The 101,422-nt window shown below is 36.1% G+C and overlaps 16 protein-coding genes and 2 pseudogenes across 19 annotated transcripts; 7 read left to right on the forward strand and 11 right to left on the reverse strand.

Moving 5' to 3' along the window:
• Nucleotides 1–5,525: 5,525 nt before the first annotated feature.
• LOC116146399 (transcription termination factor MTEF18, mitochondrial-like) lies at nucleotides 5,526–9,205 on the reverse strand. 2 transcript variants are annotated; one of them, XM_031431803.1, is made up of 2 exons: nucleotides 6,724–9,205; nucleotides 5,526–6,254 (listed from the first exon to the last, which is right to left on the reverse strand). In XM_031431803.1, exon 1 carries the CDS (start codon nucleotides 9,203–9,205, stop codon nucleotides 7,544–7,546), a length of 1,662 nt encoding a protein of 553 aa, XP_031287663.1. In that variant the 3' UTR covers nucleotides 5,526–6,254; nucleotides 6,724–7,543. The 2 variants fall into 2 exon arrangements, with proteins under 2 accessions (XP_031287663.1, XP_031287662.1); XM_031431802.1 differs by having other exon boundaries at nucleotides 6,682–9,205.
• LOC116146423 (probable chaperone protein ClpB 1) lies at nucleotides 5,815–6,168 on the reverse strand. The gene has a single exon (XM_031431820.1). It carries the CDS (start codon nucleotides 6,166–6,168, stop codon nucleotides 5,815–5,817), a length of 354 nt encoding a protein of 117 aa, XP_031287680.1.
• Nucleotides 9,206–13,445: 4,240 nt separating the features above from the next.
• On the forward strand, nucleotides 13,446–18,952 carry LOC116146424 (poly(rC)-binding protein 4-like). Its single transcript, XM_031431821.1, has 10 exons — nucleotides 13,446–13,502; nucleotides 13,596–13,955; nucleotides 14,144–14,245; nucleotides 14,444–14,665; nucleotides 14,834–14,892; nucleotides 15,000–15,091; nucleotides 15,211–15,323; nucleotides 15,440–15,502; nucleotides 18,559–18,635; nucleotides 18,723–18,952. The coding sequence occupies exons 1-10, from the start codon at nucleotides 13,446–13,448 to the stop codon at nucleotides 18,733–18,735; spliced, it is 1,158 nt and encodes a 385-aa protein (XP_031287681.1). The 3' UTR covers nucleotides 18,736–18,952.
• A 35-nt stretch (nucleotides 18,953–18,987) lies between these two features.
• LOC116146507 (putative uncharacterized protein DDB_G0270496) lies at nucleotides 18,988–22,815 on the reverse strand. Of its 2 annotated transcripts, none has more exons than XM_031431924.1 (14): nucleotides 22,696–22,815; nucleotides 22,040–22,137; nucleotides 21,753–21,931; nucleotides 21,543–21,615; nucleotides 21,350–21,424; nucleotides 21,143–21,253; nucleotides 20,939–20,981; nucleotides 20,570–20,666; nucleotides 20,112–20,214; nucleotides 19,935–20,030; nucleotides 19,792–19,821; nucleotides 19,539–19,638; nucleotides 19,341–19,425; nucleotides 18,988–19,248 (listed from the first exon to the last, which is right to left on the reverse strand). In XM_031431924.1, the coding sequence occupies exons 2-14, from the start codon at nucleotides 22,127–22,129 to the stop codon at nucleotides 19,125–19,127; spliced, it is 1,206 nt and encodes a 401-aa protein (XP_031287784.1). In that variant the 5' UTR covers nucleotides 22,130–22,137; nucleotides 22,696–22,815; the 3' UTR covers nucleotides 18,988–19,124. The 2 variants fall into 2 exon arrangements, with proteins under 2 accessions (XP_031287784.1, XP_031287783.1); XM_031431923.1 differs by having other exon boundaries at nucleotides 22,028–22,137.
• A 6,210-nt stretch (nucleotides 22,816–29,025) lies between these two features.
• LOC116146403 (homeobox-leucine zipper protein HAT3) lies at nucleotides 29,026–31,836 on the forward strand. Its single transcript, XM_031431806.1, has 4 exons — nucleotides 29,026–29,466; nucleotides 29,843–30,147; nucleotides 30,239–30,318; nucleotides 30,645–31,836. Exons 1-4 carry the CDS (start codon nucleotides 29,310–29,312, stop codon nucleotides 30,982–30,984), a joined length of 882 nt encoding a protein of 293 aa, XP_031287666.1. The 5' UTR covers nucleotides 29,026–29,309; the 3' UTR covers nucleotides 30,985–31,836.
• A 441-nt stretch (nucleotides 31,837–32,277) lies between these two features.
• LOC116146402 lies at nucleotides 32,278–34,803 on the forward strand. 2 transcript variants are annotated; one of them, XM_031431805.1, is made up of 2 exons: nucleotides 32,278–33,637; nucleotides 33,800–34,803. In XM_031431805.1, the coding sequence occupies exons 1-2, from the start codon at nucleotides 32,425–32,427 to the stop codon at nucleotides 34,570–34,572; spliced, it is 1,986 nt and encodes a 661-aa protein (XP_031287665.1). In that variant the 5' UTR covers nucleotides 32,278–32,424; the 3' UTR covers nucleotides 34,573–34,803. The 2 variants fall into 2 exon arrangements, with proteins under 2 accessions (XP_031287665.1, XP_031287664.1); XM_031431804.1 differs by having other exon boundaries at nucleotides 32,279–34,803.
• Nucleotides 34,804–35,690: 887 nt separating this feature from the next.
• LOC116146425 (putative dual specificity protein phosphatase DSP8) lies at nucleotides 35,691–39,146 on the forward strand. Its single transcript, XM_031431822.1, has 6 exons — nucleotides 35,691–36,145; nucleotides 36,706–36,828; nucleotides 37,179–37,272; nucleotides 37,921–38,003; nucleotides 38,089–38,178; nucleotides 38,775–39,146. The coding sequence occupies exons 1-6, from the start codon at nucleotides 35,966–35,968 to the stop codon at nucleotides 39,144–39,146; spliced, it is 942 nt and encodes a 313-aa protein (XP_031287682.1). The 5' UTR covers nucleotides 35,691–35,965.
• A 952-nt stretch (nucleotides 39,147–40,098) lies between these two features.
• Nucleotides 40,099–41,517, forward strand: LOC116146426 (putative dual specificity protein phosphatase DSP8; the record flags this gene model as incomplete). The annotated part of the gene is made up of 3 exons (XM_031431823.1): nucleotides 40,099–40,221; nucleotides 40,307–40,396; nucleotides 40,993–41,517. Coding segments are annotated over 3 exons (585 nt in total), but the record flags the coding sequence as incomplete, so codon positions are not given.
• Nucleotides 41,518–41,886: 369 nt separating this feature from the next.
• LOC116146453 (peptidyl-prolyl cis-trans isomerase FKBP20-2, chloroplastic) lies at nucleotides 41,887–44,372 on the forward strand. The gene is made up of 7 exons (XM_031431844.1): nucleotides 41,887–41,996; nucleotides 42,240–42,336; nucleotides 42,421–42,635; nucleotides 42,848–42,957; nucleotides 43,730–43,838; nucleotides 43,948–44,024; nucleotides 44,103–44,372. Exons 1-7 carry the CDS (start codon nucleotides 41,945–41,947, stop codon nucleotides 44,220–44,222), a joined length of 780 nt encoding a protein of 259 aa, XP_031287704.1. The 5' UTR covers nucleotides 41,887–41,944; the 3' UTR covers nucleotides 44,223–44,372.
• Nucleotides 44,373–44,568: 196 nt separating this feature from the next.
• On the reverse strand, nucleotides 44,569–48,119 carry LOC116146452 (cationic amino acid transporter 9, chloroplastic). Its single transcript, XM_031431843.1, has 8 exons — nucleotides 47,824–48,119; nucleotides 47,085–47,497; nucleotides 46,684–46,860; nucleotides 46,313–46,537; nucleotides 46,058–46,234; nucleotides 45,538–45,774; nucleotides 45,033–45,122; nucleotides 44,569–44,920 (listed from the first exon to the last, which is right to left on the reverse strand). Exons 1-8 carry the CDS (start codon nucleotides 48,077–48,079, stop codon nucleotides 44,780–44,782), a joined length of 1,716 nt encoding a protein of 571 aa, XP_031287703.1. The 5' UTR covers nucleotides 48,080–48,119; the 3' UTR covers nucleotides 44,569–44,779.
• Nucleotides 48,120–49,340: 1,221 nt separating this feature from the next.
• Nucleotides 49,341–60,517, forward strand: LOC116146427 (protein ARABIDILLO 1). The gene is made up of 25 exons (XM_031431824.1): nucleotides 49,341–51,350; nucleotides 51,683–51,841; nucleotides 51,932–52,012; nucleotides 52,138–52,269; nucleotides 52,447–52,574; nucleotides 52,899–52,986; nucleotides 53,440–53,534; nucleotides 53,850–53,913; nucleotides 54,087–54,262; nucleotides 54,377–54,598; nucleotides 55,007–55,091; nucleotides 55,228–55,406; nucleotides 55,606–55,684; nucleotides 55,880–56,026; nucleotides 56,405–56,563; nucleotides 56,654–56,734; nucleotides 56,860–56,991; nucleotides 57,169–57,296; nucleotides 57,621–57,708; nucleotides 58,165–58,259; nucleotides 58,575–58,638; nucleotides 58,812–58,987; nucleotides 59,102–59,323; nucleotides 59,732–59,816; nucleotides 59,953–60,517. Exons 1-25 carry the CDS (start codon nucleotides 50,001–50,003, stop codon nucleotides 60,133–60,135), a joined length of 4,398 nt encoding a protein of 1,465 aa, XP_031287684.1. The 5' UTR covers nucleotides 49,341–50,000; the 3' UTR covers nucleotides 60,136–60,517.
• A 2,325-nt stretch (nucleotides 60,518–62,842) lies between these two features.
• LOC116146471 (palmitoyl-protein thioesterase 1) lies at nucleotides 62,843–68,389 on the reverse strand. The gene is made up of 12 exons (XM_031431882.1): nucleotides 68,084–68,389; nucleotides 66,963–67,047; nucleotides 66,538–66,589; nucleotides 66,419–66,439; nucleotides 66,279–66,332; nucleotides 65,696–65,746; nucleotides 64,945–65,007; nucleotides 64,801–64,866; nucleotides 64,495–64,533; nucleotides 63,655–63,777; nucleotides 63,470–63,562; nucleotides 62,843–63,303 (listed from the first exon to the last, which is right to left on the reverse strand). The coding sequence occupies exons 1-12, from the start codon at nucleotides 68,172–68,174 to the stop codon at nucleotides 63,031–63,033; spliced, it is 1,011 nt and encodes a 336-aa protein (XP_031287742.1). The 5' UTR covers nucleotides 68,175–68,389; the 3' UTR covers nucleotides 62,843–63,030.
• Nucleotides 68,390–68,911: 522 nt separating this feature from the next.
• On the reverse strand, nucleotides 68,912–71,157 carry LOC116146492 (pentatricopeptide repeat-containing protein At2g44880-like). Its single transcript, XM_031431908.1, has one exon. The coding sequence runs from the start codon at nucleotides 71,032–71,034 to the stop codon at nucleotides 69,205–69,207; it is 1,830 nt and encodes a 609-aa protein (XP_031287768.1). The 5' UTR covers nucleotides 71,035–71,157; the 3' UTR covers nucleotides 68,912–69,204.
• A 1,006-nt stretch (nucleotides 71,158–72,163) lies between these two features.
• Nucleotides 72,164–73,861, reverse strand: LOC116146406 (ATPase 7, plasma membrane-type). The gene is made up of 6 exons (XM_031431810.1): nucleotides 73,785–73,861; nucleotides 73,517–73,677; nucleotides 73,170–73,382; nucleotides 72,895–73,077; nucleotides 72,560–72,741; nucleotides 72,164–72,294 (listed from the first exon to the last, which is right to left on the reverse strand). Exons 1-6 carry the CDS (start codon nucleotides 73,813–73,815, stop codon nucleotides 72,198–72,200), a joined length of 867 nt encoding a protein of 288 aa, XP_031287670.1. The 5' UTR covers nucleotides 73,816–73,861; the 3' UTR covers nucleotides 72,164–72,197.
• Nucleotides 73,862–74,017: 156 nt separating this feature from the next.
• LOC116146503 (pentatricopeptide repeat-containing protein At2g44880-like) lies at nucleotides 74,018–75,757 on the reverse strand. Its single transcript, XM_031431918.1, has one exon. It carries the CDS (start codon nucleotides 75,677–75,679, stop codon nucleotides 74,018–74,020), a length of 1,662 nt encoding a protein of 553 aa, XP_031287778.1. The 5' UTR covers nucleotides 75,680–75,757.
• Nucleotides 75,758–77,832: 2,075 nt separating this feature from the next.
• Nucleotides 77,833–89,080, reverse strand: LOC116146428 (palmitoyl-protein thioesterase 1-like). Its single transcript, XM_031431825.1, is given in 15 exon segments — nucleotides 77,833–77,929; nucleotides 78,195–78,355; nucleotides 78,449–78,541; nucleotides 78,631–78,753; nucleotides 79,747–79,818; nucleotides 79,888–79,922; nucleotides 79,925–79,949; nucleotides 80,616–80,635; nucleotides 80,638–80,665; nucleotides 81,298–81,338; nucleotides 81,432–81,475; nucleotides 81,834–81,865; nucleotides 81,867–81,922; nucleotides 82,927–82,975; nucleotides 88,934–89,080. Coding segments are annotated over 15 exon segments (1,023 nt in total).
• Nucleotides 89,081–89,127: 47 nt separating this feature from the next.
• LOC116146429 lies at nucleotides 89,128–90,345 on the reverse strand (annotated as a pseudogene).
• A 2,371-nt stretch (nucleotides 90,346–92,716) lies between these two features.
• LOC116146451 lies at nucleotides 92,717–97,974 on the reverse strand (annotated as a pseudogene).
• Between the last annotated feature and the right edge of the window lie 3,448 nt (nucleotides 97,975–101,422).

Here is a 101,422-nt window from a genome sequence, read left to right on the forward strand (position 1 = left end):
ATCACTTAACAGACTGATCTTAACGATTTATGAAAGTATCTTTTTAAACTTTTTGGATGGAAAATGGACTTAGGCTTTCTCTTTATTTTTTAAAATCTTTTTATTATATTTATGAGTAAATGGTTTTTCTATCCAAATTTTCAAAATACAATTTTATTACCTAAATTATATTTTGTTAGTAATTTTTATTAAATATAGTGTATATTAACGAAAATACATGTCCTGTAGTGACTCTTATTTTTAATTTATATAATTTAACCTAAGGTATGTTTCTCTCAGGAAAAAAAAAAAAAAAAAGTCTCATTACGCCACCTACATTACCTAGGTCGCAGCCTGCTTACGTTTGACTAGTCTAGATTGCAGCCTATGCTCGTTTCGCCTAACCGGCTGTCTGCGATCTCACCGCAACAAGCCATCTCCACCTTTACAGCCGTATCCACCCCTCTCTACATCCTCCATAACCACCCCTCAAACTCATTTCTATGATTCTATCACAACCACAATCAAACCCACTCCCACTCAATCAAACCCGTTCCACCTCCCACTTTCACCACTAGATTCGGGATTGGTTTGGTTTCTCCACAGAAGCCAACAAAATTATCATCTCCCCATTATTCTATACAACTTCATCCTCATCCCTAACTCCACATCATCATAATAGAATAACAATAGGAAATAAATACAAACTAAATCCTAAAATGAGTAATGTCTATCGATTATTAAATGGAAGTGTAAATGATTTGGGTAATATAAAAAGGGATAGAATAGAGGGGTTCAGAGGAGAGAACGATGTTGATTTGTGTTTGTGGCGGTGATTTTTGTTGATTTTGGATCGTAGTAGTGGTGTGAAGCGTGTGCCTGACAATGAGAAGTGAATGGGTGAGGTGTCAAGTGACAGTGGCAAAGTGAGTGAACGGGAGAAAATGGGGTGGGTTTTCCTTATTTTTTTAGGTTGTTTGTAAGTTAAAATACTACATTTACAATTCAATTCCCAACTTTCTCTTAAATTCTAACATAATAGCAAAGTTGACACTATCACTCAACTCTCACCACACCAAGCTTAAAATGACTTTGAACTATCGTTCTTCGAAGGAACAATCATTCTTTATAAGATATGGTCAATCTTCATAAACGATCATTCCTTGATGATCATACCTTCACAAAGCATAAAGAACGACCGTTCCATAAGGAAGAATGATTAGTCATACCTTCACAAATCACAAGGAACAACCGTTCCATAAGGAATGAATGGTCGTTCCTATTGTAGGAACGACCCATTCCTCAATAGAATGACCGTTTATAGATTTAGTCAAAATCATTTTGTGCATTGGGTGTGATGCAACTGATGTGATAATTCCAACTTAGTTGCCATGTCAGGTTGTAAAGATGTTGTAAGAATAGTTGTGGGCGTAGTATTACTCTATAGTTCAACCCTAAACCTAATTTTGATTTTGATGCACAATACTAATTGACATCTTGACCTACATAAAGGACTTTCCATTTGCCCTCCTACACAATGAATTACTAATAATCTACTGGGGATATAATTTTTTATTTTGAAAGTTTTGGTGAGAAAGTTCATTAGCTTATTTTGGTGAAAAAATTTGTTTACTCTATATTATTATCTTTGTATTATGGTTTTCATTATTTATCGATATATAAAGGGTGGTGAAAAAATAGGGTAGAACCGAAACCAACAAAATTCGAGGTTTCGGTTCACAAAACGAAACTGGTATGTGCTATTCCGTTCCACCACTGTAGAAACTGAAATCAAACCTAGAACCGAATCAGAACCAAACCTAGGTAAATCAGGACTGAACTGTAATTTTTTAAACTTCTAGGGTGTATGTTATTTTTGGGATGCATTTTTCATTTTTGTGAATAATAGGGGGTAATAATTTCTCAGATATGCACTAGCCTGGTTTCGTTTGTATTTTTCATTTAAGAAAAACTTTGGATAAGGTTCTGTTCTCCCCTGAAAATGAGCCACTACAACTTGTATGGTAATTCTCCATCAGTTTGGCTGTAGAAAATTATGGGATTGTTGATAGGGTCTAATTAGAGAAGTACCTAACAATCAAGACACACGTAATTAGAACAGGAAACCAAAAGGCAAAAGGAAAAAAAAAAAAAATTGCATTTCTTCATGAAGCGCCAATCTATTTGGCTTTTTTTTCTTTTCTTTTCTCCATAAAAAGAATTCATCGTAAACAAATAGAATCAAATACCAGTATAAAATGCGGTAATTAGAAGTTGCTCAATACATACAATGGACGCTCATCAAATTGCGATATGACTTTTAAGCCGCTTTGGAAGCTATATTAAGGCGATGCGAACAACATAGTCTGCAGCTTCAATATCATCTTAGTGGTTTAAAACAATCTGCGAAAAATGGGTATGCTATTGTCGCATGTCAGATACCAATTTACAGAACTTTCCAAGAAAATTGAAAAATATTTCTGGATGATAAGTAAAATCTCCAGGAAACTGTAGAGTAACTCAGTCATATTTACTGTACTTCATCATGAAAAAAAGCCTTCTAGCAATTATTACTAGTTCTTTTGCACAAGAAGACTCCACCACAGTTTTGGACAGCTGGGTGAATTCCATAATGCGAGTTATGAAACTCTTTTCACTAGTAGCAACCTGCTCGCATGGAGTAATTTATGGTAGACAAACCTTATCTGTAAGCCACATGTGGAATCTGTACCTGGCTTAATCCTACTCAAGTCAAAACACAAAATGTTGGAACATATCAGTAATCCAAAGAAGCACCATGTCCTGGCACAGGAAGTTCACCTCTGCTCTCATAGTTTCTGGACTCTGGTTCATAACCTTTGGGTCAATCTTATCATCCTACAGACCTTCGAGAATTCAATCCCACAATGGAGAAGGCAATCAAATCGCTCTTGCAACCCACTGGGCCATGCAAGTGAGCTAATGTCTTCATAGTGAAAGCATTTTCTCCATAACCAATTCCATGCAAGAATGTTAACTTCTTCATTGTATGAAGACGAAGTTTTGAAGATTGGATCCTCTCCAAGCCATCCCTAAATTCTTGATCGAATCTTCGTAGAGTTGCTTAAGGCATAATTCCCTAACAGTTGATGATTTCCATTCCTGATCTTGTCAATGAACCAATCTTGAAGATTTGCCGCCCTCATCACATGAGCAAATTAGCCAATTTATTTCTTCCCAATATATATGGGTACTTTTCAGATATAGATTTCGTTTCCTTGGCACTCAATCCAAAAGTCTGAATAATCCCTCCACAGAAATCACCTTCTGTCTCCAATCAAAACTCAGGATCTCTGGGCACTTAGAAGCAACAAAGCTACATCCACGTTCCTTACCCCAAATCTACAAAGAACTCCACCTTTGAGACCAAGACCTCTTCGAATAACAACAAATATTCTTTATTCTCACCCACCATTCACCTAACGTCCCCTTCTCACACCCAATCATAAAACAAGCGAATCTTCCTACAATTTCGTACCAAGAATCCACATATCCCTCTGCGCAGCTCACTAAATCAAACCACAAAAACCCTTTTCAAACATCAACAATTCATCATCCTCAACCAACACACATGAGGAAAAGCGAAACACACACCAATCACAGAACATTACTGAACCCATAATCATTTTTAAACCCACAAAGCCTAGACGTTATTCTTCGTAACCTTACTAAAAATTAAAACTTCTCTTTATACAACCTTCCCAACATATTCCAAGGAAACCCAAAACCCGAAAGTGCACAACAGCACTGATACACTCCCATCCTCCGAAAAGAAAAACTTATTAGCAGGCAAAATTTACTTACTTCCACTGTAATGTATCCCAATACTTTCAAAGAAAAACTCAAATTCGTTAATAGGTGTACCTGAGGAATCTAACGATGGACTTAGAAAATTAAGAGTTTTATAAGGAACGCCGACATTTGAAATGAATTGAATAGATTGTATAAAGAATTTCGCTAATGTGATCTGCGTAAGCGAAAGGTATGGACTTTGTGTGTGGAGATGTCGGTAACTGCTTGTTGCGCTTCTTCGATGGCTCGTTGCTTGTACTTAAATGGGATTCTTGGAAGCTTTGGCAGTGAACTCAAATGGCGGGAAAAGATTGTGTACACAGATTTAGAGATGGGCATTGTTGTAAGGAGTTTAGGGTTTCGGCTTTCTTAGATTTGGGGCTTTTACACGGAGGTTAACAACCGTTTCAGACAAAACTTCTTCTTTCTTTTTTTATTTCAGAAATAAGCAATTATCAATAAGGGCATATAAGTAAAATTCCAACCGTAATTCAAGAGTTAGAACTTTGAAGTGTAAAATTATGACTCTTGGTGAGACATTTACATGTCGGGCATTTAAATTAATAAAATTATATTTTAAATCTTTTTATATTATATTTATTATTTTGTATTATGATATTTCATTATTTTTGGTTTTATAATAGATGAGTGCGTCGTAGTTAGGTGTGCTACCGAGTAGTGGCTGGCTCAAGCTCGTCGTGAGACAAGTGGGAGCTCGAGCTCGACTCGGATCAATTCGTCAAGTTCCGAGTCTTGTTTGCAGCTTTTCCCAACAAAACAATGCACAGCTTCTTATTCTTCTTCTTTCATTTGCCCAAAACTACCTCTTCTATCAACGTATTACCCCAATTTACACCTTCTTCTTCCACAACTCTTTTCATTCTCTTCTCTCTTCAAACCCAGCTTCAACTCTCTTGCATTTGCAGGCCAAAACTTCGTTTCTTAATAATGAGAAAAACAAGTACACTGAGATTGGTGGAGTGCTCCATGTCGCTGCAGTTACTGCCTTGTTTACTTCTTGAGCTTCTCTCTCCCACGGGTTCGTTTCACTTTTTTGTTTCAGTTTTGAAGCGTAATTTATTGAATATCTATTTTATCGGATATGGTATGTTTCGCAAATGGTTGCTACAATTGTTTGTTAAAAAGAGGAAAAAAAATTGTTTTGATGTGTATTTATTTATTTGACATAACCGAATTATTATATTATATGTTTGAAAATATATAAAAGCTCGAATTTAAAGGAATATCGTGGAAACCAATTAAAAAATGACTAATGATTGTAAATGTGTCTCGCAGGTTTTACTAATTTTAATTACTATAAGATTAATCAATCGCTTCTCATATATAATAGAAGAAACAGGTGAAATATATAACAAGTGATTGCATCAATTCATTCATCTCAGATAAATTGCAAAACACAACATTAAATCGTACAAGGTTCTGTATAGATGTTCTAAAAATCAATATATCCTTCAAATACAAATCACACAGACTAAATTTCAACAATTTAATAAGAAAACAGCAAAGTTAACGAGGAAAATATTCCATATAGTGTTTTAGACATCTAGACCTGCCTTGACACAAAAACATTTTATTTTAGGCAGTAGCTGAAAAACATGTGATATTGTTCAAAGAGTCCAAAGAAGCTTTTCTATAAATCAAAATATTTAATATATTTTTTTTCATAATAAATATTAATCATATATTGTTACTATGTTGCCAGTAGATCAAAATCCATTTTGACGTAATCCTCCTCCTTAAACGCTCCACTTATATCTTTTCCGCCAATGAGTCTTCCACCAGCCTCTAATTGCCCTCTCAATGGCCTTGCTCCATAGGCAGAATCATTCCCCTGTCTCACCAATTCTTCCGTGATTTTTTTCTGTCACTTCAAGATTTATTTTTATTGCTTTTGCCCTTTGATAAACTCCATTCAGCATTATCTCAACAATTGGTTTTAGCTGACAGCAAGTCAATTTCATAAAAACAATCAGTTCATCAAATCTATTCAAGAACTAAGGCTTGAAATTCTTTTTCAACTTTCATCTTCACTTCATCATACCCCAAATGGCTTTTCTTAGCAATTTTATCAGAATCAACATTTGAAGTCATTATTATGAAAGTTCTGTTGAAGTTCACAGTCTTCCCTTTGCTATCCGTTAAACGACCAGCGTCCAAAACCTGAAGCATAATATTCAACACATCAAAATGAGCCTTCTCCGCCTCATCAAAGAGAACCACACTGTGAGGTTGCTTCCGTACAGCTTCAGTCAGTTGACCACCGTCTCCACAGCCATAGTAACCCGTTGGCGACCCAAGAAACTTTGAAACAGTATGTTTCTCCATATATTTACTCATGTCTATACTGATTAGGGATTTTTCTGACCCAAAATATTCAGCTGCTAAAGCATGCACAAGCTAAGTTTTTCCCACGCCAGTAGAACCTGCAAATAGAAAGTTTGTGTATTATGTACAAAAAAGACAAGAAAAGCCATATAGCCGCAAACTAAACTAGAAGCAATTTAAAACTAGTGTTGAAGTCAGAATATTATCCCATTTGAACTGGTCATGGTGTGATAGAATTGCAGTCATCACAGAACACTTTTTTTAAAGAAAAGTCATATAGCCATAAACTAAACTAGAAGCAATTCACAGACTTGTTAAAAGTTATCAAAATCCCATCAAACTCTTCTCTCAGAGGCATTTCATCAAACATATAACAGGTTCTCTGCAAACTTCCAAAAATTAACGCAACTCATATCACCCAGCTTCCAATTTCTAAATACGCAGCAAAGTCAACATAAACCCACGATGAGAGGAAAACAAAGAAATTTGTAATCAACTTAAACAAGTTTAAAGAATGAGACTCACGGCAAGAGACAACTTTGGGTGTCAAGAAGCAGGAAAATGAACCTTGTGGCAGCAGGAAAGTGAAGAAGGGAAGACGATGGTGGACAGTAGTAGCTGAAGCTGATCGCTGGTCGGTAGTAACTGAATGAAGGCTGGATGAAGGTTAGACAATGGTGGTCTCAGATCTTGCGCTGTGCTTTTGCGGAGGTGAATAGCTGAATGTCTCTGTTTTTGGCCGAATGAATGACTTGATCAGACTTTAGGGCAAATATTAATACAGCTCGATCTCACGGGCTCTCCTGCTCGAATGACGAAACGAGTTCTTCGAACAGCTCGCGAACAGTTCGAATCGAGCCCGAAAAGCTCGATAGTTTTCACGAGCTTGAAGTTGAGCTCGAACTCGTGAACTACTCGTTCCCTGACGAGTCGAGTCCGAGCTCATCACGAGTCGAATCCGAGTAGCTCACAAGCTACTCGGTTCGACTGCACCCCTAGACTCATAGCCTGTAATTGGGTTTTATAATTAAACATTTCATAAAAATTAAAATTGAAAGGTCAATAAAGTAATTTCATGAGTTGTTATAGCCTTAGAATATTCCGGTTGCCAGAAAATGGATACCGGGATATGCACCAGCACTCTAGCAGTAGTTCATTACAAGAAAAAAATGGATGCTCATCAAATTGCGCTATGACTTATAAGCCAGCACTGGAAAACATATCAAGGCCAAGCGATCTACGTAGTCTCCAGCTTCAATATCATCTTAGTGGTTTAAAACAACGATCTGCGAAAAATGGGTAATGCTACTGTCAGATACCAATTTGCAGAACTGTAGAGTAACTCAGTCACATTTACTGTCATCATTGACGAAAATGCTTTCTACTTCTAGCATTTATCACTGGGTCTTTTGCACAAGAAAGACTCCAACCACTGTTTTGGAGCAGCTGGGTGAATTCCATGAATGCGAGTCATGAAACTCTTTTCAGTAGTAGAAAGGATGGTCGCAATGGAGTAATTTTTGGTACACAAACCTTTCTCTGTAAGCCACATGTGGAATCTGTACCTGGGCTTAATCCTGTACTCTAAGTCAAAACACAAGTATCTTGGGTACCTATCAAGGTAATCCAAAGAAGCACCCATGTCCTGGCAGAGGAAGTTCACCTTCTGCTCCATAGATTCTGGACTCATGCTCATAAACTTTGGATCCAATCTTATCATCCTACAGATCTTCGAGAATTCGATTCCACAATGGAGAAAGCAATCAAATCGCTCTTGCAACTCACTACTGGTGCCATGCAAGGTAGCTAATACCTTCATAGTCAAAGCATTTTCTCCATAACCGATTCCATGCAAGAATGTTAACTTCTTCATTGTGTGAAAACAATATTTTGAAGATCGGATCCTCTCCAAGAAATCCCTAAATTCTTGATTGAAATCTTCGTCAGGATTGCTTAAGGCATAATTCCCTAACAGTTGATGATTTCCATTCCTGATCTTGTCAAAGAACCAATTTTGCAGATTTGCTGCCTTCATCACATGAGGCAAATTAGCCATTTTATTTCTTCCCAATATATACGGGTACTTTTCAGATATAGATTTCGTTTCCTTGGCACTCAATCCAAAATGTCTGAATAATCCCTCCACAGAAATCACTCGTGTCTCCAAATCAAAACTCAGGATCTCTGGGCACTTAAGAAGCAACAAAGCTACATCCACGTTCCTAACTCCAAATCTACAAAAGAACTCCACCTTTTGAGCCAAAACCTCTTCTGAATAATCAACAAATATTCTTTTATTCTCACCCACCAATTCACCTAACGTCCCCTTCTCACAACCCAAATCATTAAACAAGCGAATCTTCCTACAAATTTCGTACCAAAAATCCACATATCCCTCTACGCAGCTCACTAAATCAAAATCCACAAAAACCCTTTTCAAATCATCAAACAATTCATCATCCTCAACCAACAACACATGAGGAAAAACCAAACACACACCAATCACAGTATCGTTACTGAACCCATAATCATTTTTAAACCCACAAAGCTTTGACGTTATTTCTTCGCAACTCTTACTAAAAATCAAAACTTCTTCTTTATACAACCTCCCCAACATATTCCAAGGAAACCCAAAATCCGAAAGCGCACAAGCAGCATTCAATACATTCTCATCCTCGAAAAAGAAAAACTTATTAGCAGGCAAAATTTCACTTACTTCACTGTAATGTATCCCAATACTTTCAAAGAAAAACTCAAATTCGTTAATAGGGTGGTACCTGAGGAATCTAACGATGGAATTAGAGAAATTAGAAGGTTTATAAGGAATGCCGAGATTTTTAATGAGATTGAATAGACTGTATAAAGAATTTCGGCTAATATTATCTGCGTAAGTGAAAGGTATGGACTTTGTGAAGTGGAGATAGTCGGTAACCGCTTGTTGGGCTTCTTTGATGGCTCGTTGTTTGTATTTAAATTGGATTCTTGGAAGCTTTGGTTGTGAACTCAAATGGCGGGAAAAGATTGTGTATACAGGTTTAGAGATGCCCATCGATGTAACGAGGTTTACGGTTTTGGCTTTCATTAGATTTTTGGGCTTTTCACACGGAGGGTGTTTCAGACAAGAGCCGTTTCTTTTTCAATTTTCGGAAATAAACAATTATCAATAAGTGCATATAAATATAATTATCAACCGGTAATTCAAGAGTTAAGGGCTTCGTTTGGTTGCATTTTGGGAATATTACGTTTAGTATTCTCAAAAAAGTTAAACAGTAATACCTAAAAACTCACAATATTTTTTAATTTTTTTTAAATCCTCATAAATTTGTTAATTTAATTAAATACCCCTAAATATTTTTTTAAAAATTATAAAAAAACCCCAACAATCCACATTTACCTGATTCCGATCATCACTACCGATAAATGGCCAGAATCTGGTAAGATGGCGCACTACCGGCTGAATCTGACCGGTAGTGCATCGATCTAGCCTTTTTCGACCAGATCCACAGTGGATCTGGCCGAAAAAGGCCAGATCTAAGGCCAAAGATCTAGTCGTTGACAACTAGATCTTTGGCCGTAACCAGTCGGTAACGACGGCCAACAAACGATCGTCGTTGACCATCAACGACGACCGTTTGTTGGTCGTCATTGAATAGCAAATACGGCCAGATCTGACCGTCAATGGCCAGATCTAGCCGTAGATCTAGCCTTTGCCGGTGGATCTGGACAGAAAAGGCCATATCGGTGTACGACCGGCAAGATCCAGCCAGTCATGCGCCGATACGGCGACCCCGGCCACCCTCCGGCGGTGGTGGCCAACTGTCCGTATTTGAGGGTGGGTTGGGGGTGTTTTTGTTAACTTTTAATGTTTTATTATAAGGGGTATTTTGTAAAAAAAATATAGAGGGTATTTTATTAATTTATAAATCCTACATCGTAATACCCGCCCAATTCAACTTTTTTCAAAAAAGATTTCCTAAAAACACAAAATTGTGAACCAAACGGAGCCAAAGGTAAAATTATAGTCCTGGTGAGACATTTACATTGTCATGCTATTTAAATTAAATTAAAATTTTATTTTCGACAGATGACAATTTCCCACCCAATGTTTGACCCAAGTCATTTTTTCAAATTTTTATAATTTTTTTCAGTTTAGGTAAAGATTTGAATTTAGATTCAAATAGTAAAGGGTATTTTTATTATTTCATTAAATAGACCATGTCAATTACATATTTTACTAACTAAAAAGTATCTTTTTGAAATTTTTTGGGTAGGAAAACTGACTTAGGCCAAACCTTGGGTAGGAAATAATCGTTTTCTTTATTTTTTAAAATCTTTTTATATTTTATTCATGAGTAAACGATTTGTTCACCCAAAATTTCAAAATATAACTTTACTATCTAACAGTGCTTTTTACTAGTAATTTTTGTTAAACATCATGTATATTTATTGTAAAGATAAAAAGACCTTTATGGTGGTGACTCTTGTTTTTTATTATATATAAGTTTAACCTACAGTATGTTTCTCTCGAAAAAAGAAAAGAAAAAAAAAGACAATTGTTTAAAAAAAGGAAAAGTCTCATCGCCGCAGTTGAACGCCACCTGCATTGCATCGCAGCCTACTTTTGTTTGACTAGTCCATATCGCAGCCTATGCCGGCGGCGTTTCGCCTAACCGGCTGTCTGCGATCTAGCACCACAACAAACCATCTCCACCTTTACAACCATATCCACCTCTCTCTCCATCCTTTATAACCACCCCTCAAACTCCATTTATGTCACAACCACAATCAAAACTCACTCCCACCTCAATCAAACCCTTTCCTACCTCCCACTTTCACCACTCAAGTTCAGGATTGGTTTGGTTTCTCCACTAGAAGCCAACAAAATTATCATCTCCGCAATTATTCTATACAACTTCATCCTCTATCCCTAACTCCACAATCATCTTAATAGAAGTAACAATAGGAAATAAATACAAGAATATGCTACGGACACCGACGCTTTGCACCAAATTTTTACATCGAACGATGTGTCAGTTGAATCAGAGGAGCCACGTATCACGTTAACAAATATTTCACGAATGAACAGTCATCCATCAAATATAGATGGCCATCCATTATTATTGGACGATCGTTCGATGCGAAAATAACAATCGACTCTAATATGGACGGGAGTCCATTTATTATAGATGGTCATCAACTAAAATGGATGTCCGTTCATAGTTTAAACTAAAAAAAATTGGCCTAAATTGTTTATGGACGCCGTCCATCTTATAAGAATGGTCATCGCCCTCATAAGATAGAATATTAACAATTTTAAATTTATTTAATGCTCAAATAATCAGAGAAATAAATAATATACCAGTATGATTGCGAATCCTATTAATTAGATATCACTATTCATTGAAACGGTAATAAAGTTTGACACTAACCAACAAACATTAATTGCAAATTAAGTTAGTATTGAATAAGAGCAGGCACAAATAGGACTGGAGCTTAATGTTGTGGTAATAGTGTAATATAAAAATAGAAATTGCATTGAATTGGGCAAGTGGACAAATAAAAATTGAATATTGAATTGAGCAAGAAGACAAATAAAAATAAAGCAGCCAATGTATATGGACGAGCATCTATAAAAGATAGACGGACATCCATTATTTTGTTTTTAAAATTTTTTGGATAGACGTTCATCTTATATGAACTCTCATCCATAATAAATGGACACCCATTCATATAATATGGACGGACGTCCATAATTGTTAGATGACTATTTATTCACGGAAGACTCCAACGTGATCGCGTTTGACTGGAGGTCATGTCCTTCAGTATAAAAATTCGATGTCTATAGCATTATTCTAAATACAAACATAAATTTGTAAATCATAGGTAATGTCTTTCGATTATGAAATTGAAGTTTTGAGAAATGATTTGGGGGTAATATAGAAAGAGGATAGAATAAAGGGGTTAAGAGGAGGAAACAATGTTGATTTGTATTGGTGTGGCAGTGATTTGTGTTGATTTCGGATTGTAGCAGTGGTGTGAAGGGTGTGGCCTAATAGTGAGAAGTGAAGTGGGTGAGGTGTGGAGTGACAGTGGCAAACTAGGTTAGGGGGTGGAGTGACGGTGGCAAAGTGGATGAGATGGGGGTGGGTTTTCTTCATTATTTTTTTAGGTTTGTTATAAGTTAGAAAATACTACATTTACAACCCAATCTCTCAACTTTCTCTTACAATTTTAATATGACAACAAAGTTTGCGCTATCACGTCAGCTCCCACCACACCTAAAACACTAAAAGGACTTTGAACTAACGTTCCTTCATAAGGTATGGTCATACCTTCATAAGGAATGACTATTCCTTGGAATGACCATACCTTCACAAATCACAAGGAACAACCGTTCCGTAGGGAAGGAATGGTCATTCCTTGAGAGAGGAACAACCATTCCTTCCGTGAGGAACGACCATTCCTTCAATAAGGAATGGTTGTTCCCTATGAAGAAACGACTATTTCATAGGTCTAGTCAAAATCATTTTATGCCTTTGGTGTGGTGCAGCTGATATGATAGTATCAATTCAGTTGCTATGTCGGGGTTGTAAGAAATGTTTATGAGAATGGGTTGTGGGCGTAATAGTATTCTACAAGTTATAACCCTAAATCCTAAATTTTGATTTTTGATGCATAATGCTAGTTGACCATATTCACCTTTACTTATAACGAACTTTTAATCATCTTGCCCTTGTTCACAATAAAATTTACTAATAAATGTATAATGTGGATAGTAAAGTTGTATTTTGAAACATTTTAAGTGAGAAAGTGTCATTACGCCATTATTTGGATGGAAAAAAGTCGTTTACTCTATATTTATTATCTTTGTATTATGATATTTCATTATTTATCAGTTATATATAGGGGTGGCAGAAAAATAGGGTACAACCGAAACCGGCGAATATTCAAGGTTCTGGTTCTAAAAAATGGGAATTGATATTGTGCGGTTCCAGTTCCACCACTGAATAAATTGAAATCGGAACCAAGAATCGAAATCAGAATCGAGACATGGGTAGGAATCGGGCTTGAATTATAATTTTTATAAAGTTTTGGGGTGTATTTGTAATTTTTTAAGGTGTATTTGTTATTTTTGTGAATAATAGGGGTAATGTAATTTTCTCAGACACCCATAACCGAAACCGATACCAGACCTTGAAGGCTTTTAGGAACCGAAATTAATCGATTCCGATTCCAAACCCTAGGAACTGACCGATTCTAAACCCTAGGAACCGACCGATTCTAATTCCATGGGATTTGGGCAGGTACCTAGATCCCGCCCAACCCTAGCTTATGTAGTAGATGAGGTGCGTCCTAACCGGTAATTGGGTTTAATAATTGAACGTTTCATAAAAATTAAATTTGAAAGGTCAATAAAGTAATTTCATGAGTTGTGATAGGCTGTAGATTTTGAATTAGCTGATAAGTTGATTAGTTGCGTGTTACTGCCAAGGTCTTTTACCTCTCAACCTATGGCCGATCAAGGCGAAATTCCAGTAAACCCCACAGAACCCACCGCAATCGTCGCCGTCTCCGGCACCGAATCCGTAACACAGCTTGATGTCTCCGGAAAGCGCCGCCGTGAAGATGGGGAGTGCGAAGAGCCAGGTTCGAAACGGAGAGCTAAAGCACAGGATGTGTTGTTTCGAATAGTGGTGCCTTCAAGGCAGATCGGAAAGGTCATTGGCAAAGAAGGACATAGAATCCAGAAGATTCGAGAAGAAACCAAGGCCACTATAAAAATCGCTGATGCTATTGCAGTAAGTTCTTTTTATTTAATTTAATTTTTTTTTTTATTGTGTTTAATTTAGGGTTTGCTTATCTGCGAAAATTCGCAGCATTTTCAGAAAATCCTGAACCGAAACTCCAATAACGTAATAAGAGACCGACTGTGTTAACTTGAAATTTAATAAGTGAATAACGTGTTTTATAATAATTTGTTGAACAGCGACATGAAGAGCGAGTGATTATTATAAGTTCTAAAGATAGTGATAACGTGGTTTCTGATGCTGAAAATGCGCTCCAACAAATAGCCACTTTGATTCTAAAGGTAATTTTATGCTCTACATTTCAAGAATTCGTTTTAGAAATCTGTATTTACTTAAATTGGAAATGCGATTTACAAGTTGCCATAGGCTAAAGAAACTACTGCTGTGAAGTGTCTTTATTCGTCCAGGCATAATTTCTATGGGCCTGAAAATATTGTGAGCAGATTAATGGGATATTTGTTTCATATTGTAAATAACAGGAAGATGATAGCAATGCAGAGGCTTCAAAAGTAACTGCAGGGCATGTGGCTGCTAACACTATAAGACTTTTGATTGCTGGGTCACAAGCGGGTTGTCTAATTGGGATGTCTGGTCAAAACATTGAGAAATTGAGGAATTCTTCAGGTGCCACAATTGTGATTCTTGCACCAAATCAATTACCTTTATGTGCATCTGCTCATGAATCTGATCGAGTTGTACAGGTGAGATTTCTTGTGTTCAATTTTATTCACTTGCTGTCACTTTATACTACATTATTTTCCGCTCACATGCAAGAATCATATACAATCAATTCATAAAATCCCTTCTGTATTGCTTTTTCTTTTCTTTCTTGTGTTGCTGAATAATGGTAACATATTTGTTAAACTCAGATATCAGGTGATATTCCTGCAGTGTTAAAGGCATTGGTAGAGATTGGTTATCAGCTCAGGTCTTCCGTTGAACTTTGACATTACTTGGTTTTCCCAACCTGGTATTTTTTAATGCTCTAGGAAAGGATAAATACGTATAATTATTCTTCATTTTCATTATTTTTAGGGAAAACCCACCCCGACAAGTGATATCCATCAGCCCAACATACAATTATGGTGCAGTAAGACCAGCACAACCATTTGTGGATCCTACTTCAGGTTATTCCATGCTTCTCAAATCGAATACTTGTAATTTTGAACTGCTACATTTTGCAGCTTTATCAAGTTTTAATATTTTTCTTATAACCACATCATCTTTAGGACAACCAATCTTGCAGCTGATTATGTAACATTCGAGATGATGATTTCGGAAACATTGGTCGGTGGGTTGATTGGAAGGTGTGGCACCAACATATCGAGGATCAGAAATGAATCTGGAGCAATGATTAAGGTAGGCAAATCTTTGATTATCAAGCACTATTACATTTGACTTTTGTTAATATTGCTCTTAATTCATTTATTTTCCTTGCATTTCTTATATGCTTCTTTGATCTTCTTTCTTTACAGGTATATGGTGGAAAAGGTGAACAGAAACACAGGCATATTCAATTTGGTGGTAGTGCTCAACAGGTAAATCCATTATTTTCTTTTATATAGAAGAAAATATGATCTTCATGTACCACTTGTTATGCAACGGAAACATAAACTCTAATGCTAGCTATTGAAATATAATAATGACAACTACTAAAGCAGAAATAAATACAAAAATAAAGAATATCAGGAATTAACAAGGTTCGGTATTGTAACCTACGTCCTCGGGCACTGTATCTCCAAAGAATATTGTAAACTTTTGGGCAATACTACAAAAACTCAAACTATATGGGTATAAAAAAAATTACCTAAAACAAAGGGGAAATACAACAAAACTTTTTAACTAAAGGGTCCTTGATAAAAGAATCCTATATAAGAGGGTGTAAAAGAAACACTGTTTGGGATGCATAAAATTATGGCTTGGGTCCTTATATATAGGCCTCAAAAGTTGCTCCATTTTCATTCTTAACCAATGTGAGACTTACTAACCTTGGCTAATTTTATATAGGTCCCTAAATCTTTCTCCATGTTCATTCCTACCCGATGTGAGATTTTGCTAATGAGTCATTTTTCCAATAAATCTACACCTTGGCGAATTAGCAACTCTTCAAAGTTTTGTACTCTTCTGACAAATTTTGCAACACCATCAAATGCGTCAAATGGCGAAGTCAAGCTTGCATGATGTTGATCAAGTTCAAACAGTGGTTGAACTTGATCATTGTCACTACTTTCATTAACATATCTGCGGGATTCTCAATACTCTCAATCTTCCGTAGGCAATTCTTCCTTCACTAATGATTTCCCACACAAAGTGGTAACAGACATCGATATGCTTGGTGCAAACATGGAATACTAGATTCTTTGCTAAATGAATAGCACTCTGACTATCAGAATAGATAGTGATCTTCTGACTAATCTTTAATTCTTCTAATAGTCCTTGTAACCCAAATAGCTTCCTTTACAGCCTCTGTGATTGCCATATATTCTGCCTCTATGGTAGACAAAGCAACTGTAAACTGTAAAGAAGATTTCCAACTTACTGGAGTTCTAGCAGGTGTAAATACATATCCAGTAATTGACCGACGCGTATCCAGATCACTAGCATAATCAGATTCAACATAGCCAACAGCAAATTGACTAAGATTATCATCTTGCTCAAAAACCAAACCAATGTTTACAGTACCTAAAATGTACCGTTAAATCCATTTCACAGCTTGCCAATGTCCTTTACTAAGATTATGCATATATTTGTTCACAATTCCAACTGTATGTGAAATGTCGAGTCTAGTACACACCATTGCATACATCTAGCTACCTACTGCATTTCAATATGGATTGAGATAATGATGCTCTAAACTTTATATGAGAAGCAAGTGGAGTATTTATAGGATTTGTCTTTTCAGTTATGCCAATACGTTGTAAGACCTTCTTTAGATACTGCTTTTGTATCAATCAAGCCTTGCCATTTCCTTTGCCTCTAATTATCTCCATATCGAGAATCTTCTTGGCTTTTCCAAAATCATTCATCTGAAATTCTTGATTTAGTTAAGCTTTTAACTTCTCAATTTCTTCTACGTTCTTTGAAGCTATCAACTTATCATCAACATATAAGAGTAGATAAATGAGAATATCACCTTGTAGCCTTTGAAAATACACATAGTAGTCAAAATTGCTTCTTGTGTACTTCCGATCCATCATAAACATATGAAAATTTGAAGGTATTGCCAAATTTGTTAGGAAAATACAAGACTTTGAAGGTTTGCTGATTCACCAAGGTGGAGATTTGTTGAAAGAATGACTCATTAGCAAAATTCTACATCGAGTATGAATGAAAATTGAGAAACTTTTAAGGCCTATATATAAGAATCCAAGTCATGGTTTTATACATCCCAAACAGTGTTTTGTTAGATTCCTCTTCTATAGGGTTTTTTCATTAAGGACCTTTTCATTGAAAAGTTTTGTTGTTATTCCCCTTGGTTTTGGGTAATTGTTTTTATGCCTATATAATTTGGGTATTTGTAATATTATCCAAAAGTTTATAATATTCTTTGTAGATAGTAGAGTTTTCTTTTGCAACGCCCGAGGACATAAGTTACAATACCGAATCTCGTTAATTCTTGGTGTTCTTTATTTCTGCTTTAGCAGTTGTTATCAATGTTTTAATAACCAACTCGGCAAAGTTACCGGGTCCTTGTTTGACCAGCTAGTCAAATCAAATGACAAAACTTTAAAATTTGGCAAATACACCCTGGAAATTATGTTAAGCCCCTATAGGTTTGAAATTTAGCAAACAAACCCCAAATACAAATTGGTTGGCGACGGCGACACCTCAAATGCAATCCCAATCGTCCCTTGAGCCCATTCCTCAGAAAATATACCCAATTTCTGGTTGAAATCGATTCGATTTCGTCTGACCGACGTTGACGTCGGCATTCCAGGCCAAATGTCACCGACTTCGGCGTCGACAACCCTCCCCATCACCCCAAAAATACTCCCCTCTTCCTCCCAACCAAAATCCACCTCACCCCACCCCACCCTCATTAGCCTCGCCAATCGTTGGCAAAAGTCGATTGTTTCCATCGCCAGTTTTTTTCGATTTCCGATTGATTCACTCACTGGAAATCAACTTCATTGCCACCATTGCACTCATTGGCACTTTCTCTTCAAAAGTCTCAACATCTTAGCCTTCAATTGTTCGTCGATCATCATCCTAAATTTTAAGGTTTTTGGTGAATAGGAAAAATGTTAACTCGGTCCGGTGAAGCTTCCGAGTCCTGGTTAAACCAGTTAAACTGGCCGGGCCGGGTTAGGTTTTAAAATAGTGGTTGTTATTATTATATTTCGGTAGCTAGTATTAGAGTTTATCCTTTGCATCTTGGTTAATTGATGGAAAGCATTTTTGTTTCCTTGAGTCATGTCTTCTGCCAAATTTCTGCATATCAAATCAAATGTATTAGTGTCTTCATAATTAACAGTTTGAGGTTGCTCTTTTGTTTTTTCATACTGATTAACCAAGAAACCAGTGTTACCAATGGTTATTTGCTGCTCCCTTTATTTTTATTTTTTTGGGGTTTAATATTTACCATGCGTAATAGGTAGCATTGGCAAAGCAGAGAGTTGATGAATACATATATTCCCAGTTGATACAAGAAGCTGGTGCTCAACAGTCGGTGTAAATTTTCATGCCCTGCCTTTAAATCTTTGTGAATTTTCTTAATCAAGGCTGTGCTTCCAAAGTTAATGAGGATAATCTTACCAGTTTGCAGGGATGATGAAGCTTCTTGCTCTCAACTGTTCTTTTTGTCCCATGTATTTTTAAGGATTTATGATACCAAGAAGATGTGCCATATAGATAGGTGGTGTATGCCCCATGTTATGGCAATTGATAGTACTAAATTTCGGGACACTCGACACTTTTCTCTTTCATTGTAGAGGCAGTCTGTTGTATCGATTTGTGTTAAATGATAGGCAAAGATGTTTTATGTTTCATTCTGCCATGTGATAATTGCTAAGTTTACACTTACAAATATGAGAAATTCGTAACATTCCTGCTATATCTTGAATTTTTCTTTCAAAATTACAGGTAAAATCAAAAGAAAAATTGAATTACAAAGAGACTAAGGTACGATATTTCGAGGCACATTACTTGAGCACCGGAATTTTATGCAGCAGCGGGTTTCTGGGTTTTCAACCCAAACAAATTTTCAAATAATTTAGGAGCCATTGGGGGGAGGTCCCTGGGCTGAGGCGCCATGAAATTGACAATCTTTTCATGGACATTATATCTACAAAACCACAGTTGGCAAATCTAATGAACAAATACGTTAAAAGTCATTTAACTTGAGGAATTCCTCCAACATCTAGTTACAGAACTTACCTAATTTTACGGCTCTTTGAGGCCCGCCGATCAACAATTTTTCTCTTCTTAGTTTGCAGTTTTTTAATAGCATAGAATGCCGTCTCTGCGGACAATCAAAAGTGGGAAGATTTAAAATAAGTGGATACTTGGGAAACAAGTGCAAAGTTATTATCAGGGAAAGATCAACCGTAACTAAAACTAAATATGAAAGATTACCTGAGGATGATGGGTCAATTGTCTCAAAAAATTCTTTCAATAATTGTTGATAGAATTCAGAGTCGTCCAAAATTTCAGGGTCACCATCAGCATTTGCTTCCTAATCAGACAGAAAGCACACCTACATGAATTTCATTACCCCTTACACTGTATAGGAAGTTTCACAGAACAATCTCTAATTAAGTGAGGCTGGGTTTGGAGTTGAGATAAAACTCAGTTTGATCAACCCAAGTAAACACACAAGTAATATTACCTCTTCCTTATCGCTCATTCCTTCAGGAACCTGTTTATTGATAAGCAGATTATCAGTAAATGGGATTAAAACTCCCTCATTAAACATATCTCATTTAACAATGCACATGTGAGTATCTGAAGCAGGGGGGTCTATCAACTTACAGCCTCAAATACGCCAACAGTTGACCTTCTCTGTTGCATCTGCTTAATCATTCTACTTGGATCCCTCATATAAGCAGCAACTTGTTCACTAATATTCTGTCATTTGAAAGGGAGAAACAAATGAACCTTATTGTTCCTCTTACATGGGATGAGTGTCAGTTCAGTCAGTGAGCAAACCTGGTTAAAAGCATGCAACTTCCCTTTAATAGCAGCAGCACCAGTTGTCACCTGTGTCTTCCTCTGCCATTTGTCTATTGATTTGTCTCTGAAAGAAGCTATTCTACAATAGCATTAAAGGTTTAAGTTAGTTCAAATTCCTCAGATCAAGATCATATTGTTTTCTCAGAAATTATGTAAGTAGGGATAAAGTGTACACAGCTAAATGACACAAACTTGTAAAACCGCAAAAGCAATTAGAGCACTTTAAGGTACTTGTACAGTAGTTGGGTTGAAATATCCATCTTTCAAACATACATGAGCATTAAGGTGGCATTTTCATTCTTTTTTCTTGAAGAAAAAGAGGCTAGAACAACAGATAAAAGACAAAACTCAAAACCTTGATATTCGTACCCGAGTATCAAATATAACTTTGGTGTCCCTAAAACAGAAGAACATCCAAAAGATAATAGAAATACCTCCTATGCACTTGAGAAACTTGAAACCATTCTTTGTCCTCGGCATTAAAGTTCTTAGAATCTTCTGAACGCATATTAGATGACTGTCCAGAATTACCTTTAAAATAGAACATGGGTTAGGACAAATTAGCCATCAAGATCCATTAGAATATAATTTGATCTGGAAAACATTTACTTATTTAAATGATGGAAATAATAAACAAACAAGAACAATGTGAAAAGAAAATCAGCATACAATAGAACTAATAAAAGTTGTTGATTTGAAGAAATCATTCACAGCACGTTTTCTATCAGTTTCCAGGATCACTATTTATTTAAACACTACCAGACAGAGAAAGCAGATGAGATGTAGAGAAGTCTGAGCCATACCATCTAAGGATTGAGCAATCGATTGATTCTTCTCGAGCAAAGCCTATGACACAAAAATAACAAAACAAAGTAAACAAAGCTACTATGCAACAGCATCATATTAATTTAACCACAAAATGTACCCAACAGCCTCTCAAATGCAACAAACTAAGCACACATCAAATTTAGAGAGGCAAGCAGATGGTCTCTTTACAACAGCCAAACCTCTTGCAGTTCCGATAGAGCATTTAAAGTTTTCTTGGATGATGTAATTAGGTCTGAATATGCCACACTGACTGCTTCGTCTGAATCACAAAATGACGACTTAACTGGCTCCTGCATTAAATCTCTCACATAAAGAACAACCTTACATACACAATTTAGAGCCATAAATCGTAATAAAATTAAAATAGAGTTGGCACTAAAGTAAACCTGTGGTAGTCTATTCGAACTTGAGAAGGCTTTCTGAAGTAAGAATCGGAACTCCAGGGTTTTGTCCCAGAGAGCCTATGCCCATATAAGGATACAAGTTAGACAATTCTTTACTAATAACAAATCACAATAAAATATTTATTACTTATGAGAACTACTTTAAACTTCATGAAACCAAATAAAAACATCATACCTTTTGATTCTTTACTGCTTGACCTTTAAGAATATCTTCATCCTTGTGACTCTTGAGATTCTTCAATACATCCCTGAATTATAACAAATATTATGGAAATTCCATTATACTGTGTACACTGTAAATAAAATCATCCAGTACTAAAATTAGCGATTGATTTCACTTAATCATCAAGTACAACTATACAAGATGCTTCAAGGGCAGTCTTACATTTCCTGTTGCCGAAGTTCCGTGTATTCTTTCTCCAGCTGCTCCATTTCATCATCTTTATGGCTATCATTTTGCTCATCACTGCTATCTTCTTCCTCATATGACCCCTCCTCTTCTTCATCTCCTTCTTCCTCATCATCATCATCATAATCATAATCATATTGTTCCTCCTCATCCACCTAAATCAGAAATTGTCAATCAATTAAAAAAGAGATCAAATGGTAATATCAATAACAATGAAAAAAAAAAAGGAGAAAAGAACAAGCATTCAGAACTTTATTCTTAACTGTCATCTTCTCATTTTCAAGATCACTGAAGTCTTCCAGATCACTGTCACTCTCCATTGTTTTCCTTGCTCTCTTTGAAGACAGGCCCATATTGAACTCTAAAATTCAAAGAAACAAAATATTAATCAAAACATCTTGGATACGCTTATTAACTAAAACCTTGGCCTCTGTTTCGTTTATTAGATTATAGACAAGCAATACGATAATAAGAGATTATAAATCTTCAGACATATTACTGCTAAAGGCAGTCCACTAAACGGAGTTTATTTCAATAGCTCTCTACCATTCCCAAATTTTACTCCGGAACCAAACAGAAGCAATGATTTGGATACAATTCATTAATATAAATTTCATCACCACTGTTATCTTCATGAAAAATACAAAAAAATAAATTGAATTGAATTCACCAATCCTATAATTTTAATAAATTCATTAGGTAGGCCTAAACTCGTAGTAAAGCAAATCATAGTAAAACAAAAAAGAAACGAATTTCGAAAGAAATTGAAATATTCACCTTGTTTTGTTTTTCAGCGTTTTGTTTCGGAAACAACGACAGTAAGAACAGCATTTGAATTGCATAAATCGTGATATTAAAAAATAGCTTCAAAATTTTCTTGAAGGATAACAAAAAATTAAAATAAAGCTAGAGAGCTTACAGAAGCAGAATCGTTCGCGTAGTAATGTAAACTTCAGGAAGCTGCGATTCGGTTGATTCACTTGCCCAGACTCCAGAGTTTGCTTCTCTTCTACTCAGTTAGGGTTTTACATTGGCTAATCCTCTCTTACCATAAACCCTATAAATCAAGTGGGCTTAATTGATCGCCGTTTGGGCTTTCTTGATCTCTGACTTATTCTTTCGGCCCGGTATTTTAGCCGCCTCTGAGCTGGCGGGATCTATTAATTTTGAACTTATTTTAGAACTCTTAAGTTGTGGGCTGTCATAATATAAACATATACAAGCGGTTGGGCTCTCTCCGTGCATGAGCTAATTTTTTGGGTGAGTTCTACCAACGCCATTTATTATGCTATCACAGTCACAACTGGGTTTGGGGTGAGTTCTCGCAATGCCGTTTATCATGTTATTAGAGTCACAGTTAGGTTTTGAGAGTGAGTTTTACCAAACTCGTTTATCATTATATCATAACCACGTTCCTGTCCAAGCCCATTTATCAATTTTTATATTTTTAATTTGAAAAAATTGGAACACTAAGATTAAAATAATTTAATTCTTATGTATACTCTCTACATCTTTCAAAATTGAAATTGCTAACTCATTTTTATGGATTTTCTCTTAAAAAAAAAAAAAAATACTTCGTACAAATATTGCTTGTATTATTTACATCTTCAAAAAAAGTCAAGAATACGACATCATCCATATCACCATTCAATAAATTTATGTCACTTTTGAATTTGTTTCTCTCCACTCTCTTTAAATTAATTGTGGTCGGTAACTAACACGGTGACATCAATACCATGATGATATTATAGACTTTCTCATAAATATTATTACTTCTCACACTTAGTTGGAAATATTATATGATATGGTCAAATATCACATTGCTATTACAGCACATCATCTTTCATCTTAAAGTGGGTTTAGTCTTGCAATCCATGATACATGAATCATACTTTAATATGGATCTTATAAAGTAGGAATACATGATATTGAACCATAAAATCTCTCAAGATATTATAAATAATTGACATTATTAACGTGTTAAATGTAAGATATTTTAAATAATGGAGATTTAATAAAACTTACATAATTAACATGTTAATTGCAATATGAATCGTTGAAATATATTAATCAAATATTAAAAAATTTAGTAAAAAAATTGTATAAAAAAATATTACAAATTGATGGATTTGATTTGATATGATTCGGACAGTTAAAATGGAAGGGAAGATTTGATAAGATATTAGGCGCAAATTCCTGGATAATAATATTTCGATTACGGGGCCAACCATGTGAAACATACATTAAGGGCAATACACACGAAGCTTTAAAATATGCTTATCACCAATCACAACCCCATGTGCACGTGCAATCATGCTCAAATCTAGATTTTCGTATAAAGTGCCTCGCACGTGCAATCACCGGCCTAGGTGAATGTTGGCAAAATTCTCTGAACTCATCAATGGCCGAGGTTGTGGATATCATATTTCATCAGACGGTGGTGAGTGCATCGTACGATGATGAGGTGTTTTTGTTTATGATTAATGAAATGGGTATGAAGCTTCAAAGCAAATGATTGGATTCCTGGATTATTAGTATTGACTGGATTCAAAGTTTGACCGCATGTGCACACACGTGTGCCTTGCTGTAACTTGTTCATGTTAATCGTAACCCATATATATTTGTTTAGGTATGGATGACATGATACACGATTTACAACAATCTATTAGTATAATAATACATTAGAATTACAGGTGCACGGGGGACTTTCTCTCAATATCTGCTTTATTAGCATAATTTAACTAAACGAATGTTTATATACGTCTGACACAATTTGAGGGCACTTAATAAGGTTTTGTTGAATAGGAGGATTACCCCATTTTATAAATCAGTAGACTTGAGTGTGCCTAATCGGTGTGAGACTTTAATACTCTCTCTTACGGTCAAACCCATATGTTGAGTCATACCTATTATTAGAGGTAGCTATCGGCTTTAACTCCTTACCTGCTGGTCAAATGCTTAGCTCAAGTGAACCTGGACTCTGATTCCATAATAGAATTTAAGGTAGGTTTGACTCTTTACTCAATAAGATCTTATTGAATGAGAGGATTACCCCCTCTTATAAATTAGTAGGTTTAAACGTGCCTAATCGATGTGATATTCAAACAAAATTTAAGGAAAAATCAAAATTAAAAATGATATCCTAAGTCTGTATATATATATATATATATATCTATATATATATATATAGATCCTAAGTTGTATCTTGATTTGATTTGACGTGATATTACATTGCTAAGGTTAGCATATAAAATGTGTGATTATGTGATTTATTATACATACTTCTAACCGATGTCACATCATTTGATACCAAATATAACATATAATATATGGTAGTATTTAATTTAATTATTTTACATGTATAAAGAATAATAATAATAATTATCTTTTTTTAATTACAGGATATTCAAACTAGTATATACTTATCTCAATTAATTTTTTGAGATTTATAAACTATCGGTTAGATAAAATTTCAATGATCAATCTTATTAATATCGAAAAACTTGAACTCAAAAATTTATAAAATTTTTTTTTTTTTTTTTTAATCATTAGAACACCTTGTATTTGCCTAAATTAGTAGTGCGAAGAAGGTTTTACAGATTTTTTTTACGTAATACTTTTACTGCATGCAATTTATTAAGAGAAAAAGGTCAACTGTCTGGACCAATTTCGTGCGGATCACATGAGACAAACAGCAATAGATACTGTAGTACGGTCGGGAAGTGGTGCTAGATAAAATTGTCGGAGGAGGATTCATTGTTTTATCGATAAAAATAAATACTAATTCGACATGTAGCAAGCATGGTGGGGACAAGTGGGCACTCTTCAATACTCATCTGGCACACAGTTAGGTGCAGCACTGCAGCTATTCAATTCACTTGAGCATCATTTATATTATCATATTATATACACTTAAAAATTCAACATGAATGATTAAACACGCACGACAATTATTTTACCATCAACAATTTTTTTATTAACATTATTATTTTTCTAGCACAAATTATTGATGTTGTGAATTACACAAATGAAAAATAAAAGATTCATAATAAATTGTGTAAGAGTTTATACGAAACCTGTGATTTTGATGTTGTATCAATTGATGGATAAGAAAACAAATAATAACACAATAATAGATTTTTAAAGTGTTTGCATGTTTGGTGCAAATTCTAATACTCATTTAGATAATTGTCGATTTATTTTGAATATTAGATGAATTATTAAAGAGGTTTTGAATTAATTTTCACGACTACTAATAAAAAATATAATGAGGTGCGTGCAAATAAGTTTGAATAAAAAAAAAAAAAGATAAATTTATGTATGATTATAATAGCAAACTTATAAATAAAGATTACTTAAAAAGAATGACACATGTATAAATACATGCTCCCAAAATTTGTCACACAACACATATAAAAAGGATAATTAATTGGGTCTTATCACAATAGTGCTTCCACATGTTTGCAGGTAATGAGAAACGAGAAATCATTGATACTCATTCTATCACTACCAATTTTTTGATTACTCAACTTAATGATTAAATCATTAAAGTATACGTGAACAACTTGAAAGCTATTAGATTGTTTATTTTATAAGAATAAAAGATTTTAATAATTTTTATTTTGGTAATTTTGAGGCGGTGAGTGGTGATCAAGAGGTACTCAATGATTGGTAAAGAACGGTGTCCAGTAAGCAAGGGGCAATATGATACTCGCGGCTTTGTAAAAGTTGGACCACGTGTCATATTATTTTAAAACATTACACGTAGAACAGCCACATGCTTGTACACGTGAACTCTGACATTTTTTTTATGGGCTTTCCATGTTTTACACCCATCTCCTCACGTGATGCACACTCGCCTTCGTCCCTACTTCAGGGAAGAAAAAAATAATAATAATCGACTTCAATATATTAGACGGATCCTAGAAGTTGTTCAATCGATCATCTCTTTAGCAAATGGACACACTCGTGGGGTGAAACTTAATTATGCAAACCGACAGCTTCCGTCGTTCTCTAATAATTTTTGCAAGGTTCCATGCCCCCCCTCTTATGCCATAATTCGTGTTTAGGTGAATTTGATGATAACGCAAGTTTGGGGAACGCGTGGGGATTGAAAAGCGAGAGGAAGCATGAAATCCTGGGAGATAGAGGATCCAATGATTGTAGAGAAGTTGTTGTCTGGTTGTGAAGAGACAGTGTGACACGCACGAGTGTGATTGTAGGACCACGTGTTACAAGTTGGCCATGCACCACATGGTGGTGCACGTGAAATTCATTTCCCTTCTTCACGTGACCTCCACTCTTCTTTGTCCCTCCATTAACCCATTACTCTACAACATCCTCCTAGGCCCTAGCTATTTAGCTATATCCGGTGCCCAGTTGTAATATGTCTCTTCTAAGGTCAATTGACATTTTCATGTTACAATAATTTTCTTAAATATATTTTAAATAAAAAACTATATATTATATGTGTGTGAATGATTAACGTGAAATATTCTGATACTAGGATATTAAGTAATATTAAAATGATTAACAAACTGGCAAAGAGAAATGATTGATTAATTGGTAGGACTCTCTTGTCGCTGAAATTTGAAAGAGAATCATGTGACAGTCACATTCATAGATTTACATAAGATTTGGTGGATGAGGCATGATGCTGAGTTTCAATGATATAGGTCAAGACCGTCCAGTTCAGTTGCATTCAAAGATTAAGGACCCCACTATATTTAAATCATAGACCCCCTTCTATCATAAATTCGATCAGAGAAATATACATTTAACCTAATTTGATTTGAATTTCGACCGCCTGATTTTTGTGTGATGGAGAAAAAAGTTTGATGTTTTTTTTTTTTTTTTTGGTCAACATCTATTCCCGTTCCCCGATAAGGTACACAGGGAAAACATGTAAGGTAGTTATGACATGTCTTCTTCGTCAATAATGATATTTCCCAATATAAATAAAGAATCTGAAAAAGGTGCTCACAGTAATGGAAAATTATTGCTACAACTTTCCTATTTTATACAAATAAAAAAGTCACCAATCCTTCTACCACTCAATATTCTAATACACTCATTGCTTTTCAGTTGGAAATGGCCAAATTTCCACAAATATTTGTTGTTATCATTATTATTTCTTTTTAACTAAGGTGTTATGCACTAATGAATCTTACAATAATCCATTGCTACAGTCTTGGATAAATTACAGATAAAGATATTATCTTTATCGAAAAATCAAACTTAGGATTGTTAATTAAAGCCATGCAGAGCCCTTTGATTTGCCTTTATTGTTAGACTATACAGTGGATTATTATTTTTCATTTTAAACCTATACTAATTGCAGATATATATGTAATTAATTCATGGTTAGTATGTCATTATTAGATTATTTATTAATGCACTAATTAAAGTAAAATACAAAAACTGTGACAGGATTACAACAAAGAATAGTATTATTCATTTAAGTAGATTTGATTGTTTAAAACTGCAACTCCCATAATCCCCCATTATCTCATAATTGACTGTAAATTTAATGAAGACCCGTTGATTTTGAAATTTTGACCCACAAGTAACTCAAAGAAAATAATTAAATAAAATATTAATTAAAAATTGCCTTGAATACTGAAAAGTGAAGACCAATTGCATGTTTCATTCATTAATGGAGTTTCCCAGAAGAACCTAAATGCTCTTTAATTCGATTACTTATTTCTTCAACAGATATCATCAAGTTCCTCCATTGAGCCCAGAGCCAAAAATCCACGCGCCATCACGATCTCCAGACAACTTATGGATTCAATTATTTACACTCGTGATTTGATGTTGGGTTGCTGGTAAAAAAGGCATGTCATGGGTCCCTCAGTAGTGAACCTCTCCATAATTACGATTGGGTCCCACATAAAATGGGTGGCACATGATTTACTATCATGATCTGATGATTTCCAGCGCGTGGCCTCGTGCGTATTGGATACAGTAGCCTTTATATGGTTGTTGGTCAATAGTCAACGAGCAAGAAAGCCGCTTTTTAAGGGAAGTTAATAAAAACCTATACAACACTTAACTGTGGTTGAAAGGGTTTTACTTACATTAAAAGAACTCAGATGCAATGTGTTTTAACCAAGGTTAAATACAAAGTAACCATGATTATTGTGATTTTAAGTTTAAACCAAGGTTAAGTCATGCACGCTAAGTAAGCCTATAACAACGCACATATCATCATTGAGCCAATAGGGCCACTGAGGCACTGACACAAAAGTATAATTAAATTTCTCTCTCTATATCTTTATATATAGTCCCATCCCATCCTTTCACTGTACTGCATAAAGCAAAACGCTGTGACATCTCTGGCTGCCAAACTCAGCTATTTTCTAGCCTACTTTTTTCCACCTCTGCCATTTTTGCTTTCTCAGAGTCCAAACACTAGGGCATTTAGAGCAAAAACCCAGATAAAGGAAGGGGAAAGAGAGTACTTTGTAGGTTAATTTCTTTAGAAAGAGAGACAAGGCAAGGCTGTTTGGTGTTTTCAGAGAGAAAGTGAAGATGGGTGAGAAAGATGATGGTTTGGGGTTGAGTCTTAGCTTGGGATGTGCAACGACTCAGCCTTCCTTTAAGTTGAATCTTATGCCTATGCCTTCTCATCATAACATGCAGATTCATCACCAGAAAACTTCCTGGAACGAGCTATTTCATTCATCTAGTATGTTCTTCTCCGTCTTCCTCTTCTTGTTTTTTAATTTAATACATACTTTTAGTAAAACTTCTATATCCTTTGCCCGGGAGTAAAAAATGGTTATTTATGAAAACCAACATCACTGTCTTACCAAGTTTTTCCGGGTAGTTTTGCAATATTTGTTCTTCCTGTGCACTTTTTTTTTTTAATTAGTAGATGACATCTTAAGTTAAGAAAGAAATCAAAATTTTGCGCTCAGATCTGTGATCTTAAACGTTTATTTCCCAGGTTTTCTTTCTTTATTAGCTACATGCATTGATTTTTGTAACAAAATTACCTATTAAAAAACACCTGCAGAAAAAATGCTAAAAAATAAGTCTAATCCTAAACGAACTCGTTGCAGATCGAAACTGTGATACTAGATCATTCCTAGGAGGAATAGATGTGAATATTGCACCATCAACGGTGGAGTGCGATGAAGAAAACGGGGTTTCATCTCCAAATAGCACGGTATCTAGCATTAGTGGAAAAAGAAGCGAGAGAGAGCCCATCGGTGATGAGACTGAGGCTGAGAGGGCTTCTTGCTCTCGTGGTAGTGACGACGAAGACGGTGGTGCTGGTGACGCATCAAGAAAGAAACTAAGGTTGTCAAAAGAACAATCCTTATTGCTTGAAGAGACCTTCAAGGAGCATAGCACTCTTAATCCTGTGAGTGGCAATATTTTTTGGGTGGAATATGGTGTTGTTTTTGAAATATGGACTTAAAATTGTTGTTTGGTTGATGTTAATTTTGTTACAGAAGCAAAAGCTGGCTTTGGCAAAGCAGTTGAATCTGAGGCCTAGGCAAGTTGAAGTGTGGTTCCAGAACAGAAGGGCAAGGTTAGTTATTATTGTATTTACTTATGGGTATTCTTGTAATTTAATTAAATTGTCAATTCATCTCCTCCCTCTGTCCCTCAGTCCCTTGTATTTGCATAGACTAGGAAGGAGTTGTCCATTTCAACAAAGAGGATTTTAAGGGATTTTGTTTGTACTTTCGCAGTCCAATGTTTAATGACACTCTTTATGAATTTTGTTGTTATTTTGTCAGTTTCACATGCAACATCCAATATCATGTGGTTATTAGCTTTCAGTTTCAATGCAATAAATATAGGGTGCGTTTTGTATAAAAAAAAATTAAATGGGGTTTTCAAAAATTGGTCCAGGACAAAGCTGAAGCAGACAGAGGTGGATTGTGAATACTTAAAGAGGTGTTGCGAGAATCTAACAGAGGAGAACAGACGATTGCAGAAGGAAGTCCAAGAGCTTAGGGCACTGAAACTCTCCCCACAACTCTACATGCACATGAATCCTCCAACCACTCTCACTATGTGCCCTTCATGTGAGAGAGTTGCTGTGTCCTCATCCTCTGCTGCTCCTGCCCCTAATGGATCCACTCGCCTCCCAATGGGTGGTCCGAACCAGCAAAGGCCAGTGCCCATCAATCCTTGGGCTGCATTGCCAATTCACCATCGTCCTTTTGATGCCCCTGCTTCTCGATCGTAATTGTAGGACATGGAAAGGGGCATTTTGATAAAGGAAATATAAAGGGTTAGAAAGATAAAAAGAATCAATGAATGGTCGTGGGGTAGTAGGATAGGATTTTGTTAAAGTATTAAGTGAAGCCTTCCTTTTTATCTTTTATTGGTGTAAATGGTGGAGGAGGAGGAGGTGATGGAAGGTTGTGTTTATAGTGGGAAGTAGAACGAGTTTGGATTTGGAAGGATATAAACAAGGGAATCTGAATCTTTTATTTATGATATTATCTTTTAGATTTGATGTGGAAAAAGTGGGATTTAGTGGGAATGGAAGGGGACAATACTTGTGATTCTAATGAACCAACGAACAATTATGAGATAAAACAATTTCATCTTGTTCAACTGTATCTTATTGGTGCCTTTTCTTATCTAAAAAGGCTGTCTATTCATGGAGATTATATTCTACCTGTTTGGTTATGTGAATCTTTAATGCATTTGACTGTTTGGTTATTCTCTGTATATTATTATACAATCTTTTCATGTTAAAGAACCACGGGCTGAAAGTAGCAGCAGCCCACGGAGAAAGAACGCAGCAGGTTTACAAAAATTAGGCCCATATACTGTTAGCCCAAAACCCTTAAATATACGCCGAAGGATCAGAAATGGATGCGGAGTACAAAGCCAAATCACAATAAGGCTGCTCATATCGTCATGGAAAAGTCTATGTTGGATTTTGTCTGATGCCGAAGCTTCCAGCATCCACAGCCACAAGGTTTTATCCAATAGGGCCAATTCATTAACTTCATTGATTGATACGAAACTTTAAAATATTAATAGAATGAGTAAGACATGTTGTAAAGGGAAGCATTCATTCAAGTTACGAATTTTCCTTTTTAATAACCCAGCTTTTATATTTAGATGAGTCAATTGAGTGCTTTGTGTCGTTAAAGAAGTCTTTGTTTATGTAATAAGGATACTTACCTGGAATCCCACCAAATGAATAATCAAATTCGTTTTCTCTGGAAAAATACATGATTTATGATGAACGGTTCAAAATAAAGACCATGTTTTCTCAGTTGACATTTTTAGAATTATTGGTTAATTCACGGAAGAGCCATGAGGCAGTGTTCTATGTGTGATGGGGCTCACTAGTCTTGTCTTGTCCGTCGCCGTCCATTCTTTATTTTTTAATTTATCTCACCGTTGCCTTAAAATTTACCTATTTGACAAAAATAGAGAAGAAAATACAAGGGGTGAGGGCAATTTCGTCAATGAATTCAACGGTCATGCTCATAATTATGTCACTTTTGAATACCCTCTCCCTCCTCCCACTTTTGTCCTCTTTTTCTCCTGTTCCTTAGCTTCAAAGTCTTCCTTTCTTGATCAATCAGATAATCAATCATCGTCTCATCAGTTTCACACCCAAAACAAAACCTAATCTCAAACAGACCTACTCACTTCTTCATCAATGGCTGATCCACAGCACTTGTACGGCAAGACTCGCCTTCCAGCAAACCTTACAAGACAGCCTGTTGGTGTTGGCCAAGCCAAGTCCTTTACTCACTTATTCAGTAAGTTTCTTTTCTTTGCTCTCTTTCTTGTTGCTATTCCATTCTTCCCTTCTCAAGCTCCTGAATTTATCAACCAAACTATACTCACCAAGTTTTGGGACCTTTTTCACCTTCTCTTTATTGGTCTTGCTGTGTCTTATGGCTTGTTTTGTCGCCGGAATGTTGATATGGATTTTGAAACTCACTCTAGTAATGATGATCCACAGTCATATGTGTCTAGTGTTCTTCATGTTTCATCTATTTTTGGAGATGATTCTGATAATTCATATGGGTATGGTGACAAGAATGTGTACCAAACTGGGTATTCTGATAACTATAAAGAGGAATTTGCTGTGAATAGTGAACAAACCAAACCTGGATCTTTAAATAGTGAGAATAATGTAAGTCAAGCATGGAGTTCTCAGTACTATAGGGGTGAATCGATGGTTGTAATAGATCAACCAAATCATGTATTGAATGAATATGGTGAATCTGGATTGATAATAGGTCATAAACCGTTGGGTTTACCAATTAGGAGTCTGAGATCAAGTAACCAAGGTAGTCCTGAGATTAGTAATGGAAGTGAATCTAATTCAATTTCGACGGATTTATCAAACAGTCCTTCTAATCATGTGGTTATCAATGAAAACTTTGGTCACTTGGGTCCTTTGAACTTGGAGAATAAGTTCAATGAAACTGCTGGTTTATCTTCATCAATTCCGTGGCGTTCCAGATCTGGGAGAATGGAAACCAGAGGAGATGCAGATATTTCTACTCACGCTTCACACTTTAGGCCTCTCTCCGTTGATGAAACTCAGTTTGAATCCCTGAAATCACAGTCCTTTTGGTCCAGTGATTCTTACTCTTCCCAACCCTGTTCAGTATCCAATTCGCCAAATAGGCTCTCTTCCTCAGGCACTCTTTCTTCAGAGTTGGAAAACTTGAAAATGGATATCCGGAACTCTTATCCTCCAACTTCCATGCCCACAAACGGTAAGACTTCATTGAATGCATTACGTATTCGAAGATACACTGATGGTTCTTTGTTTGGGAAGAATGCACGAAAAAGCTCTAAAGATAATTTGAAGGATAGGAGTGGAGGCAAAAGAGAGTATCCATTAGGCCTTAAAGATGATTTGAAGGATAGGAGTGGAAGCAAAAGAGAGGATTCATTACGCCTTAAAGATGATTTGAAGGATAGGAGTGGAAGCAAAAGAGAGGATTTGTTACGCCTTAAAGATGATCTGAAGGACAGGAGTGGAAGCAAAAGAGAGGAGTTGTTACGCCTTAAAGATGATTTGAAGGATAGGAGTGGAAGCAAAAGAGAGGATTTGTTACGCCTTAAAGATGATCTGAAGGATAGGAGTGAAAGTAAAAGAGATGATTCATTAGGCCTTAAAGATGATCTGAAGGATAGGAGTGAAAGCAAAAGAGAGGATGCATTAGGCCTTAAAGATGATTTAAAGGATAGCAGTGGAAGCAAAAGAGAGTATCTATTAGGCCGTAATCAGTGGAGATCGAGTTCTTTGAAATTGGATGAAAATCCTACAAACCCTGTTAAAGCTTCATCAAGGGGGAAATCTGTTAGGACTATCAGGACTCGTCGATATACAGAAGAGACAATGAGTGTTGGAGAGAGAGATGGGAACCACATCAAAGGTGAGATTGGGAAGGCAGCAAATGACGAAATCGAGGGTGTTCTCAAGGGAAAAAATGAGATGAAAAGTGAAGGCTTTGGTAATCAATCTACTGGTGCTAGAAAGCAGGATCTTGATAACCACTATCCCATGCAAAAACCAACATTCTCAGAGTTTCAAAAGAGAAAAGACAAAGAATCTTCAGAGGATTTCACCGTGGTGTCTAAAGAAGAATCAGAGAGTGAGGTTGAAAATTTTCAATTAAACTCATATCAAGAGGCTGTGAACAAGTGCGCAACTGATGCCGAGTCTGACTCCAACGAGGTTGATAAGAAGGCTGGTGAGTTTATAGCCAGATTTAGAGAGCAGATTAGGCTTCAGAAAATGGCATCAATAGACAGATCAAAAGGGCGTAACTATTTTAGGTGACTATATGCTTATGCTTCTTTATAAATTTCTAACGAAGTGGATAGGTTGATCCTCCAGGTTTCCATACATTTATTTATTTTTATCTCCTTTTGTGATTAGTTATGTTCTCATCTATACTATTAGATGGAAGTTTGTTTCCTCTGCATCCACCAAATCCATAGGAGAACCGAAAATACTTTTCTCAATTCTCCTATGAATCAGATGATGATGCTTTATTTTATTTCTTTTCAAGTATTTTGCATCATTGATCAGCTCAAGACATATTTCAAATGATGTTTTCAGTAAATTATATTTTCGTGCTTGAAATTGAGCAGGGTAAATCTGTTCACTCTCTGCATACAATGGTTCTACTAATTATGCGGTACTTCCATTTGATATTATTTGTTAACTTTCTTGAGAAGCACCTCAATTTTTCCTAGGCAGGCGCAGGTTTGAAGAATTTATGCAGCCTACAAGCCTTAAAATTTGACTTTATATTTTTTCTTCTCACGACTCTTAAATTATTTGATACGCGTTCTTCAATTAAAGAAGAGAATGAATAGCCATACTTACAGCTCCTAATATTGATGAAACATCTTCAAGATCCCAAGCGTTCATGCAAAACAGTTAACCAGATAACAGCTTATTGAAGTCAAGAATCTGCTGAAAAGAAAAAAATTGTATATGTAAAATATAAAACAGAAAAAAAAAACTTTTTTTATTCATCTATATGATCTGACACTGTCACCTGATGTACGTCTCTCAATATGATCTTACACTGTCACCTCACCTGTTGTAAGTCTCACGGAGAACACTGCCATCAATCACCAAGGAATTGCTGAAAATGATGAATCCAGCAGATGGTGTTGAATTTCATGTTTGGTTGTGATGAAACGATGGCTTTGTAATGACGCAAAGATTACAAAACGCTTGCGTTTAACTGACGCTAGGCTAAACCGCGAAGGCGCCAATACGGTTTTACTGTATATATATATATATATATACATATATATTAAACCATATTAATAGATAAACGTGCAGCGTTAATTTCGTTTTGGAGGGTTTGTTGAGAGAAAGGGAAAGGTGATTTGTTGACGGGTTTTAGGAAATAAAAAAATAAAATAAAAATGGCTTCATCAAATGCTTGTCTGATTTGGACCGTTGGCACCACAACTTTTTCATTGTTCCTGATCCCTCTTCATACTATTCTTGTCCATCGATTTTCTAGCATCTTTAATTTGGTAGAAATTGTAAAGGTTTCCAGATAGAACATGCACATTCTCGAATTCATTATTAAATAGCGGTATTCGGTTTCAAGAATTGGGGTTGGTGTTATTAAACTTGAATTTGTTGGGTGTGTTTTCTTTATATTCTGTTTGGTTGTCTATTTACTTCCATAAACACAAAGGGAGGAATGTATATTGAGGGTGTGAATCAATATCAATCAAACGACGATCGTAGCATTGTTGTTCGGGATGCCAAACACGTTTTGATTGGAGCTGGGGCTCGTGCTCTGTTTTACCCGACGCTGGTTTACAATGTAATTAGAAACAAAATTCAATCTGAATTTCGATGGTGGGATCGAGTCGATGAGGTATAACACAGTTTCAATGAATTTATTTCATTGTTCTTTTCAATGTATGTTTTTCGACCGTAATTTTTATAACTTCTCTTTCAGTGTATGATGATGAAAAATATTGCATTTTTATCCAAGGTAGGAGAAAAAACGAGGGGGAAATTTTATATTTGGTTTGGTTAGTCTCATATGGTTGCTGTTGAATCACGGTCTTGAGTGGTAATGTCTGATGTTTTAATTAGCTCTGCGAATAATAAGTTCCAATTGGTTGATTTTTCTGAAAATGTACGCATTGCTGCCTGCCGACTGAGCTGCTTTATTTTTAAAAATTTTAAATATAAAACAATAAATGGAAAACTGGGTTTTCTTGGATTTGTGAATAAAGTTGGTTCTGGTATATGCCTCAAGTGATTGTGCATCTGCTGTTCTTTGTAATAATTTGTTGCTGCATCCTGCATGTGTGGAGTTCAATTTTGCCTCATAAAGGTTGTTTCGTTTTTGTCCTGGTGTTGCATAACGTTGTGTGTTCCAAAACCTCTACCATTTTTATGATGCAGTGCTCATCTGCCTGTTTTCAGTTTGTTTTATTAGGTGCTGTTCCATTTGTTGCTGATGTCCCTCGCTTGAGAGAACTTGGTGTTGCTGGAGTGGTGACTCTAAATGAACCATATGAGACTTTGGTTCCATCATCACTATATCATGTGAGTATACAATTAGTGTTGATAGTTTTTGCTAACCATGGCTGCTTCAAATTCAAGAGGGTCTGAAACTTTTGCTAATAACCAGTGTTGCTCATTGAGCCCGGTTCATTTGATTCTTTTCCTTGACCTACAGACTCAATTTTTGTCCTTGGTCTTTTGATTATGATATAAATGTTGACCCATCGCATTTAGGAAGACTAATATACAAGCACTTTTTGAACTGACTGATTTTCATTTGTTTTTGGACACTTCAAATTGGTATTTTTATCAATAGCCTCTGACCTTTTGTTTTCTTAAATGTATGCCTCAGTGTCAATGCTCATAAATTCTTTGTTTAATTGTTCCCATAGGCTCACAACATTGATCATCTGGTGATTCCTACAAGAGACTATCTTTTTGCCCCATCATTTGCTGATATATGCCTAGCTGTAGATTTTATACATGGTAATATTCTCTTAAATTAGTTAGTTATATGCACTGCAAGGCATGTAACATTCATTGATGGTGAAATGCTTAAACTGAATCTACTGTTATGAGTTTATAACTTTAAAACTTGAATTTAGTTCGTGTCAGAATTTGCATTATGCTGCATACTCCAGTCCCTCATTAATACACGAGCTGTTATGAGTCTTATCTTACCACATCATGGCATAATTGGGTTTTAAATCACTGTCATTTTTCATGTTCAAAACTAAACTAAATTCTGCTCTCTCTTTATTTTCTGTTATTGTGGAGTGTTTTTTCACACTGAATTTAGTAAGTTGTGACTGGCTACTTGCATATCATGAATGGCTGTTGAATGCCATCTTTCTGGAGAAGCAAACACATTTTAAGGAGTCAAGCTACTACAAGAAGTCCCGTCCTTGTTGAGTTTGATTAGTTTACAAGTTTGTTCTCGTAATTACTTTTAACTTCTTAACATGATTTCAGAGTGGTAGCTCAGGTGGTTTTTGCCATTCTTGCTGACCAAGCTTTGCTTTGCTGTTCTATATCCAAGATGAGAATTTTGAATTTTGCATTTTGCATTTCTTCAGTATGTTTTTAAATTTTTTTTTTTTTTTTTAAATTTCTGTTCTTGTTTGCATTGTGAAGAAAATGCATCTCTTGGGAAGACAACATATGTTCACTGCAAGGCAGGCCGAGGGCGTAGCACAACCATTGTTCTCTGCTACCTGGTACACACTGATGAACATATAATATAATAACCGAGTTAGTTTATAATTTTTTCTTCTAACTAGTGCGAGACTGTGAATGTAACAGGTGGAGCACAGACAAATGACTCCTGCTGTTGCATATGAACATGTGAAATCTATCAGGCCAAGAGTACTTTTGGCCTCTTCGCAGTGGCAGGTATGATTGAATTTTCATGCTTGACCAGCGATTTTTTTATTTCTGTTTTCTCCACCAGCATATTAATTTGTAGCAATTAACATTGTTGGGAACTCAAGATCTCAACTTAGTACTGCTTAATTTTATGATGTGAGTTACGATCTGCTGATTCTACTTCTGATATGATGAGGTTCACAATTGACGCCTGACATGGGAATCAGCAATTGGTTCGTAATAAGCTGGAGCACAGTTTTAATAGTCCCTTAAATTAAGGGCTTTTCTGTCATCTTCACTGTGCAAATCACTTTTTGTTATGCCATGAGACTACTATTCCTCTTAGAACCAAACAATGGAAGTACAGTGAAAGGTGGTGAAGAAGGACGATTAAATTAGCAGTGGGGATGATGGACCAGCACCTGCTGTTCTGATTTTTAGTTAGCATCACTGTAAATGTTTGTATTTCACCTAGAAATAACAAAAAGAAGAAACTAATCAGAATCACTCCATTGCTTTTGTGCTTTTCAAATCATAGTACAGTCACTAACTTGTTCAAAGATTAGTTGCTTCCATGCAGCGAAGTTTGCTCCTGAGTTTACTTATGAATTTCCATAATGCAGGCTGTTCAAGACTACTATCTTTACAAGGTGAAAAAAACTGGAAGCTCTGACTGCAAGACAGCCGGCAAATCTCTAGCTCTCCCAGCAGAAAAGGAAACAACAGCCTTTGATGATAGCTCTGTAGTTATTGTAACAGAATTGGACCTTGATGGATATGACGCTAGCAAGGACTCAGGTGTATCAAGGAATGAGATGTTTGCAGAAGCAAGTCTAGGTTGCAGGGTTCAATTTGCTAGTCAAGCAGCTATTGCTAGACTTTCATGCCGGTGGCTTCGGTGCCATACTGACCAGGAAACATCTAAAAAGAAGCTTGCAAACTCAGTGAGCACTGATCAGTTGGGGAGTCTTGGCTTTGACATCCGGGTTTATTAAGATGTCAAATATTTATTTTGTTTTCATTTTCATTTTTGGTTTTTTGTTGAACATAGGAGTGAACATTGGTGAATGTGCCCTTCGGTAGCCATTTTCCTGATTGTATCGTGAGATCTTGTGTTTCTTTCGGAAGGAAAGCTTTGCCCTACATTATAATTTATAACACGCTTGGAATATGCTACTTTTGAATTTGTAGCAATTCATGAAAGAAAAATTTCTTTTACTTTTATTTTTCTTTATAGTGGGAAATTTTAATCCTCGTATATGTATAATTCATTCATAAAATCATATATTATTAGTTAAATCTAAATTATTTCGCCCCTTATCTTGAGTTTGAATTGTACTAAGGGGTGGTCAATTTTTAGATCAAATCAAATTTACAGGTAGTGTGTTATTATAGATTTGGATTTTCATTTTCTTATATTTACAAAAAAAAAAAAATAATAATAATAATAATAAGACGTTATAAAAAAGAAAATAAATATACGAGAACAGAAATGAGGGTGCATAAGTAATATTGAACAACAGCAGGGGCATAAATGATATTAGTGTTCAACTACCTAGCTAAAGATAACGCGAAGAGCAGCCGGGATTGGTAAAGGGGTCATTGTGCTTCATAGAAGCTATGCTGATGATTTTCTCAACTTCCACTCTTCCACCAAATACTTTTTCACCTTGTAAGTTCTCTATCTGCTCTCCCTAATAGTTTTCTTTTTTGGGTTTTTGGAACTCTGTTTTTTTGGCTTGGAACATTCGCGTTTCAACTCTCTCATTACATTTCCAAGTAATTTGATTCTATTATTCCATAAATATAAATTTTAGTTGTCTTCGAATCCCAAATATTTTCCGGTAATGAAGAAAATTTTGTTCTGCTGAATTCAAATAGGTTACCATGTGCTTATATTCACCCTTTGTGGCAGATAAAACTTATTCAGCATTTCCCACNTTTTTTTTTTTTTTTTTAAATTTCTGTTCTTGTTTGCATTGTGAAGAAAATGCATCTCTTGGGAAGACAACATATGTTCACTGCAAGGCAGGCCGAGGGCGTAGCACAACCATTGTTCTCTGCTACCTGGTACACACTGATGAACATATAATATAATAACCGAGTTAGTTTATAATTTTTTCTTCTAACTAGTGCGAGACTGTGAATGTAACAGGTGGAGCACAGACAAATGACTCCTGCTGTTGCATATGAACATGTGAAATCTATCAGGCCAAGAGTACTTTTGGCCTCTTCGCAGTGGCAGGTATGATTGAATTTTCATGCTTGACCAGCGATTTTTTTATTTCTGTTTTCTCCACCAGCATATTAATTTGTAGCAATTAACATTGTTGGGAACTCAAGATCTCAACTTAGTACTGCTTAATTTTATGATGTGAGTTACGATCTGCTGATTCTACTTCTGATATGATGAGGTTCACAATTGACGCCTGACATGGGAATCAGCAATTGGTTCGTAATAAGCTGGAGCACAGTTTTAATAGTCCCTTAAATTAAGGGCTTTTCTGTCATCTTCACTGTGCAAATCACTTTTTGTTATGCCATGAGACTACTATTCCTCTTAGAACCAAACAATGGAAGTACAGTGAAAGGTGGTGAAGAAGGACGATTAAATTAGCAGTGGGGATGATGGACCAGCACCTGCTGTTCTGATTTTTAGTTAGCATCACTGTAAATGTTTGTATTTCACCTAGAAATAACAAAAAGAAGAAACTAATCAGAATCACTCCATTGCTTTTGTGCTTTTCAAATCATAGTACAGTCACTAACTTGTTCAAAGATTAGTTGCTTCCATGCAGCGAAGTTTGCTCCTGAGTTTACTTATGAATTTCCATAATGCAGGCTGTTCAAGACTACTATCTTTACAAGGTGAAAAAAACTGGAAGCTCTGACTGCAAGACAGCCGGCAAATCTCTAGCTCTCCCAGCAGAAAAGGAAACAACAGCCTTTGATGATAGCTCTGTAGTTATTGTAACAGAATTGGACCTTGATGGATATGACGCTAGCAAGGACTCAGGTGTATCAAGGAATGAGATGTTTGCAGAAGCGAGTCTAGGTTGCAGGGTTCAATTTGCTAGTCAAGCAGCTATTGCTAGACTTTCATGCTGGTGGCTTCGGTGCCATACTGACCAGGAAACATCTAAAAAGAAGCTTAGAAACTCAGTGAGCACTGATCAGTTGGGGAGTCTTGGCTTTGACATCCGGGTTTATTAAGATGTCACTATTTATTTTGTTTTCATTTTCATTTTTGGTTTTTTGTTGAACATAGGAGTGAACATTGGTGAATGTGCCCTTCGGTAGGCATTTTCCTGATTGTGTCGTGAGATCTTGTGTTTCTTTCGGAAGGAAAGCTTTGCCTTACATTATAATTTATAACACACTTGGAATCTGCTACTTTTGAATTTGTGGCAATTCATAAAAGAAAAAATTCTTTTGCTTTTATTTTTCTTTATAGTGGGAATTTATAACACACTTGGAATATGCTACTTTTGAATTTGTAGCAATTACTATATCTAAAAAAAAATCCAAATCCTTTCGTTTTAGATCAAATCAAATTTACAGGTAGTGTGTTATTATAGATTTGGATTTTCATTTTCTTATATTTACAAAAAAATAAAATAAAAAATAAGACGTTATAAAAGAGAAAATAAATAAACGAGAACAGAAATGAGGGTGCATAAGTAATATTGAACAACAGCAGGGGCACAAATGATATTAGTGTTCAACCACCCAGCTAAAGATAACACGAAGAGCAGCCGGGATTGGTAAGGGGTCATTGTGCTTCATAGAAGCTATGCTGATGATTTTCTCAACTTCCACTCTTCCACCAAATACTTTTTCACCTTGTAAGTTCTCTACCTGCTCTCCCTAATAGTTTTCTTTTTTGGGTTTTTGGAACTCTGTTTTTTTGGCTTGGAACATTCACGTTTCAACTCTCTCATTACATTTCCAAGTAATTTGATTCTATTATTCCATAAATATAAATTTTAGTTGTCTTCGAATCCCAAATATTTTCCGGTAATGAAGAAAATTTTGTTCTGCTGAATTCAAATAGGTTACCATGTGCTTATATTCACCCTTTGTGGCAGATAAAACTTATTCAGCATTTCCCACTGTGGCAACTTTCCTGCCTCAGAAGAAGCATGTAGTGCTTTGTCGCTCCAGTCACAACAATAAAGATGATGGGTGAGAATTTAATATTAGCCCCCTTATTTTGGCTTTTAGTTAAGATTAATTAGTTTCTCACTGGTTTCATTTTATTTTGGCCAGAGTACAAAATGGGTACAGTATTCATTGCAAGGAGGAATCCAAACGGAGGTTTCTCTTTCTTTTTTTGTTCTCAACAGGCTTGTTCCCAACTTTATCTTCTTCTGGGAAGACAAAGAGTAAGAGCCCATATGATGAGAGACGCTTGCTAGAACAAAATAAACGTATACAGAGAGAAAATAATGCACCCGATGACTTCCCAAACTTTGTTAGAGAAGGTTTGTGTTTTCAAATATTAGCAATCTCATTCTTCTGGAAATGTAGAAGAACACCAATTCAATTTTTGAGACCTTTTTTCACCAAATAATGTGTCTGAAATTGGAGTCTCTCTCTCATGATTTAGAGCTTTTGTCACAAATAATTGTTGTTAGTTGTGTAAATAATATCAATGATACCAGCAACGGTATTAATCTTTGTGAATCTGTATCAGGTTTTGAAGTTAAGGTAGTAGCATCCGAGAGTTACATAAAGCGTGATTCAGGACTTATATACCGGGATTTTGAAGTTGGTAAAGGTGATTGCCCAAAGGCTGGTCAGCAGGTTTTACTTTCATTGTCTTTGGAAGCTACAGGTTCCTTTTCTTTAATTTTGCGATTAATTATGATATTTCACTTGAACCTTTTTATTATCTTTAGATGAGCGCAATTTGCAAGTTATGTTTGACGTCTTCATTGTTACAGGAATAAAAATAAATAAAAAATTGCTTTTAGTCATTAGATTGTTTATGTAGCTGTTATCTTTCAACCAAGTAATTAAGTGTAGAAGGTTTATATGGCCTAGATTAGTTTCGTTAATGTAGACTTCTAAGTTATTCAGTAAGGGGNTAAAGGTGATTGCCCAAAGGCTGGTCAGCAGGTTTTACTTTCATTGTCTTTGGAAGCTACAGGTTCCTTTTCTTTAATTTTGTGATTAATTGTGATATTTCACTTGAACCTTTTTATTATCTTTAGATGAGCGCAATTTGCAAGTTATGTTTGACGTCTTCATTGTTACAGGAATAAAAATAAATAAAAAATTGCTTTTAGTCATTAGATTGTTTATGTAGCTGTTATCTTTCAACCAAGTAATTAAGTGTAGAAGGTTTGTATGGCCTAGATTAGTTTCGTTAATGTAGACTTCTAAGTTATTCAGTAAGGGGCCTAAACTCTGGACTAACTAGTTGAAAAAGGAGGCAAAGCCATAAGGATGAATTAAATGACTAAAGCAGTTAAGGACTTGTTAGGCACATCCATTGCACAATTAGTCTTTAACTATTTATAAGATTTTCTTATCCCCATCAGGAGCTACACCATTTACTTGAGATTCTTTGCAGGTGACCTTCCACTATGTGGGCTATAATGAATCAGGTCGACGGATTGATAGCACCTACATACAAGGTTCTCCTGCCAAAATCCGCATGGGAACTAAGGCATTGGTTCCAGGTCGAAAGAGAATCCTCATAGAATTATTTTTTCCTCTACAAATAATAAACATCAATTGTAATTTGTAGATGGTGAAAATTGCTGAAATAGAAAAAAAAAACCTTTGCAGGATTTGAGGAAGGAATTCAAGACATGAGACCTGGGGGAAAAAGAAGGATCATCATACCTCCAGAACTTGGACCACCAGTCTGTAACAAATTGTTGTTTATCTCTTTTCACTTTTATACGAACTTGATTAGTAAAATACCGTCTTGTTTTGTGCAGGTGGGACCTTCTACATTTTTCAGCTCAAAACAGTTTGAAGTGTTCGATGTGGAATTGCTTGGGGTTCAGGATTGTCAAAGGAGGACCATTGGCTTTTACTCTGATGTTGTGTGCAGTTGACTGGCTAATGCTTTCGTTGCCTTTCTCATCTTTGGATATGAATCAGAGTTTCAATGAAAATTCATGTTTGCTAATCAGTCAAGAAATTATGTCAAGGAATATTTTCTTCTCATTCTCTCGTATTACTATTATTACGATGATTTTCTCTCAGTTTGTAGGTCGTTTGTGAAATTGGCCAAAAACTATTATCTGGTTCTGACGCAAAGCAATGAAAACATTCGAGGCAAGTTCAAACAGTGAAATGATTATAAGTTCCAAAATCTTAGAAGAATATCGAATATCGTATTTCATTCGTTAAAACCCTTGGAAGGATGGCCTGAGAATTTCATAATTGTTTACATTCACAATTAAAAATGAACGATATTATCGCCGCCTCAAAAGACGATAGCAGTGGCTAGAGATCCTTCAATTGAATGAATGTAACAATAATTGAATCCAACAATATCTCGTCATACAAGTGGCCTGCTACATGTCGTTATAGAGAACACAATGACATATTACAACAGGGTACAGGCCGTATCAAGAAGCAATGAGTTTTGAACAGTTTCAACATGTCATTACTGAGCTTCTTGTAGAGGTGCCCTATGATAGATAACTGTATCTGAACTTGGATTCGCATGATATTGTCCATAAACTGCATACAAACCAATTGTAATAACGCCAAGGATGATGAATCTCCACCAAGCTTCATGGTGCAACTGCATGGAAGGAGATGATGGTTATTGGTAGCTTTGCAATAGTTAAATTATCAGCTACGTGACATAAGAAGTTGCAGAAAGCATATAAGATTAGGTTTGTCCATAAGCATACCTGAGCGAAAAGGAACATGTTAAAAAAGATGGAAACGGCTGGCACGATGGGAACACCAGGACAGGAGAAACCTGGAGGATGTGCATAGGCCTGAAACAAGGATATATAAAGGAAGGTGAGATAGAGAAAACAATATCCACAATACACTCAGACAGTGTGATGATTATGGTAAATTCAAGCAGAAGAGCAATGTCTCACAGTCCTTATCAACCGGTGATTGCAGTTCTGCATTCAATACCACATCAACAAGCCCATTTATAACTTAATAAGCAGTCGATTAATTATATTCGATGATAAATTAACTGACACTCCCTCCCCAACACTGCTCCACATTATTGCTGCAAGTGCTAAGAGTCTTGCCTTCTAGAGGGATAAAAGGTTCAGAACTAAAAATATTTAACATATACGATGGACCTCGTACTAATTATACTACCTTTCATGTCAGGCAGTAGGCAATAAATTACAACAAACATCCCTTATGTATAGAGTATAGATTGATACTCACTTGACGGAGGCAAAGAGCGGCACAAGCAATTACTGCAATAACTCCTGGTATGAGCAGAAAAATATATGCACTACTCAAACGGTAACATAGTCCACCACCGAAACCACAAGCAGCAATTACGACAAGACAAATGACACCTTCCCGCCAGGCTGAAGTCCATCTTGAAGGAATTCGATTTGCTGTCTTATCTTTCCAACGAAGAGCTATAACACATGCTGAAACAACAGAATAACCTGTCTGAAAACAAGCCAAAATACAATGTGAGCTCCACATGCCAATCTGATATCATCCCTATGTTTGAGCAAATTAGTTACAGGCACTCTTCTGCAATTAATACTGCAAAAAATTCAAATATACTCATCAAATGTGCCACTTCCTGGCACCCCTGAAAATCCTATTTTAGAATGAAGCTAAAAGCCAGAAAGTAATGCAAATTCAGAAGTTACACAAAAATGGTCGCACTCAGAAAGCAGATTAATTTAAAATTAAAAAGGAAAAAAAGAAAGTTATAACGTTATACCAATGTGCCAACTGAAAGAATGTGTGAGAGCACATGCACATTAAATAGCCCTGCCAGAAGAGCAGCAACAATACCAACCCAAATCTGGGAATGAACAGGAGTGTGGCGTGTTCTGTGCACTTTAGCAAATATAGAAGGCAGTAAACCATCCCTTCCAAGCCCAAGATATAACCGAGACTGCTCATAGAAACATCCCATTACTAACATTTACATGGCAAAGGCAAGTCAGTAATGAAAAAGTCAGAACTGACTCACCTGAACATAAAGACCAACTAGAAGGGTGGTTGTAAGTCCAGCCACAGCACCTACACTTATCAAAACAGAAACATATTTCAACCCCTTGGATGAAAAAGCATCTGCCAAAGGAGCATCTTCACCAAGGAACTTGTAAGGTACCATCCCAGTGATGACTAAACAAACGCCGATATATAATGCAGCACATATTAGAAGGCTTCCCAAGATGGCAATTGGCAAATCCCGCTGAAATGTCAAATTTGGAAGAAAGAGGAACAAATAAATGTACATAATAGAATGTAAAAGCATAATCAATATAGAGAAAATCACAAAAGATATTCACAGACAACACATTCGCACCAGATGACATCAATCAGATTAATATTACATACCTGAGGTTTCTTAGATTCCTCAGCTGAATTAGCAACTGCGTCAAACCCTACATATGCAAAGAATACTACAGTAGCTCCAGTCAATATTTCTTTAAAGCCATTTGGAGCAAAAGGAGACCAATTTGAAACATCAACTTCAAAAGCACCGACAAAGATGACAATAATGACAATTGTAACCTGCAGCACAATTTGAGTAAATATCAGCACCAAGCATGTACAACTCTGTCACTAACACCACTATTTTTCCTGAAGCCTTATAATTCTGATTCTCACTTTCAAAGATATTCAATTTACAAATTTTTCAGGTCCTCCTCCCTCGTACTCTTAAAGTTGGAACACATCAGATGCCAGCAACATATACCAAAAGCTACATTATATAAGCTGTGAGAAAGAAGGAGCACCTTTAAGGCAGTCATGCACGAGTTCAAAATTGAAGATTCCCCAACACCCCAACATAGTATTATGGTAAGAAGTGATAGGAGAATTGGAGCTAAAATGTTGATAGAAAGAGTTCCTCCAAGGAACTCTTCACCGCCATGTCCAATCCAGTTCGGTATATTATCTTTGAAGAAGGGAAAGAGCTCAAGAACTGTAACTACATAGCTGGCTAAGCTTCGAGCTATGCTAGCTGCCCCAATATGATAGTCGAGCATAAGTTGAGCAAAAACAAGAAAAGCAGTAAGTTCATTGAAAGCTGTATATGTATACAAGTATGCTCCGCCAACAACAGCAGGGAAACGAGACGCCAGCTCAGCATAACAGAGTGCATTTAACACACACGCCGCTCCAGCAAGTATGAAACTAACTGTAACCCCTGCGATTAATGAACAAACAACAGTTAAATTCATGAATTTTAGGATTAATTACAATAACGCCCCGTGGTTAACCTACAATACACTGAACCTCGTAATTCGTATGCTTTCTGAAACTGCAAAAACAACACTTATTGTTTGTGACTTTGTGTACACCAAGTGACTGACGTTTAGTGTTCTTTCCAGGGGTGTTTTTGTAATTTTATAAACAAAAGGGAATTATTGGACTTTTACCCACTCCCATGATGCCGGATAGAATTCGATTAATTAAGAAAAAAAAATATGAACCATTTAGTTATCGAAATTGAAAATTTGATCAAATACAGACCTGGACCGGCGTCACGAGCAACAGTGCCGGTGACAACGAATATCCCGGCGCCGATAGAAGCACCAACACCGATGAGTACGAGTTCGAAGAGGCCAAGGCGTCGCAAAAGTTCATCGCCATGATTTGTAGAGACGTTGGGTGAGGTTAGGGTTTTGGTTCTGAGAGCTGAGGTCCAGAAATGAGAAAAGCACGTGGAGGATGATGAGGAAGACGCTGGATTACTGTTGCTTTTATGGATCAGAGCTTCACCTCCCATCGTGCCTCGAAGACAAAAAAACGTGTCAGGTTTTGCATCGCATTTATTGTATTTATATGTTAGAAGTGAATTTGGTCCGGTGTAGCAAGTACAGTTCCTTACGTTAACGCTGTTTGATTTGAACTCGTGTTTGATTGCAGTAAAGTTCGTAACATATGGACCAGGGCTTCAGCTTTTAACCTTGGGTCAACACAGCTGTGCTAGATTCAATCAGGGGGCTTAAACAGACAAATTACCGTTTTATAATTATTATTTCCTTTAATTTTATTTTTTCAAGATCAATAATGGGCTTCACTTTATATGGTTGCTCTACAATAAACAGTTGTTTAGTTTGGTATTTTTTTTAATAACTGAGATGTTCCGATGAATGTATACGATATCTTAATTAAATAACAATCTATTATCATGACCCTTAAAGTAAATCATAGATAAATATATTATTTTTACGTTCAATGAAAAAATCAAACCTAAGACTATAGATTAAACTATTGCTATCCTCTTAATTCGTCCTTATTGTTAGACTACCTATGACGAATGTAGTTTGACATTTGGTGGAAGACGTGGGTCATCTACAAATTTAAGAAGGAAACCAAAATGGTACCACTTTGAGTCACACCATTTTCACAATTTGCCTTCATCATATCACCATATCTACCTTTAGCAATACATCTGTACCCGTATGCAAATTGAATTGCTTCATTGCCTATTCCTTATCCATTGTTGTTATACAAACAACTTTGGATGATAAAATGTGTATGCGTATTTACTATTTACCATTCCAATTAAGGTTAGGCTTAGACCTTTCAAACACGAGTCATTGTCGGTCAAAATTACATGTTATATTATTGACTTGAATAGTTCTATCTACCCCAAGAATACAAGTATAATTGTAAACGTGGTGAACAGTGAACAAATTGGTTAGACAATACACATGCAACAAAGTTGATTCTTTTGTAACATGTTCTTATTATTACTCTTAACAAAATGCATCGACGCTTAACTTTGATCTTTGGAAAGTTCATACTTAAATATTAAACAAAACTTTATTATCTCCCTTTGTCATATTCTTTAATTTGGAAAATAATTTCTTCTATTTGAATACGAGTATATGTCGGCAGTAGAAAAAATATAAATACATGTATGTATACATTATAAACCATGTGTTGAAATTTAATTAAAATTCTAAGACAACATTGTGAGCTGTAGTATCATACCATTAATTAAACTGTTCTCTAATCTTTGATAAATGTTGTTGCTGTAAATTTGTTCCAAATATTTTTCCCTATCCCTATAAACTCATCACAATCACCTCTCTTTCTGTCTTTCAGTTTTTTGGCCGAATAACAAAGAAAGAAAGTTAGGAGACAAAAGTGAAACCATATGTCTTTGAGGGTTTGGTTGGCTTTTCTTCTCATTGAAACCTGAATTCTCTCCGACCCTTGTTCAACTTTCTCCTCTTCTCTCTGTCTATCAATCTATCTATTTTACTATCTATTGTTTTATCTTACAGTTTTTTACATTGAAGTTGTTGTGTGCAATCTCATGAAAGGCAAGTGATTTATTTCACAAGATTCCAGATTTAAGGGTTTACCTACAAACCCACAAAGCCTGAGCTCTGAGGTTTGATGAAACCATTGACTTTTGTCTCTGCAATGCGTTCACCATTATAAATTTTACTATCAGTTGGTTGAATTTTTATAAATTATCAATCTTTTATATTCAATTCCTTTACTTGTTTGAGGATTAGGGTTTTTGGGGTCAAAGTCTATTGTTTTCTTGGTTACTTAGTGGGTTGTGAACTGGATTGGAGGTCGAGGGTTCATTAACTAATGGGTCATTTTGTTTTCCTTAATTCATTAAAGACTTTAGGGAATTGAGGTTAAAGGGTATTGGTAGCTGACATCTGTGAATTGATTGAGATATGAGTCGTAGATTGAGGCGTAAAGTGGCAAAGAAGGGGAAGGAGAAGGTTGTTTTACCGTGTTACCCTGAAGTTGAGGACGAGGTTTTAGAAGCTGATCGAAGTGGGGATGTCGATTGGACCAGTTTGCCTGATGACACAGTGATTCAGCTGTTTTCAAGTCTGAATTATAGAGACCGGGCAAGCTTGTCATCAACATGTAAGACATGGAGAGCTTTAGGTGGTTCTCCATGTTTGTGGAGTTCGTTGGATCTTCGTGCGCATAAATGTGATGCTACTATGGCAGCTTCGCTTGCTTGTAGATGTGTGAATCTTCGGAAGCTTAGATTTCGTGGTGCAGAGTCTGCAGATGCGATAATATGCCTTCAGTCTAGGAATTTGCAAGAAATAAGTGGTGATTACTGTCGGAAAATAACTGATGCAACTTTGTCTATGATCGTGGCTCGTCATGAAGCACTGGAAAGCCTTCAACTTGGGCCTGACTTCTGTGAGAGGATCACTAGTGATGCCATCAAAGCAATAGCTCTTTGCTGTCCCAAATTGAAGAAACTTCGACTGTCTGGGATTAGGGATATTTATGCCGATGCCATCAATGCTTTGGCTAAGCATTGTCTGAATTTAGCAGAAATTGGTTTTTTAGACTGCCTGAATATTGATGAGGTGGCATTGGGAAATGTATCATCTGTTCGCTTTCTCTCAGTTGCAGGGACTTCAAATATGAAATGGGGTGTGGTTGCACAGAGTTGGCATAAGCTGCCTAAATTAGTTGGGTTGGATGTTTCAAGAACTGATGTCGGTCCAATTACTATTGCCAGATTGCTATCTTCTTCCAGGAGCTTGAAGGTTTTGTGTGCCTTGAATTGTCCAATTCTTGAAGAGGATACCAATTTTGGCACAGTTAAGAATAAAGGCAAATTCTTAGTTTCCCTTTTTACCGATGTTTTTAAATGTCTAGCTTCTTTATTTGCCGATACTACACAGAAAGAGAAGAATGTGTTTCTGGATTGGAGGAATTCAAAAACTAAAGATAAAAAATTGGATGAGATTATGACTTGGCTTGAATGGATTCTTTCCCATACACTTCTGCGTACTGCTGAGAGCAACCCTCAGGGTTTGGATGATTTCTGGCTGAAACAAGGTGCAGCCCTGTTGCTCAGTTTAATGCAGAGCTCACAAGAGGATGTTCAAGAAAGAGCGGCTACTGGACTTGCAACCTTTGTTGTCATTAATGATATAAGTGCTAGCATAGATTGTGGAAGGGCTGAAGCAGTTATGAAAGATGGTGGCATACGTCTTCTGTTGGACCTTGCAAAATCCTGGCGAGAAGGGCTTCAATCAGAGGCTGCAAAGGTAAGTTATTTAATGGAGAAATAGTGATGATCTTAGCCCACCTGCGATGTTTGTGTTAACTAATTTTCATTAAGTAGTTTTTATCTTTTTATTATTTATTTATTTTTTTTTTTTATTATTATTTTTTTTTTTGACTTAATAAATTGGTCTGATTAAATATTGATGAAAAATATATACTACAGTGACTTTCTTGAGCAGTTTATTTTAGTCCATCTACTTTATTTATTACTAAGTTTATCAGTGTAATATACGACCTTTGAGCATGATTTTACCTAAAAATGTGGTAGTAGGCTAAATTTTTTCTTTCTTTTTCATTTTCTTAAACTGTGTAGGCTATAGCAAACTTGTCTGTGAATTCCAGTGTTGCAAAAGCTGTTGCAGAAGAAGGAGGAATCAATATCCTTGCATATTTGGCAAGGTCCATGAATAGGCTGGTAGCCGAAGAGGCTGCTGGAGGGCTATGGAATTTATCTGTTGGAGAAGAGCATAAGGTTAATTATATTGTTAAACTTTTATTGGTTTCATCATCTTATGGTGTATGCTTAAAATTTATTTTGAGACAATTTGAGATTCTTTATTAGGGTGCTATTGCTGAGGCTGGTGGAGTAAAAGCTTTAGTTGATCTTATATTTAAATGGTCCTCTGGTGGTGATGGTGTTCTGGTATATTCCTAACTACTATTTGCTCACATTAAATGCTTTATTTGTAATGTATTATTTTTACTTGCCTATGAGTGATGTTCTATAAGCTTATGCCGTGGGTTGGTTTCCACATTTTGTGTCTATAGGAGCGTGCAGCTGGTGCTTTAGCAAATTTGGCAGCTGATGACAAGTGTAGTATGGAAGTTGCTTTGGCAGGTGGTGTACAGGCTTTGGTGATGCTTGCCCGTAATTGCAACTTTGAGGGAGTGCAAGAGCAGGTAATACTAGTTTAGTGTTCTTAGTCATCTGAATAATTTTCTATTCATTGCATTTTTAAAGTGCAGTTTAGTTGCTTTTGTATTTTTTTTCTTGCATAGATAAATTGGTCTTTTTTCTATTCTCTCTTTAAGTGTGTGATTTTGTTGTTCTTTGATATCTCATCTGCTATATTCCAGGCTGCCCGTGCGTTGGCTAATTTGGCTGCTCATGGAGACAGCAATAGTAACAATTCTGCTGTTGGACAAGAGGCAGGTGCTCTTGAAGCCCTTGTTCAACTTACACGCTCTCCCCATGAAGGTGTTAGGTACTTCATTACTAATCCAGAAGCTATCTCTTAAGCTGTTCTTGAAATTCAGTGATGCATTTTTTGATTGACCTTTTTTTGTAATTATGCTTTGTGTCTTTGTTCAATTATTAGACATTACAATTTTATTTTAAATTACATTATAAAAGGTAAACTGAGTAAACATATTAATATAAATTGGGTCCTGACGCTTCTGTATTATCTGCATTGCCCATCTCCGATGCAACTTTTCCTCCCCCTTGTGCACTTAGCTTAATTATAACTTATTGTCTTGTTCTTAATGGATTTTATCTATTAAGCATCATTACATGTATTCATCAACAGGCAAGAAGCTGCTGGTGCTTTATGGAATTTGTCATTTGACGACAGGAATCGAGAAGCAATAGCAGCAGCTGGTGGTGTTGAGGCTTTGGTATGTTGTTTAGTTTGTTGGATGTAATTTAGGTAATCTTTTGTAATCTAAGTAAGTTAGTCTTTGGCACAACTTGAATGTCTAGGTGGTTCCTAATGAAGTATTATTCTTGGTTGGAAAGAGATTGTTTTAAGCAGAAGCAGCTCTTCAGTGACAATTTAGTATTTTCATGGACACTATATATAAATCAAGGGCGTACAAAAGCAAACACCATTCCTATGGGGATACCTGTATGCGAAAAGAGAATATGTTATGGCTTTCTTTTTGTTGAAATTGATCTGGATCTGTAGGTTAAAGTATTTCATTGTTGACCTGTAATGATAATTTTTTTTTCCTTTCTGCAAGCAAATTTGTTGTTTCTTCTGTGCAATGAAAAGAGCAGAAATGTTAGGACTTTTTATAATTATATGTTTTTCGTTTTCTCTGCATGTTGAAACTTTTTTGTTTACGTAGGTTGCCCTTGCACAATCCTGCTCTAATGCCTCCTCAGGTCTGCAAGAGAGGGCAGCTGGTGCGCTTTGGGGATTGTCGGTGTCTGAAGCTAATTGGTATTTCTATGAGTTACATACTCTCATGCATACACACATGTTTGAAAATATGTGTTCATAATACCCGAATTTTACTGAAAAACCCTGGCATCCAGTTCTTCAGATTGAGACACATTCTATGCTTGTATGCTATGGCATAGACTCTAAACTTAGTCAGTTATTAATCATTTATTTTCTTCAACCCCTCCACACCCCAATTATGTTCCCATTTAGTCATAGGGTGGTTATATTATATGGTGAATAATGCTTATTTTCTTGTAATATGGGGCATTTACCCTATAATATTTTATGCTTACATATTTATTGGTTAATCAGCATTGCTATTGGACGAGAAGGAGGTGTTGCACCTCTGATTGCACTTGCACGCTCTGAGGCTGAAGTAAGTAATTTTATTTATTTATTTATTATTTTATTATTTTAGGATCGAGCATTATATGTTCTTTATTATAAATGATGTTTGAAAAAAATAATACCCAAGTATCTTATACTTCATGGCTTAGTAAGTGCAACTCGAAGTTCAATACCTGATATGACATTGTATTTCATTTCCAGGATGTCCATGAAACTGCTGCAGGAGCTCTTTGGAATCTTGCTTTTAACCCTGGGAATGCTTTACGTATAGTGGAGGAAGGGGGGGTTCCTGCACTTGTTCACTTATGTTGTTCTTCAGTATCAAAGATGGCACGCTTCATGGCTGCATTGGCCTTGGCGTACATGTTTGATGGCAGGTACTACTATGTAACTTTAACCTATTTCAATTTCTGTTACTCTTTCCAATTTTTTCTTTCATCTATTTTGCTAATCCTTTCAACATATATTTTTAATTTTTATGAACTGTACAGAATGGATGAATTTGCGCTAATAGGAACTTCATCAGAAAGCACCTCAAAGAGTGTGAGCTTAGATGGGGCTAGAAGGATGGCTTTGAAGCATATCGAAACTTTTGTTCTTACATTTTCTGATCCACAAGCATTTGCTACTGCTGCTGCATCATCTGCTCCAGCAGCATTGTCACAAGTAACAGAAAGAGCTCGTATTCAAGAAGCAGGACATTTAAGATGCAGGTTTTTCTCTCTCTCTCTCTCTCTCAAATTTTCCAGCCAACATGAGGAGTTAAAAGTGGAAGAATTTTTGTAGCTGCTTCGTTCCTTTGTCTAACTCACCCTAATTAAAGGAATTATACGAGTTAAATATCTTTCCTAGAATGCCTTTGTATGTGATGCTAGTTTTCGGAAACTACAACTTTAATGTTACATACATTTGACACTTAAGTCTCTGAAATATTCGTGCCTTCACTGAAGGAAATGGGGAGCAAAATTCTTGTTCTCTGCAAGTTAACTTTGATACTCTAAATACTCATGTGAGAGAAAAAGAAGATAGACAAAGGACGCCTCTATTTAATGTGTAAAAGAAAAAAGAAGAGAAAATACACTGCTCTTTTGTATAATGTCGTGTTGTCTTATGTTTCTCAGTGGAGCTGAAATAGGAAGATTCATCACCATGCTACGCAACCCTTCTTCTATACTGAAGGCCTGTGCAGCATTTGCACTTCTTCAGGTAGTAGCACTGTCTGAGGGTCCTCAATAATTTCCATTCTCGGCGCTTTTAGTTCCTTATCTTTCGTAATTCAAAAGTTTGATAGGTACTTTGCTACTTGACTGGGTGTTCACATATCTTAATTTCTCTATTGCAGTTTACCATTCCCGGTGGTCGGCATGCGATACATCATGCAAGTCTTATGCAGGGTGTTGGGGCAGCACGGGTTCTTCGTGCTGCAGCTGCAGCTGCAACTGCCCCAATTGAAGCTAAAATATTTGCCAGAATCGTACTTCGGAACCTTGAACACCACCAGCAGCATGTAGAATTATCAACATAAAAGAGCATCTTTTAGAGATGCATATTTATCCGGAGTTGTCAATGCAGTTATTTATGTGGAGCTATGGAGCCCCTTACCAGCGGTATCAGAAACTGTAAGAATATTTTCTGCTTTTTGTAATTATATATGTGTGAACCAAAATCATGTGCCCAAGAGATACTGCTTAATCTTTTCCTTTGTCCCTCCATTTGTTAGGTATTTAGAAGTTGTTCAGTTAGGAGGTTTGAAAGTGATCTTTTCTCCCCTTTTTGTAACAAATCCTTTCATATTAAAGGTACTTTCTGTGGGGATTGTTTAAGAATGAGTACCTCATTTTTTTTCTTTGTATTCTTTATGACAATATCTTCTATAGGAGTATAAATGTTAAAGTTGTTTTAGACAATATCTTCAGTTAGGTTTAACCCTTTATCTGTATTTTGGAAAATTACGTATGCTTTTTTTTGTTCTCTTCATAGTTGGTTCTGTTCAGTTGGCAGCTCGAGTGCAGACTGGGGAACTGATACCAGAGCATGTGGGGGTGTTTTTGTTGTCTAAAAGGCTCCTGGCTCAAAGTAATTGTCAATCCCCATGGTTCTCAGACATCCGGTGCTTGGAAGTTGGAACTCACCCTATAATTGTATAATTTGATAATTATGATAAACTATTGTGGTAAATTGGATGAGGAGCCGAGAAATAGATATTATGAAACATAGGGGTGAATTCACCATAATGAAACAACTAAACGGGATTTTAAGAAAACATTGAGGTGTCAAAGTGATATATAATCGATACAATGAAAAATTTAGTAGTCGTGTAAAATAATAAATTGGTCTGATTAAATATTGATGAAAAATATATACTACAGTGACTTTCTTGAGCAGTTTATTTTAGTCCATCTACTTTATTTATTACTAAGTTTATCAGTGTAATATACGACCTTTGAGCATGATTTTACCTAAAAATGTGGTAGTAGGCTAAATTTTTTCTTTCTTTTTCATTTTCTTAAACTGTGTAGGCTATAGCAAACTTGTCTGTGAATTCCAGTGTTGCAAAAGCTGTTGCAGAAGAAGGAGGAATCAATATCCTTGCATATTTGGCAAGGTCCATGAATAGGCTGGTAGCCGAAGAGGCTGCTGGAGGGCTATGGAATTTATCTGTTGGAGAAGAGCATAAGGTTAATTATATTGTTAAACTTTTATTGGTTTCATCATCTTATGGTGTATGCTTAAAATTTATTTTGAGACAATTTGAGATTCTTTATTAGGGTGCTATTGCTGAGGCTGGTGGAGTAAAAGCTTTAGTTGATCTTATATTTAAATGGTCCTCTGGTGGTGATGGTGTTCTGGTATATTCCTAACTACTATTTGCTCACATTACATGCTTTATTTGTAATGTGTTATTTTTACTTGCCTATGAGTGATGTTCTATAAGCTTATGCCGTGGGTTGGTTTCCACATTTTGTGTTTATAGGAGCGTGCAGCTGGTGCTTTAGCAAATTTGGCAGCTGATGACAAGTGTAGTATGGAAGTTGCTTTGGCAGGTGGTGTACAGGCTTTGGTGATGCTTGCCCGTAATTGCAACTTTGAGGGAGTGCAAGAGCAGGTAATACTAGTTTAGTGTTCTTAGTCATCTGAACAATTTTCTATTCATTGCATTTTTAAAGTGCAGTTTAGTTGCTTTTGTAATTTTTTTCTTGCATAGATAAATTGGTCTTTTTTCTATTCTCTCTTTAAGTGTGTGATTTTGTTGTTCTTTGATATCTCATCTGCTATATTCCAGGCTGCCCGTGCGTTGGCTAATTTGGCTGCTCATGGAGACAGCAATAGTAACAATTCGGCTGTTGGACAAGAGGCAGGTGCTCTTGAAGCCCTTGTTCAACTTACACGCTCTCCCCATGAAGGTGTTAGGTACTTCATTACTAATCCAGAAGCTATCTCTTAAGCTGTTCTTGAAATTCAGTGATGCATTTTTTGATTGACCTTTTTTTGTAATTATGCTTTGTGTCTTTGTTCAATTATTAGACATTACAATTTTATTTTAAATTACATTATAAAAGGTAAACTGAGTAAACATATTAATATAAATTGGGTCCTGACGCTTCTGTATTATCTGCATTGCCCATCTCCGATGCAAATTTTCCTCCACCTTGTGCACTTAGCTTAATTATAACTTATTGTCTTGTTCTTAATGGATTTTATCTATTGAGCATCATTACATGTATTCATCAACAGGCAAGAAGCTGCTGGTGCTTTATGGAATTTGTCATTTGACGACAGGAATCGAGAAGCAATAGCAGCAGCTGGTGGTGTTGAGGCTTTGGTATGTTGTTTAGTTTGTTGAGATGTAATTTAGGTAATCTTTTGTAATCTAAGTAAGTTAGTCTTTGGCACAACTTGAATGTCTAGGTGGTTCCTAATGAAGTATTATTCTTGGTTGGAAAGAGATTGTTTTAAGCAGAAGCAGCTCTTCAGTGACAATTTAGTATTTTCATGGACACTATATATAAATCAAGGGCGTACAAAAGCAAACACCATTCCTATGGGGATACCTGTATGCTAAAAGAGAATATGTTATGGCTTTCTTTTTGTTGAAATTGATCTGGATCTGTAGGTTAAAGTATTTCATTGTTGACCTGTAATGATAATTTTTTTTTTTCCTTTCTGCAAGCAAATTTGTTGTTTCTTCTGTGCAATGAATAGAGCAGAAATGTTAGGACTTTGTATAATTATATGTTTTTCGTTGTCACTACATGTTGAAACTTTTTTGTTTACGTAGGTTGCCCTTGCACAATCCTGCTCAAATGCCTCCTCAGGTCTGCAAGAGAGGGCAGCTGGTGCGCTTTGGGGATTGTCGGTGTCTGAAGCTAATTGGTATTTCTATGAGTTACATACTCTCATGCATACACACATGTTTGAAATTATGTGTTTATAATATCCGAATTTTACTGAAAAACTCTAGCATCCAGTTCTTCAGATTGAGACACATTCTATGCTTGTATGCTATGGCATAGAATCTAAACTTAGTCAGTTATTAATCATTTATTTTCTTCAACCCCTCCACACCCCAATTATGTTCCCATTTAGTCATAGGGTGGTTATATTATATGGTGAATAATGCTTATTTTCTTGTAATATGGGGCATTTACCCTATAATATTTTATGCTTACATATTTGTTGGTTAATCAGCATTGCTATTGGACGAGAAGGAGGTGTTGCACCTCTGATTGCACTTGCACGCTCTGAGGCTGAAGTAAGTAATTTTATTTATTTATTTATTATTTTATTATTTTAGGATCGAGCATTATATGTTCTTTATTATAAATGATGTTTGAAAAAAATAATACCCAAGTATCTTATACTTCATGGCTTAGTAAGTGCAACTCGAAGTTCAATACCTGATATGACATTGTATTTCATTTCCAGGATGTCCATGAAACTGCTGCAGGAGCTCTTTGGAATCTTGCTTTTAACCCTGGGAATGCTTTACGTATAGTGGAGGAAGGGGGGGTTCCTGCACTTGTTCACTTATGTTGTTCTTCAGTATCAAAGATGGCACGCTTCATGGCTGCATTGGCCTTGGCGTACATGTTTGATGGCAGGTACTACTATGTAACTTTAACCTATTTCAATTTCTGTTACTCTTTCCAATTTTTTCTTTCATCTATTTTGCTAATCCTTTCAACATATATTTTTAATTTTTATGAACTGTACAGAATGGATGAATTTGCGCTAATAGGAACTTCATCAGAAAGCACCTCAAAGAGTGTGAGCTTAGATGGGGCTAGAAGGATGGCTTTGAAGCATATCGAAACTTTTGTTCTTACATTTTCTGATCCACAAGCATTTGCTACTGCTGCTGCATCATCTGCTCCAGCAGCATTGTCACAAGTAACAGAAAGAGCTCGTATTCAAGAAGCAGGACATTTAAGATGCAGGTTTTTCTCTCTCTCTCTCTCTCTCAAATTTTCCAGCCAACATGAGGAGTTAAAAGTGGAAGAATTTTTGTAGCTGCTTCGTTCCTTTGTCTAACTCACCCTAATTAAAGGAATTATACGAGTTAAATATCTTTCCTAGAATGCCTTTGTATGTGATGCTAGTTTTCGGAAACTACAACTTTAATGTTACATACATTTGACACTTAAGTCTCTGAAATATTCGTGCCTTCACTGAAGGAAATGGGGAGCAAAATTCTTGTTCTCTGCAAGTTAACTTTGATACTCTAAATACTCATGTGAGAGAAAAAGAAGATAGACAAAGGACGCCTCTATTTAATGTGTAAAAGAAAAAAGAAGAGAAAATACACTGCTCTTTTGTATAATGTCGTGTTGTCTTATGTTTCTCAGTGGAGCTGAAATAGGAAGATTCATCACCATGCTACGCAACCCTTCTTCTATACTGAAGGCCTGTGCAGCATTTGCACTTCTTCAGGTAGTAGCACTGTCTGAGGGTCCTCAATAATTTCCATTCTCGGCGCTTTTAGTTCCTTATCTTTCGTAATTCAAAAGTTTGATAGGTACTTTGCTACTTGACTGGGTGTTCACATATCTTAATTTCTCTATTGCAGTTTACCATTCCCGGTGGTCGGCATGCGATACATCATGCAAGTCTTATGCAGGGTGTTGGGGCAGCACGGGTTCTTCGTGCTGCAGCTGCAGCTGCAACTGCCCCAATTGAAGCTAAAATATTTGCCAGAATCGTACTTCGGAACCTTGAACACCACCAGCAGCATGTAGAATTATCAACATAAAAGAGCATCTTTTAGAGATGCATATTTATCCGGAGTTGTCAATGCAGTTATTTATGTGGAGCTATGGAGCCCCTTACCAGCGGTATCAGAAACTGTAAGAATATTTTCTGCTTTTTGTAATTATATATGTGTGAACCAAAATCATGTGCCCAAGAGATACTGCTTAATCTTTTCCTTTGTCCCTCCATTTGTTAGGTATTTAGAAGTTGTTCAGTTAGGAGGTTTGAAAGTGATCTTTTCTCCCCTTTTTGTAACAAATCCTTTCATATTAAAGGTACTTTCTGTGGGGATTGTTTAAGAATGAGTACCTCATTTTTTTTCTTTGTATTCTTTATGACAATATCTTCTATAGGAGTATAAATGTTAAAGTTGTTTTAGACAATATCTTCAGTTAGGTTTAACCCTTTATCTGTATTTTGGAAAATTACGTATGATTTTTTTTGTTCTCTTCATAGTTGGTTCTGTTCAGTTGGCAGCTCGAGTGCAGACTGGGGAACTGATACCAGAGCATGTGGGGGTGTTTTTGTTGTCTAAAAGGCTCCTGGCTCAAAGTAATTGTCAATCCCCATGGTTCTCAGACATCCGGTGCTTGGAAGTTGAAACTCACCCTATAATTGTATAATTTGATTATTATGATAAACTATTGTGGTAAATTGGATGAGGAGCCGAGAAATAGATATTATGAAACATAGGGGTGAATTCATCATAATGAAACAACTAAACGGGATTTTAAGAAAACATCGAGGTGTCAAAGTGATATATAATTGATACAATGAAAAATTTAGTAGTCGTGACCAATGTTTTAAAACCCAGCCCAGCCAGTTAAACCGGTTCAATCAGGACTTGGGGCCTTCACCGAGTCGGGTTATTAATTTTCCTATTCACCGAAAATCCTAGAAATTAGGATGGTAATTAGCGAACAATTGAAGGTCGGCATGTTGGGGTTTTTGAAGAGGAAGGGTCAGTGAGTGCAATGTTGGCGACAGAGGTGATTTTCAGTGAGTGAATCGATCGAAAATCGCAAAACTAAATTGGCGGCAATAATAGGTTGTTGTTGTTGATTGGTGAGGCAATCGGGGGAGGGGTGATATGGGTTTTGGTCAGGAGGCTAAGGGGAGTGTTTTTGTGGAGATGGGGAATGTTGTCATTGCCAGAAACATGCCTTATTTGCCTTGGTTTGTCGACGTTGATAGTGGTGTTTGAGGTGTTTTTACAAGATTTTAAAATTGTAGGGACTTACATGTAATTTTTAGGGGTATTTTTGTTGTATTTTAAACTTTTGGACATCGATTTGACCTGCTGGTTAAACCAGTTAACCTGGGACCCAACCACTTTGTTGGGTTTTACCTCGGGTTGGTTATTAAAACATTGGTTGTGACGATATCATGCAAAAATAGAGGGGTCAAGCTAATTATGTACCAAAACAGGCGGTACAAGTTGATAGTTTACCCAAACATAAGGACCAATTGTTAGTTTACCAAAAAGTAGAGGACAATATGGTATTTTAACGAGAATAAGGGTCAATATAACATTTTACCAAGACAAAGGGGTCAAGTGTATTTTCCCATAATGCAGGGGTTAAGCTAATATTGTATCAAAACGATTAGGGACAATATGATATTACGTCAAGACAAAGGGGTAAACATGACATTGTGCCAAAAAGAAGATAAACTTAGGATGCGTTTGGTTCAAGGAATGTTGGATTACTGAAATCTCATATTACCTTGAAAATTATTAGGAATTTTTAGGAAAGTGTGTTTGGTTAGTTGGTGGGTATGTTATATTAATATGTTTGGTTAGGGGAAATAAATTGATGAATATGTTATTTAAATTACTAAATTTCCCTCTTTTTAAATATTAATATAATATTTTTTTATTATTAATTTTTGAATAATTTCTTTTAACCCCCAATATTTTAGATTTAGCCAAAACACCCCCGCTTATATAAAACTTTAATTATGACAAAATCACCCCTGCCGCTGCCTACTGCCATCGCAAACCATCGTCAGAAGTCTCCGAAAGCCGCCGTGAGTAGCTCATTGTGACCACGAGGCTCCGATATGGTTGTTTCTGGCCATATTGATGGTCGAAAACGGCCACGCCGTTATTGACCAGATCTCACCTAGATCTGGCTGCTAAAGGCTATCTAGCATGATTGATGGCCGAAAACGGCCATATCAAAGCCTCTCGGAGCCTCCCAGCGAATATCGGTCATTTTTAGGGACTCCAACGACTTTTCGACGGAGGTCTGTGGTGGTTGGCCCATTGTTGGCGATGGTGGCTGGGTGATAGTAGTGGTCTGTAATTTGTTTTAAATATAAGAGTATTATTGTCCAAAAACTTAACTAAACAAGGATAAAATTGAAATGATATATTAATGTAAATTTATTTTAAAACAAGGGCATTATTGTTCAAAATTTTTATTAATAAGCGATAGAATTGTAACAAAAATAAAATTACTAAAATAATCTTACAATACCTAAGAAAATAGAGATAATTAGATGACCTCTAATATTACTAACAATAACAATTATTGGTAATGCAAGATTATCATAATCTTATATTACTTACTAACCAAATATAATAATCAAATAATGTAAGAGGACATAATCCTAATAATCTTCTATCACCTCTAACTAAACACTCCCTTGGAATTGAGAACATTGTGCGAAAATGCAAAACGATAGTAATTCTAAAGCAAAATGGGAGCAGACAAAAAATATGACAGTCAATAATCAATAAAATCAACTTTTTGTCATCTTCCAACCATTTACACCAATAAAAAATCTTCAATGAGCAGATACAGGAATCAAGATGTGACAGTCCGCAATGATTTAAGAGAAACTGAAAAAATAGTGACACGCTGTGCATCCTTATTCAGAAGAGGGATTTCATCTAGGAAACAACCGATAGCAAATGTTGATCCACACTGAACCCACCAAGATTAACAAAGAAGTTCCATATTGATGAAAGCCATCTATGAGATAAAGATGATTCTGTTATCATCAGCTCTGTTGTTGAAGTTTGGTCTTTCAAGTAAGGAACTATGTATGTCTTCATATCACTTCGAGAGATCTGAAGATGATTCCCAGAAACGTTTATGAATTTAACTTTCCCAGCCTCATCCAAGGTTTTCAAACCAATCCAGTCGTCGATATAGAGTGGGGTCTGCACATATATCACAAAAATTACAAAAAATATGGGAGAAATTGTTATCTTCTTGTTTTCGGGTCAAGAAATTTCCATTGCCTGTACTATTATTATTGTCTTTTGAAACCAGGAAATATGCTGAATTTATCATGTTCAGCAGCCAGTCACTGATAAAATACATTACCTCTTGTGCAGATAAAATAGTGTCAAAGGACCCATCTGGATAATACCCAAACCAGGAAGTTTCCTTGGGTATCAAAACCGTGTCTTGCTCAAACTGAGTCATGCATGCAAAGAAAGAGAAGAATCACCAATCATATCCACAGGGCCAAGGAATGTTAGAGGAAAAACAATAACTCGTGAACTCACCATGATAAGCACCAAATTCTCCAAGCTAGAAAAACGTTCCTTATAAGTGGAATTTCTTTTGTCAGCAAGTTCATTGTTAAGTTTTGGGAGAAACCTACATCCCTTTAGATACTCAGGAATGTCCTGGATTTAGAAACGGAACGAAAGATATTTAAAGCAAACTTAGATAAGCTGCACATTTTGAGCATGCATGCAATTAAAACAGGCAAAGAGTTTTACACTTTTGATCTAGAAAAAGAAATATGGAACAATTATAATAAGAAGAAGCTACTTCATACTTCTGAGAACTGGCAGGGCAAACGACCTAACACCAGCCTGTCACTTGTCACATCATAACTTATAATATACTAACAACGTTAAAGTGTGAAATTAACCGTTCTATTAGAGTTGATATTCAAACCTCGGGAAATGTCTTGGTGAATATAGTACAAATAAAGATAGTTTGACAAACACTTCTCAGAAACACTCTCTCACAAATTCGATGTAACAGCTCGCAATTGGCTTGGTTAGGCCGGATACATGCGAGCGAACCAATTGCGAGCTGACATATTGTGTTTGTGAGAGAAAGTTTGTAAGAAGTGTTAGTGAGTGTAGTATTACTCATATAATACATTTATGGTTTCCGCAACAAGCTAACTCTTCTTTTTTTACTTTTACAAAATAGGACCAAGCTAATTCATGTTCCAATTAGCAAAAAAAATCTATTCCCTTCCCCCTCCTTCCAAATTCTCTCTCTTGGGTTAGGACAATCTTGAAAGATTGCCAAAACTGGTTAATAGTGAACTTGCAAAAGAATGGGCAGCCAAGTATCTTTTTAGCTAAGCCAAAGCTAGTACTCACAGTTGGAATTTTAAGATAACCACTGGGAGCCAAATGTTCCTGCAATTTCATCAAAGATACATGTCAAAATGCTATCAGCTACTAACGGAGATAGAAGCAAAAAAGAAACTGAAACTGAAGTTGTGAAAGAAGAATCTATCCATAAAAACAAATTCAAATGTCACAGTCGCCTAATCATTCAGTGGGCTGTTTCTGGGCTGGGATTAATTGTTTGTATTTATTCCAATACAGTCTTTCACTTTCATCTCAAGATATGTGATAGAAATGAGAAGGTGAGAACTTAAAGGCTCAAATAAAATTTCATACCTGTACATAGTTGCTGTAGACCTCTGTCTTAATTAAACTATCCAGGAGAATGCATATCAAAACAGACTGCAAAACTGAGAATATCAAATCTCACTGCACTAATAGGCTGAAAACAGACTAAGTCAACGTGAGGCAAACACTTACTCCACAAAATGGAATTGAAGCAGTACCAGCATGGATGCCTGCCAGTGAAATGAAATTCTTTACCTGTTCCAGTATAGATAAAACGGGTTGTAATGTTCAAACTTTAAATTCAAAAGAGTAGTAACTCAGTGCAATGTAAAAGAAAAAAGTAGGATTGAAGGAATTAAAGAAAAAAAAAAGACACAATGATAAAATTATGAAGAAATGAAGGTACGAGCTCAAACTATAGATGTGGTGAATCAATAGTTTTAAGAGTTTAAATACTAATGTTGATTCTTTACCTACTATTAAACTTTTTGGGTCAAGTAGTTACTCAACAAATAGATTAGTTGAAAACCAAGAGCAGACATTTTTTCTTTTTTTGAAAAGATGTGAAAACAATTTGAATAGACAGCACTTTAGTTCCATAAGCATAGCTGATCCCACAACTACCATAAAGCTCAATAGCGAGGAGCAGAAATGAGTATAAAAACTGGGTAGAGATATAAGCAGGAAACAAGGTCCTTCATATAGTTTTCCAAAATACTACATTGATTTGCCAAGATGAATTTTATTAACACCTTGATGATACTTCATGTACGGCATATCATATAACACTTAATATGAAAACAGATAGTTGGGTGCCCATAGAGCATGTGGATACCTAAATTATAAAATGATGGTGTCATATTCAAATGAGTCAAAACGATGTCAGTGTGAATATAAAGAAAATTAGGTGCAAAATGAGAGGGAACATGAAATTGGTTCTTACAGATGGTCCTCCATCACAAAATTCAATAACCCCTCGACCAATCATAGTACCCTATGAAAAGAAAGATCAAGTAAAATGTTAACGGAACAGTCTAATTAAACATCAGTTTTAGTACTAGCAACCAAAAATAACAAGAACTTGAAATTTAAGGTATTTAAAATAACAACCAAATAGCTTACGGGTAAGTACCGACTATTTTATACAAGCCAAATAGAATCTTCCAAATTTAAGACAAACGATACTCCACTCTTTACCAATCCAATCATATATAAATGGTTTACGGGTAACTAACTACTATTTTTTAATACACAAACAAAAGATTTCTAAACCCCAATGAGAATGAACTAAGGAATTGAAATGTATAAGCTAATCTAAGTTTAGAGGGCCCTTGAGAGAATTGTGTTTGTTGACATATAGTCTGTCATACAACTCTCCTACTAAATTGGTATCAATTATAGAAATCCAGGAGGAATTTGGGGTCCTTAGAGCACCCTCTAATGGACAGGAAATACCAATTAAATGAAATTTGCCACTGAAAATTCTGAACATCCAAAAATTCAGTAATCCTCACTAAGTTAATTACCTGAGAAAGTCCCACTAAGTTGTAACCCCCACTAAGTTCACTGATACCCTTAACCTGTAATATGGAAATTCGACAAGAAGAAAGTCAAACTTCAAATGCAGAAACAATGCTGTGAAAACATTTTACCAAATAGCTATGACCTTCTCGCAAGCAATTGCTGTCTGCAAGAACAATAATTGCGATACATTAGAATTTTATTTATTAAAACGTAAACATTATCAATGAAAAGAACCACTCATATTATCTATTCAGGTGTCACCTGTTCTGTAAGGGGCATAGTCCAGGAGTCCCACGATCCATCTCCAATTTCTCTGCAGAGAAGCATAAACATTAAGGGAAACTCATTCAGTTTTGCACACAAGCCTGGTCAGAGAAATCAAAGATCCACATACACAAACATGGGGACAAATTTACTGTTTATCTCGTATGATGAGCTTGATTTCATAACATAAAATGCTAAAATTCACTATCTTTATGGTTTTCCGGTCAGAAGTATATGTTATAGAACAAGTTAGCAATCATTTTTGAAATATATATATAAATAGTTAGCTACTACATATTTTATGGCACCCAGGCATGCAAATGATTCCATCCTTCACAGCTGAAATCTAACCTCTGTCAGTTAGACTTCAGTTGGAACAGACTACCAAATAACAGAAGTAAATTGAGAAAATCAAAGCATACATGCAGTATCCTTGAGAGCCAGACCACTTGCTTAAGAGCTCAGTAAACTGTGTGACTCCCCGGTTACTGCATTTATCACTAATGCCTGCCAAAAAGTGACATATAAATGGTCAGTATAGTACACCAAAGGTTCGTGCATGATTACATCTCTAAAACTCCTTATCAGAAGGGTGAAAAACATGCTGCTAATTGATAGAAGCCAAAAACGTTATCACGATGATGCAGATACGTATATTGGAAGAGCAAAATTCTATTATATATTCTCATATTAACTTCTTTAATAAGCCAATACTTGTGTGAAAAAAAAAAAAAAAAAAAATCGAAGGTACGTTTGGTTAAGGAGAAAGTGAGAAGCACTGAACCAAATACTGGGGCAGTAAATTTCCATTTGCAATAGCATAATATGATTAATATCATTTCACATACCTTTTGAAATTTTAAACAAAATATTCAAGGCGTATATTTACAAAAAAACATAACGGAACAGAGTTATTAATACAGTAGATGAAATTTTATATCAGATTTTTCTCTTAGGGAAGCAGGGAACTTTTTCCCAGAAGTAAAACGGGTATAACCAAGCATGTAACCATTTTTCATGAACCTAATAGCACGTCAGATAAACTCTTTCAAAGCACATTAATAAAACAGCTGTAGTCCAAAATAGGTCTAATGATAGCATCTTTCTTTCACAACTAGAAAAAAAAAAAATTCAGAAACATCCAGTCACAAAATTTAAAAGGAAACAACAGACCATTTACTAATTGCTGGGATTTAGAACACAGGAGTCAAGTTTTGAAAAATTAATCACCGACATCACCAAGACAATTGAGTGGGGAAAAAAAAATCAATCTCATCATATTTCGTTCTTCCCTTTCACCAAATCCAAGCGAAGCCACATAGTAGATACCAATTTGCAAGAAGAAATTATGAAAGATAATAAAGAACAAACCAGTAGGACAGACTTTATACAAAGACACTAGATCAAGAATTGCATGACGGAACAAACAAAACAGAGAATCGAAGAAGAATTAGAAAGAACACAGTAAATATTTGAGGGTAATAACGAAGTAAAATAACAGAATAAATTGATGAATAGAAGAACAAAGAAGAGAGAGAATTACCATGCAAAACTACGAAAGGAACGGAGTACGTGAGTGGGATAAGACAGAAGCTGAGGACGAGGAAGATGGTCAATGGTGGTACATGAGCCATTGCCGTCTTAACGAAGGTAAAAAAAAAGGCTGAAAATTCTTAGTTGACCAATAACATTAGTAATTTACAGAAAGACCTTAATCCATAGAACTTGTGACAATGTTGTTGGGATTTTTGGAGGAGCACAAATTCTGAGTCAGACAATAAGAAATGAAAGAATAAACAGAGTGGGAGAGACCGAGAGAGAGGTGTTAGTTAGAGTAAGATTGGTTCGCCAGGCTAGCACGCGCCAACTACCGTTCTATAAGACTGTGTCTGGTAGGTCTTCCAAGATCAATCACATTCAAAATAAGTCCGTTGTAGTAAAATCTAGACCATGCCACGGCTCCTTCACGCAACTATAAAGCCGTGCAACCACGCGCCACAAATTTTTTTTTTCATTTTATTTTATAGCTTATTGTTTGTTTGTAAAAAGCATCGATAACAAGTAATTGAGATACGTGTAAATTAACTCGAATATCTGATCACCAAGAAAAAATACCAATTGAACATTATTTTTTATAAAGGTAATATTTATAGCTGTCAAGATGATATTTCTCTGCACATCATTAAGAATATTAAATAATAGAGTAATATTACACTTATAAAGAAATTTTACAAATATCTCTGTATAAAATGATATGATAAAAAATGAATGAATGAGTGAATTTAACTTTTTATTTAATTTTTCTATTTATTTTTTACCATTTAAGATTTTCTTTTGTAAATATAGTATTATTGTAAATAATAATCAGCCGAAGGTATGACTACAAAATTTGTGTAATACATGAATGTCACAAGAAGACATAATAGTCTCATTCCTAGCGTAGGCATTAGCTCTTTAGCATCAAGAGCTAGGATTCAGGAAGAATAAATGGTGGACTAACGAGCCTTCTACAGATCCCCCCCTTGGGCCCTTCCCTTTTCATCACAAAGCCTTCTTCCCTGAGATCTGCAGGCTTCAATTTGATTGCATTACTTGGGAGGGCTATCACAATACATCTCTTGAATGTACCTTTGCTGAATCTTCTTCATCAGCAAGTTCAACATTTTACAAATATTGATAGGTGTCCTGTCCCTTCATGTGTGTCCACAATTGCCTCGAGATCGACTCCATCACTTCCCACTGTGGATGAATTCTATCTCCACATTGAAACTCTTGAACCCTACGATCAACCTCAATAACACTACAGCCTACTTCTTTTTTTACCCCATTGCTCCTCATCAGACCCTTAATTTCCTCTGCATCTTTCCATCTTTCCTCTGTGGCATACAAATTTCTCAATATGATATAGTTCCCATCATTCCATGGCCCCATATCAATAGCCTTGTTCAACACTCTCTCAGCCCTTGTAACATCCTTTGAGTTCCCACAAGCACATAGAAAAGAACTAAGAATTATCCCATTAGCCTCATAAGGCATACTATGGATCAACTTTTCAGCTTCCTCCAGGCATCCTGCCCTCCCTAATAGATCTACCATACAACCATAATGAGCAATTTTTGGGGTAAGCCCAAACTCCTCCATTGCTTTAAACCACCTCTTCCCTTCCTCCACCAAACCACCATGGTTACATGCAGACAAAACACCAATCATGGTTATATCATTTGGCTTGATTGCTTCCTGCATCATCTCCAAGAAAACCTCCAATGCTTCCTTGGCACGTCCATTGACAGCATATCCGTTTATCAAAGCATTCCAAGAAGATATATCTTTTTCGGGCATTTCATAAAAAACTCTTCTTGCTTTCGTGATTTCACCACACTTTGCATACATATCAACAAGTGCAGTACACACATTGGTTGCTCTGTCAAGTTTCCTCCTCTGAACAAACTGGTGAACCCAACCGCCCAAATCCAAAGCACCCAAGTCAGCAATAGCTGGAAGAATGCTTACAATGGTTACCTCATTAGGTTCAAATAGTCTACTTGCTTGCAGTTCATGGAACAACTTCAACGCTTCATGGGGTTGTTTATTCTGGTAATATCCACCAATCATCACATTCCAAGAAATCAGGTTCTTCTCTGGCATGTTATCAAAAAATGACCTAGCAGCTATAACATCACCATTTGTGCAAAATCCATAAATCATACTAGTCCAAGAAATCACATTCCTATCTGGCATCTCATCAAACAAACTTCGAGCCGAAACCATATCTCCTAATTTAACATAACCATCAATCATTGCATTATACACAGCAGAGTCTCCTCTCTCAGTCTCTGACATCTCATCAAAAAGTTTCTTCGCATGAGCCATATCACCAGACCTCGCATACCCAGAAATGAGAGCTGTCCATGACACTACACTTCTATCAGTCATTTCATCAAATACTTTTTTGGCCCAACCCATTTTCCCGTATTTCGTGTACATATCGACCAATGCAGTTGACACATACAAATCTAAGAAAAATCCTATTTTTACAATATGACTGTGCAATTGCAAACCTTCCCAAATCACCATTCTGAAACTACAACACTTCGCCAACGCAATAAACGTAAAATTATCGGGAATAAAATGCGTGTATCTCCTAAGTTGTTCATAAAGAGTGAAAGATTCAGCTAATTGGCGCATATTCACATGCGCTTTGATCATAGAATTACAAAGGAAAGTGTCGTCTCTATGAAGCCTATGATCGAACATGCGCCGTGCGTAAAGGATACCAGCGAGTGGAGCACAGGTTACGACGAATTTAGCGAAAATTTTAACATTTGTTTCGATGGCGTTACGAAGCATAAAAGCGTGGATTTGGAAGAGAGATTCTTTTGTGCGGGTACCCTCAAGCAGAGAAAGGCATTTTCGGTCTATTGAACGCCAAAGAAACTGTTGTTGTATCGCCATTTGATAAATAAAAAGATCTTCTCTCAGACTCAGTCCACCCATATGCAAAGTAGCTTTCAATTCATTATAGAAGTGAATGAATCTGTTCCCACCAAAAGTTTTTCATAATAACTTTTCCACCAATAAACTTTGAAAAAAACATTCTCCCAACCATTGTTAAATTAAAACATTAGTTTTGACAGCAAAAGGCCTCATTGTGAGTTCACACAATATATATTATAGGGCTAATATTCCTTACACCCCTAATTACAAACATATGATCATGTCCTTCACTAACTTGGAAATTAGTCATTTAAACCCCTATTTGTAATTTGTAATTTTTTATAATTACAATGGAGTTCACTTATAAAGTATGCGTGTTTCTAAAAAAAAAATTAAAGTTATATGTATATATTATTTTTAAAAATAATAATAATATTTGTCAATTAAATATTTATGAAACTACAAAATAATATTTCATTAATATTGTATATATTTTATGAAAATATAATTCCAAAAAAAGAAAAATTGAAAAATTGTAAAAGTAAGAAAAATCCGAAAATAAAAATTTTGAAATTTTGAAAAAAATAATTGGCCAGAATCATACCCAGCCAGGTGCGAATTAGTCGAAATCGCTGGATGCGATTCAGGCCAACTATTTTTTTTCTTTCAAATTTTTATATTTTTTATTTTAATAACGGACTTTATTTTAATTTTTTAAATTTATTAACCCTAAAATTAATATAAACCAAACTGGGGGTGAAAATTATATTTAATAAAGTCTGGGTGGGAAAAGTTATCCAACCTCGTTAAAAATTATAATGCAAAATAGTAAAGAGTATTATAGTCTTTTCATAGTTTACCCCGTAACAGATTCTATTGACGGAGATTGACGATGGGTGGGAAATTGTTGTTCTCAAAGTTTATGGGCGAGAAATGTAATTCCAGAAAACCTTGGGTGGGAAATTGTTATTCACTCATTTGAGTGTTTACTTTTTCTCTGTACAGCCTATTTTACATGTTTTTGGGTAACTTAAGAAATAAGATGCCTGATACACATGAACGTAGTGATACTTCCTTGAAACTAAAAATGAGACAGTTATAAACAACGGAAATTGAATAATATTACGTAGAGAATAAAAGATTCTTGTAAAAAATCCACGAATGAAATAAAAAAGAATGAAGTAAAATTACAAGGGTATCATATCATATGATCAGTAGATGACTTAGACAGTGTAGTGCTGGTTCATGGCATCAATGTCCAGACCCCTTAACTTGGCAGATGATTCAACCTTCCCTTTCAAAGTGTGAAGCTCCCTCATCCTGCAAACTCCAAATAAATTGTCAAAAACCTGATGCTATTAGAAACTAGTCTGTTTGCCAAAATTTCACTGAACTCAACTCTCAAGATGGGTAAGTCAATATTATTATTATTAAAAGATGAGTTTTATCAATATCAGAAAGTATTTTAAAGTTACTGGAAATTAGATAAGCCACCACCATCATCATCGATGATACTCTCCAATTCCCAATCAAATGGTATGCATATTTCTTACTATTCAAATTGTTTTCCAGCATGAACACTGACCTTGCAATCTCTGCACGCTTTTTAGCTTCTTCTGCCATGAGATTGAGGTCCCCAAAAGTGCTTATTTTATCAGAAAACTTTTTTGTGTCAGAGGACTGGAGACCATGCAGAGTTCTCTGTTCAGTTGCCCATGCAGCCGCACGAGCTTCCTTACCAAAGTCCTTTTTGTTCGTGAATGCAGTCTGGTAGAAACCACACGAAAGTTCTTTGCGTTAGAGAATATTGAAATACTCTTAGAAATTTCAGATGTACGTAGATTCAAATGGTGTACTTAAAATTTCGACCTCTACACATAGATACATGAGTTAATTTGATAGGGTAAGTATAGTTCGTACCCTTTGGTCTACAACGAGACTCCAGGCTCTCCCACTGAGAGCATATCGGACAGCAAATTTGATAGGATCAAGCAGCAAGTAAGTTGCGATATTAAACAACCAAATGACCCCTGTCCAGGCCCAACCAATGTCTCTGATGCCTGCAAACTTCGAGGTTGCAGTGGCAGATATCACACTTGCAATCTGCGAAGAGTAAGAATCCAGAATTCAAATCTTGATAACTTCATTCATAAAAAGAGTTATCTTTAGAGCATTGATACGGGTAGGGAAAATACCAATTGAGCAATAACGAACGCAATGACAAGCAGAAAGCCAGGTCTCTCAGTATATGACCAGCCCCTGGAGCGTGTCACAAAAATTAAGGCCTGGCTAATGGTGCTGATTTGAAGATACAGTGCTGATGCCATCCTTTCTTTAAGTTCAGTCGAAATTTTGTCGTCAGACATGTTAAAATGGTGCTGGTTGAAGTTCTTCACGTGGAAATGTTTCTACCAAGAGGAAATGAGGATAAATAATTAATTAAGTTTGAGATTTTAATAAAGAAATATAGGATGTGTCAATGATGCAGGATAACAAATAACAATAAAATGAGATGATTTTACTGAAAAGGATGGGAATTTACTGGAAAGAAGTTAGTTTCATAAGCTGCCCAGAAGAATACAACTGTCATTAGAGCCAGGTAAGCACCAAGTACAATTCCTGTTGCAAAAATTTCACCGAGCTTCCAACTGTCAGGGAGAGGAGAAGGCTTTACCCTGTCTTTGGAGATGGTCATGATAGTACCTATGAGCCAAGCAGGCCATAACAATACGAGTTAACAAGAAAGGGTAGAAGATTATGTTACAGAAAGAAAGATAAAATAGAAGTCCTATGAAATCTTTTAAGCTAACCATCATTAAGAACGGCGATGACAAGAACCATGAAAGGAGGAAAATCGAACTCCCAGAAGACTGTCAGCAACAAAAATCCTAGCTGTCATGCAAAAACCATTGAAAATGAGACGTGACTAATACAAGGGTGCACTTTAATTATTGGAGGGCTATCACAATACATCTCTTGAATGTACCTTTGCCGAATCTTCTTCATCAGCAAGTTCAAAATTTTACAAATATTGATAGCTGTCCTATCCCTTCATGTGTGTCCAGAATTGCCTTGAGATCGACTCCATCACTTCCCATTGTGGATGAATTCTATCTCCACATTGAAACTCTTGAACCCTACGATCAACCTCAATAACACTACAGCCTACTTCTTTTTTTACCCCATTGCTCCTCATCAGACCCTTAATTTCCTCTGCATCTCTCCATCTTTCCTCTGTGGCATACAAATTTCTCAATATGATATAGTTCCCATCATTCCATGGCCCCATATCAATAGCCTTGTTCAACACTCTCTCAGCCCTTGTAACATCCTTTGAGTTCCCACAAGCACATAGAAAAGAACTAAGAATTATCCCATTAGCCTCATAAGGCATACTATGGATCAACTTTTCAGCTTCCTCCAGGCATCCTGCCCTCCCTAATAGATCTACCATACAACCATAATGAGCAATTTTTGGGGTAAGCCCAAACTCCTCCATTGCTTTAAACCACCTCTTCCCTTCCTCCACCAAACCACCATGGTTACATGCAGACAAAACACCAATCATGGTTATATCATTTGGCTTGATTGCTTCCTGCATCATCTCCAAGAAAACCTCCAATGCTTCCTTGGCACGTCCATTGACAGCATATCCGTTTATCAAAGCATTCCAAGAAGATATATCTTTTTCGGGCATTTCATAAAAAACTCTTCTTGCTTTCGTGATTTCACCACACTTTGCATACATATCAACAAGTGCAGTACACACATTGGTTGCTCTGTCAAGTTTCCTCCTCTGAACAAACTGGTGAACCCAACCGCCCAAATCCAAAGCACCCAAGTCAGCAATAGCTGGAAGAATGCTTACAATGGTTACCTCATTAGGTTCAAATAGTCTACTTGCTTGCAGTTCATGGAACAACTTCAACGCTTCATGGGGTTGTTTATTCTGGTAATATCCACCAATCATCACATTCCAAGAAATCAGGTTCTTCTCTGGCATGTTATCAAAAAATGACCTAGCAGCTATAACATCACCATTTGTGCAAAATCCATAAATCATACTAGTCCAAGAAATCACATTCCTATCTGGCATCTCATCAAACAAACTTCGAGCCGAAACCATATCTCCTAATTTAACATAACCATCAATCATTGCATTATACACAGCAGAGTCTCCTCTCTCAGTCTCTGACATCTCATCAAAAAGTTTCTTCGCATGAGCCATATCACCAGACCTCGCATACCCAGAAATGAGAGCTGTCCATGACACTACACTTCTATCAGTCATTTCATCAAATACTTTTTTGGCCCAACCCATTTTCCCGTATTTCGTGTACATATCGACCAATGCAGTTGACACATACAAATCTAAGAAAAATCCTATTTTTACAATATGACTGTGCAATTGCAAACCTTCCCAAATCACCATTCTGAAACTACAACACTTCGCCAACGCAATAAACGTAAAATTATCGGGAATAAAATGCGTGTATCTCCTAAGTTGTTCATAAAGAGTGAAAGATTCAGCTAATTGGCGCATATTCACATGCGCTTTGATCATAGAATTACAAAGGAAAGTGTCGTCTCTATGAAGCCTATGATCGAACATGCGCCGTGCGTAAAGGATACCAGCGAGTGGAGCACAGGTTACGACGAATTTAGCGAAAATTTTAACATTTGTTTCGATGGCGTTACGAAGCATAAAAGCGTGGATTTGGAAGAGAGATTCTTTTGTGCGGGTACCCTCAAGCAGAGAAAGGCATTTTCGGTCTATTGAACGCCAAAGAAACTGTTGTTGTTTCGCCATTTGATAAATAAAAAGATCTTCTCTCAGACTCAGTCCACCCACCCCATGCAAAGTAGCTTTCAATTCACTATAGAAGTGAATGAATCTGTTCCCACCAAAAGTTTTTCATAATAACTTTTCCACCAATAAACTTTGAAAAAAAACATTCTCCCACCCATTGTTAAATTAAAACATTAGTTTTGACAGCAAAAGGCCTTATTGTGAGTTCACACAATATATATTATAGGGTTAATATTCCTTACACCCCTAATTACAAACATTTAACCATGTCCTTCACTAACTTGGAAATTAGTCATTTAAACCCCTATTTTTATTTTTTATAATTACAATGGAGTTCACTTCTAAAGTATGCGTGTTTCTAAAAAAAAATTTAAAGTTATATGTATATATTATTTTTAAAAATAATAATAATATTTGTCACTTAAATATTTATGAAACTACAAAATAATATTTCATTAATATTATATATATATTTTATGAAAATATAATTCCAAAAAAGAAAAATTGAAAAATTGTAAAAATAACAAAAATCCAAAAATAAAAAATAAAAAATTTTGAAAAAAATAGTTGGTTAGAATCATACCTAGCCAGGTGCGAATTAGTTGGAATCGCTGGATGCGATTTTGGCCAACTATTTTTTTTGTTTCAAACTTTTATAATTTTTTTATTTTTTATTTTAATAACTGACTTTATTTTAATTTTTTTAAATTTATTAACCCTAAAATTAATATAAACCAAACTGGGGGTGAAAATTACATTTAATAAAGTTTGGGTGGGAAAAGTTATTCAGTTTCATTAAAAATTAGAAAGCAAATAGTAAAAAGTATGGGTGCGTTTGGTTTATTATTTTGGGTAGGATTTTGGGGATGATATTAGATAGTTGGATAGGAGAGTATTACGAGATAAAATTTAAAATTTTATGAAAAAGCCCCCAAGGTTTGCTAATTTAATAAACACCCCAATATATTAAAATATTATAAAATGACAAAAACACCCCTACCACCCACAGTGTTAGATTCCGGCCACCACCGCTGGAATCTGGCCAGAAAATTGGATAACCACACATACCGGTCAGATCTGACGGGTATTCTATCGATATGACCTTTTCCGGCCATATCCAACACGGATCTGGCTGGAAAAGGCCAAATCTAAGGCCGGATGCGACCTTCAACAGCCGAAAAAGGCCATCTTTGGCCGTCAACGATGGCCATTTCTTTGTTTCCGATGGTCGTGTGACTGCTGTGATAGATTCCGGCTACCACCGGCGGTGGTAGCCGGAATCTGGAAAGTATTGGTGGTGGGGGTGTTTTTTTTTAGTTTTTAAACTTTTTTTCTGGGGGTATTTGATGAAATTAATAAACTTATGAGGTCTAAAAGTAATTAACAAAATAGACTAATATTTTGAGAATAACGTGTCAAACAACATTTGAAGAATAGGATTGGGAATATGGATAAAAACAATAAGCCAAACGCAATAGTTTTTTGTAGTTTTACCCCGTAACAGATTCCATTGACGAAGATTGACGATGGGTGGGAAATTATTTTTCTCAAAGTTTATGGGTGGGAAAAGTAATTTTGGAAAACCTTGGGTGGGAAATTGTTATTCACTCATTTGAGTGTTTACTTTTTCTCTGTACAGCCTATTTTACATGTTTTTGGGTAACTTAAGAATTAAGATGCCTGATACATATGACCGTAGTGATACTTACTTGAAACTAAAAAAGAGACAGTTATAAACAACAGAAATTGAATATAATAATATTATACTAACAAATAAACCTTACAAAGATTTACATATAAAATAAGGTGACAAAAAATGAATAAAATAGTGAAATAAAAAGTCAAACTCATTATATTCACTCTTTCATTCATTATTTGTCATATCACTTTGTATGGAGATCTTTGTAAGATTTATTTATAAGTGTAGTATTACTGAATTAAATAATATTACGTAGAGAATAAAAGATTCTTGTAAAAAATCCACGAATGAAATAAAAAAGAATGAAAGTAAAATTACAAGGTATCATATCATATGATCAGTAGATGACTTAGACAGTGTAGTGCTGGTTCATGGCATCAATGTCCAGACCCCTTAACTTGGCAGATGATTCAACCTTCCCTTTCAAAGTGTGAAGCTCCCTCATCCTGCAAACTCCAAATAAATTGTCAAAAACCAGATGCTATTAGAAACTAGTCTGTTTGCCAAAATTTCACTGAACTCAACTCTCAAGATGGGTAAGTCAATATTATTATTATTAAAAGATGATTTTTATCAATATCAGAAAGTATTTTAAAGTTACTGGAAATTAGATAAGCCACCACCATCATCATCGATGATACTCTCCAATTCCCAATCAAATGGTATGCATATTTCTTACTATTCAAATTGTTTTCCAGCATGAACACTGACCTTGCAATCTCTGCACGCTTTTTAGCTTCTTCTGCCATGAGATTGAGGTCCCCAAAAGTGCTTATTTTATCAGAAAACTTTTTTGTGTCAGAGGACTGGAGACCATGCAGAGTTCTCTGTTCAGTTGCCCATGCAGCCGCACGAGCTTCCTTACCAAAGTCCTTTTTGTTCGTGAATGCAGTTTATTGTCTTTGAAACCAGGAAATATGCTGAATTTATCATGTTCAGCAGCCAGTCATGATAAAATACATTACCTCTTTTGCAGATAAAATAGTATCAAAGGACCCATCTGGAAAATACCCAAACCAGGAAGTTTCCTTGGGTATCAAAACCGTGTCTTGCTCAAACTGAGTCATGCATGCAAAGAAAGAGAAGAATCACCAATCATATCCCGGGGCCAAGGAAGTTAGAGGAAAAAAACATACTCTGAACTCACCATGATAAGCACCAAATTCTCCAAGCTAGAAAAACGTTCCTTATAAGTGGAATTTCTTTTGTCAGCAAGTTCATTGTTAAGTTTTGGGAGAAACCTCAATCCCTTTAGATACTCAGGAATGTCCTGGATTTAGAAACGGAACGAAAGATATTTAAAGCAAACTAGATAAGCTGCACATTTTGAGCATGCATGCAATTAAAACAGGCAAAGAGTTTACACTTTTGGTCTAGAAAAAGAATATGGAACATTATAATACGAGAAGCTACTTCATATTTCTGAGAACTGGCAGGGCAAACGACACTAACACTAGCCTGCACTTGTCACATCATAACTTATAAACAATAACAACGGAAAGTGTGAAATTAACCGTTCTATTAGAGTTGATATTCAAACCTCGGGAATGTCTTGGTGAATATAGTACAAATAAAGATAGTTTGACAACAATTCTCAGAAACACTCTCTCACAAATTCGATTGTAACAGCTCGCAATTGGCTTGGTTAGGCCGGATACATGCGAGCGACCAATTGCGAGCTGACATATTGTGTTTGTGAGAGAAGTTTGTAAGAAGTGTTAGTGAGTGTAGTATTATCATATAATACATTTATGGTTTCCGCAACAAGCTAACTCTTCTTTTTTTACTTTTACAAAAGGACCAAGCTAATTCATATTCCAATTAGCAAATATCTATTCCTTCCCCCTCCTTCCAAATTCTCTCTCTTGGGTTAGGACAATCATGAAAGATTGCCAAAACTGGTTATAGTGAACTTGCAAAGAATAGGCAGCCAAGTATCTTTTAAGCTAGGCCAAAGCTAGTACTCACAGTTGAATTTTAAGATAACCACTGGAGCCAAATTTCCTGCAATTCATCAAAGATACATGTCAAAATGCTATCAGCTACTAATGGAGATAGAAACAAAAAAGAAACTGAAACTGAAGTTGTGAAAGAAGAATCATCCAAAAAACGAATTCAAATGTCACAGTCGCCTAATCATTCAGTGGGCTGTTTCTGGGCTGGGATAATTGTTTGTATTATTCCAATACAGCCACTTTCATCCTCAAGATATGTGATAGAAATGAGATGGTGAGAACTTAAAGGCTCAAATAAAATTTCATACCTGTACATAGTTGCTGTAGACCTCTGTCTTAATTAAACTTCCCGGAGAATGCATATCAAACAGACTGCAAAACTGAGAATATCAAATCTCACTGCACTAATAGGCTGAAAACAGACTAAGTCAAGTGAGGCAAACACTTACTCCACAAAATGGAATTGAAGCAGTACCAGCATGGATGCTGCCAGTGAAATGAAATTCTTTACCTGTTCCAGTATAGATAAAAAGGGTTGTAATGTTCAAACTTAAATTAAAAGAGTAGTAATCAGTGCAATGAAAGAAAAAATTAGGATTGAAGGATTAAAAAAACAAAAAAAGACACAATGATAAATTATGAAGAAATGAAGGTCGAGCTCAAACTATAGTGTGGTGAATCAATAGTTTTAAGAGTTTAAATACTAATGTTGATTCTTTACCTACTATTAACTTTTTGGGTCAAGTAGTTACTCAACAAATAGTTAGTTGAAAACCAAGAGCAGACATTTTTTCTATTTTGAAAAGAGTGAAAACAATTTGAATAGACAGCACTTTAGGTTCCATAAGCATAGCTGATCCCACAACTACCAAAAGCTCAATAGCGAGGAGCAGAAATGAGTATAAAAACTGGGTAGAGAATAAGCAGAAACAAGGTCTTCATGATTTTCAAAATACTACATTGATTTGCCAAGATGATTTTATTAACACCTTGATGATACTTCATGTACGGCATATCATAAACACTAATATGAAAACAGATAGTTGGGTGCCCTAGAGCATGTGGATACCTAAATTATAAAATGATGGTGTCATATTCAAATGAGTCAAAACGATGTCAGTGTGAATATAAAGAAAATTAGGTGCAAAATGAGAGGGAACATGAAATTGGTTCTTACAGATGGTCCTCCGTCACAAATTCAATAACCCCTCGACCAATCATAGTACCCTATGAAAAGAAAGATCATGTAAAATGTTAACAGAACAGTCTAATAAACATCAGTTTTAGTACTAGCAACCAAAAATAACAAAACTTGAAATTAAGGTATTTAATAGCAACCAAATAGCTTAGGGTAAGTACCGACTATTTTATACAAGCCAAATAGAATCTTCCAAATTTAAGACAAATGATGCTCCACTCTTTACCAATCCAATCATATATAAAGGTTTACGGGTAAGTAACTACAATTTTTTAATACACAAAACAAAGATTTCTAAACCCCAATGAGAATGAACTAAGGAATTGAAATATATAAGCTAATCTAAGTTTAGAGGGCCCTTGAGAGAATTGTGTTTGTTGACATATAGTTGTCATACAACTCTCCTACTAAATGGTTCAATTATAGAAATCCAGGAGGAATTTGGGGTCCTTAGAGCACCTCTATGGAAGGAAATAACATTAATGAATTTGCCACTGAAAATTCTGAACACCAAATTTAGTAATCCTCACTAAGTTAATTACTGAGAAAGTCCACTAAGTTGTAACCCCCACTAAGTCATGATACCCTTAACCTGTAATATGGAAATTCGACAAGAGAAAGTCAAACTTCAAATGCAGAAACAATGCTGTGAAAACATTACCAAATCTATGACCTTCTCGCAAGCAATTGCTGTCTGCAAGAACAATAATTGCGATACATTAGAATTTTATTTATTAAAACGTAACTTCAATGAAAAGAACCACTCATATTATCTATTCAGGGGTCACCTGTTCTGTAAGGGCATAGTCCAGGAGTCCCACGATCCATCTCCAATTTCTCTGCAGAGAAGCATAAACATTAAGGGAAACTCATTCAGTTTGCACACAAGCCTGGTCAGAGAAATCAAAGATCCACATACACAAACATGGGGACAAATTTACCGTTTATCTCGTATGATGAGGTGATTCATAACATAAAAGCTAAAATCACTATCTTTATGGTTTTCCGGTAGAAGTATATGTTATAGAGAAGTTAGAATCATTTTTGAAATATATATATAAATAGTAGCTACTACATATTTTATGGCACCCGGCATGCAAATGATTCATCCTTCACAGCTGAAATCTAACCTCTGTCAGTTAGACTTCAGTTGGAACAGACTACCAAATAACAGAAGTAAATTGAGAAAATCAAAGCATACATGCGTATCCTTGAGAGCCAGACACACTTGCTTAAGAGCTCAGTAAACTGTGTGACTCCCGCGTTACTGCATTTATCACTAATGCCTGCCAAAAAGTGACATATAAATGGTCAGTATAGTACACCAAAGGTTCGTGCATGACAAATCTCTAAAACTCCTTACAGAAGGTGAAAAACATGCTGCTAATTGATAGAAGCCAAAAACTTGATCACGATGATGCAGATACGTATATTGGAAGAGCAAAATTCTATTATATATTCTCATATTAACTCTTTAATAAGCCAATACTTGTGGAAAAAAAAAAAAAAAATCGAAGGTACGTTTGGTTAAGGAGAAAGTGAGAAGCACTGAATCAAATACTGGGGCAGTAATTTCCATTTGAAAGCATAATATCATTTCACATACCTTTTGAAATTAAATAAATATTCAAGGCGTATTAACAAAAAAACATAACGGAACGAGTTATTAATACATTAGATGAAATTTTTATCAGATTTTTCTTAGGGAAGCAGGGAACTTTTTCCCAGAGTAAAACGGGTATAACCAAGCATGTAACCATTTTTCATGAACCTAATAGCACGTCGGATAAACTCTTTCACAGCACATTATAAAACAGCGTAGTCCAAATAGGTCTAATGATAGCATCTTTCTTTCACAACTAGAAAAAAAAAAAAAAAAAAATTAGAAAACATCCAGTCACAAAATTTAAAAGGAAACAACAGACCATTTACTAATTGCTGGGATTTAGAACACAGGAGTCAAGTTTTGAAAAAAAATCACCGACATCACCAAGTCAATTGGTGGGGAAAAAAAATTCAATCTCATCATTTCGTTCTTCCCTTCACCAAATCCAAGCGAAGCCACATAGTAGATACCAATTTGCAAAGAGAAATATGAAAGATAATAAAGAACAAACCGTAGGACAGACTTTATACAAAGACACTAGATCAAGAATTGCATGACGGAACAAACAAAACAGAGAATCGAAGAAGAATAGAAAGAACACAGTAAATTTTCGAGGGCCAATAATAACGAGTAAAATAACAGAATAAATTGATGAATAGAAGAACAAAGAAGAGAGAGAATTACCATGCAAAACTACAAAGGAACGGAGTACGTGAGTGGGATAAGACAGAAGCTGAGGACGATGAAGATGGTCAATGGTGGTACATTAGCCATGCCGTCTTAACGAAGGTAAATAAAAAAGGCTGAAGATTCTTAGTTGACCAATAACATTAGTAATTTACAGATAGACCTAATCCATCGAAATTGTGACAATGTTCTTGGGATTTTTGGAGGAGCACAATTCTGAGTCAGACAAGAAGAATGAAGGAATAAACAGAGGGGGAGAGACCGAGAGAGAGGTGTGTGTTAGAGTAAGATTGGTTCGCCAGACTAGCACGCGCTAACTACCGTTCTATAAGACTATATCTGGTAGGTCTTCCCAGATCAATCACATTCAAAAAAAGTCCGTTGTAGTAAAATCTAGACCATGCCACGGCTCCTTCACGCAACTATAAAGCCGTGCAACCACGCGCCATAATTTTTTTTTTTTTTTCATTTTTTTTTTTATAGTTATTACATTTATTAGCAGGCTTTGTGTGTTTGTAAGGGCATGTTTGTTTGTAAGAGGCAGATAATGTAGTATCTCATTTATATTTAAATTCGGGGTGTTAACTTTGACATAAATTCGATGTTAACTTTAATGTAAAAGTAATTAGTTGAAGTATGTGTAAACGACCGAACATCCAATCATCAGGAAAAAAAAATCAGCTGAACATTATTTTGTAAAGGTAATATTTAATGTATTTCTCTACAAACATTGAGGATATTAAATAATAATCAGTCGAAGGTATGACTACAAAATTTGTGTAATACATGAATGTCACAAGAAGACATAATAGTTCATTCCTAGCGTAGGCATTAGCTCTTTAGCATCAAGAGCTAGGATTCAGGAAGAATAAATGGTAGACAAACGAGCTTCTATGTTGAGAAGGAAAGGTCAATGATATCTAGTCATTATTGACAAATATTGTATTAATTAATATTTGTTAATTGTCTTTCATACTTAGACTACCTAGAATATTAGTATGATTGTAGGAGATATTTGTTGTCTTTTATATTTAGACTACCTAGAATAGACCAGCATGATTGTAGGAAAACTTTTGTATAAAGCTATGCCTCTAATTTAAAATACAATTCAAAAGGCAATATTTTTCTCTTCTTTTCATGGTATCCGAGCAGGGACGATACCCTAGATTGTGCATTCGTCTCCTTTCTTGCCTTTTTTATCGTTGTTTCTTTGCATCTGCTCTCTTTCTTTTGCCTTTTTTATCGTTGTTTCTTTACATCTGCTTTCCTTTTATCGCTGTTTCTCTTATCATGACAGAACAACAACCTTCGAATGGAGGCAAGCTTGATGCTGCCAATCCATCTTTCTTCACCATTCCAATCATCCAGGAATAGTGCTTGTTTCCAAGCCCTCAATGAGGATAATTATCGACATGGTGTGAGCCATTACAATTTCTTTGAACGCCAAATCCAAGTTAGGTTTCATAGAACGGACACACCCACATGCCATCTGCCATAGCCAAACCAGACGACTACGCTTCGTGGAAAAAATGCAATGATGTTATCCTCTCTGGATTCTTAATTCACTCACACAAGACCTTGCAAATAGTGTTATTTTTTCTACCACATGCCCAGGAGGTATGGGAAGACTTCGGGATCCTTTCTCCCAAGCAATGCCCCTGTATTTTTCAGATTGAAAGGGACATTGCTTGTCTTGCTCAAGATCAGATGACTGTTGCAGCTTATTACACAGACACTAAAAAATTATGGGATGAACTAGGATCCTATAATGACACTGTTTGCTCTTGTGGGGCAGACCATAAAGACGTTGATTGATGCAATTCTCATGGGACTCAATGAGTTCTACAGTGCAATCCAAGGGCAAATTTTGTTGATGAACCACAACCTGGGCTGTCAAGGCTTTTTTCCATTGTACAAGAGGAGAAGCAGCGAAGCTGGGGGCTACACGTGAGACAGCAGAGAACTGCCATGGTTGTTCGAAGGGCTAAACCAGTGGCTCTGGTGTTCGACACAGACAAGGTTCTTTTCTCGTTCCAACATCTAATCGAAAACCTCTGCATTGCTCTTATTGTGATCGTGACCATCATGTACGGAAAAAAATGTTGGAAGCTGAATGGGTACCCACTAGAACACCCAAACATGCATCAAACAGGTCTAATCAAGAACACACTCATTCAAGCGCAACCATAGCCATCAATCCTCAGTCAACAATGTCAAGGAAAGTCTAATAATGCAAGAAGTGCCATCGGTGACAAATGGGCTTCTGATTTGCAAATCCAACAATCTTATCTATCATGCAAGGTTAAGGAACAAAACAATCTGCCAATCCTAAAGCTAATGCTGCTTCCTCAGGTTTGTTACAAAAAATGTTACACCTCCATCAATTAATTATCGACAGTGGGGCACAGACCACATTACTTCATCTCAACTTTGATTGTCAACGAAAGTAAGAACACCTTTTGCCACCAGTTGCTATGCCAAGTGGAGAACAAGCTCCGATTACATCCATTGGGAATTTACTTGAATTATGCTGTTACTTTAAAAAAATGTGTTGGTCTGCCATCTTTTAAGGTGGATTTAATGTCTGTGAGTTGAGTTACCAGAGATCTCAATTGTCAGTAACCATTTTCTATTGGTGTATTGCAAGACTTGACGACGAGGATGACGATTGGTTTGGGTGAACAAGAGACGAACTTTATACTTGGTTGCGTTAGCGTCAGAGAAGCCGAAACCTCAAACTCCATCCACAACAGCCACTTCTGCCATTCACCCAGTTCTCAGGTCACTCCTCCACCTCTTTATGGCATCGCGATTGGGGCATTTGTCTTTTTAGATTAGATTTTATGACAAAACATTTGTTAAATTTCCCTTTCAGACTAATAATGCTTGTGATGTTTTGGCACTGCAAGACAAAGTTGACTTCCGTTCTCTATTAGTCAATTTCGTCTGTTAAACCTTTTGAATTAATTCATTGTGACATTTAGGGCCCCTATAAAATTGCCTCTCTTTCTAGTGCAAAAATATTTTTGACTATTGTGGATGACTATTCTAGATTCACATGGGTATTTTTATGCATCACAAAAGTGAAACACAACATTTACTTGTCAATTTTTTCCATTTGTCCAAACACAATCCATGTTTCTATAGAAAATTCGGGTTGATAATGGTGGAGAATTCTACTCTATGCGGGAATTTTTTAAACAAAAGGGACACTTACCAACATTCTTGTGTCTATACTCCTCAACAAAATGGGGTTGTAGAGCGCAAGCATCGGCATATACTTGAGTCTGCTAGAGCTTTTCGTTCAAGCCCACCTTCCTTTACATTTTGGGCAGAATGTGTTTTACTGTTGTCATATAATCAATCGTTTGCCCACACCACTCCTTTCTCGCCAAACACCTTTGAACGACTTTATGGTAGACTTCCTGCTTATTCAACATATCGAGCTTTTGGGTGCCTTGCCTATGCTATTGATGTGCACGTTCCCCATAAATTTGCTGCTCGAGCCAAACGATGTTTTTCTTGGCTATCCAGTTGTAAGCTTTCTGACCTTGCACCCACAAAAATCACTAGCTGTGATGTTGTTTCATGAAACTATTTTTCTTATGAGTCCATCCATCCACTTACTCAAATTAACCCCGATGATTCCTCTTTCTATACCCGATCCTTCCCCACCATTCCAACAACCCCCACCACCGGAACCAATTTCTCTACCTAACAATCCTCACCGCCAAATGCAACTGCTAGCTTCCCCTGAACCTATTTTACGCCGCTCTCAAAGATCTCACACCCTCCCTCGACTTTACGTGATTTTGTTGCAACCAAGTAACGTCTCTCAACCATTTGCCGTCTTTGTCATCAACTCCACAAAAAAGGTACGCGTATCCTATTACAATTTTGTCTCTTATCATCGTTACTCACACAGCAATTGCTCTTTTACTGCTGGCTGTCAGTCAAGATATTGAGCCTACATCTTATACCGAAGCAACTTCCATTCACATTGCAAGAAGCAATGTAATCGAATTGGCTGCTTTAGAAGCTAACCACACTGGTCTCTCATTTCTCTTCTCGGTAAGAAGCCTATTGGTTATCATTGGGTTATAAAATCAAACGGCAACTGGATGGTAATATGTAGCGTTTCAAAGCTTGTTTGGTGCAAAAGGTTACACACAGCTGGAAGGTATAGATACCATGACACTTTTTCCCCACTGCTAAAATGATACTGTTAATGTTATTGGCTTTAACAGCGCCCATATTGGTCTTCACCAACTTGATGTCAACAAGTTTTTCTCCTGACGATCTCCATGAAGAAATTATGTCTCCACCTCCTGGTCTTCGGCGACAGGGGGAGATCTAGTGTGTCGCCTTCACAAGTCGTTATATGGTTAAAGCAAGCTTCCCGACAATGGTTTGCAAGTTCTTACAGCTACCAAGCTACTGGCTTTGTTCAATCCAAAGTAGAGTACTCATTATTACATGTCGGAAAGGCAAAACTTTTACAGTTTTGTTGATATATGTTGATGACATTCTTATTAAGGGTAATGATGTCATGCCATACTAGCTCGCAAGCAATTCTACTAGTTTTTCGGATAAAAGATTGGGTGATTTGAAATATTTATGGGCATCGAAGTTTCTTGGTCGAAGAGAGGTATTCCATCTCGCAACGAAAATATACTTTGGAAATTTTAAAAGATGGAGGATTTTTGGGTGCTAAACCTGTGAACTTTCCATGGAACAAAACATAAAGCTTTCGAATTCAGGTGAATTGCTTAAAGATCGTCTCAGTATAGGCGACTTATGGACGCCTAATTTATTTGACTATTACCCGACCGGATATCACCTATTCGGTCCATGTGTTAAGTAGAATCATGAGCACCACAGAGACACACATGAAAGCTGCCTTGCGTGTATGCGTTATTTGAAAAGCAGTCCAAGGCAAGGTTTGTTTTCCTTCTCAAAATGATTTATCTTTGCGAGCTTTTTTTGATTCGGATGGGCTAGTTGTCCAATATCTCATAGATCACTACGGGTTATTGTGTGTTTTTCTGGGATCTTCTCTTATTTCCTGGCGGACCAGAGGCACAAAACCGTATCTCTTTCTCAGCAAAAGCTGATATGAGTCATGACAATATACTGCTGTGAATTATTGGCTACGCTCATTATTAAAAGATTTGAGAATATTGCATCCAAAGCCAGCATTGTTATATTGTGATACACAGCCGCTTACATATAGCTGCCAATCCGTTTTCCATGAAAGAAACAGACATATAGAGATGGATTGCCATTTATTCGTGACAAATACAAGATGGTTCAGTTGTAACCAACATATTGCCCAACAAATCAACTTGCGGATGTGTTCAAAGCCATTGGGAAAGGAAGCTTTCTCAACTATGATACGCAAGTTGGGAGTTCTTGACATTCACTCTCCAACTGAGGGGAGTGGTTGAGAAGGAAAGGTCAATGATATCTGCTCATTCATTGACAAATATATTGTATTAATTGCATATTGTTAATTGTCTTTCATACTTAGACTACCTAGAATAGATTAGCAGATTGTAGGAGTATTGTTGTCTTTTATATTAGACTACTTGATAGACTAGCATGATTGTAGGAAAACTTTGTGATAAAGCTACGCTCCCCAATTCAATAAAATACAATTGAAAAGGCAAATATTTCTCTCTTTCATTACAGTTCCCCCCTCCGGCCCTTCCTTTCATCATAAAGCCTTCTTACTGAGATCTGTAGCCTTCAGTTTGATTGCATATTGGAGGGCTATCACAATACATCTCTTGAATGTACCTTTGCCGAATCTTCTTCATCAGCAAGTTCAAAATTTACAAATAGATAGCTGTCCATCCCTTCAGTGTGTCCAGAATTGCCTTGAGATCGACTCCATCACTTCCCTGTGGATGAATTCTATCTCCACATTGAAACTCTTGAACCCTACGATCAACCTCAAAACACTACAGCCTACTTCTTTTTTTACCCCATTGCTCCATCAGACCTTAATTTCCTCTGCATCTCTCCATCTTTCCTCTGTGCATACAAATTTCTCAATATGATATAGTTCCATCATTCCATGGCCCATATCAATAACCTTGTTCAACACTCTCTCAGCCTTGTAACATCCTTTGAGTTCCCACAAGCACATAGAAAAGAACTAGAATTATCCCATTAGCCTAATAGGCATACTATGGATCAACTTTTCAGCTTCCTCCAAGCATCCTGCCCCCCTAATAGACTACCATACAACCATAATGAGCAAAATTTTGGGGTAAGCCCAAACTCCTCCATTGCTTTAAACCACCTCTTCCCTTCCACCAACCACCATGGTTACATGCAGACAAAACACAATCATGGTTATATCATTTGGCTTGATTGCTTCCTGCATCATCTCCAAGAAACCTCCAATGCTTCCTTGGCACGTCCATTGACAGCATATCGTTTATCAAAGCATTCCAAGAAGATATATCTTTTTCGGGCATTTCATCAAAAACTCTTCTTGCTTTCGTGATTTCACCACATTTGCATACATATCAACAAGTGCAGTACACACATTGGTTGCTCTGTCAAGTTTCCTCCTCTGAACAAACTGGTGAACCCAACCGCCAAATCCAAAGCACCCAAGGCAGCAATAGCTGGAAGAATGCTTACAATGGTTACTCATTAGGTTTCAAATAGTCTACTTGCTTGCAGTTCATGGAACACATGCAACGCTTCATGGGGTGTTTATTCTGGTAATATCACCACCATCATCACTTCCAAGAAATCAGGGTCTTCTCTGGCATGTTATCAAAAAAGACCTAGCAGCTATAACATCACCATTTGTGCAAAATCCATAAATCATACTAGTCCAAGAAATCACATTCCTTATGGCATCTCATCAAACAAACTTCGAGCCGAAACCATATTCCTAATTAACATAACCATCAATCATTGCATTATACACAGCAGAGTCTCCTCTCTCCGTCTCTGACATCTCATCAAAAGTTTCTTCGCACTGAGCCATCTCACCAGACCTCGCATACCAGAAATGAGAGCTGTCCATGACACTACACTCTATCAGTCATTTCATCAAATATCTTTTTGGCCCAACCCATTTTCCCGTATTTCGTGTACATATCGACCAATGCAGTTGACACATACAAATCTACGAAAAATCCAATTTTTACAATATGACTGTGCAATTGCAAACCTTCCCAAACACGCATTCTGAAACTACAACACTTCGCCAACGCAATAAACGTAAAATTATCGGAATAAATGCGTGTATCTCCTAAGTGTCATAAGAGTGAAAGATTCAGCTAATTGGGCTATTCACATGCGCTTTGATCATAGAATACAAAGGAAAGTGTCGTCTCTATGAAGCTGATCGAACATGCGCCGTGCGTAAAGGATACCAGCGAGTGGAGCACAGGTACGCGATTTAGCGAAAATTTAACATTTGTTTCGATGGCGTTACGAAGCATAAAAGCGTGGTTTGGAAGAGAGAATTTCTTGTGCGGGTACCCCCAAGCAGAGAAAGGCATTTTCGGTCTATTGAACGCCAAAGAAACTGTTGTTGTTTCGCCATTGATAAATAAAAAGATTTCTCTCGATCAGCCACCCACCCATGCAAAGAGCTTTCAATTCAATATAGAAGTGAAGGAATCTGTTCCACCAAAAGTGAGATTTTAAGAAAACATTGAGGTGTCAAAGTGATATATAATCGATACAATGAAAAATTTAGTAGTTGTGACCAGTGTTTTAAAACCCAGCCCAGTCAGTTAAACCGGTTCAATTAAGACTCGGGGCCTTCATCGGGTTGGGTTAGCAATTTTCCTATTCACCGAAAATCCTAGAAATTGGGATGGTGATTAGCGAACAATTGAAGGCCGGCATATTGGGGCTTTTGAAGAAGAATGGTTGGTGAGTGCAATGTTGCCGACAGAGGTGATTTTCAGTGAGTGAATCGACCGAAAATCGCAAAATTAAATCGGCGGCAATAGCTGGTTGTTGTTGTCGATTGGTGAGGCAATCGGGGGAGGGGTGATATGGTTTTGGTTAGGAGGCTGAGGAGAGTGTTTTTGTGGAGATGGGGAATGTTGTCATCGTTGGAAACAAACCTTATTCGCCTTGGTTTGTCGACGTTGATGGTGGTGTTTGAGGTGTTTTTGTGAGATTTTAAAATTGTAGGAACTTATATGTAATTTTTAGGGGTGTTTTTATTGTATTTTAAACTTTTGGACATCGGTTTGACCTGCTGGTTAAACCAGTTAACTTGAGACCCAACCACTTTGTTGGGTTTTACCTCGGGTTGGTTATTAAAACATTAGTTGTAACGATATCATGCAAAAATAAAGGGGTCAAGCTAATTATGTACCAAAACAGGTAGTACAAACTGATATTTTACTCATAGGGACCAATTGTTAGTTTACCAAAAAGTAGAGGTCAATATGGTATTTTAACGAGAATAAGGGTCAATAAATATTTTACCAAGACAAAGGGGTCAAGTGTATTTCCCCAGAATGTAGGGGTTAAGCTAATATTGTATCAAAACGATTAGGGACAATGTTGGATTACTGGAATCTGATATTACCTTGAAGATTACTGAGAATCTTTAGGAAAATGTGTTTGGTTAGTTAGTAAGTATGTTATATTAATATGTTTGATTAGGGGGAATAAATTGGTGGGTATGTTATTTAAATAACTAAATTGTCCTCTTTTTAAATATTAATATAATATTATTTTTATTATTAATTTTTGAATAATTTCATTTAACCCTCAATATTTCAGATTTAGCAAAAACACTCCGCTTATATAAAACTTTAATTTATGACGAAATCACCCCCACCCCCTGCAACTGCCTACCGCCACTGCAAACCACCGCTGGAAGTCTTCGAAAGCCGTCGTGAGTAGCTCACCGTGACCACGAGGCTCCGATATGACCGTTTTTTGGCCATATTGATGGTCGAAAAGGGCCATATCAGGCCAAATCTGGCAGTTAATGGCTAGATCCTTGGCCATTATCGGCTAGATCTCGCTTAGATCTGACCACTAAAGGCTAGGAATCTGGCCTGATATGGTCGGAAATGACCATATTGAAGCCTCCCGGAGCCTCCCAGCGAATATCGATCATTTTTAGGAACTCCGATAACTTTCCGACGGTGGTTTGTGACGGTTGGCCCACTGTCGACGATGGTGGCTGGGTGACAGTGGTGGTCTATAATTTGTTTTAAATATAAAGGTATTATTATTCAAAAACTTAATTAAACAAAGGTAAAATTGAAATGGTATATTAATGTAAATTTATTTTAAAATAGGGACAATATTATCTAAACTTTTTATTAATAAACGATAGAATTGTAATAAAAATAAGATTATCAAGGTAATCTTACCATACTTAAAAAAAAAATAGAGATAATAAGATTACCTTTAATATTATTAACAATAACAATTATTGATAATGCAAGATTACCATAATCTTATATTACTTGATAATCAAATATAATATTCAAATAATATAAGATGGTATAACCCAATAATTTTCTATTAACTCCAACCAAACGCTCCCTTAAGAATTTGAGAACATTGTGCGAAAATGCAAAATGATATTAATTCCAAAGCAAAATGGGTGCAGACACAAAATATGACAGTAAACAGTAAGTAAAATCAACTTTTTGTCATCTTCCAACCATTTACACCAATAAAAAATCATCAATGAGCAGACACAGGAATCAAGATGTGACAGTCCGTAATGATTCAAGAGAAACTGAAAAAATAGTGACACACTGTGCATCCTCGTTCAGAAAAGGGATTTCATCTAGGAAACAACCCATAGCAAATGTTGATCCTCACTGAACCCAGCAAGATTAACAAAGAAGTTCCATATTGATGAAAGCCATCTATGAGATTAAGATGATTCTGTTATCATCAGCTTTGTTGTTGATGTTTGGTCTTTCAAGTAAGGAACTATGTATGTCTTCATATCACTTCGAGAGATCTGAAGATGATTCCCAGAAACGTTTATGAATTTAACTTTCCCAGCCTCATCCAAGGTTTTCAAACCAATCCAGTCGTCGATATAGAGTGGGGTCTGCACATATATCACAAAAATTACAAAAAATATGGGAGAAATTGTTATCTTCTTGTTTTCGGGTCAAGAAATTTCCATTGCCTGTACTATTATTATTGTCTTTTGAAACCAGGAAATATGCTGAATTTATCATGTTCAGCAGCCAGTCACTGATAAAATACATTACCTCTTGTGCAGATAAAATAGTGTCAAAGGACCCATCTGGATAATACCCAAACCAGGAAGTTTCCTTGGGTATCAAAACCGTGTCTTGCTCAAACTGAGTCATGCATGCAAAGAAAGAGAAGAATCACCAATCATATCCACAGGGCCAAGGAATGTTAGAGGAAAAACAATAACTCGTGAACTCACCATGATAAGCACCAAATTCTCCAAGCTAGAAAAACGTTCCTTATAAGTGGAATTTCTTTTGTCAGCAAGTTCATTGTTAAGTTTTGGGAGAAACCTACATCCCTTTAGATACTCAGGAATGTCCTGGATTTAGAAACGGAACGAAAGATATTTAAAGCAAACTTAGATAAGCTGCACATTTTGAGCATGCATGCAATTAAAACAGGCAAAGAGTTTTACACTTTTGATCTAGAAAAAGAAATATGGAACAATTATAATAAGAAGAAGCTACTTCATACTTCTGAGAACTGGCAGGGCAAACGACCTAACACCAGCCTGTCACTTGTCACATCATAACTTATAATATACTAACAACGTTAAAGTGTGAAATTAACCGTTCTATTAGAGTTGATATTCAAACCTCGGGAAATGTCTTGGTGAATATAGTACAAATAAAGATAGTTTGACAAACACTTCTCAGAAACACTCTCTCACAAATTCGATGTAACAGCTCGCAATTGGCTTGGTTAGGCCGGATACATGCGAGCGAACCAATTGCGAGCTGACATATTGTGTTTGTGAGAGAAAGTTTGTAAGAAGTGTTAGTGAGTGTAGTATTACTCATATAATACATTTATGGTTTCCGCAACAAGCTAACTCTTCTTTTTTTACTTTTACAAAATAGGACCAAGCTAATTCATGTTCCAATTAGCAAAAAAAATCTATTCCCTTCCCCCTCCTTCCAAATTCTCTCTCTTGGGTTAGGACAATCTTGAAAGATTGCCAAAACTGGTTAATAGTGAACTTGCAAAAGAATGGGCAGCCAAGTATCTTTTTAGCTAAGCCAAAGCTAGTACTCACAGTTGGAATTTTAAGATAACCACTGGGAGCCAAATGTTCCTGCAATTTCATCAAAGATACATGTCAAAATGCTATCAGCTACTAACGGAGATAGAAGCAAAAAAGAAACTGAAACTGAAGTTGTGAAAGAAGAATCTATCCATAAAAACAAATTCAAATGTCACAGTCGCCTAATCATTCAGTGGGCTGTTTCTGGGCTGGGATTAATTGTTTGTATTTATTCCAATACAGTCTTTCACTTTCATCTCAAGATATGTGATAGAAATGAGAAGGTGAGAACTTAAAGGCTCAAATAAAATTTCATACCTGTACATAGTTGCTGTAGACCTCTGTCTTAATTAAACTATCCAGGAGAATGCATATCAAAACAGACTGCAAAACTGAGAATATCAAATCTCACTGCACTAATAGGCTGAAAACAGACTAAGTCAACGTGAGGCAAACACTTACTCCACAAAATGGAATTGAAGCAGTACCAGCATGGATGCCTGCCAGTGAAATGAAATTCTTTACCTGTTCCAGTATAGATAAAACGGGTTGTAATGTTCAAACTTTAAATTCAAAAGAGTAGTAACTCAGTGCAATGTAAAAGAAAAAAGTAGGATTGAAGGAATTAAAGAAAAAAAAAAGACACAATGATAAAATTATGAAGAAATGAAGGTACGAGCTCAAACTATAGATGTGGTGAATCAATAGTTTTAAGAGTTTAAATACTAATGTTGATTCTTTACCTACTATTAAACTTTTTGGGTCAAGTAGTTACTCAACAAATAGATTAGTTGAAAACCAAGAGCAGACATTTTTTCTTTTTTTGAAAAGATGTGAAAACAATTTGAATAGACAGCACTTTAGTTCCATAAGCATAGCTGATCCCACAACTACCATAAAGCTCAATAGCGAGGAGCAGAAATGAGTATAAAAACTGGGTAGAGATATAAGCAGGAAACAAGGTCCTTCATATAGTTTTCCAAAATACTACATTGATTTGCCAAGATGAATTTTATTAACACCTTGATGATACTTCATGTACGGCATATCATATAACACTTAATATGAAAACAGATAGTTGGGTGCCCATAGAGCATGTGGATACCTAAATTATAAAATGATGGTGTCATATTCAAATGAGTCAAAACGATGTCAGTGTGAATATAAAGAAAATTAGGTGCAAAATGAGAGGGAACATGAAATTGGTTCTTACAGATGGTCCTCCATCACAAAATTCAATAACCCCTCGACCAATCATAGTACCCTATGAAAAGAAAGATCAAGTAAAATGTTAACGGAACAGTCTAATTAAACATCAGTTTTAGTACTAGCAACCAAAAATAACAAGAACTTGAAATTTAAGGTATTTAAAATAACAACCAAATAGCTTACGGGTAAGTACCGACTATTTTATACAAGCCAAATAGAATCTTCCAAATTTAAGACAAACGATACTCCACTCTTTACCAATCCAATCATATATAAATGGTTTACGGGTAACTAACTACTATTTTTTAATACACAAACAAAAGATTTCTAAACCCCAATGAGAATGAACTAAGGAATTGAAATGTATAAGCTAATCTAAGTTTAGAGGGCCCTTGAGAGAATTGTGTTTGTTGACATATAGTCTGTCATACAACTCTCCTACTAAATTGGTATCAATTATAGAAATCCAGGAGGAATTTGGGGTCCTTAGAGCACCCTCTAATGGACAGGAAATACCAATTAAATGAAATTTGCCACTGAAAATTCTGAACATCCAAAAATTCAGTAATCCTCACTAAGTTAATTACCTGAGAAAGTCCCACTAAGTTGTAACCCCCACTAAGTTCACTGATACCCTTAACCTGTAATATGGAAATTCGACAAGAAGAAAGTCAAACTTCAAATGCAGAAACAATGCTGTGAAAACATTTTACCAAATAGCTATGACCTTCTCGCAAGCAATTGCTGTCTGCAAGAACAATAATTGCGATACATTAGAATTTTATTTATTAAAACGTAAACATTATCAATGAAAAGAACCACTCATATTATCTATTCAGGTGTCACCTGTTCTGTAAGGGGCATAGTCCAGGAGTCCCACGATCCATCTCCAATTTCTCTGCAGAGAAGCATAAACATTAAGGGAAACTCATTCAGTTTTGCACACAAGCCTGGTCAGAGAAATCAAAGATCCACATACACAAACATGGGGACAAATTTACTGTTTATCTCGTATGATGAGCTTGATTTCATAACATAAAATGCTAAAATTCACTATCTTTATGGTTTTCCGGTCAGAAGTATATGTTATAGAACAAGTTAGCAATCATTTTTGAAATATATATATAAATAGTTAGCTACTACATATTTTATGGCACCCAGGCATGCAAATGATTCCATCCTTCACAGCTGAAATCTAACCTCTGTCAGTTAGACTTCAGTTGGAACAGACTACCAAATAACAGAAGTAAATTGAGAAAATCAAAGCATACATGCAGTATCCTTGAGAGCCAGACCACTTGCTTAAGAGCTCAGTAAACTGTGTGACTCCCCGGTTACTGCATTTATCACTAATGCCTGCCAAAAAGTGACATATAAATGGTCAGTATAGTACACCAAAGGTTCGTGCATGATTACATCTCTAAAACTCCTTATCAGAAGGGTGAAAAACATGCTGCTAATTGATAGAAGCCAAAAACGTTATCACGATGATGCAGATACGTATATTGGAAGAGCAAAATTCTATTATATATTCTCATATTAACTTCTTTAATAAGCCAATACTTGTGTGAAAAAAAAAAAAAAAAAAAATCGAAGGTACGTTTGGTTAAGGAGAAAGTGAGAAGCACTGAACCAAATACTGGGGCAGTAAATTTCCATTTGCAATAGCATAATATGATTAATATCATTTCACATACCTTTTGAAATTTTAAACAAAATATTCAAGGCGTATATTAACAAAAAAACATAACGGAACAGAGTTATTAATACATTAGATGAAATTTTATATCAGATTTTTCTCTTAGGGAAGCAGGGAACTTTTTCCCAGAAGTAAAACGGGTATAACCAAGCATGTAACCATTTTTCATGAACCTAATAGCACGTCGGATAAACTCTTTCACAGCACATTAATAAAACAGCTGTAGTCCAAAATAGGTCTAATGATAGCATCTTTCTTTCACAACTAGAAAAAAAAAAAAAAAAAAAATTCAGAAACATCCAGTCACAAAATTTAAAAGGAAACAACAGACCATTTACTAATTGCTGGGATTTAGAACACAGGAGTCAAGTTTTGAAAAATTAATCACCGACATCACCAAGACAATTGAGTGGGGAAAAAAAAATCAATCTCATCATATTTCGTTCTTCCCTTTCACCAAATCCAAGCGAAGCCACATAGTAGATACCAATTTGCAAGAAGAAATTATGAAAGATAATAAAGAACAAACCAGTAGGACAGACTTTATACAAAGACACTAGATCAAGAATTGCATGACGGAACAAACAAAACAGAGAATCGAAGAAGAATTAGAAAGAACACAGTAAATATTTGAGGGTAATAACGAAGTAAAATAACAGAATAAATTGATGAATAGAAGAACAAAGAAGAGAGAGAATTACCATGCAAAACTACGAAAGGAACGGAGTACGTGAGTGGGATAAGACAGAAGCTGAGGACGAGGAAGATGGTCAATGGTGGTACATGAGCCATTGCCGTCTTAACGAAGGTAAAAAAAAAGGCTGAAAATTCTTAGTTGACCAATAACATTAGTAATTTACAGATAGACCTTAATCCATCGAACTTGTGACAATGTTCTTGGGATTTTTGGAGGAGCACAAATTCTGAGTCAGACAAGAAGAAATGAAGGAATAAACAGAGTGGGAGAGACCGAGAGAGAGGTGTGTGTTAGAGTAAGATTGGTTCGCCAGACTAGCACGCGCTAACTACCGTTCTATAAGACTATATCTGGTAGGTCTTCCAAGATCAATCACATTCAAAATAAGTCCGTTGTAGTAAAATCTAGACCATGCCACGGCTCCTTCACGCAACTATAAAGCCGTGCAACCACGCGCCATAATTTTTTTTTTTTTTTTCATTTTATTTTATAGCTTATTTACATTTATTAGCAGGCTTCTGTGTTTGTTTGTAAGAGGCATGTTTGTTTGTAAGAGGCAGATAATGTAGTATCTCATTTATATTTAAATTCGGTGTTAACTTTGACATAAAATTCGATGTTAACTTTAATGTAAAAGTAATTAGTTGAAGTATGTGTAAACTGACTCGAACATCCAATCATCAGGAAAAAAAAATCAGCTGAACATTATTTTTTGTAAAGGTAATATTTATATGTATTTCTCTACACATCATTGAGGATATTAAATAATAATCAGTCGAAGGTATGACTACAAAATTTGTGTAATACATGAATGTCACAAGAAGACATAATAGTCTCATTCCTAGCGTAGGCATTAGCTCTTTAGCATCAAGAGCTAGGATTCAGGAAGAATAAATGGTAGACTAACGAGCCTTCTATGTTGAGAAGGAAAGGTCAATGATATCTAGTCATTCATTGACAAATATATTGTATTAATTATATATTTGTTTAATTGTCTTTCATACTTAGACTACCTAGAATATATTAGTATGATTGTAGGAGATATTTGTTGTCTTTTATATTTAGACTACCTAGAATAGACCAGCATGATTGTAGGAAAACTTTTGTATAAAGCTATGCCTCCTAATTTAATAAAATACAATTCAAAAGGCAAATATTTTTCTCTTCTTTTCATGGTATCAGAGCAGGGCACGATACCCTAGATCTGTGCATTCGTCTCCTTTCTTTTGCCTTCTTTTTATCGTTGTTTCTTTGCATCTGCTCTCTTTCTTTTGCCTTTTTTTTTATCGTTGTTTCTTTACATCTGCTTTCCTTTTATCGCTGTTTCTCTTTATCATGACAGAACAACAACCTTCGAATGGAGGCAAGCTTGATGCTGCCAATCCATCTTTTCTTCACCATTCCAATCATCCAGGAATAGTGCTTGTTTCCAAGCCCCTCAATGAGGATAATTATTCGACATGGTGTAGAGCCATTACAATTTCTTTGAACGCCAAATCCAAGTTAGGTTTCATAGACAGGACCACCACAATGCCATCTGCCATAGCCAAACCAGACGACTACGCTTCGTGGAAAAAATGCAATGATGTGATCCTCTCTTGGATTCTTAATTCACTCACACAAGACCTTGCAAATAGTGTTATTTTTTCTACCACTGCCCAGGAGGTATGGGAAGACCTTCGGGATCATTTTTCTCAAAGCAATGCCCCTCGTATTTTTCAGATTGAAAGGGACATTGCTTGTCTTGCTCAAGATCAGATGACTGTTGCAGCTTATTACACAAGACTAAAAAAATTATGGGATGAACTAGGATCCTATAATGACACTGTTTGCTCTTGTGGGGCAGACCATAAGAGACGTTGATTGATGCAATTTCTCATGGGACTCAATGAGTTCTACAGTGCAATCCAAGGGCAAATTTTGTTGATGAATCCACAACCTGAGGCTGTCAAGGCTTATTCTTCCATTGTACAAGAGGAGAAGCAGCGAAGCCTGGGGGCTACACGTGAGACAGCAGAGAACTCAGCCATGGTTGTTCGAAGGGCTAAACCAGTGGCTCTGGCTGTTCGACACGGACAAGGTTCTTCTTCTCGTTCCAACTCATCTAATCGAAAACCTCTGCATTGCTCTTATTGTGATCGTGACCATCATGTACGAGAAACATGTTGGAAGCTGAATGGGTACCCACTAGAACACCCTAAACATGCATCAAACAGGTCTAATCAAGGACACACTCATTTCAAGCGCAACCATAGCCATCAATCCTCAGTCAACAATGTCAAGGAAAGTCTAATAATGCAAGAAGTGCCATCGGTGACAAATGGGCTCTCTGATTTGCAAATCCAACAAATCTTATCTATCATGCAAGGTAAAGGAACAACACAATCTGCCAATCCTAAAGCTAATGCTGCTTCCTCAGGTTTGTTACAAAAATTGTTACACCTCCATCAATTAATTATCGACAGTGGTGCCACAGATCACATTACTTCATCTCCAACTTTGATTGTCAACGACAGTAAGAACACCTTTTTGCCACCAGTTGCTATGCCAAGTGGAGAACAAGCTCCGATTACATCCATTGGGAATTTACCTTTGAATTTTGCTGTTACTTTAAAAAATGTGCTTGGTCTGCCATCTTTTAAGGTGGATTTAATGTCTGTGAGTTGAGTTACCAGAGATCTCAATTGTTCAGTAACCATTTTCCCTTATTGGTGTATTTTGCAAGACTTGACGACGAGGATGACGATTGGTTTGGGTGAACAACGAGACGAACTTTATTACTTGGTTGCGTTAGCGTCAGAGAAGCCGAAACCTCAAACTCCATCCACAACAGCCACTTCTTGCCATTCACCCAGTTCTCAGGTCACCTCCTCCACCTCTTTATGGCATCGCCGATTGGGGCATTTGTCTTCTTCTAGATTAGATTTTATGACAAAACATTTGTTAAATTTCCCTTTTCAGACTAATAATGCTTGTGATGTTTGTGCACTTGCAAGACAAAGTTGACTTCCGTTCTCTATTAGTTCAATTTCGTCTGTTAAACCTTTTGAATTAATTCATTGTGACATTTAGGGCCCCTATAAAATTGCCTCTCTTTCTAGTGCAAAATATTTTTTGACTATTGTGGATGACTATTCTAGATTCACATGGGTATTTTTTATGCATCACAAAAGTGAAACACAACATTTACTTATCAATTTTTTCTCATTTGTCCAAACACAATTCCATGTTTCTATAGCCAACATTCGGGTTGATAATGGTGGAGAATTCTACTCTATTTTGGAATTTTTTAAATAAAAAGGGACCACTTACCAACATTCTTGTGTCTATACTCCTCAACAAAATGGGGTTGTAGAGCGCAAGCATCGGCATATACTTGAGTCTGCTAGAGCTTTTCGTTTTCAAGCCCACCTTCCTTTACATTTTGGGCAGAATGTGTTTCTACTGTTGTTCATATAATCAATCGTTTGCCCACACCACTCCTTTCTCGCCAAACACCTTTTGAACGACTTTATGGTAGACTTCCTGCTTATTCACATATTCGAGCTTTTGGGTGCCTTGCCTATGCTATTGATGTGCACGTTCCCCATAAATTTGCTGCTCGAGCCAAACGATGTATTTTTCTTGGCTATCC

The sequence above is a fragment of the Pistacia vera genome, unplaced genomic scaffold (assembly GCF_008641045.1).
Source record: "Pistacia vera cultivar Batoury unplaced genomic scaffold, PisVer_v2 Contig478, whole genome shotgun sequence".
In the NCBI taxonomy this organism is placed as follows: Eukaryota; Viridiplantae; Streptophyta; class Magnoliopsida; order Sapindales; family Anacardiaceae; genus Pistacia; species Pistacia vera.

Bases quoted from the DNA above. Each gene is read 5' to 3' on its own strand.
- LOC116146471 (XM_031431882.1), bottom strand. From the start codon at position 68,174: ATGGCTCATGTACCACCATTGACCATCTTCCTCGTCCTCAGCTTCTGT. The intron at 66,590-66,962 runs GTATGCTTTGAT...GCTTCTCTGCAG, and splicing joins GGCTCTCAAGGATACTGCAT to AGAAATTGGAGATGGATCGT. The intron at 66,440-66,537 runs GTGACACCTGAA...TTGTTCTTGCAG, and splicing joins CTATGCCCCTTACAGAACAG to ACAGCAATTGCTTGCGAGAA.
- LOC116146399 (XM_031431803.1), bottom strand. From the start codon at position 9,205: ATGGGCATCTCTAAACCTGTATACACAATCTTTTCCCGCCATTTGAGT.
- LOC116146452 (XM_031431843.1), bottom strand. From the start codon at position 48,079: ATGGGAGGTGAAGCTCTGATCCATAAAAGCAACAGTAATCCAGCGTCT. The intron at 47,498-47,823 runs GTCTGTATTTGA...CATTAATCGCAG, and splicing joins TGCTCGTGACGCCGGTCCAG to GGGTTACAGTTAGTTTCATA. The intron at 45,775-46,057 runs GTATAACGTTAT...GCTTGTTTTCAG, and splicing joins TTCTTTCAGTTGGCACATTG to ACAGGTTATTCTGTTGTTTC.
- LOC116146424 (XM_031431821.1), top strand. From the start codon at position 13,446: ATGGGATTTGGGCAGGTACCTAGATCCCGCCCAACCCTAGCTTATGTA. The intron at 13,503-13,595 runs GTGCGTCCTAAC...GAGTTGTGATAG, and splicing joins TAGCTTATGTAGTAGATGAG to GCTGTAGATTTTGAATTAGC. The intron at 14,893-14,999 runs GTCTTCCGTTGA...CATTATTTTTAG, and splicing joins GAGATTGGTTATCAGCTCAG to GGAAAACCCACCCCGACAAG.
- LOC116146402 (XM_031431804.1), top strand. From the start codon at position 32,425: ATGGCTGATCCACAGCACTTGTACGGCAAGACTCGCCTTCCAGCAAAC.
- LOC116146492 (XM_031431908.1), bottom strand. From the start codon at position 71,034: ATGGGTGGACTGAGTCTGAGAGAAGATCTTTTTATTTATCAAATGGCG.
- LOC116146423 (XM_031431820.1), bottom strand. From the start codon at position 6,168: ATGAGTAAATATATGGAGAAACATACTGTTTCAAAGTTTCTTGGGTCG.
- LOC116146425 (XM_031431822.1), top strand. From the start codon at position 35,966: ATGTATATTGAGGGTGTGAATCAATATCAATCAAACGACGATCGTAGC. The intron at 36,146-36,705 runs GTATAACACAGT...GCCTGTTTTCAG, and splicing joins GGTGGGATCGAGTCGATGAG to TTTGTTTTATTAGGTGCTGT. The intron at 38,004-38,088 runs GTACACACTGAT...TGAATGTAACAG, and splicing joins CCATTGTTCTCTGCTACCTG to GTGGAGCACAGACAAATGAC.
- LOC116146427 (XM_031431824.1), top strand. From the start codon at position 50,001: ATGAGTCGTAGATTGAGGCGTAAAGTGGCAAAGAAGGGGAAGGAGAAG. The intron at 53,914-54,086 runs GTAAGTAATTTT...TTTCATTTCCAG, and splicing joins TTGCACGCTCTGAGGCTGAA to GATGTCCATGAAACTGCTGC. The intron at 57,709-58,164 runs GTATGTTGTTTA...TTGTTTACGTAG, and splicing joins CTGGTGGTGTTGAGGCTTTG to GTTGCCCTTGCACAATCCTG.
- LOC116146507 (XM_031431923.1), bottom strand. From the start codon at position 22,129: ATGGGCCTGTCTTCAAAGAGAGCAAGGAAAACAATGGAGAGTGACAGT. The intron at 21,616-21,752 runs GTAAGACTGCCC...GTTATAATTCAG, and splicing joins GAACTTCGGCAACAGGAAAT to GGATGTATTGAAGAATCTCA. The intron at 20,667-20,938 runs GTATGGCTCAGA...TCTATTTTAAAG, and splicing joins GATTGCTCAATCCTTAGATG to GTAATTCTGGACAGTCATCT.
- LOC116146503 (XM_031431918.1), bottom strand. From the start codon at position 75,679: ATGCTTCGTAACGCCATCGAAACAAATGTTAAAATTTTCGCTAAATTC.
- LOC116146403 (XM_031431806.1), top strand. From the start codon at position 29,310: ATGGGTGAGAAAGATGATGGTTTGGGGTTGAGTCTTAGCTTGGGATGT. The intron at 29,467-29,842 runs GTATGTTCTTCT...AACTCGTTGCAG, and splicing joins CGAGCTATTTCATTCATCTA to ATCGAAACTGTGATACTAGA. The intron at 30,319-30,644 runs GTTAGTTATTAT...AAATTGGTCCAG, and splicing joins TTCCAGAACAGAAGGGCAAG to GACAAAGCTGAAGCAGACAG.
- LOC116146453 (XM_031431844.1), top strand. From the start codon at position 41,945: ATGCTGATGATTTTCTCAACTTCCACTCTTCCACCAAATACTTTTTCA. The intron at 42,337-42,420 runs GTGAGAATTTAA...TATTTTGGCCAG, and splicing joins CACAACAATAAAGATGATGG to AGTACAAAATGGGTACAGTA. The intron at 44,025-44,102 runs GTCTGTAACAAA...TGTTTTGTGCAG, and splicing joins CTCCAGAACTTGGACCACCA to GTGGGACCTTCTACATTTTT.
- LOC116146406 (XM_031431810.1), bottom strand. From the start codon at position 73,815: ATGGTTCTTGTCATCGCCGTTCTTAATGATG. The intron at 73,383-73,516 runs GTAAATTCCCAT...TCCTCTTGGTAG, and splicing joins ATGAAACTAACTTCTTTCCA to AAACATTTCCACGTGAAGAA. The intron at 72,742-72,894 runs GTACGAACTATA...GGTTTCTACCAG, and splicing joins GTCTCGTTGTAGACCAAAGG to ACTGCATTCACGAACAAAAA.